This window comes from Cibotium barometz, chromosome 16 (genome assembly GCF_041138505.1).
Source record: "Cibotium barometz isolate CiBa-2024 chromosome 16, ASM4113850v1, whole genome shotgun sequence".
NCBI classification, from domain to species: Eukaryota; Viridiplantae; Streptophyta; class Polypodiopsida; order Cyatheales; family Cibotiaceae; genus Cibotium; species Cibotium barometz.
This window is the reverse complement of record NC_141061.1, coordinates 7,803,799-7,947,977: the sequence shown is the minus strand read 5'-3', so window position 1 is coordinate 7,947,977 and position 144,179 is coordinate 7,803,799. Positions and strand designations below refer to the sequence as shown.

The window sequence follows — 144,179 nt, the reverse complement described above, 5'->3', positions numbered from 1 at the left end:
TATCAAAATTCTTATTTTTTTAAATCAAATTTTCTTGTTTTAAATCTCCTCCTTTGTGTGAGGTGGTTGGAAAAGCATGTGGCTATCTCTAATCATATTTTACATGATAAACATAAATTTCAAATTGATAGTACTTTAAGAGTTGTTCTGCATTCCATTCTTAATAAGAAGGTGAAACATCTAAATAATAATATCATCCTAAAAGTGTTAATAATCCTCATGTAGATTATGTGACATGGAAAAGTTTGAACACTTTTGATGCTTGGAACTCCCAAGATTTTTCTTTCAAAATTTTTACGAAGGGATAGCTATGACCCCTCTATTTTTTGAAGGAGGGATAGATATGGCCCCTCTATTTTCAGATTTTTGAAGGAGGGATAGACATGACCCCTCTATTGTTTTTGAAGGAGGGATAGATATGATCCCTCTATTTTTTCTAAAGTTTACTCATTATTTACAATACAATTGGTAGACATAAACGTCTTCGAGGTATTGAAATATTGATTCTGTACCATTTTCTGAGTTAGTTTTGAGTAAAATGAAAATAGAATAGAAAAAATGTTATACATAAAAGCTATCGATAATCGAATTTATGTGATTTTGTGGGTTAACCATCTTAATATTCTTTATACAAGAGGATATAAGTGTTATGGGAATATATTTTAAGCCCTCTTAAAAATATTATTCTACCCTCTTAGATAATTCGGGGACGCTTGGATTATCTTTGCGTTATGCCAAATTATGTTAATATCATAGGTGATACCATTATAAATATTAATATGTTTGGTGGATATTGACATATGCTTGGAGTCTCTAATGTTTGTTTCAGTTGGTTCGTATGTAGGGGTGATTCCTGTTGAGATATCGAGCTCGTCTAGTGAGGCGGTGGCCACTGATGACCCGCCTGGGGGATAGGCCCCACACTTACACCACTGGCATGGTTGGTGAGATCTTGGGTGATACGTGGCCAGTGGGATGACAGGCTGTGTGACAGCTATTCTAGAGACTGGCATAGTTATAGTGCTAGCTCATTTAGTCGGGTTCACACTATAGAGAGCCCGTGTATGTATTTGGTTGAGTACCTTTCATATTGTGTGTACTCTTATTCTTGTATATGGTGTGTTGAGTGTTGAGTAGAGAAGAAGAAGATTTTCAGCCTCTCACCTTGTGTGTTCTCTATTAGGGTTTTGTGAGTGTGTGTGTGTGCTTGCAAGAGCTCAAGCTCTCTTCCCTCCTGCATCTTTTCATGGTATCAGAGCCTGGTTCGTGCTAAGGGATGAAAGCAAGAGAACCACAGGAAGCGGTACGAGGGTAAGAGCTTCAACTACTCTTCCCTATTTGTGTTGGTGACTACACCCTTGTCGGGAGCTCTACGGGAGGCACCGGCAAACGGTCTTTGATTGAGGAGCTTTCTTCGCGGGAGTAAAGCTATAGGACAACTATATAGTCCTATTGGACTGAATTTTTCGGGCCGAAAAAGCATTTCGGGCGCGTCTGGACCTCCGTTTTTCAGAAAGCAGGCGATTTCGAGTACTGCGGGTAAGTCATCGATTCTCTGCACAACTCTGTTTTAAGAATTGCAGGAAGACAGATTGACTGTGCAGACACTGTGGGTGCTGCAAAGAGGTCTACAGTTGGCCATTGGGTGTATGTATGCACATTGAGGTCACTGGTTCTGACATTTGAGTGGACTGCGGTACCGCTGTGCAGAAAATACAGCAGTTGTGCAGGAAAAACTAGAGTGCAGTTTTTGGTAAAATTGTGTGTTTGGCAAGATGTCTAATGATGGCATAAGAATAACTTCCATGCTTGGAGGTTTAGGTTGACGAATTTCCTGATGGGAAAAGGCTATTGGGACTACATAGAAGGTGAGCATGAAGAGGCACCGGAGATACCGGATATAAATCCGACTGCTTGCAGATGTTAAGCTTTATGAAAACAATACCAAGGCACGTAAGATACAGTTGAAGAATGAACTTCATACTGTGGAGAAAAAGAGCATGTCTGTGAATGACTATGCGTTGAAGATAAAGGGTATTGTGGAATCTCTTGCATCTATTGGTGTGTCAGTAGATGATGATGACAAGGTGGAAGTCTGTCTACGTGGTCTCGGGCCACAATACAAGGCGTTTAAGACGTCTATTCAGACTCGGGAAAACATTCCCAACTTTACAGATTTGGTGTCTATCCTGATTATCGAAGAGAAGAACTTGGGTGAAGACCAACAGTCTTCACAAAGCAAAAATAGTTCAGAGCAACAGGCCTTCTACACGAGTTCAGGAAGAGGACGAGTTAGAGGGGGCCGTGGACGCGGTCAAGGAGGTGGCCGAACAGGTAATCAGAATTATGGCCAGCAGCAGCAGCAGCAACAACAACAGTCCCAGAATCAACAACAACAACAACACGCAGGTGGAAGAGGCAGATTCAGAGGCAGGGGGAGTCAAAGAGGCCGTGGAAATTGGCAAAGGCAATATAATGATGCACGTGAATGCTATTATTGTGGTAAGCCTGGACATGTGCAGTTAGAATGTTATAAGAAGCAGGCTGACATGCAAAATGGGAAAGTGCAGCAAAACAACTATGCATCCTCCTTAAGCAGAAATAATGAGGACAATGAAAGGTTGTTTGTTATGCAGCATGTCGTGAATGCCATGTCTGAAAATGTTGATGCAGCACAAAAAGATAATGTATGGTATGTGGATTCATGCGCTTCAAACCACAGGACGAGTCATAGGGAGTGGTTCAAGGAGATGAAAAACCCGGAAAGACCAGGTTTTGTGGAAACAGGGGATGACACGGCTCATCCAATTGCCCACGTTGGAGATGTGCCATTGTCTATGCAGGATGGCAAAGTGAAGTACCTTGCAGATGTACTTCATGTACCGAACATAACAAAGAATCTGGTTTTAGTTGGCCAGATGATTGAGCAGGGTTTGCAGGTTCGGTTTAACCCTGATGGATGTTATGTGGAAGATTTTAAAGACAAGTGCAGGTTGGTTGCAAGAGGCAACATAGTGGGCAGAATGTTTACGTTGGATGTAGACATGCCTGAGATGAGTGCTGCGATGTTTGCAAACGGTTCAGGAATTGTTGCAGACACAGACATATGGCATAAAAGAATTGGACATGTGAATGTGCAGAGATTGAAGTCTATGCAGACAAAAGGAATTGTGACAGGGCTGCCAAAATTTAAAGTGGAAGGTATGCATAAAATCTGTGAAGCATGCCAATTTGGGAAGCAAACAAAGCATGTGTTTCCACGTAACAGATATGTGAGCAGAAATGCACTAGATGTTGTGCATTCAGATGTATGGGGTCCTACGAAGACCATATCTATGGGAGGCTGCAGGTATTATGTGACTTTCATTGATGACCACACAAGGAAAGTGTGGGTATATTTCATGAAGGAGAAGAGTGAGGTGTTCACTCACTTTCAGAATTTCAGGTTTTTGGTTGAAAAGCAAACAGGGAAATATGTAAAGTGCCTAAGGTCAGATGGAAGTTCTTTGAATATTTGAAGAAGAATGGTATTCGGAGACAGTATACATGCAGATACACTCCGCAGCAAAATGGAGTTGCTGAGCGGAAAAACAGGCACATTGCTGAGATTGCGCGAGCATTGATGGAAGAGAAGAATATGCCACATTGCTATTGGGCTGAGGCTGTTTCTACAGCAGTATACATCATGAACAGGACTCCAACTGCAGCCATACATGATGTAACTCCAGAGGAAAAGTTTACTGGCAGAAAACCAGATTTGTCTCATCTGAAAGTCTTTGGATGCATTGCGTATGTGCATGTGCCAGATGAGCTGAGAACTAAGCTGGATCCAAAAGCTGAAAAATGTGTGTTTATTGGATACTCCCTTGAGCAAAAGGGATACAGGTGTTATAACCCTGCTACACGTGAGTTGAGGGTAAGCAGGGATGTTGTCATTGATGAGATGAGCAGCTGGTATGCTGCTGAAAAAGAAGCTGTTGGGGCTGATGTGAGTGGGAGTGTGGTTGCACAGAATGCTGGTCAGCAATCACAGTCTTTGAGTGGACCAGGAGAGTCCTCATCTAGTGGGTCTATTGATAGACCATGGAGTGGCAGGCTGCATCATAATACCAGCCCTGCAAATGTGATTACTACATCACGTAAAGGAAAAGAGAAAGTGGTTGAGCCCCCTTGTATGCCTGACATTTCTGCAGGGCATTCTCATGTTGATGGAGAGTCTAGTGGCTCAGATATGAGCCTTGATGAGGAGCTTGGGATCCCAGCTATGAGAACACCTGGTGTAAAGAAAGCTATGGAAGCCATGAATGAAAAGCTGCGAAGATTAGGGAGAGTGAAGAACCCTGTGCAGAGATTCTGCGAAGATCTGGGAGAGTGAAGAACCCTGTGCAGAGATTTACATATGATGGTTATGTGGCACATCACTATGCATATATGCCAAAGGTTGTGCAGGTTGTAGAGCCCACATGCATTGATGAGGCTTGGAAATGTGTGTTAGGAGAAAGCTATGGATGAGGAGATGGATGCACTATATGGAAATGAAACTTGGGATTTAGTGCAATTGCCTGAAGGCAAGAAAGCCATTGGATGCAAGTGGGTGTACAAAGTTAAACATAACAGTGATGGAAGCATAAACAGGTACAAGGCTAGATTGGTAGCCAAAGGATATGCGCAGACATATGGCATTGATTATGAGGAAACTTTCAGCCCAGTTGCCAAGATGGGAACGGTGAGAGTTGTGATAGCAGTGGCTGCGTCAAAGCAATGGTCTTTACATTAGATGGATGTAAAGAATGCATTCTTGCATGGGGATTTGCAAGAAGAGGTGTATATGTTGCAGCCACCTGGTTATGAGGATGTGGGTCACCCCGAGCATGTTTGCAGGTTGAAGAAAGCCTTGTATGGCTTAAAGCAAGCACCAAGAGCATGGTCTGACAAGATTTCTGAATATCTTGTCACTATTGGCTTTCATGTAGCCAATGTGGATTTCTCGCTGTATGTGAGACATGGTGATAGAGGAGTTGTGCTTGTTGTCATCTATGTAGATGACTTGATCATTACGGGGGACCATGATGCAGAGATCTTTGATGTAAAGATCTTGCTTAGACAGAAGTTCGAGATGAAGGATCTGGGGGAGCTCAGATATTTCTTGGGCATTGAGGTGATTAGGTCACCACATGGTATTGGATTACTGCAGAGACAGTATGGCTTGGACATGTTGTCCAAGTATGGTATGACAGGCTGTAAGCCTATTTCTGTGCCATTAGATCAGAATGGCAAGTTGAGTGCAGATTCAGGAGAGATCTTGGAGAATCCTACTATGTATAGGCGCATAGTAGGAAGCTTGATCTATATGACGATCACCAGACCAGATTTGAGCTATGCTGTTGGGTTGGTGAGTCAGTTTATGCAAGTTCCACGGAAACCGCATTTGAATGCAGTGAGACGCATACTGAGGTATGTGAAGTCTACTTTGCATTGTGGACTATTCTATGAGACTGGGACAGAGATATGTGTACATGGGTACACAGATGCTGATTGGGCTGGTAGTATCTCAGACAGAAGATCTACCAGTGGATTCATGTTTTCTTTGGGAAGTGCTGCTGTGACTTGAAGCAGCAAGAAACAGCCTACGGTTGCTCTATCGAGTACAGAGGCCGAGTACAGAGGAGCTGCTATGGCAGCATGTGAGGTAGCTTGGTTGAGAAAGCTACTTGCAGATTTGGGTCTATCAGTGGATAGACAAGTTGTCATTTTCTGTGACAACCTTAGCAGTATACAGTTAGCCAGGAACCCAGTATTTCATGCTCGTACGAAGCATATAGAGGTCCACTACCACTTCGTCAGAGAGAAGGTCTTGGCAGGAGACCTTGACCTTGTTTATGTTAGCACAGAGGATCAGGTAGCTGACATCTTCACCAAAGCATTGGGTACAGAGAAGCTCCGCAGATTCAGGGCTTCGCTTGGTATACATGAGATGGAGTTGAGCTCGAGGGGGAGTGTTGAGATATCGAGCTCGTCTAGTGAGGCGGTGGCCACCACTGATGACCCGCCTGGGGGATAGGTCCCACACTTACACCACTGGCATGGTTGGTGAGATCTTGGGTGATACGCGGCCAGTGGGATGACAGGCTGTGTGACAGCCATTCTAGAGACTGGCATAGTTATAGCGCTAGCTCATTTAGTCGGGTTCACACTATAGAGAGCCCGTGTATGTATTTGGTTGAGTACCTTTCATATTGTGTGTACTCTTATTCTTGTATATGGTGTGTTGAGTGTTGAGTAGAGAAGAAGAAGATTTTCAGCCTCTCACCTTGTGTGTTCTCTATTAGGGTTTTGTGAGTGTGTGTGTGCTTGCAAGAGCTCAAGCTCTCTTCCCCCCTGCATCTTTTCAATTCCTGGGTTACTTACACCTGATAAACATGTGTGTGATGATGGTTTGTATGCTTATGGAATATTTATTTCACCAATTTATTGTTGGTTATTTTATAGGTGAAGAGGATTCTGAGGATTGAGGAGAAGTCGCACCAATTTATTACTTGGCATACCATTTTTTTTTTGTAAACAAGCTTTGTAAATACATGTGCTAGCTTGTGCACATTTTGATTTATTTTGTAAAAGCTATAGTTTATCAAGCAGCGTAGACTTGATCTTTAATATTTGGTAAAGTGTGATATGCTTTAAACCTAAGCCTCAATTTATGGGCACTCTGTTTTTGAAGATAAGGGAGTATCGTGCAAGAAAAGTACCTCTTTTTGTATTTTTGGAGGCTATGGCCTAATCTGGAATAAAATATCTAGTAAATACTCATGTGTGGGGGAAAATAGGGCATACACACATGAGGTGGATGATTGCACCCAATCTTGGAGTGGCTTCTTTGTGAGCTAAGTATTTTCAATTGTTTTTGAATATTTTAATCATGGTCATGTGATATTTGATGAATTCTTGAATTTAAATCAATTTCTTGTAAATTATTTTATTTCTATCTCCCTAGAAATTTAAATCCAGTGAGAGTTGTGGTATAAGAGCTAGACACCTAGGGAGAAGGGGATAAAAAGTGGTAGAAAGCTAAGAGGTAGACACCTAGAGAGAAGGGGATAAAATTGAAAGGGGATAAAATTGAGTGGTAGAAAGCTAAGTTGAAAGGTTTTTGAAGGATTGCCTCTATTAACCAAAGGGTAAGTTCAAAGGTTTTTGAAGGATTGCTTCTATTAACCAAAGGGTAATAATCAAAAGTTAAGAGGAGGGTGGTAAATCATTTTCAGAAAACCATGAAACCACTCAAAATTGAAAAGGGGTTTTGCTAGATTGTTGACCTCTTTCTGATTAGACTGTATGGATGAATTTCAAAATTGAGAGAAAATCATTCTTAGCTTTTAGGTTGCTAAACTGCTGAGGAAGAAAGAAACCTATAATGGAAGGTGTGTGAATCTCCAAGAGTCAATTTATGGAGTATATGCACTGTGGGACAAATTTCAGAAAATAGACTTGATTAATTAGATTTTTTTTTCAATCTTCTCTCCCTTTCCAAGTCACGGCCACGAATTGTCAAATTCAAGGGAAAGTTTTTTTTCTTCTCTCAACTCCAAGGCGGCCCGCCGGCCTGCACTGCGAATCCGGGGAGCGACTGTCTGTTTGCGCCCTAAGCTAAGATAAGCTTTACTACTAAGATTAATTAAAATCTTTGTAAACTTTTAAATAATAAAGCTTACAAAGGCTTTATTAAAATAAACAAGCTGCGCTGATCATTTTAATTAACAAGCTTTGTTAAGCTTTAAGATTAAAGCTTTGATAAGAGAGAAAACCCACAAACCCATAGCTCCTTTAAAGCGAGTTTTTTGCTAAAGGGTTTTAAAAATTTTATAAAACCTATCCTCATCCTTTCAAAAGAATTTTTTTTAAAGACAACTCATGACTCCCTACATAGGGCAACAATTCAGAAAGAAAGGTTGCAATGGCTACTTTACCCATTCCGCTCACGGTTCAAGAACAAATCTCAACACTTTAAGAACAAATTGCTAATTTAATGAACGAGGACTCCGACACAAATTAGAGCGTCAAGTCAACATACCAAACGCAAATGCAATGCTTCTGATTCTTTTGACTCAGATGATGAGGAAAGTGATCAAGTTAGACGCATTGTTAAAGCTACATTGCGTGCTCAAAATTCTAAGAAAGACTCACAAATTAGTCGAAAGGCATTCACTTTCCAAAATTATGATGGAAAGAAGGATGCACGAATTCTCATTGCTTGGATTAGCCAATTAGATGACTATTTCTCTGGCAAAAAGTTCTCCGAAAAAGATAAAATTAAATGTGCTTGTAATCATTTAATTGAAAGTGTGGCTTTATGGTGGAGCGTGATTAAGCAAGGTAAACATCGACCTTCAACATGGAAAGAGTTTCAAAAACTCTTAAAGAAACATTTTCTACCATCGCAGTACAAAGCTAAAGTACGACAATGATGGGATACTTTGCACCAGATTCATAAAGAGAATGTCCAAGCTTATATCGACAAGTTTTGGGATATTCTTTACAGGTTCAAGCCATTGAAAAAGTCAAGGAAAAAGAGCAACGTAGAAAATTAATTGAGGACTTAAGTCTACCATTAGGGCTGATGTTAATATGTTTCATCCACATGACCTTAGCACGGCTATGGACCTTGCCCTAAATTCAGAACGTAAAACAGCTACATCTAGAGGTCTCAAGATTCATGATAAATCTTTTACAAAATCTACACAATCTTCTTTCCTTGCTAGTACTTTTGATAAATCCAGGGTGCAAAAGGGTAAAGAAGTGACTAACTGAGGTTTTCGGAAGGACAACAATAACAAACCTTCAAATGGACAACCAAAGAATCGAATCTTCAGATGCTACAACTGTCATAAGGAAGGACACCTCGCGCAAGATTGCCCTGACAAAAAGAAGAATTCCACATCGACGGCTTGACTCAACGTTATTGAAGAATACGACAAAGATTCTTTCAAGCAAGAGGGTAACTCTGATCCCGACTATTCAGATTCAGGTAAGCTTTTAATTTATGCTTTATTGAAAATTCAAGGGAAAATAAAAAGAAAATCAATTTCTATATTGCATGATGATGGTAGTTTGCATGATTTCATTTCTGAGAAAGCATTGAAAGAACTTAACTTAGATGTATCATACTCTAGTTACAAAGTAAAGGCTACATTTCAAGGTACTAAGTACAATTGCACAGGGAGGTTAGAGATTTAGAATTAGAAATGGGTTCACTAAAAGAAAAGAGAACGTTCCTAGTGGCACCTTTACAAGGTGTGGATGTCATCTTAGGTATGCCATGAAGACATGAGCATAACCCCCATATTGACTATGACACCCATACCATGTGGTTAATAAAAGATGACCAAGAAATTTTTCTTCAATGCCAAAAACAAAGGTGAGCTAGGCCCATTTTTGACTCATACTCAAGCAAAAAGAGCTATATGAAAAAAGGAGAAGACATTTTTTATTTTTGTCAACCAGCTTACTGCCAAGGATGACTCCAAATCAAATATGTCTCATGACCCTTTCATCTCTAAATTCTCTAATTGCTTCATAGACGACTTTCCACATGGCTTACCCAGACCTCGCCCAGAAGACCATAAGATTGAAATAATTCTTGGTAGCTCACCCCACCATGTAAATCTCCTTACAGAGTTAACATGCTAGAACAAAAGAAAATTCAGAGACAAGTCGAAGAACTATTAGAAAAAGAATTGATTCGACCTAGTAGTTCTCCATTCGGTGCTCTAGTTCTTCTCATTAAAAAGAAGAATGGTACATATTGATTGTGTATCGATTATCGTGCACTAAACAAAATTACTGTTAAGAATAGATATCCAATAGATATCCAATACATATTGATTGTGTATCGATTATCGTGCACTAAACAAAATTACTGTTAAGAATAGATATCCAATACCTTGAGTAAATGACTTGTTAGACAAACTTAAAGGAGCCCGAGTCTTTAGCAAGATCGACGTAAAGTCTAGTTATCATTAGATTCGAATGGACAAAGGACATCTACAAAACTGCCTTCAGAACCCAAACTCGCCATTATGAGTTTTTAGTTATGCCATTCGGTTTGACTAATGCTCCAGCTACTTTCAACAGAATGATGAATATGATATTCTTGAAATATCAAAACTTTGTTGTAGTGTTTTTTGATGATATCTTTGTTTTCAGTAAGAATCGTCAAGAACATGAACAACATCTAGAAAAAGTATTCTCACTTCTTCAAGAGAATCAACTCTATGCTAATCCTGAAAAGAGCAAATTCTTCCAAGAAGAAATTGAATATCTAGGACACATTGTCTCTACTGATGGTATTCGAGTAGATCCCAAAAAGATTGAAAGCATTACTTATTGCCCTAGACAACGTGATATTCATGAACTCCGCTCTTTTCTTAGATTATGTAGCTACTACATGAAGTTCGTTACATATATTACACATCCTTTGACTGAACTTCTTAAGAAAGCTAGACATTTTGATTGGACTAGTCGACATGATTATTCTTTTGCTAAACTTAAGAAAGCATTGACCCATGTAATAGTTCTTACATTACCAGATTTTCAACGACCATTCTTTGTTGTAGTTATTAATGCTAGTGGACAAGGCTTTCGTGCTGTTCTTATGCAAGATGGACATCCAATTACTTATGAAAGTCATAAGCTTAAACAAGCAGAAAGAAATTATAAAACATATGACAAAGAATCAGCTGTCATTGTCCATGCCTTAAGACTTTGGAAACATTATTTAATGGGATCTGAATTCTTAATTAAGACAAACCAACAAAGCATTCGTCATTTGTTGACTCAACCATTGATTTCTGATCGACATATCAAATGGGCTTCATTTATCCAAAGTTTCCAACCCATGATTCAATATCAACCAGGCAAAGAAAATGTTGTGGTCGATGCTTTAAGTAGACATCCTAGTATTCACAACATTTCTGTTATTCAAAGTCAACCATTTAGTCCTATGAGAGAATCCTATGATACAGACCCAAATTTTTCTAAAATTTGGACTAAGCTTAGAAACAATAATTGGAACCCTATTCGTGATTACTCATGCCTTGATGGTTATCTTTTCTTCCAAAAGAGATTGTGTATTACACAATCTTTCAGACAATTCATACTGGAGGAAATGCATCAACCACCATACATGGGTCATCGAGGTGTTTCAGCTACCTTACAAACAACAACTAGTATCTAAGGAATTATTTTGGCCTCATCTCAAACAAGATATAGCAAAATTTGTGGCTAAATGTTCTGTTTGTTAGAAGATTAAAAGCTACAAAGGCAAAACCCAAGGACTCCTTACCCCTCTACCAATTCCTAATGATACTTGGGAACAAATATCCATAGACTTCATCACATGTTTGCCTACTACATCGAGTCATAATAACGATATGATTTGAACAATAATTGACCGTTTGAGTAAGCAAGCATACTTCTTACCTTGTAAAAAAACTTTGACTTCTCAATAAGCCGCAAATATATTTATCAAACAAATCTTTGTACATCACGGCTTACCCAAAGTTATTGTTTCTGAACAGAGATTCAAGATTTTGTAGTAATTTTTGGATCATATTATTCTCCAGCCTAGGCACTAAAGTAGATTTCTCAACAGCTTTCCATCCGGAAACAAATGGACAAATTGAGGTTACTAACAACACTATCTTAGATCTACTCAGAGCCTATGTTGCCCAACAACCTAACTCATGGCATAAGTACATTCATCTTCTCCAATTTTCTTACAATAATACTCCTCATTCAGCCTACTGGTCAAGCACCTTTCAAAATTGTATATGGAAAACCTTTTCCTATTCCGGCAACAAAAGTAGACTTTCTCACAAAATCAAAGCTGCTGATCAATTCACCATTGATTTTATGACCATTCTGAATGACGTAAAACATTCCATTGCTCATGCTCAACAAAAGTATGTTAAGCAAGCAAATCGTAAATGTAAAGCTATATCCTTTGAACTTGGAGACTATGTACTTTTGAAAATTGAAAAACGTTGACTTAAAAGTGTTGAAAAATTCCCAGCTGTTAAACTTGCACCAAGACTATATGGACCTTTTAAAGTGATCCACAAAATTAATGATGTTGCATACAAATGTCAATTACCTTCTCATTGGAACATTCACAATTCCTTTCATGTTAGCTGTCATGTGCATGCTTGCCCATGGACATAACCTAGAACTAATCCTGAAGAGGGCAACCAGAAAAATAGATTAGAGCTAGGATTTTGAGCACAAAGTGTAGAAGTGGCAGTGTTGGACTTGCAGCAAGGCATGGAAGACTTGGAAGAGGCTGTCGGTTGCAAGACAGGGGACTGTCGGCTACACACAGTGGAGTCGGCTATACCAGATTCAGGTGCCTCAGCATTTATAAAGAATGTATGCTAGTCGGCTAGCACTCGAATGGTTCAAAGGCCCTATAAATAGGCATAGGTGCTCATTGTTTGAGTCATTCACTCTCTCCCTTATGGAGTGGGTCAAGAACTAGGACTGTTTTGGTGTACTACACCTTTTCAGAAGGCAGCCTATGACTGTAGATTAGGGTACGTTTTTGTACTATATGACTATATTGAATTTCCAGCTATCTCTCTCTCTCTCTCTCTCTCTCTCTTCTCCCTTCTATCTCCTTTTTTGCATCAGCATGTTCTAAGTGGTGTTTAGGGCTGAAAGAAGACTCCCAGAGCTTCCGCGTGTTACATTGGTATCAAAGCATCAGGCTCAGCAAAGCTGAACACTGATTCAGTCCCATATGATGGTGTACAGGTCCAAGATATAGGAAAGTACACGGTACGAAGCCCAAGGCAAGGAACACAACATCTGAAAGAGCTCCCAGGAGGTTTGTTGGTGGTGTTCCACAAAGCCAGAGGGGATGGCAGTCCTGTGAGCCAGATAGGTTTTCGGGCAACGGTCCCAAGGGGGGATTATCCTCCAAGGGGTGATGTGAGAGTGCCAGAGTCATTTCTCTCAGGAATGAAGACCAAGATAGTGTTCAGAGTTAGGGCAAGAATGGATTGGAGATTGCATGGAACATATGTATAAATTTTATTCAGAGTTAGAGTGGTTTTGGAGATCGGGCCGGGTTTTCAGTGAAAAGGGGTTGTGAGAGATGGATGGGTGTGACAAAGGGACTTCGGGAAAGAATGGGATGATGACAGTCATCCAAGAACAGGTTGGAATCCCGTCATCAAGTTTAGCAGAGGGGGATGTCATGTGCATGCTTGCCCATGGACATAACCTAGAACTAATCCTGAAGGGGGCAGCTAGAAAAATAGATTAGAGCTAGGGTTTTGAGCACAAAGTGCAGAAGTGGCAGTGTTGGACTTGGAGCAAGGCATGGAAGAGGCTGTCGGTTGGACACAATGGAGTCGCCTGTACCAGATTCAGGCGCCTTAGTATTTATAAAGAATGTATGCCAGTCAGCTGGTCGACCAACAGTCAGCCAGCACTCCAATGGTTCAAAGGGCCTATGAATAGGCATAGGTGCTCATTGTTTGAGTCATTCACTCTCTCCCTTATGGAGTGGGTCAAGAACTAGGACTGTTTTGGTGTACTACACCTTTTCAAGAAGGCAGCCTATGGCTATAGATTAGGATACCTTTTTGTACTATATGAATATACTGAATTTCCACCTATCTCTCTCTCTCTCTACTCTCCCTTTTGTCTGCGTTTTTGCATCAACATGTTCTAAGTGGTGTTTAGGACTGAAAGAAGACTCCCAGAGCTTCCGTGTGATACATTAGCTTATTAAAACCTTTCAAAGGACAACTTTCCACTCATCCAGTATATGAAGAACCACCTCATATTGAAGCAGACCAAGAAATCTTACTGCCAGATACTATCATTGACCATCAAATTACACCAACTCGTACTGGAAACCAATATAGCAAATATTTAATAAATTTTAAAAATCATCCTCATGAAGATGCAAGATGGGTGCCTGAGAAATATTTTCGTGCTTTCCCTGAGATCCTCCATTCTTTTTAACAAATTGACAATTGAGGGCAATTGCAAACTTAAGCAAAAGGGAATGTTATGGGAATATATATTTAAGCCCTCTTAAAAATATTATTCTACCCTCTTAGATAATTCAAGGACACTTGGATTATCTTTGCGTCATGCCAAATTATATTAATATCATGGGTGATACCATTATAAATATTAATATGTTTGGTGGATATTGACGTATGCTTGGGGTCTCCAATGTTTGTTTCAGTTGGTTCGTATGTAGGGGTGATTCCAGGGTTACTTACGCCTGGCAAACATGTGTGTAATGATGGTTTGTATGCTTATAGAATATTTATTTCACCAATTTATTGTTGGGTTATTTTATAGGTGAAGAGGATTCCGAGGATTGAGGAGAAGTCGCACCAATTTATTACTTGGCACACCATTTTTTTTTTTGTAAACAAGCTTTGTAAATACATGTGCTAGCTTGTGCACATTTTGATTTATTTTGTAAAAGCTATAGTTTATCAAGCAGCATAGGCTTAATCTTTAATATTTGGTAAAGCGTGATATGCTTTAAACCCAAGCCTTAATTTATGGGCACTCTATTTTTGAAGATAAGAGAGTGTCGTGCAAGAAAAGCACCCCTTTTTGTATTTTTGGAGGCTATGGCCTAATTTGGAATAAAATATCTTGTAAATACTCATGTGTGTGGGAAAATAGGCCATACACACATGAGGGGGGATGATTGCACCCAATCTTGGAGGCGCATCTTTGTGAGCTAAGTATTTTCAATTGTTTTTGAATATTTTAATCATGTTCATGTGATGTTTGATGAATTCTTGAATTTAAATTAATTTCTTGCAAATTATTTGATTTTTATCTCCCTAGAAATTTAGATCCCGTGATAATAAGCGACCCACACTGTTATGAGGAGTTAATTCATAGAATATATATTCCCACATTTATGAATTGGAGTTAATTCATGGAATATATATTCCCATGTTTTTCATTTTTATAAATTCTCCTTGAAGGGTTTAGATTGGGATGCCTTTCTAAATCTGGGCAATCTCGTAGCTTACTTTACATGTACGTGGATGAATCCATACATGCATGGAAGTATTGGTTGCATCGTATTGATGTTATGAGTTTCGTATGGTTGTTTATATTTTTTATAAATTAATTTATTAATTGATTAGCATAGTTGATGTAAGTGCAAATCATTGGATTGGATAATGGAGGCGAGCAGGTGACGCGATCAAGAATATTTTGAGATGATTGATTTTGACTATTGGCAAATATTATTATATTTTGTGAAAACAAGCGCCATTAATTCATTTTGGGTGTCATCCATGTTTATTGACGATGTAAAGTTTATTTGGGACAAGCGAAAGCTCCCTTGTGCATATTTCATTTTACAAGATATGTACACATTTATATGGTTTTGAGTTCACATCTATTTTTGAAGCAAGCTATTATTGAAGAAGTCACCATATTTGTAAAAGGACACTATTTTGAACCCCACAAGTTATCTCAAGAAATATATTTAAGTACACCAAGAGGAAGCGTGGGCTCACTCTTATGTGGGGGCAAATTGGACCCAATCTTGTGTCTGGAGCATTTGTTTATTCTATTTATGCTTGGTATTTAATATTTTTACAATCAATTCATTAGGTTCATGTCAACCTCGACCATAGTGGTATCAGAGCATGGTTCAAGTCTTGGAAGTGGTGAAGAGCTAGTGGACAAAGAGATGAAAGAAGCTAAAACAAAGGTAAATATTTTATTACAAAGAATAGAAAGACTATGTTGAGATATCGAGCTCTAGTGAGGCGGTGGACACTGATAACCCGCCTGGGGGATAGGCCCCGCACTTACACCACTGGCATGGTTGGTGAGTTCTTGGGTGATATGCGGCCAGTGGGATGACAGGCTGTGTGACAGCCACTCTAGAGTGGCTGTTTGACAGCCACTCTAGAGACTGGCTGTGTTATAGCGCCAGCTCATTTAGTTGGGTTCACACTATAGAGAACCCGTGTATGTATTGGTTGAGTACCTTTCATATTGTGTGTACTCTTATTCTTGTATATGGTGTGTTGAGTGTTGAGTAGAGAAGAAGAAGATTTTCAGCCTCTCACCTTGTGTGTTCTCTATTAGGGTTTTGTGAGTGTGTGTGTGTGCTTGCAAGAGCTCAAGCTCTCTTCCCCCCTGCATCTTTTCATGGTATCAGAGCCTGGTTCGTGCTAAGGGCTGAGCTGCAAGCAAGAGAACCACAGGAAGCGGTACGAGGGTAAGAGCTGCAACTACTCTTCCCTATTTGTGTTGGTGACTACACCCTTGTCGGGAGCTCTACGGGAGGCACCGGCAAACGGTCTCTGATTGAGGAGCTTTCTTCGCGGGAGTAAAGCTATAAGGCAACTATACAGTCCTTTGGACTAAAATTTTCGGGCCGAAAACGCGTTTCGGGTGCGGTTTTTCAGAAAGCAGGCGATTTCGAGCACTACGGATAAGTCATCGATTCTCTGCAGAACTCTGTTTTAAGTACTGCAGGAAGACAGATTGACTGTGCAGACACTATGGGTGCTGCAAAGAGGTCTACATTTGCCATTGGGTGTATGTATGTGTATTGAGATCACTGGTTGTGACATTTGAGTGGACTGCAGTACCGCTGTGCAGAAACTACAACAGTTGTGCAGGAAAAACCAGAGTGCAGTTTCTGGTAAAATTATGTGTTTGGCAAGATGTCAAATGATGGGATAACTCAGATTGTGGCTGAGAAGCTTGACAAGAATAACTTCCATACTTGGAGGTTCAGGTTGACAAACTTCCTAATGGGAAAAGGCTATTGGGACTACATAGAAGGTGAACATGAAGAGGCACCAGAGATACCGGATATAAATCCGACTGCTGTAGATGTGAAAGAGTTTAAAGACTGGAACCAAGGAGCCAGGAAAGTAATGTATTGGCTTTCCATTAGTATACAGGACACCATGATTGGGCACATTCAGGATGCCAAGTCCCCCAAGGAGGCGTGGGACACCTTGGTAAAGCTTTATGAAACAAATACCAAGGCACGTAAGATACAGTTGAAGAATGAACTTCATACTGTGGAGAAAAAGAGCATGTCTGTGAATGACTATGCGTTGAAGATAAAGGGTATTGTGGAATCCCTTGCATCTATTGATGTGTCAGTAGATGATGATGACAAGGTGGAAGTCTGTCTACATGGTCTCAGGGCACAATACAAGGTGTTTAAGACATCTATTCAGACTCAGGAAAACATTCCCAACTTTACAGATTTGGTGTCTATGCTGATTATCGAAGAGAAGAACTTGGGTGAAGACCAACAGTCTTCACAAAGAAAAAACAGTTCAGAGCAACAGGCCTTCTACACGAGTTCAGGAAGAGGGTGAGTTAGAGGGGGCCGTGGACGCGGTCAAGGAGGTGGCTGAACAGGTAATCAGAATTATGGCCAGCAGGCAGCAGCAACAACAACAGTCCCAGAATCAACAACAACAACAACACGCAGGTGGAAGAGGCAGATTCAGAGGCAGGGGGAGTCAAAGAGGCCGTGGAAATTGGCAAAGGCAATATAATGATGCACGTGAATGCTATTATTGTGGTAAGCCTGGACATGTGCAGTCAGAATGTTATAAGAAGCAGGCTGACATGCAAAATGGGAAAGTGCAGCAAAACAACTATGCATCCTCCTCAAGCAGAAATAATGAGGACAATGAAAGGTTGTTTGTTATGCAGCATGTCGTGAATGCCATGTCTGAAAATGTTGATGCAGCACAAAAAGATAATGTATGGTATGTGGATTCAGGCGCTTCAAACCACATGACGAGTCATGGGGAGTGGTTCAAGGAGATGAAAAACCCGAAAAGACCAGGTTTTGTGGAAACAGGGGATGACACGGCTCATCCAATTGCCCACGTTGGAGATGTGCCATTGTCTATGCAGGATGGCAAAGTGAAGTACCTTGCAGATGTACTTCATGTACCGAACATAACAAAGAATCTGGTTTTAGTTGGCCAGATGATTGAGCAGGGTTTGCAGGTTCGGTTTAACCCTGATGGATGTTATGTTGAAGATTTTAAAGACAAGTGCAGGTTGGCTGCTCTGCAAGAGGCAACATAGTGGGCAGAATGTTTACGTTGGATGTAGACATGCCTGAGATGAGTGCTGCGATATTTGCAAACGGTTCAGGAATTGTTGCAGACACAGACATATGGCATAAAAGAATTGGACATGTGAATGTGCAGAGATTGAAGTCTATGCAGACAAAAGGAATTGTGACAGGGCTGCCAAAATTTAAAGTGGAAGGTATGCATAAAATCTGTGAAGCATGCCAATTTGGGAAGCAAACAAAGCATGTGTTTCCACGTAACAGATATGTGAGCAGAAATGCACCAGATGTTGTGCATTCAGATGTATGGGGTCCTACGAAGACCATATCTATGGGAGGCTGCACGTATTATGTGACTTTCATTGATGACCACACAAGGAAAGTGTGGGTATATTTCATGAAGGAGAAGAGTGAGGTGTTCACTCACTTTCAGAATTTCAGGTTTTTGGTTGAAAAGCAAACAGGGAAATATGTAAAGTGCCTAAGGTCAGATGGAGGGGGAGAGTACTTCTCCAATGAGTTCTCTGAATATTTGAAGAAGAATGGTATTCCGAGACAGTATACATGCAGATACACTCCGCAGCAAAATGGAGTTGCTGAGCGGAAAAACAGGCACATTGCTGAGATTGCGCGAGCATTGATGGAAGAGAAGAATATGCCGCATTGCTATTGGGCTGAGGCTGTTTCTACAGCAGTATACATCATGAACAGGACTCCAACTGCAGCCATACATGATGTAACTCCAGAGGAGAGGTTTACTGGCAGAAAACCTGATTTGTCTCATTTGAAAGTCTTTGGATGCATTGCATATGTGCATGTGCCAGATGAGCTGAGAACTAAGCTGGATCCAAAAGCTGAAAAATGTGTGTTTATTGGATACTCCCTTGAGCAAAAGGGATACAGGTGTTATAATCCTGCTACACGTGAGTTGAGAGTAAGCAGGGATGTTGTCTTTGATGAGATGAGTAGCTGGTATGCTGCTGGAAAAGAAGCTGTTGGGGCTAATGTGAGTGGAAGTGTAGTTGCACAGAATGCAGGTCAGCAATCACAGTCTTTGAGTGGACCAGGAGAGTCCTCATCTAGTGGGTCTGTTGATAGACCATGGAGTGGCAGGCTGCGTCATAATACCAGCCCTGCAAATGTGATTGGTACATCACGTAAAGGAAAAGAGAAAGTGGTTGAGCCCCTTGGTATGCCTGACATTTCTGCAGGGCATTCTCATGTTGATGGAGAGTCTAGTGGCTCAGATATGAGTCTTGATGAGGAGCTTGGGATCACAGCTATGAGAACACCTGGTGTAAAGAAGGCTATGGAAGCCATGAATGAGAAGCTGCGAAGATCTGGGAGAGTGAGAAATCCTGTGCAGAGATTTACCTATGATGGTTATGTGGCACATCACTATGCATATATGGCAAAGGTTGTGCAGGTTGTTGAGCCCACATGCATTGATGAGGCTGTTGGAAATGTGTGTTGGGAGAAAGCTATGGATGAGGAGATGGATGCACTATATGGAAATGAAACTTGGGATTTAGTGCAATTGCCAGAAGGCAAGAAAGCCATTGGATGCAAGTGGGTGTACAAAGTTAAACATAATAGTGATGGAAGCATAAACAGGTACAAGGCTAGATTGGTAGCCAAAGGATATGCGCAGACATATGGGATTGATTATGAGGAAACTTTCAGCCCAGTTGCCAAGATGGCAACGGTGAGTTTTGTGATAGCAGTGGCTGCGTCAAAGAAATGGTCTTTACATCAGATGGATGTAAAGAATGCATTCTTGCATGGGGATTTGCAAGAAGAGGTGTATATGTTGCAGCCACCTAGTTATGAGGATGAGGGTCACCCCGAACATGTTTGCAAGTTGAAGAAAGCCTTGTATGGCTTAAAGCAAGCACCAAGAGCATGGTCTGACAAGATTTCTGAATATCTTGTCACTATTGGTTTTCATGTAGCCAATGCAGATTTCTCGCTGTATGTGAGACATGGTGATAGAGGAGTTGTGCTTGTTGTCATCTATGTAGATGACTTGATCATTACGGGGGACCATGATACAGAGATCTTTGATGTAAAGATCTTGCTTAGACAGAAGTTCGAGATGAAGGATCTGGGGGAGCTCAGATATTTCTTGGGCATTGAGGTGATTAGGTCACCACATGGTATTGGATTACTGCAGAGACAGTATGGCTTGGACATGTTGTCCAAGTATGGTATGACAGGCTGTAAGCCTTTTTCTGTGCCATTGGATCAGAATGGCAAGTTAAGTGCAGATTCAGGAGAGATCTTGGAGGATCCTACTATGTACAGGAGCATAGTAGGAAGTTTGATCTACATGACGATCACCAGACCAGATTTGAGCTATGCTGTTGGGTTGGTGAGTCAATTTATGCAGGTTCCACGGAAACCGCATTTGGATGCAGTGAGACGCATACTGAGGTATGTGAAGTCTACTTTACATTGTGGACTATTCTATGAGACTGGGACAGAGATATGTGTACATGGGTACACAGATGCTGATTGGGCTGGTAGTATCTCAGATAGAAGATCTACCAGTGGATTCATGTTTTCTTTGGGGAGTGCTGCTGTGACTTGGAGCAGCAAGAAGCAGCCTACGGTTGCTCTATCGAGTATAGAGGCCGAGTACAGAGGAGTTGCTATGGCAGCATGTGAGGTAGCTTGGTTGAGAAAGCTACTTGCAGATTTGGGTCTATCAGTGGATAGACAAGTTGTCATTTTCTGTGACAACATTAGCAGTATACAGTTGGCCAGGAACCCAGTCTTTCATGCTCGTACGAAGCACATAGAGGTCCACTACCACTTCGTCAGAGAGAAGGTCTTGGCAGGAGACCTTGACCTTGTTTATGTCAGCACAGAGGGTCAAGTAGCTGACATCTTCACCAAAGCATTGGGTACAGAGAAGCTCCGCAGATTCAGGGCTTCGCTTGGTGTACATGAGATGGAGTTGAGCTCGAGGGGGAGTGTTGAGATATCGAGCTCTAGTGAGGCGGTGGACACTGATAACCCGCCTGGGGGATAGGCCCCGCACTTACACCACTGGCATGGTTGGTGAGTTCTTGGGTGATATGCGGCCAGTGGGATGACAGGCTGTGTGACAGCCACTCTATAGACTGGCATAGTTATAGCGCCAGCTCATTTAGTCGGGTTCACACTATAGAGAACCCGTATATGTATTGGTTGAGTACCTTTCATATTGTGTGTACTCTTATTCTTGTATATGGTGTGTTGAGTGTTGAGTAGAGAAGAAGAAGATTTTCAGCCTCTCACCTTGTGTGTTCTCTATTAGGGTTTTGTGAGTGTGTGTGTGTGCTTGCAAGAGCTCCAGCTCTCTTCCCCCCTGCATCTTTTCAGACTATGATTTTAAAGAGAAGCTTGCTTTTGTCTAGTGGGCAATAAACACCCATATTTCTTTTACCCAAAAGTCATCTCAAGGTGGAAAAACATTTTCACTTCTCAAAACCACCCAAAATTCCCAAGTGGTTTTGCTAAATTCAATCCCTCTTTCCGATCAGACACTACCGATCAGCTTCTCCCATCTCAGAGGCCCCAGAACCACCTTTGTTTCACTCCCTGCCTTCACTTCATTTCTCTCCCTCCATAGACGACATCGGACAATGTTTTTTTCCCTAAATTACTTACAATTTTTGCCTATGCACTGCGTGATACGTTTCTCAAATATTTTTCAGAAATTCCAAATTGCTTTGTCTTCCAAAAATCAATATTTTTACCCAAAATCGCCCAAAAATCTTCTAAAATTACCAAAAAATTACATAAAAATAACCAATAAATTTCTAAAATTTTCCCAAACTTTCCCAAAACAACAAATTGGCTATGCTTTTAATCACTTGCGCATGCCAGTTTAAATCAAGGTAATGTTGTTTTTTATTTCTTTTTAAGACTAACATAGTTGTGACTTTCGTTTTGCCAGAATATTTAGTACACATCACAATGACTCTTCCATCTCCTCACAACCCACATTAACCTTCTGAACCTCTATGAATGATGTTGGAATGTCTCCGACTCGCTTCTATAACCGAATGCAAATCTCACTTATTTGACGCATTGCTATACGGATTTTTAACAACAAACATGAAGATGAATGGTCAAAGAGCTAGACACAAGATTATGAAGCATGTTTTGTCATGATTTCCATTGGCAAGACTCACATTTTTTCTCCTAACATTCAATTTTGCAAACTCGTATGGAATAACACAGAATTATTCAAGGCTACAGAATTGAAGATGATCCCACACTCACCCGTGATGACTTTCGGACTCATTATTTAAATTATCTTCAGTCTTACCTTCCATTCAAAAAGATGTTTGTCGCATTTCATATACATGTTTATAGAGGATTATAGACTACCAACTTTCATATTTTATTCTGTAGCACATATCATTCTAGAATCAAACTAATTAATAATACTTATTCCTTTCTTGAATATATTTTTATATTATTAACCCTTTTGTTATAAATTTAGACAACAAGAAAAGGTAGTTTTATCATCAATATTTACTTAAGTATAAAGGCCACCCCATTGAAGATTCTCAATGGCCACTTGATCATGCCCTTTTCGCCTATCCATCCTTGATTGCATTTTATGTTTATACTAGACCATGATGATTATTTATGATTTTTTAAAAATTGAGGATATTTGCCTGTCACCCTTGGGACATGTTACTAAATAAGGAGTTAATTCATGGAATATATATTCCTATGTTTCCTATTATTTATGAATTGGAGTTAATCCATGGAATATATAGTCCCATGATTTCATTTTTATGAATTCTCCTAGATGGGTTTAGATTGGGATCCCTTTCTTTACATGTATGCGGGTGAATCCATACATGTGTGGGAGTATCGGTTGCATTGTTTGTTATGAGTTTTGTATGGTTGTTTATATTTTTAATCAATTAATTGATTAATTTATTGGTGTAGTTGATGTAAGCGCAAATCATTGGATTAGATAATAGAGAGCAAGCTAGTGGTGGTTAGGAATATTTTGAGATGATCGATTTTGAGTGTCAATAAATATTATTTGATTTTGTGACAACAAGGGCTATTAATTCATTTTGGGCCCATCCATATTTATTGACGATGTATCTTTTATTTGGGACATGTGAAAGCTCCCTTCTACATATTTGATTTTACAAGATATGTACAACTTTATATGGTTTTAGGTTCACATCTATTTTTGAAGTAGATTAGCTTGCATGCTCAATAAAGTAAGCTATTTTTTAGCAAGCTATTCTTGAAGAAGTTGACATATTTATAAAAGGACACTATTTTGAGCCCCACATATTTACAAAAGGACACTATTTTGAGCCCCACAAGTTATCTCAAGGTATACATTTAAGTACACCAAGAGGAAGCATGGGCTCACTCTTGTGTGGAAGCAAATTGGACCCAATCTTGTGTCTTGAGCAGTTGTTTATTCTATTTGTGCTTGGTATTTAATATTTTTGTAATCGATTCATTGGGTTCATGTCAACCTCCCACAACACACACACACACACACACACACACACACACACACATGCACTCTCATGTGCGCGCACACACACAAAGATAATACCTTATCTCGCATATCGTTACTTTATCAGCTTGGATGACTATTCTTGGAGTGCTATGTATTGCAATCTCGCTTCTCAAAGATGTGTAGGCCATGGATATCAAAGATCACAACTCTACTCTAAAGTATCATTTATCAGCTTGAAAAATATTCTTGGAGTACAATCCCGCTTCTCAAAGAAGTGTAGGCCATCGACATTGAAGTTCGTAACTCTACTCCAAAAAAACATCGTTTCAACAACAATTATGATGAGGTATGTAGTCCAACCAAATCAGCCACTCACTTATGGGGTTCATCTTCTTACAACTTATTTGTGATAAATATTTGTAAGGGTGGTAAACACCCTTACAAATATTTGTAAGGGTGGTAAACACCCTTATGGGGTTCATCTTCTTACAACTTATTTGTGATAAATATTTGTAAGGGTGGTAAACACCCCCAGGTACTTGGATGTGTCAATGTAATTTTCCTTAGAAAAAAAGAAAAAAGACAAGTGTATGATGATTTGACACATGTTTCTCACATATGGGAGATATGTTGGAAATCAAGCTGTTGTGTTGAGCATGAGCACTCGAGTGCCTGACAATTCCTAGTTTAGGCACTAATTGGCCATGTGTAATTCGTGAATGGTTAGGAGTCAGCTTATGTAATGCCAGGTAGTAGGATGGTGTAAGACCGACTAATTGGCCATACTCCTAGAGGTAGAAGGAGATCTTCTTGAGACACCTAGTCAGTTGCGGGGTTAGTTCATCATCCATATACCCAATTGGGGGTATGGTCTGTCTTGACTTTGGACCCAAATGTGGGTGATCGACAATAGCCGACTCCACTAAGAGACTTGGATCCTATCATTTATATCATATTGAGATCTCTCTTCACACTGCAGTAGTGCATCCTTGTTGTGCAAGACATCCTTTATCTAGAATCTATCTAGATTTCCATCAAAGCTTCTTTTCATAGTGCATGGGTGTGGTGGGCAGACGCTATCAGTTTGTAACTTTGGCTTGTAACAATAATTTAGCATTATTCTTCATCTCTCTTGTATTAAGAAATTTTATATTGTGATAATTTGCATATCATTTTCTTACATGGTATTAGATCTTAGGCTCTAGATAAAATCTTATTAGCAAGTGGCTCTTTGGTACTAGATTTAGAGAAATGGCATAACCTGCATGACCACCGATATTCTCGATAAGTTGGATGGATCCAACTTATTAGCAAGTGGCTCTTTGGTACTAGATTTAGAGAAATGGCATAACCTGCATGACCACCGATATTCTCGATAAGTTGGATGGATCCAAGTATTCACTATAAAAGTTCAAGATAAGGTCCATTCTGGTCTCTTTTATAAGTTGTGGGAGAGACAAATACTAGGATTAATGTGAAACATTATCCAATCTTGGATCCAATGGATCCTACTTTAATAATTTCAAGAGATCACGTTCTTATTTTTGTGTGGAGGAGAAGGAACGCATATATTATATGTGTGCCTTCATTATTAGCATCACCGATTTTATGATGTCTCCATATGACTCCCATCGTAGAGAGGGTTATGAACTAGTGTGAAACAACCAATCATTAAAAACCTTGAGAATCAACTTACATCATATGAGTTTTTAATGGGTGGAGAAGTAGCTGAGCACCTCATTACATGGATCGAGATCAATGGAGGAGATTGGGATTAACAAGTCAAGTGATGATTTGGCACAAAGATGCTTTATGATTTTGTCCCAGAAGTATGATAGCTTGGTCACCTCATTGAACACTCATCATGAGAATCCTTTTATAACTTTTGAAGAGTTTAATGTTATACTTGTGGACCAAGAGATGCGTTAGAGTAGGGATGGTGGTAATTCTACTTTCCCTACTACAAGCACAAATAAAGGTAAGGGGAAGGACTTCGATACTTCTTGAAAGAATAAGAAGAAGAAGAATGCGAAATGATTCTATTGTTAAAAGCCTTATCACATGTAGGTAAAAATGCAAGCAATGAAAAGACAAAGAAGAATGATAGCTTGAAGGCATAAAAAAGAAGTCTAGTAATAGTGTTGAAGTGGACTAAAGTGGAAGTAAGAGTGCTAAAGTGGAATTGGAGCTCTTTGTAGCAATTGAAAAAAATTGTGTAAAAGGTAATACCCGATGGTTCCTCGATCATGATAGTGGAGCATGCCGACATATGATTAGTCAATTATAACTCCCTACAACTGCAACTACTATAAGGAGTGATAAAAAATGATGTTGAATGCCCAACAAAAGGTAGAGATACTATTTCTTTTATGTCAAGTAATGGTGATACTAACAAGTTGTCTCCTCTATGTATTAAAAATATGTTATCAGTTATGGCCATAATGGATTATGAATTAAGGATTCACTTTTCTCCTCAAGTTGGTCAATCATCTTGAATATGCGAGCCGCAATGTCGTAGCACTAGTGGTTCTCAGTCTTTTCTACCCATGCCAATAAAAAGGACTATTGGTTGTGGCACAAGTGATTTGGACACTTGAGCTATGTGGTCTTGAAAGAGACACATAAGTCTAGGATTGTGGTGTATCTATAAGAATTTTCATATATGTCAGCTGCATATGAAGCGTGTAAGCAACATCGAGACAACGGCCCTTTCTAGAGAGCAACACCAGAGCTAAGTCTCCTCTAGAGATTGTACATGACGATCTTTGCGGTAAGATGCCTATCTCACTGCATTAGGTGGTTCTTCCTATTTTTTGTTTTTGATTAATGACTTTAGTAGGAAGATGCCGATGGATAAGACATATGCTTTGGAAAGTTTAAATCATGGCTCAAGCTGGTGAAGAATGAGATTGAAAAGAAGTTGAAGAAGTTCTGTGTGGAACGGGATGGAGGAGAGTTTACATTGTGTGAATTCAATACCTACTACAAGGAGCATGGGATCAAGAGAGACTGACCACTGTTCATACTCCCCAACAAAACGGTGTGGTGGAACAGAAAGCTCGTGCATGGTTGAGGTGGACATGGTGAGAGTGTGATAAAGGGGAAAAGATTGACAAATACCTTTTGGGCCACTGTGGTGCTGCATATGCCCAACAGGAGTAATAGGAGTGGTGAAGAGGTGACTCCTCAACAAGCCTACTTGCATAAGAAGCCTTTAATGTCATATTTCAAAACATTTGGTTGTGACTACTTTATGCATGTTCCAAACTCATCAAGGGCCAAGTCGGATCCTAAGAGTAGAAAGTGTGTCTTCTTAGGGTACAATATGGAGTCAAAGGGTTGGGCCAACTATATGACCTTCGTGCAAGGAAGGTTAGGGGGTTTAGCTGTGATGTGGTGGTGTTTGTGAAACAACCCCTTCAGGTGGAGGAGGCTTTGTCCACTTTTTTTTTTCCAACTAGCCTTAGGCCCTTTTTTTTGCCTGTAGTATGCAATGCCGCCGAGGAAGCACCTTGTAGGGGTTTGAACCCAAGACCTCCTGGTCCAAGACAAACACCTTTATCACTTGAGCTATCACCTCATTGGTAGGCTTCATCCACTTTATCCATCAATAAAGGTGTAGCCCAATAGGAAAGGCCCGCATCCATTCCACAAAAGGTGAAATTTGAAGATGAAGGTGATAGGCTAGATGTTGAAGCATGGAGGAGATAGCCATACCCGAAGTGTGTGAAGCAACTTCCTTAACAAGAAAGCTCCTCGGCCATATCCAAAGTGGGTGATGCAACTCCTTGACAAGAAAGCTTCCTTGTCTCTTGAAGATGAGCTAGCAATTGTTTGCCAGTCAAAGAGATTAAAGGAACAAAAGAGAGCACAGACACACATTGTCAATATAGCCTTGATGGCTAAGATAATGCAAGAGCCAACATGTTTGGAAGAAGAGCAACTGGAAGGGGAGCATACAAACAAAGCATTACTCCATTATGAGAAACCACACTTTCAAATTTTGTGGATCATCTAATGAAACACAAGGTTATCAATCAGCACACCAAGTGGGTTTGAAAGACCAAGTACATATCTAATGGTACATTGGAGGAGTACAAGGCACAGCTCGTGGTGGGGCTTTACACAGGTCAATTCAAGAGACATTCACCCCACAAGTAGATTGCTTACCATTCACATGGTACTAGCTTTGGCTACTCATGAGAAGTGGCAAGTAAAAGTAATGCTGATAGATGTGAAGTCCGCCATTTTCAATGAACACCTCAAGGAGGTGGTGTATTGTGCACAACCCCAAGATTTTGATGCTCGATTTAGAAGAGGTATGTAGACTGTGGAAGGCATTGTATGGGTTGAAACAGACCCCACAACTTGGTAAGAACATATCGACACATATTTTGAGGGTAAGCCTATCATATGCATATTTGTACATTTTCTCTTAAAAGGAGATGTTGAGTTCAGAGTTTGAAATGATAGACCTTGGGCTTATTTTTGTTCGGAGGTTGAGATTTAGCAGGAGCAAATTACACGTTCATTTCTTAGTAGAAGCATGCACGAGAAATACTTAAGGCATTTGGTATGGCCGAGTGGGACCCCATGGAGGTTGATATGAAATTGTCTATAGAAGACACTTGTGGATATGAAGAAGTACATAAAATTGGTGGGGAATTTGATCTTGTGCAAATCTTCTTGTGTGTAATACACGATCGAAAACTACCTTTGTAGTTGGTAAATTGATCAAGTTCTTAAATCATCCCTGAGAGAACCATTGGAAGAAGGTAGGGATACCGCTTCAAGGACATGGGTGCAACTCATGAGAGGAGTCTCGAGGACATGGGTGTAGCTTAGGAGAAACCGTTGTGTGACAATCAAAGTTGCATAGCAATTGCAAAGAATGTGGTGTTCCATTCTCACACAAAACACATTGAGCTATAGTATCACTTCGTGTGTGAGCTCATAAATAACTATCATCCTTGCTCTTTTAATGCATCTCCTGCTCTACGAGTATAACACTAAACTATTCAAAAGTTATAAAAGGATTCTCAGGAGTGTTCAATGAAATGACCAAGCGATCATACTTCTAGGAAAAAATCATGATGCACCTTTGTGCCAAATCTTCACTTGACTTGTTGATCCCAATTATCGCCATGAGTGCTCAATTAGGTGACCATGCTATTATACTTGTAGGACAAAGTCATGATGCACCTTTGTGCCAAATCTTCACTAGACTTGTTGATTCCAATCACCACCATTTATCTTGATCCATGTAATGAATTTCTCATCTACTTCTCCATAAAAAACTCCTATGATGCTAGCTGATTCTCAAGGTTCTGAATGATTAGTTGTTTCATATTGGTTCCATAGAACCTCCCAAGCCTCTCTACTACAATAGTAGTCATATGTTAAATTGGAGTTATTATAGAATCAATGATGCTAAAACAATGATGGCACACATAGTATATGAGTTCCTTCTCCTCCACTCCAAAATAAGAATAGTATCTAATAAAATTATTAAAGTAGGATCCCACTGGATCCAACATTCGATACTGTCTCACATCAATCCTAGTATTTGTCTCTCCCACAACTGAGATAAGAGTCCAGAATGGTCACTTATCTTAAACTTTCATAGTTTTTCTAGAGCCTAAGTTATGATACCATGTAAGAAAATGATGTGTGAACACTCACAAGATAAAATTGATAGAGGAGAGATGGAGAATAATGCTAAATTATTGTTACAAACCAAAGTTACAAATTGATGGTGTTTCCCTACCACCCATGCACTCCAAAAAGGAGCTTTGATGGCGATTTAGGTAGATCATTCCAGATAGAGGATGTCATGCACAAGGATGCACTACTACATAGATAAAAATACAAGAGAATGATGGCTACTATGGAGTGTATGAAGGTTGCAAATAAAGGCTATGATGGATTGAAGATGAAGAGACACATAATTGGACCATAGTATTAACCCTAATTATAGTGGAATTAGCACTAATCAAGGACTTACGACTTGCATTGATGAAAATGAGCTTCATACAACCATTTGTACCCACTTGATATATATCCTCCACTTTCCCTCATCTACATGACTTACATCACCCTTTACATTATCTAGATCCCACATTTTCGACTTGTTTCTAGACTTCTTCACACATCATTCTAACCTTTGACAACCTTTTTCCTAAGGTTCGCACATTCCCATTCATTGACACATACATGATAACATATCCAGCACTGTGTTTGGCACCACATTTTCAACACCCCCCCTTGGTTCCCAAATGGGTTCATCCTACGATAAGGGTGCAAAATACATAACATAACATCACATGATATATTTACCACCCCTTCATGATGGAGACACATATACATCACTTAGCCTACATCATTGGTGATGGGCTAGAGGTGATTACATCAACATGAGACATATACATCACTTACCCTACATCATCGAGGTGATTACATCAACATGACACACATACATCACTTAGCCTACATCATCAGTGGTGGCTAAAGGTGATTACATCAACATGACATATTTACATCACTTAGGCTACATCATTGTGGCGATGGGGGTAGAGGTGATAACATTAACATGACATGAGTTATAATATGAACATAGATATAGAACATAACACAAACATCATCATATCTAGAAAAGATGTTATTTGTAGCATCGTAAAGAGTTGCCACCGTTACATTTGATTGTTGCGTCTCCTTTAACCAAAAATTCTTCTCAAGGTGGCCTACCTTGCCACATGCATCACATACAAGCTTGGGCTTATTTCAATGATGATGACATTGGGCCATTACATGCCCCATCCTTTGACAATGGTTGGTGGACTTTGGACTTGTTAATAAGGAGGAAAGCAGTCTCCCTATTGCTTGTTAGGTCATGCTGTGTGCACTTTTATCTTCCGATCCTCTTCAAAGAGGATTCAACACCTTCAAGAGTAATATTTTGAAGATTAGTAAGAGTTGTTACCACCAAAGAAAACTCTTGAGGGATTCTTTTTATTAAGACCGCTATTGCATCCTTCTCAATGGATGCCTTGTTGGTGGGGCCAACCAGCCCATTTGGCCACCACCCAGATCGCTCTGCTGGATTGACCATTGTGCAACAAACCGAGCCTTCTTGTTTTGTAATAGTTTCTTGATGAACGGGTAGTGCCCATGGTTGTAATGGAAGAAAGGGAATTAGTCAGATAAGGGGATAGAGGAGTTAGAGTAGTGGACCTAGTCTACCTGGCTAAGATTGCAGGAGTGAGTGTAATACTGTCTAGATAGAGAGACTCATGTCAGGTCTACTCACACCCTGAGGAGAGGAACAATACCGAATAGGGGCACAAGAGAGTTGAGTGAGTAGTTCATGATGAGAAGAGTTTTTACTAAGGCATTGTATTGTAATACTCAAGAATGGATTGGTCCTTGTCTTACTATTGCTTTCTATCTATTTATCTCTATCTATTTAGTGTTCAATCTTATGTTAAGTTATTCCTGTTTGGATATGGAAGATTATCTAGAATCTGGATAGCCATAGGAATTAACCCACTTGCATTCATGCGCAATCTCCTCGTACTTAGGCAGATAGTAGCTCAACGTCCTAGCATTGGCTTATTGCATTGGGCACATATGGATTAGTCACTACTCTAAAGGAGCCAACTCGGTGGTCTGGAACCATGCAGTCCTAACGATACATCCGACACTTTTGGCAATCTTGCAAGGGAACTGGTATGCCAAGTAGGGGATTAGGAAGATAGAGGTTAGTTATAGGTTAGTCCTGCACAGTTAGTTAGGAGAGTGAAACTAGTTGAAATAGAGCTGGAAAGGAAGTGTGCAAACACTGGTGTTAGGAATGTTCAAGAGAGAGCCACAAGAGTACAATGGAGTATGCATGGAGAATGAAGGTAGCTCAAACAAAGCAATGCGGCACCGCCTCAGATAGGCCGAAGCTGCCAAACATGAAGGCATTAGGAAAAATTCGGGCTCAAAATGGGCCCTTTTAATGAGAGTGCTTGGATTCTAAATCCATGTAACATGGATCTTTTTTGTCTTAGTGGTCCCCACAATTTAGAGCTCAAAAAAAGAGGAATAAAATATATTGACATAAAACTCAAAAATAGAAGAATGTCAAGCATGAATACCACCTACCAAAACGTATGTCAGAAAGAATATCAAGAAAAGAGGCCAAACTAACCGAAAGCTAGTCTGATTGAAGACCTTCTCCACAATTTGAACGTAGTTCTCTTTGTGTTTGCCTCTCTTACATCGTCACTTATTTCCACCATATCTGCTTCATCTCTTCTTCTTCTTGTCTCAGCCTCTTTTTATTCCATCTTAATAGCCTGGTAAACTTCATTAAGTTATGTTTACTAATCATGATTTCTTTGTGATTTTATTTTGTTATGCTCGTTAATCTTCATGACCATGATATCATTTGTGAAAACTTATAGGGTTATTTGTCAACTCGACTACAAGGAAAATGGACTGCACAAGGTTCACAACATTTCTTTAAAGTTTTATTTTCGTTATTTAGATTGTTGAGCCCAAAAAAATGGTAATAATGTTCTATTTTTCCTTTGTAGATGAGCTCTAGGAGAAAACACATCAGCAACATTGAAAGTGTGGAGCTTTTCAACAGGAAGGATACTGATGGGGCAGCTGGATCCCTCACCGGTTCAATAAGTCAGACTGGATCATGATGAGACCTAGCACTTGAGGAGCATTCAAGGTTTAAAAAAAAGACATTGGTAATCCTAACAAGCATTGGAAAGGTAGGATCATGGAATTAGATGGTTGAATGGTGCAGTCGAGGTTTTGTGTAGCATGTGGTGTGTGCGAGAACAAGCCCTTGGCAAGAGGCTATAAAAGAGAATCTATAAATGTGAGAGAAACTATGAAAAGGTGAGAAGTATCTACTGGGAGAGAATAAAGGGTAGCATGAGAAGATTTAGGAGGTGTGGAGATATTCTGGGAAGAGGTGAAGTGAATCAAAAGGAGAAATCAGTGGGATTAGATGCTTGGATGTAAGCTCTCTGCACCCCCAGCTAGTGGAGGGGCTTGATCTCTCTCCAGGCTTAACAATAGCCTCCAAGCTTTTAGCCACACATAGCCACAAGCCCCATGCTCTAGCCCATCAACACAAATCGTCAAACCGCCAAGCGCTGCAGCCGATTTTTGCTAATTCACCAGCGCCTTTTTTCTGAAGAGAATTGGAGTTCTTGACTACACCAGATAAAATGGCTCTAATTCCTCTTGGCCCTAGGGGTTTTCAAGGGTGCTCTACAAGAAGCTGGTGAAGACAGTTTTTGATTTGATCAAGTCTACAGTGAGATCCAAACTCTTCATCAAATCTGCACAGGTGACTTTGTTAAAACAGAGATTAAGCATTTAATGTTTGGTCAAATCTTGTGTTTCTTGGCTTAATCCTCTACTAGACTAATTGCTATTAATGGCCTTGAAAGGATTTGAGCTTATTTGAACTCTAAGGCCTCAGATCTGGACTCCCCGCATACTCTGTTTTTTTTACACACAAAATAGAGGATTAATTTGTTAATCCATGATTAATCAGCATTAATCACTATTTTTTGGTGCAATTGAGGGTTCAAATTAACCATTGGGTATCTAATACAGATCCCTATAACTTCAAATTGCAATTCGGAGATGGTTTGATACTCCAACCATTGCGTACAGATTTGTTACCCTTGGTTTAATGTAATTTCTAGTGAATTTATGCTGATAAATCTGTTGTTGTAATCATCACCTAAACACCAGATTGAGTTGTAAAAGAGTAGAGACTACCCTTGAATTTTAAAATTAGATCAAGAGGTAAGACCCCCTTCACATCATCATGAGTACAACACAAGAGATAGCCAAATTTAATGGGGAACAGTTTTACACATGGTAGACAAAAACCATGTATTTACTCATGAGAAAAAATCTGTGGGGGCTAGTTGAGGGAAGAGATGAATGCCCAGAGGTGAGAGGGAAAAATGAGTGGAAGAGCAGGAATGAGAAAGCATTAGGACTTATCGCACCCAGTTTAAATGATGAAATCATTCATCACATCACATCACAAGGATACAATGGGCAAAAGATGCATGGGATGACAATAAATTATTTGGCACTCAAGCAAAAAATTCAAAGATAAATCTGTTAATGCAATTCTACAAATTGGATATGAAGGAAAGTGAACCTTTAATCACACACTTGAACAAATATAAAAGCATTAAGCAACAACTGTCAGCTATTGGCAAAAAAGGTAGAAGATGATGAGGCACTGTCAGTGCTTCTGAAGAGTGTGGACAAAGGTGAATATGAAGACATTGTAGCAACATTAAAGAATGTACCTAAATTGAAGCTGCATGAGATAGAAGGAGCTCTACTACAGCAAGAGACCAGAGTCAAAGAGAAGAAATGGCTGGACTCAACAGCAGGAGAAGAAATGGCTGGACTCAACAGCAGGAGAAGAAAAAGCATTTTTCACCCGAGGAGGATTCTCTTAAGGACGAGGACGAGGACGAGGACGAGGACGAGGACGAGGAAGAGGCTGAGTAGGAGGAAGGACCTTCACTTGTCACAACTATGGAAAGCCAGGACACATGGTAAGAGACTGCTACAACAAACCTAGTGGAGAAGGAACGACATCGGCAAACTTCATGGAGGCTCCTAAGGAAGTGGAGTCAGATCATCTTTTCTGAGAGAGAGAGAGAGAGAGAAACCCCACAACCCAATGTAACCTGCCCCAACAGAGTAAAACCACCTTTGAGCCACCAATGATGTAGGCCATGTGGTAGATGTATATGTGAGCACTTTAGTCAAGGTCACGGGCACTTGTAGTAGCCTTGGACACATAGAGAGAGAGAGAGAGTGTCAAGGACTATGAGTTTAGGGGCACTGGTCGTCGCGGACTATCAAGTAAGAGGGAAACTTGGTATAGGGTCCAGGTGTGCTAAGAGTATTGGGTGTCACGGTTTCGGTCACCAGCTTAAAGACTGCCCGACTCCTGCCGTGTCAAGAGGACAGGGAAGTCAAGGACCCAGAGTGTAGAGACCAGCCCCTTCATATCAGTCAAATCAGCCGTCTTGCCAAAATCACGGAAATCCCAGGAGGACTCCAGCTCAACCATCTGCCTCTGTTCAGAGTAGTCTCAGAACTCCCTCCCAGAAGTAGAGCAACCAAACGAAAGAGTTCTACCCCAATCTGCAGCAGCTAGAGCAGTTACGATAGCAAAAGTAGTGGAAGAGGAAAGAGGTCAGATTTATGCCGCGATTGAAAACCAAGGGCCAACTGTTCAATTCTCTGTCATCCATACTCTAGCTGAGGATAAGGGTAAGCCATTTAAACTTTTGATTGATTCAGGCAGTACTCATTCATTTATTTCCCCAGGATGCTTGCGCAAGCTAGTCTTAGAACAGAAATCAGGGAAACCTATGCAAGTTGAATTAGCCAGTGGGAAGATTCTTTTCACTCACCATGAGATAGATCGTATTCAATTCAATATAGATGGGAATGTAACTTACTGCTAGTTTAGAGTCTTACCTTTGGGAGTTTTCAATGGAATCCTTGGAATGGATTGGCTCCACAAAAATCAAGCTGACATGGAACCATTTCCTTCCGTGACCTTCACAGGAACAAAGTTCAAGGAACTGGAATTTCCAGATCCCCAGATCTGTAATTAGTAAAAGCTTCTAGCTTATTGAAAGGACTTCGAAAGAAGCAGCTTCTAGGTTACTAAAAGGACTTAGAAAGAAGCAGCTCATTTATGTTGTCAAAATGAATTCGGTAGACACAAAGTTAAAGGATAAAGAACCAGAATGGTTAAGTGAGTATGATGATTTACTCCCAGTAGAGAGATGCCTCCAATTCGAGAAGTAGACCATGAGATAGAATTGACCCCCGGAGCCCAACGCACGTACAAAATGCTAGTCCCTGAAGCCATTGAACTCAAGGAACAGCTTAGGCAGCTGTTAGAACAAGGGTTTATAAGACCCAGTTTTTCACCGTGGTGGGGAGCGCCAGTTCTCTTTTAGAAAACAAAGGATGGAACGTTAAGACTCTGTGTGGATTACAGAGGTCTCAATCAGTTAAGAATAAGTATCCTATCCCCAGAATTGATAAGCTCCTAGATAGGCTAAATGGAGCCCAAATCTTTACAAAGATAGATCTCAAATCAGGGTATTACCAGATCAGGATGAATGATCAAGATATCTCGAAGACAGCCATCAATACTCGCTATGGGCACTATGAATTTACTGTCATGCCGTTTGGATTAACAAATGCCCCAGCTACATTCAATTGCCTAATGCAAGACATTCTCAAAGAATACTTGGATAATTTTATTCTTGTTTTCTTTAATGATATTCTGATTTACTCAAAGAATGTAGCTGACCATGAAGCTCACGTTCATAAAGTTCTTGAGATTCTAAGAAAGCACCAACTCTTTGCAAAAAAGAGAAAATGCACTTTCTCTATCAACCATGTTGAATACTTGGGCTTTTTGGTATCCAAAGACGGAATTTCTCCAGATTCCGCAAAAGTCCAAGCAGTCATAGATTGGCCTGAACCAAAGACAGTGAAAGAAGTCAGAGGATTCTCGGGATTTACTGTTTGGTATAGAATTTTTATACCTAAGTATGCTCTCATAGCTTCCCCCCTAACTAATCTTCTCAAGAAGAATACCCCGTTTCAATGGTCTGCTAGGTGTCAGAGCGCTTTTGATAAGCTGAAGACTGCCTTGGTAACCAATCCCATTCTGAAGTTGCCAAATCTCTCTCTACCCTTTGAGGTAGTAAAACTGATGCCAGTGGTTTTGCCCTGGGAGGTGCGCTCATGTAGGAAGGTCATGCAATGGCCTATGAATCTTGAAAACTCAAAACGCATGAGGAAAATTATGTTGACCACGACCTGGAGCTACTTTCAATAGTCTATGCCTTGAAGTTGTGACATTATCTACTGGGTCAAAGATTCACTTTGATGAGACAGATCATCAGAGCTTAAAGTGGATCTTCACTCAGAAGGATCTCAACATGCGCTAAAGAAGGTGGATGCAGACCCTACAGGAATTTGATTTTGAATGAAGGACCACCCAGGCAAAGAAAATGTGGTAGCAGATGCCCTCAGCAGAAAAGCCTCCTTGCTTGCAATCACACTGGTGTCAAATCCTTTAATTATTGAAGCAAGAGAGAAGATCATGCAGGATAGAAGGTGGATGTAGACCCTATAGGAATTTGATTTTGAATCAAGTACCGCCCAGGCAAAGAAAATGTGGTAGCAGATGCCCTCAGCAGAAAAGCCTCCTTGCTTGCAATCACACTGGTGTCAAATCCTTTGATTATTGAAGCAAGAGAGAAGATCATGCAGGATAGATTCTTTGGCCCTACTACTCGACTTATGCAAGAAAGCAAAACTCCTTAGGAGTTGAACCGAGTTCAAGAGTAGAGTCTAGATGAAGGAATTGTGTATTACAATAGTAGGCTATTGATTCCCAAAATGATGAGGGAACTAAGGGTCAAATTCTAAATGAAGCCCATGATAGCCTTATAGCAGGACATCCAAGACCTACATGTCTGTAAAGAAAAGCGGCCTAGACTAAAAAAGGATGTACTTAATCATGTACGTCAATGACTGATATGTCAAAAAGTCAAAGCAGAGAGTAAAAATGCCTGGGAAGTTACATTCTTTAGACATCCCCCAGATGAAGTGGGAATGTATCAATATGGATTTTATTACTGGACTACCTTCAGTGCAATCAGGTTACAACTCCATCTTCGTGGTAGTTGGCAGACTAACCAAAGTTGCCCATCTGATTCTAGTAAAAGAAACCTACACTGCAGTGGATGTGGCCAGAGTGTTCCTCAAGGAAATCTTCAGATTGCGTGGCCTACCCAGGAGAATAGTAAGTGATCGAGATCCCAAATCCACGTCAAGATTCTGGACTGCATTCTTCGAAGCAGTAGGAACTTTCTTGGATCTCAGCACATCTTACCACCCCGAGACTGATGGTCAAACAGAAAGGGTGAACTAAGTAATCAAAGATATACTTTGGTCATGCTGTGGGTGGCAGGGAACCCAAGAAGTGGCTAAGCTATCTGCACCTAGTCGAAATCACCTCAATGCTTCTTATCTCACCGAAGTATCGAGATGAGCGCTTTCTCAAAGCTCTGTATGGACAAGACTGCCTAACACCATTAACTTGGTCCAACCCATTGATTAGGGTCGAGATGTCCAGACAGATACTTGACGACATAGAGCAGCAGATGCAGTCAATCCGCAAGGATATAAAAGCTGCCTAGGATAGACAGAAGCATTATGAAGATAAGAAGAGTTCAAATAGAAAATTCGAAGAAGCAGATATGGTCTTCATTCGAGTACACCCCAAAAGAAGTTCTCTATCTCTAGGGAAGTACAAGAGGTTATCCCCCAGATACTGTGGGCCATATCTGATTACAAAGAAAGTAGGTGACTTAGCCTATGAACTTCTTCTGCCTCCTCATCTCAAAGTACATAATGTATTTCATGTTAGCCTACTTAAGAAGTATGTATCGAGCCCTAATCATGTGCTTAATGATAAACTCTTAACTTCTTCAACCTAAGGGTAGATGGAACTCCAACTTGATGAGATCCTTGATGTTCGAGAGAAGATTCTGAGAAACAGAATTTTGAGAGAATTATTAGTCAGATGGAAGTTCTATCCTTTTGAAGATGCCACCTGGGAGAAAGAAGCCAAACTGAGATAAGGACATCTTGCATCGAGGAATTCTGGTATGAAATTCAGAATTCTGTTCAAGAAGTTTTGGGGATACTGATTCAAGAAATACTCCTTGTATTCAAAAGAAAATCAAATTGAAAACTTGCATAGAAACCCTGTTTTCTTAAAGGACTGTCTTACGCCAGAATGCTGGAGGGAAAATTTGGTATATGTTTTTTTAAGGGAAGTTCGGTTGCAAAAACAGATGGTGGGGAGTGTTCAAAGGATGGCTCACGCGGCAAAGCCTGTGACCAGTCTCGGTATGGTTGAAAAATGGTGTGATGGACATATCCTCTTGATCACAGAAGAGCTCATCAAAATCATAAGAGAGGTGTAGAGGCCGGGGTGGATAGAGACAAAGTGGAGCTAGTCAAGGTAGAAGCTAGACTAGTAGTTCTAAATGTAGAGGAGTTTTTGGAAGTCTACGAGCTAGAAGCAAACAAGATGAAAAAATGGGAAAGCCACGCCATGGAGGACCTAAAGGAGGTGTGGGGTGAATATCTAAAGAAATTGTCAGTAGCAATGCAACTCCCAACACCTACCTAAAGACAGGTAGTTCCTTTCCAAAAGCAAGATGAAAATTTGGTTAGAGAATTCAAAAATCTGGACACAAGAAAGTTGACAGGAGCCAACCCTACAAGATTCCTGGAGACTACTGCCCACAGAGCTAAGGAGACAAGGAGGCAAAACCCATCGGAGCAGACACCAACAAAGAAAAGGTGTTGCAAGCTTAAAATGAGCAGCTTAGATTGGAATTAAAGACATGGAAGAAAAAATTCACCTTGCTCAAAGGTGATGGGAAGAAGGTGCATGAGTAGCCTTAGGGGAAGGGGAAGGAGCAAGTTTTGTACAAAAGAGAGTCAATGGATATAATCCTTGATGATGAGCTGCGAGAGCATGCCTAGGCCGCCACAAAGAAGTTGGAAGAGAGGGCAAGCGATGAGGTTGCACTAAGGGCTGAGATTAAAGAACTAGAGGGCTTGGTGGAGGAGTACAAGAGCAACAAAGGTAGGACAGGTTGACAATAAAAGCCCTCAAAAAGGAGATTGAATCCACAACCCTTGCCAAGAAAACAAGAGGAAAAGGAGGCAAAATGACGGTCAATGAGCTGAACGTCACCCTAACGACAGCTCATGCGGATCTAAAGAAAAGACAGCATCAGCTGGATGCCACAAGGAGAACACACACAGAAGAGCTGAAGGCATCCAAATCTAAACTCCGAAAAAGACAAGAGCAGGTGGAGACCATGAGGAAGGCCCATGTTGCTAAAATGTAGAGCAAAGACAAAATGTAGAGCAAAGACAAAATGGTGGAATATTTCCAAGGGTGGGCCAAAAGGGAGAAGAAGGAAAAAGAATCCCTGCATCAAAGGCTCTAGGAAGAGAGGACACCTAAGAACACAACTGTCTAGAAGGAGACAACCCTTGCTCACATGAAAAGCTTGATTCAGGCTGCCAGGAGCTATGCAATCGTCTAACTAGGATGAGATTGCTAAATTTATGAACTAGTTAGATGTGTCACACACAGAAAAACAAGGGCAGAGGAGCTCCCAGGCAGCACAGTCAGCACCAAGAAAATGCCTCTCATCTCGATCCCTAGCAGTGCGAGGAAGTGGAAAAATCTTATGATGTGAGAATTTGGGTGAGGAGGCAACAGCCCACCCACACGGTAGAACTGCCAAGGGCCTTTGCCAATGGAGTTACTGGCAAAAGAAGAAAGGGCAAATGCCAAATCAAAGCCAGCAAGAAGACTACCATATGGGTGGAAGTGGAGCCAAGGAGGGAGGAAAAGACATAGAGAGCCCAAACAAACCATGTTCAACAATGCTGCCATCATCCTAGAGTAAACAAAGCCACATTCTTTTGCAATAGGGATGGCCATTGATGTAATGGAAAGGGCCAAGAAAACGTACCCCTATGCCAAGCCCATTAATGTGCAATTCCGATGGGCTGATGAAAGAACAGAAGTTGGGCATGCAGGGGTGAGTAGTAGGAAGAGGCCCATAAAGTTTTTCTCTGGAGGCCTCGCCCACCACGGAGGAAGGACCGAATGAAGGGGGGGCTAGAATAGGCCTTAAAGTTTAGATCCAGATTCTGGATACGAAATTTTTGTTTTGATTTTCAAAGAAGTGAAGCGGTTTGGATAGCAACAACAAGGAATAAAGTGGGCTTCATTTGCTGCTGCTAGTGCACTGTCCACCATGATCGCCAGGTGTTGGGGGTCATCCAACCGGCGCCAGCCTTACTGCTAGCCTCGCCACCCAGTATATCCATTGGGCAACAAACTCGTGGGAAATGAATCTTCTTTCTTATAACAACCTTGTAACTAAATCTTGCCAATGGGTAGTATCCAAGCAGATGTAAAGGGGGACTATCCAAGGATGAGAGATACAGGATAGAGGAGAGAGTAGAGAAGACAACTAAGAGTGTGATATGGCATTACATGCAAGGCTAGGTGAAATCAGTGGATTTTTAAACGTGCATTCTAAGATAGGAATGCATGTGGCCAATATACGTGGTTAGAAAAATATATGGCCAAGACTTATGAATGTACGTTCATATGTGAGAACATGCATTCCCACTTTGGCATGTACGTACAAATTTCTAACAGGTTTGTTACTTGCACTGGTGGAAGTTAGGACCATGTGATGGTTAGTTTTTAATCGTTTTTATTATTATGAGAATTTATTGGGAAGAATATTATTTAACTATTCCTTAATGAGAATATTATATAGATCTTCCTTGTCAGACTTAGGAACATGTGTTCCTTCTTGTGAACATGCATTCGAGCACGTACGTAGGCAAACCAAAGAGCACTTTTTGTGTTTGGTCTAAAATCCAAATTTTACCCTCTGATTTCTCCTTAATGGTGCATATTTTTGGATTTAATTCCATGCTTTAACTTCCCCTAACCTATCTAATGATATGTATAATGTAACCTAATGGTTATTCTATAAAGATTAATTCCATGCTTTAACTTCCCCTAACCTATCTAATGATATGTATAATGTAACCTAATGGTTATTCTATAAAGATTAAGTCCTAAGATGAACAAAAACTCAAAAAATTACAAATGTAAGAAGTAACTAGCCAAAATCAAACATTGAATTGAACACTTACTTATACCATGCAACTAAAGCCTGAAGGGTTGCTCCATGCTCCATTGCATCAAGGTGAGCAAAATAAACCATATAACAACAACAATCAAAAGTTAAAATCGGTGGATTTACACTCCAACCGGGCCATGCCAATACTCCAAATGTAAAATATAGCAAGGGAGTCCTAAGCAAAGTTGGGAGCCAGCAACACCAAAGATGTTCACTGATTGAAAACACTTGAGCCTTACAATATGAAGAGAAGGAGAAGAGAATGCAAGGGTCTTACCAATTTACACCTCAAGTCACTCTTGGTAGAGTAACTCTCTCTTGTGGTGGAGAGCTAGGATCCTCAACCTTGCCTCCTTTGTTGTCACCACATAAAGGAGCTTTGCAAATGGATGGGGAAAAAAGAGAGAGAGAGCTATGGAAAGCTCAACCTCTACTTTGATGCTATGGTAAGTCAGGGCATGAGAGAGTAGACAAGAGAAGAAGAGAGGCAGAAGAGAACATACATCAATACCATCACTCACCCACACAATCCCTAAGCATGTATATAACAAAGAAGAAGAGAAAGCATGCAAGTAACTTCAATCAAAAGAGAATGTATATAACCAAAAAGAAGGGAAAGCATGCAAGTAATCTCAATCACAAGAGCAAGAAGACTCAAACTCAATTGTGAGAATGGGATTGTGCGTTTTCTCATTAGTCAAAATGTCTTATATACAAATTTCATTTGTCTAATGCCTGGTCGCCCAACTAATGTCCAGGGACCCAATAAGCTAGTCTAAGCTAATTTTCTAGTCTAAATGTACATTACTATACCGACATTACACAAGTCATAATGTCATGTAGGCTGTAATGCCTGTGAGACCGACGGCAGACCGGATGGCCATATCCGGGGTTCAGTGGGAGAGGACGCCCATGCAGAGTCATGGGCGGCCAGGCTAGTGTGGACGGCAGGCCACACACTATATAGCCTGGGGGATGAGGGGCAATCCTCATTCTTCCTCTATGGCTAGGTGGTGAGCCAGAGGCCGTCCCCTCTTGTGTGGTAACGCTCGTAGGGGCGTTACGGATATCTAACACTGGTATCAGAGCGTGGTTCGAGGGGATCGTGAGAGTCCGCGCGTGAACGGGGGACCGGAGCCCACTCGATGGTTTTCATCCACAATCTTCTCACCCTTATCTCCACAAGGGAGTGTGTGGAGGGAGGCGGCCAAGATTTTGAAGGGAAGAACTCTTTCTCTCTCTCTCTCTCTTTCTCCCCGTCACACACAGCAAGCAGCATCGCAGGTAAGCAAAGCAATTTTTGTTTGTTTTTTTTTTCTCTGCGTTGAATGGTTGCGAAGGAATCGTTAAATCCTCTGTGTGGAAGGGGGGGCGTAGACCCGATAGCTTTGAAACACGGCGAAAACCAACGCTAAAACTCTGCGTTGTGTGGGGGGGCGAAGACCAGCCCCACGAAATGCCACCAGCAAGATACGATGTCCAAAGCTCACGCGGAATGTCTAGGCGGCAACACACAGCACCGGTAAGAGCAGCGCAGAGCTCGTGTGTAGGGGGGCGAAGGCCAGACCACCTGGCGACCTGTGTAGAGAGCGGGGGGGCGCCTTTACCTGTGCGACCTGGCCAGCCAGGCCAGCCAGGGGCAGCCAGCCAGCCAAGCCAGCCATGGGCGGCCAGCCAGGCGGCGACGCCGGTTTTTCCAGTCTCTTATCCTCGGTCGCGGGTTTGACCCCGACCGAATTGTCAGGCCGTACACGCCCGACCGTTGTTCGGTCCGGAGTGCGCTCGTCGATTGTTGTGCATCGATTCATCTTCCTCTTATTTAAGGTTCTACATTTGAAACATTGGGACTTCATCTCACTCCACTTGGAGAAAATCTCAATGTTTGAATGCTGACTTTAGAGTCTAAAAGTCATCTCTTTCACCTGTCTTTTGAAGTATCTTACCATTAAACTTACTATCATTAGGAAACACTAATGTATTTAACCTATCTTTTCAAGTCTCTTACCGTACTTCTATTCTTTCCATCCACTTAGTAGTATTAGGCAACACTAATTCATTTCACCAATCTTTTTGAGTCTCACTCGAGAAAATGTGCAAATGAAATGATTTTAGTAGCAATACATTTCAAGAGTAGCCTTAGTCTCTTCCCAAACTTGGCACCAATTCAAGCTAAATATGAGTACTTCCATTCTTTTCAAGTCTCTTACCATACTTCCATTCTTTCCATTCCACTTTCAAGTCTCTTACCATACTTCCATTCTTTCCATTCCACTTACTAGTATTAAGCAGCACTGATGCATTTCACGCATCGCTTTGAGTCTCACTTGAGAAAATGTGCAAATGAGAAAATTTTAGTAGCAATACATTTCAAGAGTAGCCTTAGTCTCTTCCCAAACTTGGCACCAATTCGAGCTAACTATGTATCAATCCACACATCAATTGATGCATTTTTGATCTTGTGGGTTTCTCTTCTCTTTGGTCCGCATCTTTGTACTCTTGGATTGTGCTTGACCAACTTGCAATTGAAGGAGAGGACTCTTGTTGCATCACCTCAACTATATTAGTGTCCCACTCTAGAGAGTTCAAGACAAAAGTTTACATGAGAAGGAGAAAGAGAAAACCAAAGACCTCAATTCCACACTTTGATGGTGAAAGCTACCCTATTTATAAGATCTTAGAAATAAAAATAGCTATTTTAAGCATAGAAATAACTATTTTAAGCATAAAGATAACTATTTTAAGGTCTCACTCAAACTTTCTCTCTTTCACTCACACACTCTCTTGTGGCCTTTCCATCTTTATCCATATTGCTACATATCTCTCAATTGTCAATTTAATTACCCAAATGGTTACAACAAAAGCTAAAAACAATGCCATTGATATAATATGAGTGTACAAAAGTGCATCACAATAATGTCTAAAACAATATATTTCTTTCATGAAGTAATGAAATACATCAATAAGGGCACCATGACTACTTGTGGAATAAGGAAGGTGGCTATATGTAGGGACATGTTGATATTGGGACTCCCTTGGAACACTAGGTGGCCACCCATGATGAGACACTTGACCTTGTTGGGCTCATGGATACTAGGGTGGGTGTGGAGGATATGGGTGAGAAACATGTGGAGACGATGTCCCCACGTCCCTCTGCTGCTCCCGTCGAGCATACTCACTAATGTCACCCTTGAATTACTATTTCCCCAAATCTTCAGGAATGTACAAAAGTGGTTATAGGCACACGAACTAAAGCACACCTCGTCGCTCTCCATGCTGATGTGATGCCGATGCAGTATCTTGCATGCTCTAACAAGGGTCCCAGTATTGGCAAAGCAATCAGGACTACATCCCCTCGATCAATGAACGTCATGATGAGTAACCACCTGCCCCACAGTGAAATCTTTCATTAGCATATATAAATGGACGACAATATAAAAGACAATGACTATATAGCAATTACACTACTGGAAACAAATTGTAATGAAGTGAGTGCTCTAATTACCTTATGAAAGGCTTGTTGTGCTCAACAACATCTCAGATGGGATTCTCGTCCACATCCAACTTTGGATGACTGGAAGTACTCTGATTGGGGTCTAAAAAAGTGACCCACGTGCACACACTTGTAAGTACACTAGGGAAATCATGGTTGTTCACTTTAATAAAGACCACTCCTTCTTCTGACATAACATACAAGTATCACGGGAAGTGCAAGAACAAAGTCCTGTGCAAGAACAAAGTCCTGTGCAATGTGAAGTTCCAAGTCCATGCATCTCACACAACAATCCCCAAGTGCTCCGCACCTAGAGTATAAAACATATAGTTGTCGGCATGTAAGAACTCTACAATAAGTACAAAAGCTGACTCCATGAGTACCTCCCTAAATACATTCCATCGGGGAACCACAACCTCGGTCTTGGAGGGCATAAGATTTGTTGAAAAATTAGCCCACACCAATCCCAAGTCTCCAAGGCTATTGAATGTGTCCATGCTTCCCCACCTTGTCATATCAGTGATCCCATGAATTGTTGCAATACTGTAAGATTCCTAGAACAACAAGGATATATAACTATAAACTATATAACGAGAGCGAATGGAGAGAGTCACTAGCGCGGGTTGGAGATCACTACATGTGTTTTGGCTTTCCCAAAAGTGTGAGATGAAGGTGATCAATGTTGGAGTTGATAATTAATTGGAGAGGGTCCACCACTTGTGAATAGAAATCTTCATTTAGATAAGACCAATCACATGTTATTATTGTTGTTCAAATAATGAACTAATGTTAAAAGCCAAACATGTTAAGTTCACTTATTACTGGATCCCAACAGGTCTATGTCGTCTTCTTTTGAACTCTTCGATCCCTACTCTTTGCTCTCACCATGGAGGCTCACCTGCTCATCACACCGTTATTCTCAGCATCCTCATCAATGGCATTCCCTTCCCACTATGGCGTGAGCTATTTTTGGGCATTGCAATCACAATCGTGGATGATGGAGGTGCATGTTCATTTGGCTTCTTACCCTTGTCCTTGCGTCGCTCGTCATTTTGCTGATTTCTTTCCCTTCTTCTCCTTGGGGGGGTGATGTTGCTGCTTGGTGAGACAGGCTTCTTGCCCTTCATTTCTCCTGCATTCAACCAACATAGCAACTTTAAACTCCCAAAAAACAAACTTCAATGTTCATACAAATGTGCTACCCTACACAATGAAACATACTCTAAAACTACTTATCCCCTCTAGAGGAAACTTCCCCTTGGGGTAGTCAATCCACCATGGACACGATATCTAAGTTTCCTTGCCCCATAGCTTGTTGATCCACTCCTTGGGGTACAATCGTGTCTCCTCTATCGTCTCAAACTGCACCCATGTGGTCTGAAGGGTGCTCGAGAATATATATATCTGATATCACACACCACCTGATATAGAAACATTGTAATTCTCTAATAAAATAATAAAATAATAAAATAATAATAACAACTTCTCCACCACCTAATACAAAAAAATAACAATAATAGCATTTGTGGCATGCTACTACATACCTATACAAGAGGCGTTGTGCTGTGCATGGGAAGCGTGGTTTTGCTGGTTAGGATCTAGGGTGGCCCAAATTTTCCTTTCCACCTTACAAACACCTTTTCAAAGTGAGTCTTCCTAAAATCTTTGAGGGCATCCGTGATACCTACCCCAGAGTCTGGTGTGGCTCTCTCATGCATGCCACTGCGGGTGAGCTTGTCTCCAACTTCGCGTACAGTTATAGCGTGAACTCGATCAATTGGAACCAGTACACATGTGCCGATGTATCCACACAAAGAACGCTCTGTTGGATGAAGGAATCTTGGCATTCCTTATTTGAAAACTCACCACCCACCAATATGTCAACGAGCCTACATTTCCTACATTGTGAACCAGCATTATGTGTCTATCTACATATTAAAAAAACTTTAATGCATTGAGAGAGTTAGAGATCTTTCTCTGCATTTAGAATATGTGCCCGAGTGAATTTGCTAGCCTTTTCACCCTAGCCTTAGTAGGAGATCACTTTCTTGAAAAACTCTTGCCACAATCGAGGTTGGCAATTTGTGCGAGCTCGTGTCCCCTCTTTGTAAATATCGCCTCCTTCTCCTTCAGGGTATCTTTATAATTCTTGTCGAACATTTCTGCATTCCAAATGTATTTTCTACAGGCAAGCCACTGACCTTGGCTTGGTATGTGGTAGATCGAACTCTGACTGCGATGCATTTATGTTTCAGAAACATATTTTGAAATCAAAACATGGCTTTATTGTGGTCTGAGAACGAGGCACACACATACCTGGAAAAATAATTATGAGAGGAGTGCCATGGGAAGCTTCAACCACTTTGATCTGCTAGGCCCCCCCTGATGTGAGTAAGATCTTTCTTGGCCCATGCATGATCTGCATCACTAAACTTTGACAATAACGATTGTGGATCAGCGCGGACCCTGGCAACTTGGCATGCATAATAAATACAGTATATGATGACATATAAGGTGTTTGTTCATTTCAATCACAAAAAAACAAGATACAATCCACTTACTTGTTTATCATGCGTAGCACCAACAAGAACTCGACCTCCTCCTCCTCAAGGAATTAGACCACTCTATAAACCAACTTGGGAACCTTCTCTCTTTCAACTTGAGTGGTTTTTGCCCATTCCCGCCATGCTTTGAGTCGATGGTTTTTTCCATCCCAGATAATAAACATCTTCCTAACCATGTATTGCCATTGTTCAGTCTACTGGTCCTCCACCCAATTTGTGGAGATCTGTCTCGATGATCAACCACTTAGCCAAAAATCTCTTTTATGAGCTCCTCTTCTTTGGAAATTGTGGCACTACTACTGGAAACATGATTGTTTGGTGGGTGTTGTAGGAGCAGGCCCCACACCCAACTGCAATCCAGATGGTTTGGTTACCTCGCTTGACGTGGAATCTTGTGGCATGCCCACTTCCTACGATACTGCGATCTCGTTTGGATTTTTTGTGAAGCCCTTGAATTGTAAATGCGTCCAGGAAGGCATTTTCTTTGGGTGCGTGGAGGTTTGAGAACTCAAGAGTGAGAGAGACGGAGGCATTGAGGGAGAGTCAAATGAGGGACAAAGAGAGGCATTGAGGGAGAGGGCATGTGAGGGGCATTGAGGGAGAGGGCATGTGAGGGGCATTGAGGGAGAGCGTTTAGGGTTTGAAGCATTGAGGCATGTGAGGGGTGTTGAGGGAGAGAGGGGCGTTGAGAGGGAGAGAGGTGTTGAGGCATGTGAGGGGCGTTGAGGGAGACAAGGCATGTGAGAGGGAACTCTCGAGGGGGAGAGGGCACATGTGAGGTGGAGGGCGCTTGTGAGGGGCCTTTTGTTGTCTAATGGCTTAAGGAGCCATTAGACAGCGAAGGCCATCATGGCATGCACATGACATGTGATGTTGCCATGTGTAATGATCGAGCTTGGGAATTACGCGTGGCTGTCACATGTGCCTACACACACACACACACACACATATAAATGTATATATGTATACATGTATGTGCGTATATACATTGACACTTACCAACAATGAAGGGGATCAAGCTTTTCATTTGCAAGGGTCTTTTGTACAGTGGAATCCTGATTCCTCAACGACGAACCCAACTAGTGCAATCACTTTTTTTATCATCAAATATCCACACTATTGTACGAATTTTGTACGGTGAGTTGCAAGAATTCCATGATGCAAAGAATTCCATGATGCAAAGGAGGGTTTGCATAAGCCGTGATATTCTTGAAACCTTAAATCACTTAGCTAACTTTTGTCATGTATGTAAAAGAAATAAAAAGAGGTTTAATTTCATAACCTATGACTTTAAACATCATTCCTATTTAGAAGAACCCACCTACTAGCTTTGCTAGATAGTCAAGCATTTACCTTTACAGTTTTCCTTGCAGCATCCATCAAGATGTCCATTATCTACTATCAATGAGTGGTGAACGTGTACATTGTAGATTCTTATGGAAGCTTCACATTGTATAATCATATATATATATATGTATGTATGTATGTATGTATATACATTTACTTATATATATGAAAATCATGCATAATATATATATGTATATATTATGCATATATATATATGTATATATATATAACCATATAATTTGATTTTTTAGAATTAATACTATTTGAAAATTTTATTACTTTAAAATGGTCAAATTAAAGAAGATCAACTTATTTAAGGGTGTTACAATCACCATTCATTTCATGTGTACTTGGTACATGTTTCTCTTTATAATGAGCTGCACAATCTCCTTCCCATCTTCTAACAAGAATCTATGTTTCAGTAATGGTTGAGTTCTTGTGAGTGCAAAGTTCTTATAAGAACAAGTAGCTCCCTTATCATTATATGTATTGAAAGCAATAGTAAATATTAGGTCCCGAGAGTTTCATGTACCTATAGAACCAACCTCTAATCACGAGGGGGAGGAGTTCTATATACTTGAGTACTCTCTTTTGGCCAATTACTCTGCAATACTTGATGCTTTGTTAAACTCAAACCAATAACCAATGGCCATCTTAGATAGCCCACCCCCCAAAGGACTTCCAACTCAGTCTAATGTGATAAATTTATGCAGCCCCTTACAAGATAACAACAAAACCGGTGCATCAACCTCATCCACTATTGCAAGAGGAGATGATAAGAGCATTTTGGAATACCTTTGGAGCATGAAGAAGGGAAACACATTAACAAAGATTTTATTAAATGTCAAAGAGGTTATCAAGGCCGTGGAGATTCTTAGGCAATATAACGGTAATATTGCATTTGAGTTTCCACCAACCATGGAAACACATGCAAGAATGGACTCCATGGAGCATAAGTATAATCTGCACTGGTGGTGGTCAAAGCTGCAAACCTCTAGCATTGCCTTCCTTGGAGTGTGTTGGAGAAGCCATTGCCTAGGTAGTTTGAAGTGTGTGAATGAGCTTTGCCTACTCTTAAAGAACCATAGGGCCTCCTGGACACCATTTTGTTTGTCCTTTTAGTTAGTGCCTTTAATGTTCCTGTCTCTGTACATTGTGTTGATGGAAACCGAGGTGTATCATTAATCGACGCATCGTCTCGTCGGCGGGATTACATAATAGATGTAGCAATTGCATGTAGCGATTGCACATCACCGTCATTGAGTAGTAAAGTGTGAAACTTGAACAATTTGTTTTTTAGGTTTTGGAGGTCAGTCACAGCAACCCCACACGGGCCTTCTAAGGAGAGCTTTGGCTTGGATGCACTTCTGAAGCTGAAACGAGAGTGCACTTACAACTTTTTTCATGGATGCATGTTCCTGGGACAAGTGTCCTCAGGTGAGAAGTGCTTTGTTTACAAGATGTCCACCATTGGAGCCACTTCATGGTTGGATTTGGTGAATCAAATGCAACGAACTAGCTCTGGGGACCTATGACATGCATGGATATAGTTTAACCACATTTGACAAACATTAGATTGGGTGACCGTGGCTTGTCATGTGTATGATCCAAGGTAGCATATTACGAATGTAGAGTATAAAAGTAGTCAGAGGTGGTCAAGTGTGTTACATTGTAAATGACTAGAGTTTTCATGCAACATGTAGGATCTTCTAACAATTGAGACATGTGAAATGAAAGAGGAGGATATGGAGGCCCAATATCTATTATGGAAATGCATTAATGAGGTGATGGAAAACCATGGTTGTGAAAGGGCATATTTCTTTGCTTTCATGGTAGACGAGGCTCAAGCTAACTAGAATGTAGTTCTGACTAGAGTTTTCATGCAACATGTAGGATCTTCTAACAATTGAGACATGTGAAATGAAAGAGGAGGATATGGAGGCCCAATATCTATTATAGAAATGCATTAATGAGGTGATGGAAAACCATGGTTGTGAAAGGGCATATTTCTTTGCTTTCATGGTAGACGAGGCTCAAGCTAACTGGAATGTAGTTCGTTGACATGTGTTCAATGGTGGAAAAAATAATGTCCTAACAGATAGGGAAATGTCTTGCCTATTTCATTGGGATCAGAGCATAGTTGCCCACATAACAAAGTATGTGTGCGCTACATCTCAAGGAGAGCATAAAGCAATATGCGAGAAGTGGTGCATGGCTCCTACCAGTGAAGCTACATCACTAGAGGCTCAATTGATACGTCAATGGTGGCATAATGGTCATGTGATGGATAGTAATATGTCAGTAATGGAATCTTAGTTGAGCTGGGTGGGAGGTGCACATAGCACATTGGGATTCAGTCATGACAACAATAGAGAGAAGTAATGATGGTCCAAATACCCCAAGAACAAACCTAGCATAAAGTAAACATGGTAGTTGGCTTGTAGGGGAAGGATATAGATGCAAGATTTCTCTTTATGATGCATGTACTACCGATATGGCAAATGTAATTTTGCAAAGCACTAAGGAAGTCTCTTACTCTCAAGACAAGCACATAGGGAGAGGACTAAGCTTGGAGAAACTAAAAGAACGGTTGTCTACAAGCCCAAGTGGTCTGAACACTTAATCATGCAACTGAAGAAACACCCATATATAAGGCACCTACCTCCTCACCGATGATAAAGAAAGTGTATGTCACAACAGAGACCAGCCGTCGCTGTGGTCCTTGATATTGATGATGAGGCCATGTATTGATATTGATGATGAGGCCATGTATTGACCATAGCATAACACACAAGTACGAGACCGCAAGTATGCTAGGAGGCCACGAAAGATCATTTTTAAGGAGCATGATACAAGTAGTACTCTAGAAAGAACATCGGAAGTCACAGAGTTCAGTGTGAGAGTGCAAGGTGAATGAAGCAATGTGGGCAATCCAAAGGACATGCATTGCTAACAAGGTCATATGCAGCAGAATGCCTCATGGGAGTAAGAGGTGTGGGCAACACATAGCCGGATCTGTGAAGGGTGTGCCTACACCATCTTTTGGAGGCTATTGTAATCTTCTTAATGATAATGGATGTGGTTTTTCCTTGACTACGTCATTGCTATATTGTGGACACCAACAAAGACCCAAAGCCCAATCCACCACCCCAAATATGGCAAGTTACTATAGAAACTAACCTCACAGATGAGTAGGTATATTCATTATGGGAAGGTGGAAAGTGGAGAGAAAGAATGCAAGTGGCTTATGCATGTAACAACTTCCAAAGAACCATGATATGGGTCCACTACTAACACAGAGGTAGGTGTCTTAGGTAAAAAAAAAATGGCATAAGAGTCAAGTACCGCACGTTGATATCAGAGGAAGCGGCAAAAAAAATAAAGGTCGCTTTGAAAATGAAAGCTACGGTGGTAAAAGAAGTGCAAAGCTAGAGCACAAGAATGAAGTTTTCAAGATCGAATCGCATGGGGATGATGCACACGTTGGAAAATATGATGTGCATGTGAAAGACGAACCATGTTGTACATGTCCTGATTTTACACATAGAGAATCCAAGAAAAAGCCGTATCTTGCATGCAAGCACTTGTACTTCATTTATTTGCGTATACTAGGCTTGAGCCAGAATGAGAATATGCACCAACCTATCCTATTAGACTTGGAGCTTTATAATATCTTGTCTCGTAGGAGAACCTATCCTAATTTAGACCATTGAATGCATGCAATTTCACATGTCTTGTAGTATTTTGGGACCTTTGTAATCTCAGTGGAAGCAACCTGATTGTAGAGGGTTTGATTGTGCAATATCTTTCTCCCTCCCCTCACTCGCTCTCCCCCTCTCACTATTGGTTGTGCATTTTCAAGCAAGTATGGTATTGTAGAATATGGTCATCTATTGATGAATGATATTCATGTTACAAGCATTAAACGGTTAGAAATCTTAGGGAAATGAGAGGGGAGCGGCGAGCTAGAGAGAGAAGAGAGATGCAAGGTGTTCCACAAAGCACACAAACCCTTATCTGAAATTGCATGTATATAAAAGAATAATACATACTCGCTCTTCCCAAAAAAAGTATAAAAAGATGCCTTTATTATTGTGGTGTAGAAATTCAAGGAAAGATATTTTATTATATTGACATTCAAAGAGACAAAATGTGTATTTTATTTTGTTTGTTGTTACAAAAGTAGAGTGCACCTCTCCTACTACTATAAATATAGAGACAAGCTCCATAGCACTTTGTTAATCACCATCGACACCAAGCCTTGTTAGTAGAGTACACCACCCACAACCCTCCTTCGTGTTGTTTGTGATGGCCTCATCAAATATTAGTATTGAAGTTGTTCCTGTGCATATCGCAAGGGAGGCCACTAATGTGGAGGTCAAGCAGAAGACTGTAGATGGTGTATAAGCATGGAAAGGTCTCACATCCTTTCCACTGGCTCTCTCTCGCCCTTTCCCTCTCAAATAATTATGTCATGAATCTCTCTCCACAACTCTCTTCACCCCTCTCTCTCTCTTGATGGAGGGGGAGGGAATCTTTTTCGAATCTTCTCGCTCGATTCTACAAAAGCACTTGCTAGAAAATGCTCACAAAAAAATCCCCCCTCTCCAACAACTTGATACTATCAAGGAAGCAAGGAACTTGAATATCTACCCAAGATCACATAAAAGGAAGCAAGAACATCCAGTCATTTATCCAAGGTCACAGAAAAGGTTAATGCTATGCTAAAGCTCCTTTCCCACAATGCCCATGAAGCTTTGATACCAATTTGTTAGAATGGATTTTCATCAAATAAACATAATCATAAGAAGCTAGATTTCACTCATGAATAGAAGAGTATATAATATTAACTCATTGATTGCATATTGAGTATGTGTGTGTGTGTGTGTGTGTGTGTGTGTGTGTGTGTGTGTACTAAGTACAATGACTTGGGCTATTTATATTATCCATTATTATAATCCCCGTATATGAACCTTAGTCTAACACCATACAAATCTCATAAATAAATGAGAATGTGTCACCTTAGTCTAACACCATACAAATCTCATAAATAAATGAGAATGTGTCGTAGGTGCTAAATAAGGGAACATAGTTGTTTCAATACATTTCTTCTTCCTCAATCCTCAACATAGAATCTAATCAGAACAATGAAAGGTCACATATATGTGGGAAATTGCTTTGTGTGATGAAAGATAAAAATTTTATGCCTAGACAAACTTTTGCCCACTTACAATCCATAATGCTTGATGAGTAAGGAAATTCAATCACTACTTATTGTCTTACACAAATTTTTTATGCTTACACAAAATTTTGCTCACTTACAATCCATAATACTTGATGAGTGAGGAAATTCAACCATTACTTATTGTCTCATAAATATGGCAAGAGTCCTTTGGTTCTATGCTTCTAATGGGAGCTTATCACATATTGGAAGACATGGAGGAGGTTAGTTACTACTATTAAGACAATGAAAAATTATATAATAAAAATGGGAAAAACATGGTCCCTTTTTAAGATCTCAATGTGCTAGAAGTTTGTTTTGCCAAAGTAAAGCATAATGAAGGCTATTCAAATCGGTGATTTTTAGCCCCTAGTTTTATCTCACTTTATAGTATACAAAATCTCTTAGGTTGTTTGCAAAGAAGAAACTTAAAACTTGTCGTCCCAACTGAGTTAGTGTAGTGGTCAAGCTTGTGACTTGTAACCTCTAGGTTATGAGTTCAAGTCCCACTAGGCTCTCTCATGTTATAAAGGGACACCTATGCTTGCTTGATGTGTTTGGTTGCTCGGGCTCTTGCCCCTTGAACACTCGAGTGACTTCTCCTCCTCGGGTGGTGGATCACCCGAGATAGGAGGATCCATACGAGACCCCTCCGCTGTTCCAGCGCTCGACTCATCGCGGTGGTCATGGGGGATGCCTAATTCGTGGCTCTTGCCCGATGGTACGTGGCCCTTGCCCGACCATGATAATTGGCTAATCGGCTCCACCCACTTGAGTGGGCCCCGGGTGTGTACGAAAAAAAAAAAACTTAAAACTTGTCGAATGAGTTCAAATGTGATTTATAACGAGCACATTATTTTCACCTAAGAATATCAATTACAAACTCTTGCACATAGAATTGTGATGTGGAATGCATTATTGAGAGCAAATGGCATCAAACACAATCACCTCTTTTATAAGTTAATTCAAACTCTTACACATAGAATTGTGATGTGGAATGCATTATTGAGAGCAAATGGCATCAAACACAATTACCTCTTTTATAAGTTAATTCAAATCACACATGATAGATGCATGCATCAATTTGCATCTCTTATTTAGTACATCTTTCAACATCGTCGAGGTCAAACATCTCCTCAATGGGCACATCATTGGCCTCAATACTTGAGACATGATCTAATTGAGGCAGACCATCATTTTCAAGTTTACGAACTACTTGAATTTCATAGTCTAAATTATGTACTAATGACTTCTGCAAGTCCTCTTCCATAGCGTCTCCACTTAATATCATATTGTTTGTATGGCTTTCATTGTCCTGCATGATGGTGTGCTTCCCTTTATCAATATTTGACCTTTGTGCTCTTTTGCCATATGCAATGGGTGTATTATCTAGTTGAGCAACTTTCTTGGCCCGTATTATCTGTGTAGCACAAGCACCCATAATGTAAAGTAGCATATAGAATTGGTTAGCAAAGGCATCACAATCTTTGAAGAAGTTGTAAAAAAGAAACTTACTTTCAACTGATACAAGGAAATACTTCCTAAGATTTTAAAAGCTCATAGCAAAGTTGTGTAATTGTGCAACTTATATAAAACAGGGGTTACATTCTATGCAAAATTAAGACAATGGTTTTACAACTTGCATCACATTAGCAGATAGTTTTGTTTAAGAAACTTACAAATTTCCCAGCACGATCATCCTTGTAAATCATCATGAAATCTCCTTCTTGAAGATGATGGGTCTTGACGAAGTCTCCTGCCAAGTTGACAAAAAGATTTGTGAGTGAAGATGACTAGTGTAAACAAACCATGCAAACATACAAATGTGTTTGAGATAATGCCATTTTGAACACAAGCTTAGCATTTATGCCATCAAACTCAAGGTTGTTCTTCTTGTGATCTTATCCTATGGAATTATTAATACTAATAATAATGGAGTAAGAGGGTGGAGCTGCTGCCAGAAGAAGTCACCCACGAGTGTTTTCAAGTAAGTACATCCTGCTCTTGTTGTTTGGCCAAAACCTGCACTAAGCTTTCATTAGCAAAGGATGTAGCAGCGCACATGATGAAACAGGAATTTAGTCTGCAACTTCTAATACAAGAGGTTAAGTAGTGCACCGGAATCGTAAGTTCCAAACGCGAGAGTCCTCCACATCCTCCATGAGCAGACTTATGCCTTCCCTTGCACTGAGGTCCGGTAAGTGTGCTTCAGCATCCTTCTGCAAAAGTCCCCACTAAAAAATGAGAAGCCTCCCATTTACCAAAAAGAGCAAACACGAGATTGGCTTATGGCTAAGAGGATGCTGCTCAAGCAACCCACCAACCAACCTGGCCTTCCTACCATCACCATGATAGGGGTCAACCTTGTCAGGATCTTCTGTAGGAAACAGTGAGAAGGGATCCAGTAGAAGCTCATGTTTGCAACAAGTGTCTTGGCAATCAGCTCACAGGTTTTGTGTGTATGTTCTGTGTGGCTGGTGTGGTGATGGCAACCTAGCCATGGGCATCTTATTATTGGCGCACACAACGCTTCAAGTTGCCCTTTCTCACCTACTCAAAAGCTAGCTATATAATACTTGAAGATAACCAGAACAACATCAACACATCCATCTCTCTAGAAGATGTACACAAAAATATAACATACTTAAAATGCCTCTTTTAGATGATGTGAATAATCTCACTTTTGTCAATGTGTTTGACCGAATGTTCAACATTGAATGAGGGACTATGCTCATGATCTGCAATAGTACCGGATAACATTAAGTGCCACATGAAGCAAAAAGTAAAGGAGGCTTAAAGGTTGTAGGAATTTTCTCATGCATAGGGGTCATGAAGCTTGAAGATCTGTTACAATAGAGCACAATTGAGCAAGGTATTCCTATCATTGTGCTAGTATTTGTTTGGTAGCAAAAGATATAGTGGCCCATTCACTACACCACATACTAGGGAGTTAAATTAGTGTACGTACTAGTTGTAAACTGCATACTTATGATGATTCTAGCCTAAATTCTACATCAAGAACTAAGTTGTATAAAGAGTCATGCTATCCATTTTCCCATAGTTCTTTCGTGGTCTTCATGTACAAAGCCCTTGTTATCAACATGATTGTAGATATCATGATAATTCTTTGAGCTCCGTGTAGCTTTTAAGGTAGGTGAAGGCAGTAGACACTGGGTCGGACCACTGGAAGATGGTGGAAGGTTTGACTAGGTGGGTGAAGGGAAGAGCTACATCACCATACATATCTATAAAGCGGCAATGATAGTTGGTGTGTTTGACAAAGACTTGGGTTCCCTTGGAGCTGATGGGAGAAGGCAATCTAAGGATACCCGCTAAAACTCTCCATGACGCTGTACAGGGCATGCCCAGCCACATCTTCTAAGACACGATCCATGAATGGGAGGGGGAATCCATTCTTGATGGTGGCTTTGTTGAGGGACCGAAAGTCCACACAGACATGGATCTTTTTGGTTTTCTTCTTAGGAAACATGATCATAGGTGAAAGCCATTCGGAGTGTTCCATTGAGGAGATGATGTGGGCTTCCTCCATTTTTTCCAGCTCCACTTGCCCTCTGTCCTTTGCATACTTTGGGTTGAGCTTGTAGGCTCGCCCATGGATTGGTTGAGTTCCTTCCTGGAGGGGTATGGTGTGAACAACAATGTCAGCTGGGACACCATCCAAGTCTTTGTATGTCTAGCCAAAGACATCCTTGTAAGATTGGAAGAAGGCAATGGCTTGATCAAGTAGGGTTGGGTGGTCCCACAATCAAGAGGCCAACAAGATGGGTCGTGGTTTTCTTCTTAGGAAACATGATCATAGGTGAAAGCCATTCGGAGTGTTCCATTGAGGAGATGATGTGGGCTTCCTCCATTTTTTCCAGCTCCACTTGCCCTCTGTCCTTTGCATACTTTGGGTTGAGCTTGTAGGCTCGCCTAGGATTGGTTGAGTTCCTTCCTGGAGGGGTATGGTGTGAACAACAATGTCAGCTGGGACACCATCCAACTCTTTGTATGTCTAGCCAAAGACATCCTTGTAAGATTGGAAGAAGGCAATGGCTTGATCAAGTAGGGTTGGGTGGTCCCACAATCAAGAGGCCAACAAGATGGGTCGTGGCTCCTCTGTAGTACCGAGGTTGAATTCCTGGACAGGGTCTTTGCAGGAGGGAAGGGAGAGGGGTTCCCCTGTCTCAACAGGTGCTTTCGCAAGCAGGTGCTTTGGCAAGGAGAGTGGGATTGTGAGCCGGCTGTTGATAAATTGAAAAAGTGCCGTATTGTTCTTCCCTCTGAGACTTAGGACACTTCCCCAAGAGGATGGCAGGTTCTTCCAAAGGGCACTTGTGTAGATGCTTTGTGTTGGGACATTGGGATATTGGTCGAGCCTGTGGTTGGGTACTTGTCGATCTTATTCAAGAGAGGTTTGATAACCTTGTGACCTTTGTGGCGGCCCATGAGGCTCCCCTAGACCTACTGCCTCATAGTGCTCTGATTGAGAGTTGGAGTCGCTTGGTACCTTTGTGATGTCCACCATGTAGGGTGTTTGGCCTTCCGCTGCTTGGAGCCAATCAAGCAGTTTCTACTCATCACCGTGGGGGACAAGGCCTTCTTTAGACATGGGCCAAGACGTGGTTGGTTGAGGGGTGGTAGATGAAGTGGGGGCTACCGTGGCACCACGGATCCCTTGGTCTAGGCCCTCTTCCCATTTCAGCTCCTGTGGTCCATGCTCCTTGGGAATCCACAAGCGGTCAGAACCCCAATCATGTAGTACTTGTGTACTTCTAAGCCACGGTCGACCGATGAGTAATGAGTAAGTCCCTCTGAATTCAGGGAGCTAAATCACCACAAAGTTAAGCGAGAATGGGATTCTTTGGATTACTACTATGACGCCTTCCACTAGGCCTATGGGGGTCACCTCCTGTTGGTCGGCCATCCTGACACAGAAGTTGGCTGGTCTCATTACCTGGAGATGGAGTGTGAATTCTGGCATTAGGTTTACCCCAGAGCCACCATCAACAATTACCACGGAAAGTGGGTTGCCATAATCTCCACAGAGGGGCGGGGGCTTCAGTAGTCACTAAGGGAAGGGTTGGTGTGGGGGCTTGGTAGTCAGTAAGGGAAGGGTTGGTGTGGCTGATATCCATGCAACCCGCAATGTGTGCACCTGTAGGAAGTGGGAACCCACCATTGCGGAATTTTCCACCACCACTAGAATTGGGTGGCTTATCGTCAAGCTGCTCTAGGAGTACACTGAGGCATTGCTGGACACGGGGGCTAATCTGCTGCAGAAGATCAGAGAGATCATCGCCACTTTCAAGAGGGATCTTCCACGGAGAAGGATGGAAGCTATGGTTTGGGTTGCAAGAGGGAAGAGGTAGGTGGTTTGTCCAATACAGAGGGATGGTTGTGGAGGTTCTTGAAGGCTTGCAAGGACTGGTCTATGACTGTGTGGGGAAGTGGAAGATTGGTATCATGGGTTGGTTCTCCTGGCATGGCCCTCTTTTGTGCACGGGTGAAGGGCTGTGTGCAGCAGAGCAAGCGGACGGTGAAGTTTCTACCGAAACCAAGTGGGTGGCTAGAACTGTTTGGAATGTGAAGTCGGTTGAAGTGGGGCACTGGCTTTGGTAGTGGCCATATTCCCCACATATGTAGCAGAGGACGAGGCGATTACGGGGTGGGGGAGAAGTGAGTCGGACGGTTCATGGGGGCTTCTGCCATAGTGGTTGGTGCAGGTGGGTTGGGAATGAGTGGTGGAAGTTAGGTCACTTGAGTAGGTTGGCAAAGGCGGGGTGTGGCAGCGTGGAAGGTTGGCAGAACGGTAAGAGAAGAAACGGCATAATGGGCGGGGTTAGGGGTTGTTGAGGCGGGCTGTGGGGCTTGTTTGCTGAAGAAGCTGACGGAATCCCTTTCAGATAGTAACAGTCTTTATCGTCATGTCCCCCTTTTCACAGAAGGAGCACAATACTTCCTCATTGGGCATTCATGGATGGTGTGTCCCAGAGACCAGTCACTGGCATATGGTACACCACCTTTTCTTGGCTTCTTGTTGGGTCTTCAGTTCCTCAATCTCCTTCCTGAGTTGGAGCAGGGTGCTTTCCTCATTTTGAGATTTCTGGCTCACTTTGAGGGCTTCCAGCTTCCGCTTCAACTGAGCCACCAGGTCATCCTGTCGGGTTGTCGTTGGAGTATAGAGCCCACATCACACTCAAACATGAGACGTGCATTTTCTAGGTGGGAGACTTGCTCTTGAAATTCCAAGGTGGCTGGTGGCGGTCGACTCTCTCGAATCTTCTGTTGGGTGGTCCTGGGCAGGGCCTGTCTCACCCATTGGTGTACCATGAAGTCGCCAGAGGAGGTCGGTAGAGGCGGATCAGTGGTTTGTGTCATGAGTTTTGACACTCTCCCTTGGTAGTACTTGTAGTTTTCCTAGCTCGTGGAGAAGGCGGTCCTCATAGTTACGAGGTCGGAAGGTGCAGAGGAAGGTGTTCCTCTGATAACAAAGAATAAAACATCAAATATGTGTAGACAGCAGACAGCAGATGATCAAGAACCTGAATTATTTCCAACACCTCCACTTCAGCGCTAGATGGGCGGACCAATGTCGGCATGCTGAAGTAAGACCTCCAAAGAAGCACGAGGGAGCGGTTTGGTGAAGAGGTCTGCAAGGTTGTCCTTGGTAGAACCATAGTTGTTACAAGGCGCGCCTCTAACAGTTCGAGGCATTCGATGCATACGAAGCGTTCGAGGCGCACGACTGCCTGATCGAGGCGTCCACTTTATTTTTTGTTTTGTTGGTTTTTTTTGTTTTTTTTGTTTTTTTTGCTGGTATGAGTCTTTAGACGGGGGCTTTAAGGGCCCAAGGCAGCCCCTCACACACTCTCTCTCTCCCTCTCTCATACATTCTCTCCCTCCCTCCCAAAGTTCAAACTTCAAACTTCAAACACACTAGGATGATGATGTTTTTTATTCCCACTTTTGGAGCTCTCTCTACTCTACCAGTTCATTTCAGTTCATTTCATTTTACTTTGTACCCTTGAATCTTGGTGATGTATCCAAATGATGAGGATGTACTATTTTGGTCTCATAGGTCATTTCGCCCTTCTGCAGACGTGTTAATACAGATTCTTTCTTTCACACACACCCTCTCTCTCCCTCTCTCATACACACCCTCTCTCTCCCTCCCTCAAGGCTCATGCATACACACTCTAGTCTCTCTCTCTCTCTCTCTCTCTCTCTCTCTCTCTCAACTTTCACTATATATATATATATATATATATATATATATATATATATATATATATATATATATATATATATATATAACAGACGCCTCTAACACGCCTCTAATGTCTCTAAAAAATACGAGTCTTTCGAGGCGCGTACCATACTCGCCTCGTACCAAACGCCTCTGACGCCTCCAACAACCATGGGTAGAGCAACACACCAAGTGAAGAAGACTAAGTTTGATCTAGTCTCGAATAAAATGATAATGCACTTCGATATGTTTGGATCAACCATGAGTCACCGGGTTCCGTGCCAAAGTAATAGCACTCTGGGAGTCCGAGAAAATTGTGACAGGAGAATCCTGTGCACATCATAAATGTTCCAGAATCTGATGAATCCATAGAGCTTCAGTCGTGGAGAGAAGGTAGGACTTATACTTAGCCTGAGTAGATGATGTAGCAACAGTTCTTTGTTTCTGAGACTTCCAAGAAACCATTCGAGATCCAAGCAGAAAACGATATCCAGAAGTAGATTGCCGAGAATCAACACAACCAGTCCAATTAGCATCCATGAATCCCACCAAATCAGAATTACTGGAATAAGTGATACCATAACTTGATGTGCCACAAAGATACCGAAGAACTTGCAAAGTAGCTTGCTAGTGAGACCGTAGAACTGACTGAGAATACTCAAGGCACAAGAGATATCCGGACGAGTGTTATTAAGGTAGAGCAATGAACCAAGCAACTGCCGGTACTTAGTAGAATCAACCAAAGGGGAATCGTCTTCCTTTGAAAGCTTGGAACTAGGATCCATGGGACAAGAGAGCTGAGTACAATGTGTCAAACCATAAAGAGAGAGCAATTTGTGCACATACTTATCTTGAGAAATAGAAATGCAATCATCACGCTGCCATACTTCAAGACTGTGAAAGTAATGAAGTAATCCAAGATCAATCATCTCAAATTGTTGTGATACCAAGCACGGGGTGCCTGTTTGAGACCGTGTAGAGCCTTCCACAATAAATAAACATGATCTATGTGTCCCTGAATCTCAAATCTTAGAGGTTGCTCAACATATACCTCCTCCTCTAAATCTCTGTTCAAAAAGGGAGATTTAACATCCATCTGAAAGACAAGCCATCCAAAATGGGCAGCCAAGGCTAAAACAATTCGAATGTTAGTATACCTAGCTGTAGGTGCAAACGTCTCATCAAAGTCCTCGCTAGCTTTCTAAGCATAACCATGAGCAACAAGGTGAGCTTTATACTTATCCAAAGTACCATTAGAATGAAACTTGACTTTGAAAATCCATTTGACACCGATGACCTTCCAATGTAATGGGCGTGGAACTAACTCCCAGGTTTTGTTCTGCTCGATAGAAGACATCTTGGCTTCCATAGCTTGTCGCCACTGCGGCAAAGCAAGGGCCTCCTCGGGAGTCTCAGGCTCATCAATATCGTGTAAGGTGCTCATGAGAGCATAATTCACGGTATGACTGGAAGAAGCAAGCCGAGAAGATCTCCGAGGTCCGATGACGGAGCAGATGCCTAAGCATGCAACTGGCTATCAAAAAGGCCCGAGTCCTGGAATAATTTTTGGATTTGCGGGGGTCGAGCAGACCTCCTCTCAAATCTGAAAGAAGAAGGTACTGCTGCAGAGATGGACGCATCTAGGACAGCAGTGGATGAAGAAGAACCAGCCAAATGTGGAGAAGATAATGGAGAGGCTGTAGATACTGATGAAGAAGATTCAGGAGGCTATCCAGCTCTATGTAAGGGGCTGGACACAGCAGATACAGGGGCTGAAACAGAGGGTACAGTGGGCTGAATTGGTGCTAAAGACACCGAAATCACTGCGGGAGTAGAAGCTTGCCGTGGTAGATGAGAAAACTCTCCAATATCGGCTGGAAATGGGTGCAAAATCTGCTCAGAAGAAGACATGGAAGAAGAATCAAGTCCAAATAATGTCTCATCGAACTGAGCATCTCGATATGCGATAATATCCTCCACATCCGGATCCCAAAAACGGTATCCTTTGGATCTCGAGCTATAGCTTGTGAAAATAATCCTTTTGGACTTAGGAGCAAGTGTAGTCCGCTTCTTATCTGGGACATGAACAAAAGCAACACAACCAAAGACTCAAAAATGTAATACAGATAGCTTATGTCCAGAAAATGCTTCCTCCGGTGTCAGCCCGTCAACCACCTTCGTGAGTGAGCGATTTATAAGAGAAACAGAAGTAGCCATAGCTTCTCCCCAAAACGCAGGGGGAAGACCAGAATGATGCAATAAAGATCTCACCATCTCCTTCACGGCCAGGAACTGTTGTCTGCTGTTGAATACCTTTCGATGCAAGAAACTCATCAAAGGATACAAACTCACCACCATTGTCAGTCCGCGAGAATGAAACTATAGAGTGAGACTGATTCTCAACCATGGCTATCCAAGTCCTAAAATTGGCAAAAGCATCAGACTTCCGAGCCAAAAAACATACCCACACTTCTTGAGTAAAATCATCCACCAAAAGCATGAAGTACTTAGCCCCTCCAAGGGACTCAACCTCCATAGGTCCAGCCAAGTTTGCATGTATAAGCTTGAGCTTTCGTGTAGCCCGATGTGTAGCCTCCTCTGGAAAAGCATCTCTGTGATGTTTGCCCATCATGCAAGACAAGCATATATGTGGTAGATGACGGAGCTTAGGTAAACCAAGAACCAACTGTTGGGAAAAAAATTTATGCAAAGCAGAAATAGGTGCGTGAATGCCACAAAGAGGTGTTATCAACGGAGACTAAGGCATGAGAAGGAGATGGATATGAGAGTTGGATAAGGGAATCTGTGAGGAGAAAGTGGTGATAAATTGCACTTTCTTATAAGGTGAATTTGGGTGATATTGAGTTAATTCTTTCTATCTTTAGTGGTGCATATGCCCTATCAACTACCTTTTGTTGTAATAATTCTTTCTATTTGTTATGATCCCTTAGTGCTAGGCTTCATTATGGCTGAGTTTGCCTTGCATCTTTGGAGCTCTGACAGAAACTCAGTACACAGACCTATGTGTGAATGTATGCTCTTATGTGTGTAAAAATTCATGATGGAGTTGATTGTTTATTGTCTTGTGGATGACTACCATGAGGTCATAAATTGCACTTTCTTATAAGGTGAATTTGGGCATGTTCCTGGATTCATATAGGTATATATTTTGTAGAGGCCTCCATCACAAACTCCATTGGCCAAAACCGAGAGTGTCTGTTTGTCAATGATCTCATTCACCTCATCATCAAAATAAACTCCCTTCTGAGCAGCCATGTGAACTGAAAACAAGTTCTTTGAAAGCCAAGGCACATGTAACACATCATGGAGAGTAGCAGAGGAATCTGCTTGCATAAGCTTGGGTTGAAGTCCAATCACAAACTTACGCATTTCCATTAGCGGTGGAATAGGAGTATATGAAATAAACTTCAATGAAACGGCTGAAAAGTTGTTAAGGTAAGTTGCCACATTCTCACTGACTTTTTGTTTTACCTCATCCCACTCTTTCCGCACATCTGCTTCAAAATTTGTGGGTAGAAATTTCTTGCTGAACATAACCTTGAAGTCGGTCCATGTCTTTGGCTCGGTCCCTTGCACCACTTTTAGTCACCAATTCAAGGCGGCATCCTTCAAATGCATGTGAGCCATTCGAAGTTTGAACTTTTCGGAGAAGTCCTCTCCTCTAAAGGCGGCATCGAACTGCTTAACAAAAGATAATACTTTTTGTGTATCCCGCTTTCTATAAAAAGCATCGAACTTGACACTCTTCTCTTCCGGCTTGAAGTCCATCTTGCCAGTTGATGTAGGCTCCTTTGTCGTCTTTTTCCTTACCTGTCCCGAAGAAGCTGCATCTGAAAGAGAAGGCCTAGGAGTAGCTTCCCTATCTCTTCCTTGAGAAGAAGACTTGGTGGCTCTAGATCCTTCTAAAATGGTGACCCCTTTGGCACGAAGATAGGCTTTGGTAGTTTCAACTCCTTTGGCTTCAGTGGCTCTTTCCCTTATGAATTCTTCAAACATTTGAGCCCTTCTTTTGTCTTGTTTCCTTTTGGTTCTCCAAGCTAGGAAGTCCTCATGTAACACGCGGCCAGCCGACTGGACAACCTCCTCAAGCACTGATGTGCTTGAGGAGGTTGCAAGCACTGATGTGCTTGCAGCCGGACAGTTCACAAATACTCCATAAACGCTAGTCGCTTGCTCCAGCCGCCAAATTTGGTACAGTCGACTCCCTGATCATGTAGTCGACAGCACCCTCCAAGTCCTCCAAGTCCAACCTATTGCACCTTGTGCTCCAACTTCTGGTTCTTAAACTCTTTTTCTGGCTGTCTCTTCTGGACTAGCATCTGAGAATGTCCATGGCATTTTATGCACATGACATCCCCCTCTGCTAAACTTGATGACGGGATTCCAACCTGTTCTTGGATGACTGTCATCATCCCACTCTATTCCAGGAGTCCCTCTGTCATCCATCCAACTCTGGCAACCCTTTTCATTGAAAACCCGGCCCGGTCTCCAGGTCTTCATTCCTGAGAAATGAGTCTGGCACTCTCACATCACCCCTTGGAGGATAATCCTCTCTTGGGACCGTTGCCCGAGAACCTATCTGGCTCACAAGACTGCCATCCTCTCTGGCTTTGTGGAACACCACCAACAAACCTCCTGGGAGCTCTTGCTGATTCTGTGTTCCTTGCCTTGGGCTTCGTATCCGTGTACTTTCTTGTGCCTTGGACCTGTACACCATCATATGGGACTAAATCAGTGTTTAGCTTTGCTGAGCCTAATGCTCTGATACCAATGTAACACGCGGGCCTCATCCAATGCCCATCAAGTGTCTGCAATGAGCAAATCGCTCTGGAGGCAAACTCTTTGTCAACAGATCAGCCGGGTTGTCATCCGTATGAATCTTAACAAGCTGAATTTGCTTGTTCTCTATCACCTCTCTGATGAAGTGATACTTCACATCCACATGCTTTGTCTTTGCATGAAAGACAGGGTTCTTTGCCAACTGGATGGCACTCTGACTGTCACAATGCAACAATGGAATATCCCCTGTATAACCCAAATCAACCACTAACCGAGATAGCCATAATGCCTCCTTGCAAGCCTCTGTGGCTGCAATATACTCGGCCTCTGTAGTAGATAAGGCAGTGCACTTCTGCATCTTGGATATCCATGACACAGCACCTCCTGTGAATGTAAACACATAACCGGTAGTAGACTTCCGGTTATCTGGATGACCGGCATAATCCGAATCCGTGTAACCATGCACTAATGCATCCTGTTTGCCAAAGCAAATGCACATATCCTGTGTGCCCTTTAGGTATCTCATGACACCTTTCACTGCTTCCCAATGCTTCTTGCCAGGTTTGGCCATGTATCTAGAAACCACTCCCACTGCAAATGCAATGTCCGGCCTAGTAGCAACCATGGCATACATGAGACTGCCACAAGCTGAAGCATACGGAATCTTGGCCATATCAGCCCTGTCACTATCCGACTGTGGGCTGTCCATAGCACTGAGTTTCACATATGGAGGCAAAGGAGTACTAGTCTTCTTCCCCCCATCCATATTGAACCTCTGCAAAACTTTGCCAATGTATTCCTTTCGAGACAAATACAACACATGCTGATTTCTGTCCCGAAGTATCCACATACCCAAAATGTGATTTGCATCACCCAAATCCTTCATATCAAATGTCTGATGCAGCCTCTTCTTCAAGGCATCCATCTCTTTACGAGATTTCCCGGCAATCAACATATCATCAACATACAAGATGAGGATCAATAGACTGCCATCCAAAGCTTTCTTGGTGTATAAGCAGTGATCTATGTCACTCCTCCTGAAATCCTGGGATTTCATGAATGTATCAAATTTATGATACCATTCCCTTGGTGCCTGTTTGAGCCCATAAAGACTCTTTTTCAGCTTGCATACAAGCTTCTCCTTTCCATTCACTGCATAACCCTCTGGCTATTGCATATATATCTCCTCATGGAGATCACCGTGAAGAAAAGCAGTCTTCACATCCATCTGAATCAAGTCCAGATCATCATGAGCAACCAAAGCTAATACAGCTCTAAGTGTGGTCATTTTGACCACTGGAGAGAAGATCTCATCAAAGTCCACACCATATTCCTGCTTGAAGCCCTTAGCCACTAACCTGGCTTTGTATCTTGGCTTTGCATTAGGTGCAACTTTGAGCCTGTAAACCCATTTGCATGGCAAAACCTTCTTGCCTGTAGGCAAATGCACCAACTTCCATGTTGCATTTTTGTGCAGAGAATCCATCTCTGACTTCATAGCACGCTCCCAAAGAGCCTTGTCTGCCCTCTGTAAAGCCTCCTTATAACATGAGGGCTCCCCACAGTCAGTGAGCATCAAGTAGTCAACCCCTGGAACAAACCTGTCAGGTGCTCTGGAGGGTCTTGTGGACCTCCGTACCCAATGACCATCATTTGCAGGTTGCTGTCCAGCCTGCATATCACCTATTGGTGGCTCCTGTTCCATGCCATAAGGTTGAAATATCATGCCCGGTATCTCCTCTAAGTGTGGGATATCCATAGGGATATCTTCTGCCATCTCTGGCTGTCCATTTGGACCATTTTTAGCACCATTTAAGGGCTGGTTTTGCTGCTGTAATGGCTGATTTACAGCCCTTGGTTGTTGTCCATGATGTCCATCATCATCAAAGATGACTCTGCCAGGCTCCTGTTGCCTTGCAGGCTCCTTATACATGCATGTTTCATCAAAAATGACATCATTGCTGCGTATAATCTTTCTATTCACTGGATCCCAAAGTCTATACCCCATTTCACCTCTGTCACCATATCTTAGGAATATGCATTTGTGAGACTTAGGATCAAGTTTGGTGCGCATTTCCCTGCGTATGTGCACGTACGCAATGCAACCAAACACTCTCAAGTGCTTGTAGGACGGAGGCTTCCCTGTCCATACTTCCTCTGGCACTTTTCCACCAAGCCTCGTGTTAGGTGACCTATTTATAAGATGAACAGCTGTCATAACAGCTTCAACCCAAAAACCATGAGGTAACGCAGCATGTGACAACATAGAACGGACCTTCTCCTGAATGGTCCTGTTCATCCTCTCCGCTGTCCCGTTTTGTGGAGGATCATAAGGAGTAGAGAGCTCCCTCTTGACGCCTTTAGCATCACAAAAGTCCTGAAACTGTTTGGACATATACTCTCCACCATTGTCGGAACGCAAAGCCTTCAGTGTTTTGCCAGTTTGGTTCTCAACAAGAGCAACAAACTTCTCAAACACTGAGAATGTATCGCTCTTCAAACGAAGAGGATAAACCCACACCTTGCGTGTGGCATCATCAATAAAAGACAAAATATTTTGCCCCTCCCAAAGAAAGCTGAGGCATCTCACATACATCTGTATGCACAAGCTCTAACTGAGCATCTTTCTGTCCAAGAGCTTTCTTGTGGGGGCACTGGAGTTGCCTGCCATATATACAATGCTCACAAAATTGAAAACTTGAGAACTGTAGAGAAGGCAAGTAACCAAAACGAGACAATTGCTCCATTCCTTTGACACTCATGTGTCCCAATCGGCTATGCCACATAGAGATTTCCGGCAGCTCGGTTGCATTTACATTAGCATGGTGACAAACACCTGCATGCATGAAGTAAAGAGTGTCCACCTTAGAGCCTCTGGCAACAACCAGTGAGCCCTTACTAATCTTCCACTTTCCACGACCAAATGTGGTAACATAATCAGCATCATCAAGCTGTCCAGTAGAAAGCAGGTTCTTCTTGATCTCAGGCACATGCCTGACATCATGGAGCATAAGCTGTGAGCCATCTGAAAACACAAGCCTCACATCACCTCTGCCAAGAATCTTGCATGCATGGTTGTCACCCAAATAAACTTCTCCTTCATTGCCAGCAGTATACCTGACAAACAAGTCTCTGCAACCTGTGACATGAAAGGAGGCACGTGAATCAATGATCCATGAGTGCATACCATGACCATCTCCTGCAAGAAGTGAATGGGCATCAAGTGAAGACGTGAATAGGACTTCATCCTCACTGTCACCTGCATGTGACACATTGACTTCTTCAATCTTGACTCCACTTTTGCCCTTTGGCTTTACATCTTTGGCTTCATCTTTGTCTTTGTCTTTGCCTTTTCCCTTTTCCTTTTGATCATTCTTCCATTTGTAGCACTGCTTTTTGTCCCTTCTTGCCACAATAATGGCATTCCAAGTCCTTTTTGGAGCGGGACTTGCTCCTTCCCCGTTCTTGGCCTTTACCCCTTTGCTTGGATCTCCCACGTGCATTCATTGCATTGGACTTTCCAACAGAGTTGTTCTTCCTGTTCATCTCCTCTTGAAGAAGAGCACCCTCCACATCTGCATATGACAACATAGCATTTGAATTGCTAGTGGCTGTCCTGAATGTGTCCCAACTCTCTGGCAAAGTGCATAAGAGAAAGGTGGCTTTGAACTCATCGTCCATTGCCAACTTTTGATTGATTACCTGGTTGACAACACCATTAAACTCATTTAGATGGGCTGCCATAGACGCCCCTTCCTTCATTTGAAGACCTATGAGTTTCTTCAACCAATACACTTTGCTTGAGGCACTTTGCTGGGCATACAAGTCCTGCAATCTTTGCCACATTCCCCAAGCTGTCTTCTCTTCACGTATGCTGAAAAGTAAAGAGTCTGACACAGACAACATGATGGTGGATCTTGCCAGCTCATCCATATCTTCCCATTCTTCAGCATTAAGAGAAGCGGGCATTACACCCCTTTCTTTGATGGGCTTGTGCTGCTTCTTCTGGAGCAACACATTATAGCATTGGGTTTGCCAAATGTCATAATTATGTGAGCCTTTAAGCTTCTTGATGTGAAGCAATGAAGAGCTCTCACCTGTGGTTGCCATAGCAATATGCAACCTTTGACAATGCCTGACTCCCTGCAAGATGTGCAAACACTGCACCAAAGCACACAAAGTGCTCACAGTTGTTCTCCCAAAGTTTATCTCCCACTGCGGAAGCACGAATGCAACTCTACTCCCACTGTATGTGATAAAATCACCAAAATCTGGTTGCTGCAGATTTAGGACAGCACCTTAAATGTGCTATGTTCCCCTTCCAAAGTACTGTACAACAGTACTAAGTGCTCACCAATGATGTACCAAACCTGTACCGGCAAGTATAGCAGCTGAAAATGAACCTTTTCCTCACTCAAATCAATGTACAGCCATGCCAAAACTTGTACAAAGTTGTACCAAATCTGTACCAACAAGTATAGCAGCAATAAATGCTCTCCTGGCTGTCCAAATGAGCGAAAATCAGACTTTTACAGTCCCCACCACTGCATACAACAGTCCCGAACAGAAATTGGGCAAAAGCCCCTTGACTGCAAGTGGATTTCTGATGATTCAAGGCATAAAAGTCTTGCCTGCTGCTTTGCCAAGCTCAACAAGCATAAAATCTTGAAAAGCCCCTTGATTCAAGATCAATTTCTGATCATACATGGTACATTAATGCACATGAAGGCATCCAGAGTCTTCACAATGCTTCCCCCTGGCCACATATACATCCAATACATAAAAGCCCCTTGATTTACAGGCACATTGAGTGCTTGACAGGCATCAACACATTGCCCAAAGCATCAAATGCCAGTGCCTGCATGCAAATCAACCCAATTGGCACAAAAGCCCTTTGATTTGCACTCCAATTTCCTGCAATTCTGGCCCGAATGTGAGATTGCTCACATCATACAGCATATATGAATGCCCAATGGCACAATTACATCAAAAGCCCCAAATTTGGACATCCAATTTCCTGCAAATTGACGCGGAATGTGACCAATGTCACCTAATTTTGCCAATTTTGCTCAAAATCTGAGCAATTTGGACCTGTACTTGCTCAATTGATGATTGTACCTACTCAATTGATGAAAATGAACAAGCAAATCGCAAAATTGAAGGCAAATACCTTTGAAATCAGCTGATTTCTGTTGCAGAAAAGGGGGGGGCGTCAAATTTGCTGATTCGTGAAGGAGCTGTTGTTGCTGCTTCTGTGCAGGTATTGAGAGGGCTACTGTAGGTGTCTTGGCCAGCAACCTTCTTGCTCACTGCCTGTAGTCAGACCTACACACAACTGTGTTTGCTATTGACCACAGTCGACCTGGCAGCATACCTACCAACGTCGCTTACAGCTGGCCAAGCTTGCAAACGCCTATACTGCCCAGCGATGACAAGCCCAGCGATGACACACATGCGCACCTGTACTGCCCAGCGCACTGTACTGCCCAGCGATGACACGCCTGCGCACCTGTACTGCCCAGCGCTGACACGCCTGCGCACCTGTACTGCCCAGCGATGACTGCCCAGCGCACCTGTACTGCCGAAACGGGCTGAGCCTCTGCACTCGTTTTGTTACGCCTTGTGGCCAGCCTTGTTTGTTGCCACCGCCTCTTACTGTCTTGCAGCGCCCAACACGACAGCAAGCTCTCCTCTGCTCGTGCCAAGCTCAAGGCTCCATAGCCGAGCTTCTGCGCGATGAAGACGACTCCGCACACCCGCACACACACGGACACAACCGTGGCTCTGATACCAGTTGATGGGAGAAGAAAATTAGGGTTTCATGTGAGAGACAAACACACAGAGAGAAGAAGGGAGAGAGAGAGAGAGAGAGAGAGAGTTGTGGGGATAAGTCAACTCATGATGTGTAAGTGTGTGACTCCTCTATCACACATGTATATTTGCACTAGTACACATAGTGCACTTAGTACATTAAAAGTACTAAGTGTACTATGTACTATAACTTATGGGCTTGTACACACTACAAGGGTGGGCATAATGCCTTTACCCCAACAATTGCACACCTGACCTTGGACTCATGTGCAGGACAATGCACACCTGATCTCGGACGACCAGGATGGATCCCTGGCTGACTCGTCCCAGACTGGACTCACATGGGACCAGTTTACCATCCTAGGTCCTGCACCTTTTGTACAGATATGTCTACGTGTGGCATCCAAGTGTGGGATGCACGTGACATCACCTTCTGCTTGACGGAAGCTGCATAGTCTCCAAATAATCCGTCAATAATGCCGCGTAGTCTTCGAAAAACTCTTTGTCAAGCCATACCGCTTCGTGGGTCCCTTGGTCCTGAAACTTCGTGAGGAACTGTCTTTGCCTTCGGCCGGAGCCATGCTTGAAACGGTGCAGAAGGATTTGTTCTGGAACCATAACTTCTGCTTCATCAACAATATCTGGTTCTGCCTCGTCTTTAACTTCTGAAGGGATCGGACCTGCATATGGCTTTAACCAACTGACGTGAAACACATCGTGCATAGTCCAACTCGGAGGTAGCTTTAACTGCATGGAAACCTCATTGATCTTTTTTTGGATGGGAAAGGGTTCGAAGCTCCTGAAAGACAACTTTCGGCATCGCTTGCCCACTTGCTTTTTCAACCTTTGCTTCATAATCCGAAGATAAACCCAATCCCCTTTCGAAAACTTCATATCCCTTCAGTCTTTATTGGCTTGTGGAGTGTAGGCCTCTTGCGCTTTAGCAAACTTGTCTTTAACTGACTCTAAAATCTCCTGGTAAGACTCCGTCACTCTGTTGGCTTCAGGTACTGAAGACGAGGATGTGGTCAACAACGACTGGAAAGGTCTTTCAAACGCTGCCTCATATGGAGTCCTGCCAATAGCTGAAGAAAAAGAATCATTCAAAACAGCTTGAACTAAAGGCAAATATGATTCCCACTTACCTTGCTGATTGTGGACATAACACTTCAGCACATCAAAGGCCAACTAGTTGTATATCTCTGTCTGGCCGTCCGTCTGTGGGTGGAATGCACTGGAAAAATTCAATTTAGTACCAAAGTTATTCTCCAAAAATGATTGGTAAACTTGGCATCGCGGTCTGACACTATGGTCCTAGGAATCCTGCCAATCAGGTACCAATGCCGAATGAACAACTGGGCAACATCCTTGGCGGTCACATTGGCCGTGCAAGGAATAAGCATAACAAATTTGCTAAATCTATCAACAATAGTTAAGCACTGCGTATTACGCTTACTCAGACTGGGAGGCAGATTCGTGACAAAGTCCATTGAAATATCTTGGAAAGGACCCTCCGGAATTGGCAAGGGCTGTAATAACCCTATCTTCTTTTCACGTGGAGCTTTCATCGTTTGACAAATATCACAGCGTTGTACATATGTAAACACACCTTGCCTCATCTTTGGCCAATAATATTGCCGTTCCAATTCCTCCAGAGTCGAATTCATGCCCCTATGACCACCAGTAATGGCATCATGGGCATCATGGAGAAGAGCTGCCCTGAACGACTTCATGACACATAGTCGGCCTTTGTAGAAAAGCCAACCATCACGTATCAAAAAGTGGCATGGTCTTGTGGCATCCAATGCTTGTTCCCACTGTGTACCAAATTCCTCGGAATCCGCGTACGTGTGCTGCATGTCATCTAGTCCTGTACCAACAAGGTCGAGTCTAGTGGTCTGAATTGAAGTCACTTGTCCCTTCTTGCTCAAAGCATCGGCCACTGGATTGGCCTTTCCTGGAAGGTACTCAATCATACCACCGAATTGCTGGAATATTTGGCTCCAGTGGTGTTGTCGGTCACTCCACTGTGCACTTGGCATTGTCTGAATCCAACGTAATGCCTGATGGTTAGTGCGAACCTCAAAGTCACGGCCATACAAAAAATGTTTCCAATGTTTCAAGGCATGTATAACTGCTAGGAGTTTATGATCGTACACTGAGTAATTTTTCTCTGCGGGCAGTAACTTACGAGACATGTAAGCTACTGGATGACCATTCTGTTGTAACACACCGCCAATTGCGATGTTACTCGCATTGGTGATCACCTGAAATGGTTTGTCCCACGAGGCAAGTGCTAAACAAGGCACTTCTGATAAAGCCACCTTGAGGTTCTTGAATGCCTCCAACGCTCGTGAAGTATATTCGAATCTGTTGCCTTCTTGTCTTCACACCCTTTAGCAGATCGGTGAGATCCGCCGAGGGGTCAAAAAACTTGTCTATGTGGGTGGAGTATGCCTGGCATATACCCACAAAGGATCTGATGTCATAGGCTGTTTGAGGTATTTCCCAATTGACAATCTCGGCCACTTAAGCCGGATCAAGTCGAATGCCTTTGGCACTAATTATGTATCCCAAGTAATGCACCTGGAACAGATAAAATTCTGACTTCTTTTCATTGACGTAGAGCTCGTTGCTTTCCAGTAACTAAAGGCCTTGTCTTCTCAGAGGTGGCCCGTGTATCAAATGGATGTAAAATCTGCGTTCCTTAATGGTGACCTGCAGGAGGAGGTGTATGTTGAGCAGCCTCCAGGCTTTGTTGTTCCAAGATCAGAAGGGATGGTTTACAGGTTACGTAAGGCCTTGTTAGGGCTTGGAATCAGAAGATTGATTCCTTCTTTGTGCGGATTGGATTTCAGAGATCGGTTGCAGATCCTAACCTGTATCTATTTCGAGAATGCAGCATGGTTACGATTATCATCCTTTATGTGGATGATCTCATTCTCACCGGAGCACATTGGCATGACGAAGGCTGCCTTGTCAAAGGAGTTTGAGATGACCGACTTAGGCTTACTCCACTTCTTTTTGGGATTGGAGATCTGGCAGACCCAGAGGGGGTTTTTTGTCTCTCAGCAGCGGTATGTTCATGAGTTGCTTGAGGCCTTTGGGATGGAGAACTGCAAGCCTATTACTTCGCCGATGGACCCAAACACAAAGTTAACCGTTAATGATCCTTGTGAGCCGGTTGCTGCCTCGCAGTATCGGGAAGTTGGTTGGTTCATTGATCTGGTTGTTGAACACCAGATTGGACTTGAGCTTCTTCGTGGGGCTGTTGAGCTCTTTTATGCAGACGCCATTGAAGTCTTATTGGGACGCAGGATTGCGGATCTTGCGGTATCTGCAGAGTACGAAGGATCTAGGACTCTTTTACACAGGAGGGGATGGAGTCAAACTCCAAGGTTGGAGTGACTCAGATTGGGGAGGAGATCCAGACACGAGGAGATCTACTTCAAGTTACAGTTTTACCCTCGGCTCAGGAGCAGTTTCTTGGAGCAGTAAGAGGCAGCCAACTATTGCCCTATCTTCGACAGAGGCAGAGTACCGGGCTGCTTGTGGTGCTGCTTGCGAGGTTGTGTGGTTGCGGAGGTTGCTAGGAGAGATTGGGTTTCCACAGGAGCCCACAGTTATCTAGTGCGATAACCAGAGTTGTATAGCTATTACTCGGAACCCGGTCTTCCATGCCGAGACCAAGCACATAGAGATACAGTATCACTTTGTACGTGAGAAGATCTTGGCTGGTGACATCTTGCTACTTTATTGTTCGACGGAGGACAATGCGGCGGACCTCTTCACGAAGTCTCTACCTCAGGCTACGCTCAGGCGGCACTCCAGCTCCCTTGGGTTGATTTCACAGCTAGGAGCTGAGAGGGGGTGTTAGAAGTCATCTCCTGCCTTTATCAGACACCAGGGCCTCTGTTGTGGGTGTGCCCGCCCTGTATAGGTGTTTTATCATTTTTCCTCACTCCCCGTATTTTTTTCCCATTTTTTCCATGATGTGGGTGGCTGCCACAGGTTGGCAGGAGCTTCTGATGCTGGCCGACTGCACTCTTGGACACGTGGGCTGGCCGACTGGCCTCTGTTGTGGGTGTGCCCGCCCTGTATAGGTGTTTTATCATTTTTCCTCACTCCCCGTATTTTTTTCCCATTTTTTCCATGATGTGGGTGGCTGCCACAGGTTGGCAGGAGCTTCTGATGCTGGCCGACTGCACTCTTGGACACGTGGGCTGGCCGACCTGATCAGAAGTAGTCGTGGAGTTTTTTTCTGCTGGCCGACTGGATGTGCCCAGTCGTGAGGGCTGGCGGCGCATGCTAGCGCTGGCCGACTGCATGATGGGGCCATATAAATAGGTCCCATTGTCCCACATTGTATTCATTCAGTTTTCCTCGGGATCTTGTGTATAGAGAAGAGTTATACGCCTATCTCTCTCCTTCTCTTGTGCTGTCTATTTTCTGCACTTACTTGCTCTTGTGGTCTCAGATTTGGTTATCATTTCCGTTGCGCATTCTGACATTGTCTTGACTACAAATTCAGTCCCAAGAAGATAATGTTTCCATATCTTTAAGGCATGAATTACAGCCAAGAGCTCTTTCTCATAGATATCCATATGAAGCTTGGCATCATGCAATCGACGGCTCTCATATGCAACTGCATGACCTTCTTGATTTAGGACAATCCCTATACAATCGCCACAAGCATCACATTCCACTATGAATGACCTTTGCAAGTCGGGAATAATCAATACGGGTCCACATATGATAGCATTCTTGAGTTGCAAGAAGGCATCCTACTCCTTTGGAGTCCATTTAAAAGTGGCTTTCTTCTTCGTGAGATCATGTAGAGGGATGGCTATCATAGCAAAATGCCTTATGAAGCACTTGTAATATGAACATAACCCCAAAAAACTACGTACTTGATGTACATTTTGCAAGTCTGGCCAATTCCGAATGGTTTCAATCTTGGCAGGATCCATTCTTACACCATCCTTGGATACAATGTGACCCAAAAAAGGTAACTTTGGATATGTATACGCAACTTCCCAATAAGTGGGGTAACCTGCACCTCTTTACCAACAAAGGCAGCTTCTGCTTGAATTTGAGGCCCCATGTCCTCAACCTCAATACCCAAGGCTGCCATCTGAATAGAGATGAAGTTATCTGTTGCATAGTCATCAAACATAAATAGGGCGGGCTGATCCTTGATTTGATCCCATGCTTTGCATACCATCCTCTCTTTTCCATCATGCTTTGTGTTTCCCTGCACATCGGGCACATTTGCCTTGGTTTGCTTGTCCTCATGCTTTCGTTTAAGGTTAGGGCATTGTCTAAACATATGCTCTTTGCTGCCACAAGAAAAGCATTTTTCCTCCTTTGCATATTGCTCCCTTTGCTCAGGGGTTAAGCCAAATTTGTTCTTCTTTGGCCCATGATCCTTGGATGAGGTATTTTCAGCTTTACCTCCCTTCTGGACCTCCCGGAAGATCTTTTTAGGTGGCTGTCTACCTTTTTGTAGGTTTGGGACAGCTTTCTCTTTGCCCTTAAAACCCCCTTGATCTTGCTTAATTTTGAGCACCAATTGCTCCGTAGCAAGAGTAGAGGTTATAAGTTGTTGCAGAGTGTTTTTTCGGGTGCAATTCAATGCCCGAATGATAAGCTGGTCGCAATCCGGAGCGAAGCGTCCTCTTTCTTTCATCCTCGGAGATTTGCATAAATGGAGTTACCTCAAGTAACTTTCCAAAACTTATTGACATACTGCTGCACACTTTCATTATCTTTTTGCTCAAGTCTATCCCACTTTTGCGTGAGAGTTTGCTCCGCATTAGGAGGCAAGAATTGGGCATAAAATCTGTCCTTAAACTCTTTCCAATTGCAAATGGGGTCTTTGGTGGTCTTTTCAGTGATCCACCAATGGACAGCTGTCCCCTTCAAGAACATGCTTGCATGACGAATTTTGGACTTCCCAGTGAAGTTCTCATCACTAAAAGCAATATCAAACTGTGCCACAAAAGCTAGCACTTTAGAGGCATCATACTCTCCATGAAAGGCATCAAATTTCACGGACTTGTCCCTCGCCTTGAACTCCTTGAGCTTCTTGGGATGTGGTACATATTCTTCTCTTTTTCTCTTCCCCTTATCCAACGGGGCAGCTCTCTCTGCATGAGCTTCATGGGCAATGATGGGTGTTCCACTAGCCAAAGTGACATGGGTCTTTGATTCTTGTGGCCCCACTGCATGTGACCTTGCTGAGAAATGCCTTGTCTCGTCACGAGACAACTCAATGGGCAAGGTCTTTTGGCTTGCATGCCGACCACTGTCCCCATGATGTACATACCTAAAATCCAAATGGTCTTGAGCATGCATAAATCTGTTTTCTCTTGTGCCATGAGGAGTGGATGCATGGCGACCGAGAGGTGACCGATACTTCTTCTTTATGCAAGTATGATCTCAACCTTTGAGAGGCTGGGTCTCCATGCTGCAAACGGGGTGGATTCTTGAACATAAGCTGTCCATCCTCTCCCTCTTTAAGGTCACCCTTGCGGATAAGATAAGAGAGTGCCAACTCCCTTGGCTTCTTATCCACTTCTCGAGCCATAGACTCAAAAGTCATGTCCACCATAGCATCAGCTTTCTTGGCTTCTATGACACTTTGTACATGGGGGTCCTCATGCAAGAATTTTAGCTCTTGCTCTTTTGCCTGCAAGAGTCTCTTCATGTGTTCCAACTCAGCCCTCAATGCATTGGGCTCTTCCTCGTGCATGGGTTCTTTACCACGTGATGGCTGTCCCATGTATGCATTGTCATAGACTCTCTCAAGAGGCTTATGCCTTCCATGCAATGCATCGGAATCTCGTGAAGCACTTGATTAGCCCCTCGAATTCGGCACTTCCAATGGGTTGCCCTGGCTGTCCATTGAATTAAGTGTTCGTGCTTGCTTCCGATCTCAACACTCTGTGTCTCCTCTTGAGAAAGAGAGACGACCGGGCTCTGATACCAATGTGACCGCTCCCTACAGGAGGTCTACAGATCGGAAGACAATATACACATATTTAGAACACTTAATTTAATTGTTATTAAACAATGGAAACAACATCAGCAACACAAATACTGGAAATACTGAAAATACAAATGACACCAGCATTGGGGCCAGAGAGGCCCCCCCCCCCCCCTCCCCTCAATACTTTTTGTATTTCTTGAAGTATTTATATTTGTACAAGTGTCACGGGCTTGACAGGCCAGATTTCTCCACAAGGGAGTGAAAACAACCAAATAGAACTGGTTCAAGTCGATGAAGAGGTGTTGGTCGGAGTAGCCCCAAATCACAGGCTCATTTCCACCTTCATTGGATGGACACCTGCCTTTCACTGGTCTTCCGGGACCGTGCACCAACAGGCACGCCCGTACTAACGCAGGCCAAGGGTACACCGCAGAGGGAACGTGGCCTGGTTCTCCCCAATGAGCTTTGCTCCCAAATTCCCTGGTGAGTCTAACCTTCACCGGCTCTTAGAAGCTCTGAGAGCGCGGTTAACAACACCACACAGAGAAATATACTAGCCACACTAGGAAGAATTTCTTGAACACAGTCAGCATATACATGCCATGCTCTTGCACTACACAACTTAAAGCATTTTCTGTATTTAAATTAGCAAATTTCAGATTTATTCAAATGAGAAAAAGAATATGAGAGCACTTGGTACGGTGAGTACAATCCAGATACAACCGGTACAATTTGTAGCAGGTACAATCAAGCACATTAGGTACTTCACACGTGTGTGCAGGTATAACCAGCCAGGTACTATGCAGGTACTTGTACAAGGGCAGCCAGTAGGTACAACAGGTACACAAGGGCAACCAGGTACAAGCATGGGCAGCAGGGCTATGTGGCGGGTACTGCACGGCTGGTACAGGCGTGGACAGCAGGGTTGTATGGCGGGTACAGGCGGGTGTAGCAGGTATTGGCGTGGGGAGCAGGCGAGTACAGCAGGATAGAAGAGGCTGCAGGCGATGGAGAGAAAGAAGCCACCAACCCACCACACGTGGGAATTTCCCAAAAATGTTTCATACAAAAGCCTTATCAAAGGTTATAAAACCTTAGATCCAATTTAATATTATGGGCACCATCAAAAGGAAATGTCCAGCCCTTCTTTTAAATGTGTGTGAACACATTAGCTTATAAACATTAAAGTTAACCATAGCTTATGGATTTTACATTTTAAAACGAGCAAAATGACAATACTTACCACCTATTCACACGCCACACCACCAAGTCAGCAAATAGCATTCCACGGTACACTGGGGGCGTCCCCGTCAAGTGTATTGGCACGACATAACAGGCAGCCACACGCAAACAAGTCATGCAAAAACAACTTTATGCATGCAGGCATAAATGCATGTGCACATGGTGGATGAAATCTCCTTTTCATGAAACTTGTACAAGAGGTTCCTATCGGGCACAAAATTGGCGCTACAAATATAAATAAAAATGTCTTGGTCTTCCTATGGAGTGACAGTCCCATAGGTAAGACACCATCCTGGCCATATACGGGTGGCACCAACAGGCTCCCGTCCATACAGCACGAAGCAAATCACACACGGGTGACACGAAACTGGTTCCCGTCCATGTGACATAGCATTGGTCGCACACGGGTGGCATTGATATTGCTCCCGTCCATGTGACACCATAAAACTGGCCCTTTCACATGGCACAAATCTGGCCGCTCTATGGAGTGAGCGTCCCATAGAAGTGACTCCAGAAATGGAGATGGACCAAATGGTGACAGTGGTCCTCCGGTCTGGATGGGGGGAGCTGGGGAGGGAGACTGTCTCGAAGAAAAATCTTATGGAACTTTTCATGGAGAGCCGAGTACTTCTTGGAAGCACTGGCCACCGTCCGGGCTGTTTGGATGTATATCATCGCACAATGTGCGCCTTTCCTGATACCAATGTAACACGCGGAAGCTCTGGGGGTCTTCTTTCAGCCCTAAACACCACTGAAAACATGTTGACGCAAAAACGTAGACAGAAGGGAGAGGAGAGAGAGAGAGATATGCTGGAAATAATACACAATGGAGAGTGTGGGGGGGCAAGGAGCCCTTTTATATGGCCCCAGGTTGCTGGTCGGCCAGCCTAAAGACAACCGACAGCAGCCCACGACCAGTACAAGGGCAGTCGGCCAGCAGAAGGGCAGTCGGCCAGCAAATCTGAAGTCTGCCAGGGCTGTACAGCGGGTCGGGTATCAACAACCAATCGGCTAGCAAAAGGAGACATCCGACAACCCTCCCACATAGAAAAATGGAAAAAAATACATGGAAGTGAGAAAAATTGGGGACACACCAAAACTGGGCGGGCACACCCACAACAAAGGCCCTGACTTAGTGTACAGACAGGAGATGATTGCCAACAAAGACACCATTTTTTCATCGTTACACTATGTTTTTAGATGGCTACTATAAGTTCTTTAAGTATTTATTCTTTATGAAATTATTGACTTTTCGAAACCTCGCGGTTTCTTAGCCGAGGGACGAAACCTTTTGAAACAAAACCTGAAAAACCTCGAAACATTTCTTGTGACTATGATCCCATATGAATGGGTTCACACAGTGGGTGTCATGTGCATATGTTAATCCCAACGCTCATAGACATGTATATTCTTATTAACAAATATATGAGCAGATTTAGGGTTAGATTTAGAGCGGAGGCTCCCGAAAGTGCCCAAGCCATAGCCCAATGGTTGGCACACCTTTTGGGCATAGTTTGGACACAAAATATGACTTTTTGGACAATGTTTTGTGGGACAAATAGGCAAAACCGACTTGATTATGAATTCATACCTTTTTCCTATAAATAGTATCATTAGGCATTCATTAGAATCATCATTCAAAGATCAAGAGGATCCATTTGTCAGAGTCTCAAGGCAGCAAGGACATAGTGGTGGATCAGCAGGAGCTTCTCTTGTCCGATTGCAAGTAGAGGGCTGCAGGGATCTTTGGTATGCATCATGAAGCTGGGAATCAGCAAGATCATTGTATATATAGCATGTTTTGGCAATATACAGTAGACTAGGTCTCTGTCTCCTCCTCTTCTGTGTCTTTGCTAAATATAGGATAAGGGTTAATCTTCTTTGCTTAGGGTTAATCATGAACATGCTTCTGCGACGCATGTTACATTGGTATCAGAGCTTAGGTCATCCTCGAACAACCCTTAGCTTACGTTTTGTGCACGTTGAATCAGGGTTTCTAAAATTAGGGTTTTCGTTTTAGGGTTTGTAGGCCAAAATTAGGGTTTTTATATTTTCCATGAGTTCAATCCTAGCAACAGTGTTTTCAGTCCTAGATTCAATGTGGGAAGTGGAAAAACCAAATTAGGGTTTTCGTTTTTAGGGTTTCAACCCATTTTGGTATGTAGCATAGGTTGCATGTAGGTAGAATCTGCACAAGACTTAGCCCAGGTCTAACCTAGGTAGGAAAGGAATTCTTTTTGCTACTCCCTCCATCAAAATCTCACCTCGATGGAGAGCAATGATGCTTGGAAAGAAGAGTTACGTCATGAGTAGGAGAATATGGAGAGTCGTTGGAGATGGGAAGATTAAGAACTATACAAAAGGGAACAAGAATGCAAAGCCTAGTACGAACAAATCATTGCCAACAACTCACAGAAGAGGACTGTCGGTAACGCGAGAAAGAAGCATATCAAGTAAAAGCTTCAGGAAGAGGCACGTCGAACCCAGCTTTTGTACAAGCAAAGTTGGGCACACCTTAAGGAAACATGGGCACAGTTCATCAACAAAGGCCAAGGAGGAATCACCTCGAGTTGTGAAGCAACCCAAGACTGAGAGCATTGACACAATGAAAAGAGAGCTTCTAAGACGAGTTCTCGGGAGACGTGATTACAAAAAGAGGTGTTTCATTTTTACTCGCAGCTTGCACTGCTGTCGTCTTCTGCTGAACTTGCCCCCTCCTCTATCTTCGCTGCCCCTCGTTCCCTGCCTTTGCCCACTAAGCTTCTACTGCCCCCCTTTTGCTTCTGCCCTTGCCTTTGCTCCTACTGCCCCCCCTTTTACTCCCGCTACCTCCCTTGTTCTCTTGTTTCAGCTCCCTCTGCTCTTGTTGCCTCCCTTTTTCTGCTTCCGCCCCTGCTTCTACTCTAGCTACCCCCCCTTTTTCTCCCACCCGTGTAGCTTTTGCTCCTGCTGCCCCCATTCTACTCCCGTTTTTTCCTTTGCCTTCTCTATCCCTTTTGCTCCTGCTGTTCCCCTTTTGCTCCCACCCTTGTTGCCCCCGCATTCGCCCTGTTGCACCCGCTTGTCCCCTGCCTCCTTCCCCGCCTCCACTCCTGCCCTGCTTCCGCCCCCCGCCGCTTCCTTGCTCTCACCCACCTCTCTCCACCCCCCCCTCCCCCCCGCTGCCTCTTTCATTCAGCAACAATCTTTTATTTGGATTCAAGTCAGTCGCCCACTGTTGATTGGCTCTATGGCTTCTCCCACAACCAATCTTTCATCACCCCCAATGGCCGGGAGAATCATTAATTTTTCGCAAGACGAGCTCGCCTCTCTTCAACACGATATTGACATTGAGGTCTAGACCACCCTTGTTGCGAGAGTTTATGATTCCCACCCCTCTCGTTCGCAGACCCATGAATGTCTTCTAACAGCTCTCCCTTCGGAGCTGATTGTGCACTTCCAGGATACTCGTTTGTTTGGTTGAGGCTTCTTCCAGGTGGACTTTCATTCTCCAGAAGCTAATTCTCAGGTTTTGGCCGGCAGCCCCTTCCCTCTTGGCCCTGGGTCCTTGTGCTTGTTCCTGATCCATTGATTACTGACGACCATATTATGCTTTAGAGACGTGACAACTCTCATTTCCGCTAGAGGATGGAGATTGCAAGCAGACCTGACCAATGTCGGATTTGTCATCGATAGGGCCACATTGCGAGATCAGCCATGAGACCTCCATGAAAACTGCTAGAAGAGAATAGGGAAACTCTCCACCCGACCACCGGATATAGGAACCCTAGCCGGCTAAAATAGCCCTGGCCATCCACACATGTCCGGACTCCGACTCCCGCCTAGTCCTACCGGTGTCTTTACACTACTCCCCCCTTTTGGAAGAGTTTTCGTCCTCGAAAACAAAGGTAGGATATCAGGTCTTGAGAGTACTAACGTCCTCCCAAGTTGAACCTTCTTCCGATCTGTCTTTCCACTTAACTAGACATTGTTAACTAATTCTGTGACGAGTTTGCTTCTCTTGAAAATCCAAGATGCGCTCTGGCTCGTGTGGTAACAGCGGCGGCTCAATTAAATCTACAAGAACACCTGTATCCACCACATTGGCATCTTCGCCTAGTTGTTTCCGTAGACAACTAACATGAAAAACTGGGTGAACCTTGGAATGTTTTGGTAGAGCTTGACAGAATATGCAGCGGAAATGATAACCAAACTTGGGTAGACAAGAGCAAGTAAACTGCAGAAAATAAACAGCACAAGAAACACAGAGAGATAGGTGTGTAAACTCTTCTCTGTGCACAAGATCCCGAGAAAACTGAATGAGGAAGTGGTGGGGGCAAGGGGCCTATATATACATCCCTGGGAGAGCAGTCGGCCAGCATAAAATGTGCCCATGACTGCTGAAAATGGTCCCACGGCTGCATAAATGCAGTCGGCCAGCAGATGAATGCCCACGACTGAGAAACTCCAGTCGGCCAGTAGCCTAGTAGCCCACGACTGATAAACATGCAGTCGGCCAGCACTGGAGTGCTCCTGGCATCCTCTCCCACCACTAGGAAAAATGGAAAAAATAGGGAAAAATACGGGGAGTGTGGAAAAATGATAAAACACCTTATACAGGGCGGGCACACCCACAATAGAGGCCCTGGTGTATGAATATAGATAGGAGATGACTTCTAACACCCCCCCTCAGCTCCTGGCTGTGAAACCAACCCAAGGGAGCTGGAGTGCCGCCTGAGCATAGCTTGAGGTAGAGACTTCGTGAAGAGGTCCGCCGCATTGTCCTCCGTCGAACAATAAAGTAGCAAGATGTCACCAGCCAAGATCTTCTCACGTACAAAGTGATACTGTATCTCTATATGCTTGGTCCGGGCATGGAAAACCGGGTTCCGAGCAATAGCTATACAACTCTGGTTATCGCACTTGGATGACTGTGGGCTCCCTCTGTGGAAACCCAATCTCGCTTAGCAGCCTCCGCAGCCATACAACCTCACAAGCAGCACCACAAGCAGCCCGATACTCTGCCTCTGTCGAAGAAAGGGCAGTAGTTGGCTGCCTCTTGCTGCTCCAAGAAACTGCTCCTGAGCCGAGGGTAAAACTATATCCTGAAGTAGATCTCCTCGTGTCTGGATCTCCTCCCCAATCTGAGTCACTCCAACCTTGGAGCTTGACTCCATTCCCTCCTGTATAAAAGAGTCCCAGATCCTTCGTACTCTGCAGATACCGCAAGATCCGCAATCCTGCGTCCCAATGAGACTTCAATGGCGTCTGCATAAAAGAGCTCAACAGTCCCATGGAGAAGCTCAAGTCCAATCTGGTGTTCAGCAACCAGATCAATGAACCAACCAACTTCCGGTACTGCGAGGCATCAACTGGCTCACAAGGATCTGTAACGGTTAACTTTGTGTTCGGGTCCATCGGCGAAGTAATAGGCTTGCAGTTCTCCATCCCAAAGGCCTCAAGGAACTCATGAACATACCGCTGCTGAGAGACGAAAAACCCCCTCTGGGTCTGCCAGATCTCCAATCCCAAGAAGACGTGGAGTAAGCCTAAGTCGGTCATCTCAAACTCCTTTGACAAGGCAGCCTTCGTCACTCCAATGTGCTCCACATGACCGCCGGTGAGAATGAGATCATCCACATAAAGGATGATAAGTGTGACCATGCCGCGTTCCCGAAAGAGATACAGGTTCGGATCTGCAACCGATCTCTGAAATCCAGTCTGAATAAAGAAGGAATCAATCTTCTGATTCCAAGCCTTGGGAGCCTGCTTAAGACCATACAAGGCCTTGCGTAACCTATAAACCATCCCTTCCGATCCTGGAACAATAAAGCCAGGAGGCTGCTCAACGTACACCTCCTCCTGCAGGTCACCATTAAGGGACGCCTTTATGGAAGTGGGCTCTTTATCCCGCATGATACGAGACATCAAAGCATAGTTCACCTGAAGAAGCTCCGCCGTGTTGCTTTTATCTCGGACTTGATGTGATCTTCGAGGGCCGTCCTCTGTGGTCCACTCGGAGGGTAGCTCCGTGACACCTGACTCCCGAAGGGTGTCTAACAACCACCTAGGTACTCGAACAGATCGTGGAGCCTCCTGTGGTCACGGGGGCTCTACTCCAGCTGCGGGCTCAACCTCCTGTGATGACTGAGGTGAATCAACTGGAATGATAGACTGGGAATCATCATCAGACTCCTCTGGATCTCCAAGAAGTGGCGGCTGCTCGACAGTGGATGCTGGAACATGCTCGTCAAAGACCACATCCCGGCTGACAACAATCTCATTCCTATCTGGATCATACAACGTGTATCCCTTGGAAATAGAGTTATACCCCACAAATACCAACTTGCGGGACTTGGAGTCAAGCTTCCCCCTCTGCTTCTTCGGAATATGTACATACGCGTCACTCCCAAAGACACGGAAGTGCGAGACATCGGGTTTCCTGCCAAAATATGCCTCAAATGGAGTCATATGGGGTACAGAAGTCGTCGGAGAGTGGTTAATGGTATGGACAGCCGTTGCCACAGCCTCACCCCAAAGTGGACGAGGAAGATCACGATGCTCCAGCATGGTCCTCGCCATCTCCACCACAGTCGTGTTCTTGCGTTCAACAACTCCATTCTCTGAAGGCGATCCGGTATTGGCCAATTCCCTTTTGATGCCATGATCTGCACAAAATCGAAAAAATACAGTCGAGGAGAATTCACCTCCTTTGTCAGCCCTGAGAGTCTTGACCTAAAATCCAGACTCTTTCTCCACCATCACGTGCCAATCCTTGAACCGAGCAAAAGCTTGGTCCTTTTGGGAAAGAAAGTAGACCCACAAAAAAAAATTCTGAAAACCTGCAAGTGGCTGTCCAGCACCTTTGCCCGCCTTCCTCTTGCACCTTCTCTTCCTGTTCAGCCCAAAACAGTCCACCAATCAGCAGCCTAACGCTCCCCCTCTTGCTTAGAAAACGCCCAAGATCTGTCTAGAGCCTATGGCTCTGATACCATGACAGAATATGCAGCAGAAATGATAACCAAACTTGGGTAGACAAGAGCAAGTAGACTGCAGAAAAAAATTCCAAAATGCTCGCTGAAGCTCCCGCCCGCCTCTCCCTGCTCGCGCTGTTGCACTGCGCCCTTCACCTTCCCGGCCTGTTCGCCCCCTCGCTTCCTCCTTCTCCGCCTTCCCTGCTTTGCCTGCCGCCAGCATTGCCTTCTTTGACCCCCGCCGCCTGTCTTTTAGCCCCCCCGTCTACATCCTGCTGCGCCCCCCCATTCCGCCTGCCTTCGCTGCTGCCCATAGCTGTGCTCGCCGCCCTCCTCTCCCCTTACGCCTCCCCCCCCTTGTCTTCGCGCCCTCCTCTCTGCAGCGGCATTTTCCCCCCCTTCGCCAGTTGTTTTTTTCCGCCAGTTGGTCTTTTTCCGCCCGGGTCTTTTTCCGCCCACCCCTCTTGCGCGCAGCCCCCTGCCCTCCCCCCCCCCTTTTTTTTTTAAATAATAAAAAAATAAAATAAAAAATCTCTTTCGCCTCTTCCCCCCCCCCCCCCCTCCTTTTCTTGCTTCCGCCCCCTAGGGGTTTTGATTTCTTTTTTCGCTCCGAATTCCGCCTCTCTGTGTGCAACTCGTTTCCAGCAGGTTCCCGCCTTCACCTCGCCTTCGCCGCAGCTTCAGACTCTGATGGAGGCTCCTCCCGCCCCGCCTCAGCCGCCCCGCCTCAGAGGGACTCATCAGCAGCCCCCTCGCCCGCCCCTGAGGTCACCCCCATCAGGCTTTCTCTTTCGCCGGAAGAGGAAGCGAGCCTCTCCGCAGAGGTGGAACGCCTCCAGGCTCATTCCACCATCTGCCGTATAGTCGGCACTCGCCCCAGCAGAGGGGAGATCAGGGATCTTCTTCAGGCTCGCCTTCTTGCAGATGTGGGCAAGATCCTGGATGTACAGCTCCTGGGTCGGGGCCATTATCAGATCGAGTTCGAGGCCGCCCAGAGCGTTGCCAAGGTCCTTGCCATGAGTCCTTTGGACATCAGGGGTGCTCGGGCTTTCTTCAGACCTTGGCAGCATGGATTTGACCCAGCAGCGGCGGAGCAGGGAGAGCGCCTCTTCCATATTACAGTTTGTTTCCCTGGTCTCCGCCGGGAGTATCTTCCGCTCCTCTCCAGGCTCGGAGCATTGGTGGGCTCGGTACTAGAGACGGGCCCCTCAGCAGCTTGAGTGGTGGCCAGAGCAGCTGGGCTACCTTCGGTCAGAGTGTTGGTGTCTGACATCTCCTCCCTTCCTAAGGTCATTCAGCTACCTAGGATAGGGGGGGGGGTGGATAGATTAGAGAGTGGAGTTCCCCCTCCCACCGCCTCGCTTCCACCTTCGCCTCCTCCCGCCCCCGCTCCGGTTTCGGCAGCGGCTCCCTCTCCACCTCCTTCGCCTCCCCCTCCTCCCCCTCCGCCCGCCTCACCTTCTCGGGAGACCCTGGCAGTTCCCTGGCGCTCACCTGCAGTCCGGAGAGCGCTGAGCAGCACTGACCTCGCTCGAGTATCACAGAGGAGACCTATGCCGATTAGGGCCTCACGGATTTCATCTATCCGCAGTCGGCTGAGTCGCCTTGGCATTAGACAGCGCTCGGAGGCCTTTGATTATTCCTTTACACGCCTTTTTGGAGCAGAGGGCCCCCATGAGCCAGCGCCCATTCGAGTCCATGTAGTGATACCTCCGGCCCGCGGGGAGGAGGCACTAGACTCAGCGGTGGCCTTCTCGTTCCCTCTATGTGGACCTTGTGATCGGGAGTGGACTCTAGAGCTCGCTCTCAGCACCTTGAAGACTCAGGCAGTTGAGTTTTCTCACCACATGAGCGATCTGGAGGTGACAGATGTGATAGGCCGACTTTGGGAGTTGGCTCATTTTTTCTTGGATCCCGGGAGTGTGGATACCTCAGGGATTCGGCATTTGGTCGTGCGCATAGTGGCAGACTTGGCACGCGACCCTGGATACGTGAGTATACACGAGGTTTCTCTGTCAGAGCAGGAGGCAGTCGCCATGGGCCACAGCCACTGGCGCCTGATCCGAGATTCTTGCATTACACCGGGTGGGCAGATTCGCAGCCGTTCGGATGGGGACTACTCTCCATCCAAGCCGCTTGCGAAGGCCCGCCGCACGGCTGAGACAGCATCCACCTCAGCAGGGCATCCATGAGGATCATCTCATGGAATGTACAGGGCCTTGGCGGAGCACACTTTATACGCTATCGAGGTTGTTTGAGGCAGGAGCTTCAGAGATGCCTGGTTGGTGGCAGCATTGACATTTTGATGATGCAGGAGCACCACTTGGGTGAGAGCAGGATCCGGAGATATGGTTCGGTGATGCCTGGTAGATGGGACACTTTTTGGTCTGCAGGGTTTGGTCCTTTGGGTGGACAGGGAGGAGTATGCATGGTTATTGCAGATGTATGGCGGCAGGCCATTGTGGATCGAGGGATCATTGTGCCTGGTAGAGCACAGTATGTCATTCTGAGGATGCATGATGAGCTATTGGGTGTGCTCAACATCTACGCGCCCAATCATGCTAGTGCCAGAGTAGAGTTCTGGACTCAGGTTACAGATGCATTGCCAGAGGCCGCACATTGGTGTGTTGGGGGAGACTTCAACATGCTTGAGGACCCGACAGATAGGGTGGGAGGCAGTCATGTTACAGTGCACGGCACGGAGCTTGCAGCTTGGGACCGGTTTTGCATGTCACTGAGGATCACTGATGCATGGTAGCATGGGGCTTTCTCCCGGTCTCAGGACAGTCTTAGTTTCTCTCGGTCGGATCGCCGGCAGGGAGGGACTAATCTATCACGGATTGATCGCTTTTATGTAGGCGATTGGTTAGGGGAGCGAGGGGGCTCCGTCGGCATTCTCGCTGGCACCTCATTTTCAGATCATGCGCCAGTTATATTGACATTGGAGGAGGGGACTCGGGAGCCCAGCTTGCAGTTGAGGATCCCAGAGAGGGTACTTGCAGATCCCAGTCTCGCTGAGGATATTGAGAGGATTTGGCATGATAGTCAGTGCTTTGACCAGGATTCAGCGGGCCAGTGTGCCCAGGGACTCACTGATCTTAGCTCTTTTCTGCACGCTGCAGCTTTGACACGACTGGGAGAGATTCGCGAGCGGGAGCAACGGCTGAGACGCAGCCTTGCTTCGCTACAGCGCCTTTAGGAGCAGTAGCCTGCATGTGAGTGGGTGGCGTCCCAGTTGAGCCAGGCACGCCAGGAGGTTAGAGAGGTAGAGGAGCAGAGACATGAGTTTTACTATCGTCGTCAGGCCTCTCAGTGGACGCAGCTTGGTGATAGAGTGACTGGGGAGTTTTTTGAGATCACTGGACCCCGGCATGCGCGAGCAGGAGTCCTCCAGCTTGGTAGACCGGATGGATCGGTAGCTACTGAGCTCGGGGAGATCAGAGCCATTGCCACTGCTTTTTATAGTGACCTGCTTTCAGCGGAGCCAGCCACTGAGGATCGAGATGTTTGCAGACAGACTGTGTGGGCCCATGTGCAGAGGAGGGTCACAGACCATATGCGTACAGTTCTAGGTGCACCTCTGTCAGAGATTCAGCTTGCCGAGGCCTTGAGGGTCCTGCCGCGACATAGTTGCCCAGGGGAGGACGGACTGACGCCGGCCTTTTTTATGCGCTATTGGGACCTTTTGGGGCCAGGCCTCCGCAGGGGCTTTCAGCATGTTTTGGACACTGGGGTGATGCCGCAGAGCTTTTCAGAGGGCTTGATCTATCTTATCCCCAAGGGGGAGGGAGTATCAGATGACATTCGGCATTGGAGGCCTATTACGATCCTCAATACTGTCTACAAGGTCTTGGCAAAGGCCTTGAGTTTGAGGATCCAGCCCTTCCTGGGGGAGTTGATTCATGCTACTCAGACAGGATTTGTCAAGGAGCGCAGTATCCTTGACAACATCTTTACTTTCTGGGAGGCGACGGCCCGAGCTAGATTTCTTGGCGAGGACTTGGTCGTGATGCTTCTTGATTTTGAGAAGGCATACGATAGAGTTGATTGGGGATTCTTAGAGGGCACTATGCTTCGCCTGGGCTTTGAGCCAGGATGGATCAGAGGGGTGGCAGCTTTGTATTCCACAGCTCGCAGCCAGGTGCTGATTGCAGGAGGACGGGGGCCGAGTTTTGAGCTGACCAGATCAGTCCGTCAGGGGTGTCCTCTCGCCCCTTTCCTTTTTCTCTTCTTTGCGGAGGCTATGAGTATGTATTTGACGGCAGAGGAGGTTGGTTTGAGAGGACTTCAGCTCCCAGTCCGGGGGGAGGATTTGCTTGATGCTGAGTTTGCAGACGACACGGGCTTATTTTTGCATGGCCAAGAGGCCAATCTTATTCGGGCTGAGCAGTCGCTCCAGGTTTTTAGTGCAGCTTCGGGAGCATTGATCAATTGGCGCAAGACAGTGGCCTTTTGGATCAGTAGTGCTCCCACTCCGGCATGGAGCCCGGACCCCAGTTTTAGATGGATTCCTCCAGGCACAGCAGTGCGGTATTTGGGATGCCAGATTGGCCTCGATTTGTCACCTGAGCAGCAGATTGCCCCACTTCTTCTGAGCATTCGGAAGAAGCTATTGTATTGGAGTACAGCTCGACTATCCTTGGCTGGGAGGGTGGTGGTGGCAAATCAGGTGCTGGTAGCGACCATGTGGTACATTACGTCTTGCTGGATTTTCTCGAGCTCTTGCATCAGCCAGGTACAGAGGCTGATCAGGAACTTTCTGTGGTCTGGGCGGGACGGTCAGCCAGCTCGGGCAAAGGTTGCATGGGCAGTTATTTCACCTCCGCTGGCTCAGGGCGGTTTGGGCATTATAGATCCAGTCGATCAGAGTAGAGCCTTATTGGGGAAGCTTATTGTTCGGGGGTTACTTCCAGGCGCTGAGCCTTGGAAAGAGCTCCTCTTGCAGCGACTGCAAGCTCGGGCGCCCCCTGCAGGGGGTACTTGGGCACCAGAGATTCGCTGGATCTTCATAGAGATGAGGAGGACAGGCCTCAGTAGAGGATGGGAGGACAGATTTGCTTTGAGTATCCTGAGAGCTTGGGAGCTGCTGAGACCGGGGCTCTCTCAGCGGCCTCCTTCTTGTGTTGAGGAGCGGGCCAGGCAGCCGCTCATCTGGAGCCCAGCGGTTCGTACGGAGCAGGGTCATATGCTGGGTTCTCGGCCTCATCTAGCCTGGGGACCTTTAGCGGCAGGCCCAGCTCGTAGTTTTGGAGACTGGCAGGCTTTCTGCAGTCTACCAGAGGAGATCCAGGTGGAGAGGCTGAGTCACTTCAGAGGGGGGTTGATTATGAGGGATGATATTCAGGAGGCACTTACAGAGGAGTGGTTCACACCTCTCGAGCCAGTGGCCCCACGGTGGATGGGAGCCTTTACGCAGTTGGAGATCCTGATTGCTGTCAGAGCTAGCACTGAGGATGGCAGATGCCTCTACTATGAGATTCAGGATGAGGGCAGACTCCAGAGAGTGGAGGTGGAGTCGCCTTTGGTTGCAGAGTGCACCTTCCAGAGGATTCGGGTAGTGGCTGCCGCTTCTCGGAAGTGGCATATTGACCCCGACCCTGCTGATGTGCTCCCGGATTGGCGCATATGGGCATATGCAGCGCGCCCCTTGGCCCGGCTACAGTGGGACCCCGGGGAGTACGAGTGGCATGATCCTTATGCATCCCTTGAGGCCACAGAGATCACCTTTTTCCAGTATACTGTTCGGCTGGGACGGCATATTTTGACGGCGAGGAGGACGGTTTCTCCAGCGGCAACGGGGCATTGGCGATTGCAGGGACTCTCACAGGAGTTCCTGGAGGATTTCTGGGCTCGGCTCTGGGCTAGTCGGCAGGCCCGCAGGATCTCGGCTTTTCAGTGGGGGCTGGTCGCCCACAGGGGCTCAGCAGTTGGCACTTGGCTTGTTTACAGCGGTCTTCCGGCGGCCTGCGTCCGATGCGGCCACCCTATGGAGACACAGAGACATTGCCTTTGGGACTGCCCTCAGGCACAGCAGATTTGGCTGCGGATACTGCGTATTCTGGCCCCCCTCTCTCCAGAGGGTATGTTTACGTGGGGTGCCGCTGCTTGGTCGACTTCGTCAGGGCCTGCTATGGGCTATGAGATGGAGCAGGGCAGTCAGGCCATCAGATTTATTAGGGGCCAGCCTTGCCTGGTTCCGGCACCGGATTTCTCGTCCGCCAGCTGGACACAGGAGAGGGATTTACGATGGGAGCTCCTCAGCAACCTCACCATCTGGCATACCTGGAGGGCCCGGTGTTTTGAGGGGAGATTAGAGCCACCAGCAGAGACTGTTCGGGGGATTTGGCAGGAGTTGATCCACACCCTGCGTGGACAGTACGACCGCATCCGGGGAGACTCGGATGAGGCGATCTTACGGCGCCAGGCCTTTCACACCACTTGGCGCTGCGGCCCGTTCTACACCTTACACACGGGATCCCCTCGTTGGCACTACAGGCCACCTGTTTGGCTCTCCCCCCCCCCCTATTGTATGATTTAGCCGCTCAGTTTTTTTTATACTGATGCTTGTATTTTGCAGCACCTAGGGAGAGTCTCCCGGGCTGCCATGATGTATTCACTGCTCTTCTCTCTCTTAGGAGCAGGAGAGATCTTTTGTAGCCCTTCGGGCGTTTTTATATAACTAATGAAAGGATCTTTTCTCGGAAAAAAAAAAAGTAGACTACAGAAAATAAACAACACAAGAAACACAGAGAGATAGGTGTGTAAACTCTTTTCTATACACAAGATCCCGAGAAAACTGAATGAGGAAGTGGTGGGGGCAAGGGGCCTATATATACATCCCTGGGAGAGCAGTCGGCCAGCATAAAATGTGCCCATGACTGCTGAAAATGGTCCCACGACTGCATAAATGCAGTCGGCCAGCAGATGAATGCCCACGACTGAGAAACTCCAGTCGGCCAGCAGCCCAGTAGCCCACGACGACTGATAAACATGCAGTCGGCCAACACTGGAGTGCTCCTGGCATCCTCTGGCAACCCTCCCACCACTAGGAAAAATGGGAAAAAATAGGGAAAAATACGGGCAGTGTGGAAAAATGATAAAACACCTTATACAGGGCGGGCACACCCACAACAGAGGCCCTGGTGTATGAATATAGACAGTAGATAACTTCTAACAGAGGTAATTTGTAGGCAACTTCACCTACACGCTTAAGTATTGTGAAAGGTCCACAATACCTAGGCAACAACTTTGGCACTTTGCTCGTCTTCAAAGTTTCTGAACTCGAGGGAACTTTGAGAAATACTTGGTCACCTTTTTCAAATGTGACCACTCTGCGGTCTTCATCCGCATAATGCTTGTACGATCTTGGACTCGTTTAACATTTTTCTTAGTGATCTTCAGCATATCGTTATGATCTTGGAGAAAATCTTCAACCTTTTGAATTCTTTTAGTAGCTAACCCCACAGCTACTGGAGATCGGGGTTGAAACTCATACATAAGCATGAAAGGACTAAAGCTTGTAGCGACATGCTTTGCACTATTGTAGGCAAATTCTAAAATTGGTAAGTAATCTTTCCAATTTGTTTGCCTTTTACTCACATATGCTTTTAGCATATCCTTGAGTACTTGGTTGACCCTTTCTGTCTGACCATCACTCCGGGGTGGTTAGCAGTGCTCATACTAAGCATTGTGTCCAACCTTTTGAACATTGCTCGTCGCCAGAAGTGACTATTAAACTTCTGGTCTCTATCACTGACTATATTGGCTAGTAGCCCATAAAGCTGATAGATATTCTCAATGAAAAGCCGAGCTAACTCGTAACGTTTTCACCGTGGTTTTAGTGGGCATAAACCGAGACATCTTGGTCAACCTAGCCACTACAAGCCAGATGGCATCATGACCTCTACTAGTTATAGGTAGACCTACAATAAAATCCATAGAGATGCTTTCCCACTTACCATTAGGGATCTCTAATGGTTGTAATAGCCCGCCAATCTTAAGACGCTCAACCTTATTGACCTGGCATTTTTGACAGTGCAAAACATATTCTTGAACGTCCTTGTGTGAAGTCGAGGCCAATAGAATTGCCTTCTCACTAAGGCATAGGTCTTTCTAATGCCAGGATGACTTGCGCTTGGACTGTCATGACACTTAAAGTATTTGGCGCCTAGTGTCGGAGTCCGAGGGTACACACTCTCTTCCTTTGTGTAACAAGTACCCATTATTGAAGGAAAAATGCTTCCAACGATTAAGCTCGTCCCTAGAAAGAGAAGAGTTGGGTGTGGAACTATCATCGGCGCTCGCTACTGCGGAGTGGGAGGGATCTCTGCGTGTAATAACTTTCCACACCTGTGCATATGACTGATCATGTTCGCATTTGCCTTTGTGTGAATCTAAAAATTCACTTTTCAACTTGATGAAACTCAACGAGTTGACTTGAGGTATGGGACTTAAGGCATCAGCCACGGCATTGTATCGGCCTTTGCGATACCTTAGTTGAAAGACGAATTCTCGCCCACCGAGCTTTACGACCTTTCAAATCAGTTTGAGTTGTCAACCATTTGATACTCTCATGAGCAAAGACAATCTCAAACTTAGTACCATAGATAATGTCTCCACTTGCCTAGAGCATGAATGATGGCATAAAGCTCACACTCATACGCAAAATAATTCCGCTGAGCTCTATCCAACTTCTTGCTCTCAAAAGCTACCGGTCTTCCTCCTTGAAGAGGCACAACACCAACTGCATGGTCATTAGCATCCGTTTCAACCACAAATGGCTGATGAGGATCTACTGTTGTCAACAAAGGTGCGATAGCTATGGCAACCTTAAGGCGATCGAAACTTTGTTGTTGGTCAGGACCCCAAACAAAATTGTGACCCTTAGCCTTTAATTGGTCCGTCATAGGAACCACTAACGTAGCATAATCTAGGATGAATTCGCGGTAGAATCCTACCGATCCAAGGAATATCTGTGATTCCTCCAAATTGGCTGGATGAGGCCACTTAAGGATTGCCTCTACTTTCGCAGGATCCATCTGAATTCCATCTGCCAAGATGATGTGACCCAAATAATGGATCTCTAAGGCAAAAAACTCAAACTTGCTCTCTTTAGCATACAGTGCGTTTTGCCTTAGCAATTCGAACACTAATCTTAAGTGTTGCAAATGCTCTTCGTCGGTTCGACTAAAGATCAAAATATCATCAAGAAATACTGCAACGAATCGACCAAGATATGGGTGTAAGACGCTATCCATAAGTGTCATAAACGTAGCTGGAGCATTAGTTTGACTAAACGGCATAACTAAAAACTCATAATGTCCAAATCTGGTATGAAAAGCTGTTTTAGGCACATCCTCCATGCGGATACGAACTCAATGATAGCCTGACCTTAAGTCAATCTTGCTGAAGTATCGTGCACCTTGCAATTGATCAAATAACTCTTCAACTCACTGTAACGGATACTTATTCTTTATCGTGATTGCATTCAAACCATGATAGTCCACGGATAAACGGATAGACTCATCTTTCTTCACCAATAAAATTGGTAATGACCATGGTGAATTGCTAAGCCTAATGAAGCCCCTGGCGAGGTAGTCAGCAAGCTGACGCTCTACCTCACTGGCTTCACTAGCGCTAAGCCTATACGGAGGCTTGCAGACTGGCTTTGCATCCTTGAGCACTTTAATGGTATGTTGGACATTGCACTCAGGGGACAAACCAAACGGCAAGTCGCTTGGAAACACATCATGAAATTCATGCAAAAGACTTTGCAAAGAATTAGAAGCTTGTTGAGTGAGCTTAGGAAAGATTTTAGTTTGTTCATTAGTATCCATAGCACTAACATGTTGATCACATATGACAGAATTGAGAGATTCAATATTCAAACTGGAATTAAAATCGCCACCACTAGCATCATTATGAGACAAAACTGAAGGAGACATGTAATACAAAAATAGATTTTCTATTTCATGAGCATGTACAAGGCGATACACTTTAGTAAAACAAATGAGTGGAGATGGGGGCACATCATGTTCACCTTGCAAACGAACTCGTTTACCATTGACCTCAAAATCAAAAGTATTATCTAAATAACTACGAGAAAGAGATGGTCCTAAATGAAACAACCATTTACGACCCAAAATAACATCAGCTCTCGTAATATGCATAACTTGAAAATCTAAGTGCATTTCATGTCCTTGAATACTAAGTGGTACTTGCTTAACCACTGTGTCCCATACATGCTTATCATGCCCATTAGGGCTTTGTGGCAATTTTAATTTTTTAACCAAGTGATAATTCAAAAAGTTAAGTAGCCCCATCGTCAATCATGACACGAACTCTTCGTCCGTTGATGTGTGCATGCATTCGAACCAAATCATAAGGCCCGAAAGAGGGTACCCACATCGTAGAGGTTACACAACACTTATGCATGGCATTGGCATGGCATACTTGAACTTCAGAAAACTTCTGAGAAGCTTCAAGTGGCAAGACTTGCACCGTGTGCATTGCCTTACTACTGTTCTTATCGACATCTTTGCTACGGTTCTTTGGATAATTCTATTTATCATGACCAGCAGCAGCTATGCAAATAAAACATAATTTTTCCTTTTTAGCTCGCTCATAATCTTGCAGAGACAAGGGACCCCTTGGCCCCTTGGCCTTCTCAACCGCATCATTACCTTGTTTGGTCCCCTTCTGTTTGTTCCCCTTAGAACTACCGAAGTCGGATGCTCCAACCCAAGTTGTCTTGGCTGAGCGTTTTCTCTCAATATTAACATCGAAGATCTGCACACTTTTTATGGTCTCTTCCAAAGTTTTAGGATATTGAGTTTTAGCCTTAGTTTTATATTCATTATCTTAACCACGCAGAAAACCTTGTACTTTCTGGAAATCATCCAAAACTTTGAGCTTGAGAATTATCTCGTGATAGTTAGAAATATATTGGGTCAATGTAAGACCTTCCATCTTACAACTGTCCCAGGCATCCCAATTGCGATCCTTCTCGTTCTCATATAAGAATTCTTTCCGAAAGAGTGCCTCAAAAGCAGCCCATGTCGTAGGTCAATCGTGCTTGCCGAGACTCATCCACCACTTGTAGGCCTTTCCCTTAAGTGTGAGACTTGTCTCGAGTGCGCGAACAGCATTAGGAGAACGCTTCAAAAGGTGCAAGTCCATCCACTTTTGTAAAAAAGTGTTCATTGCATCTTTATTACACTCTTTCTTTTCCCCGCGGAACATAGGAGGCTTCATGCTCTTGAGCATAGTTGCCACTTCTGATTCCCGGGCGTTTCGGTGTCTTGAGTTGACCCCCCAGGAGAAGATGCCCCTGGAGTATCAACCGAGACATTCTGAAACCCTGAACTATTGACCAACTGCTTAAGAGTCTCTTGCATGGTCTATAAACTTTGAGAAAGAATAAGTAAACTATGTGCGTGATTCTAACAAAGTATGTGCATGCAACTCCACAAATCCGTGATCACCCACATCTAGATCAGTCATATTGGTATCCAAAGATGGATGACCGCCATGCTGCTGACTCTCCGGGTGCTTGAAATCTTCTGAGGTCATGGTAACAAATCAAATTCGAATGCAAGATGAAGATGAATACCTGACCAAAACCGGCTTGGCCTTGCTGTCGATGCCACTCTCGTCCCCTTGTTGTGTGCGAGTTGTAGAGAAATAGAGAGGAAAAGTCACGGCGGTAGAGAAACGAGAGAGAGAGCCTTCGAGAGAAAACCTCCTATGGCTTGTATGGATGCTCCTTCCCGTGTGTACAAGTAACGGGGGAGAGAAAACGGAACTCCCTTCCCGTGCAGTAAGTGAACGAGAGAGATTAATTTCTCGCTTCACGGGTATACACCCGTAGGTAGCAGCCCCGTTCGTGCTGTTGTGGTGGAGAAAAAGCATAGCAAGGAAAAGCTGGCCTTGCTTCTTGTGGGTCAGCAGCCTCGTGCCTTGGCTGCACCTTGCCATGCTGAGCACCAGCCCCACCTCGCTTGTTGCCTTATTTGCCCTTGCATTGCGACTAAGAGCCGCTTGCCTTGGTGTGCCGAGCACCTCTCGTCTTCTCTTGCTTTGCACTCTGGCTGTTGTGCGGGTCGCCTTTTGTACGCTTTGATCTCCTCATCGATACAAGAACGAGAGAAAGAGTAAGGTGTTGCTTCTCGCCGTGTTGAATGGGCTGCACAACCCTGCACAACTCCTGAGAACAACCGTGTTGAGGCTATTGTGCGCTGGCTACGCTATTGGTTGAGCCGTATATGATGTGACTCTGTGTGTCGTGGTGCTGCCACCCTCCCGTTGCTGTTGTGGCCAGCTGTCGCCCTGCTCCTTGTGTTCTTGTGGCCGTTTCTCGAGTGTGTGGCGCTATTTGTTGCCTGTGGCCGGCTATGTGACCCGGAGAGGACAACGATATCTTGGCCGGCTGCTGTGGCGATTGAGAACAGCTGTTGGCCGGCTGCTGTTGTGGTAGCGAGTTGGCTGCTGTTGCACGCAACTTTCTCCTCGTGTTGTCGTTTGTAGTCGGCTGGGTGCGCCTGTAGAGATGTACTTGCAGAAAGAGAGCGAAAGAGAGATTACTCTCCTACGTGGCTCTTTGCCACTTCTTCTACGAAATGATGCAAACTAGATGGGCTGTTGCACGCTGCTGCTTCTCCCATGGTTGATGTGAACCATGGCAATGGTGACACAGCCTGTTGTGAGATTATGCAGAGAAAGCAAAGGATGATAGAACCATGCTCTGATACCAGTGCGAGATCAGCCATGAGACCCTCCATGAAAACTGCTAGAAGAGAATAGGGCAACTCTCCACCCGACCTTGCCGGATATAGGAACCCTAGCCGGCTAAAATAGCCTTGGCCGTCCACACGTTTGGACTCCCTTGAACCGCCCGACTCCCGCCTAGTCCTACCGGTGTCTTGACATAGAGACTGTCCCAGATTGAGGGGCCATGCTAAGAGGCGGCGTGGTCCCACCCATTAGATGCCTTCTACAGTTGATCAGACTCTAGTTGATCCTATGCCACAACAGACCACAGTGTGTTGGGTTGTGGTCAGGGATGGTAGGCACCCTTGGGCCCGTGTACCTGCCCCTTCACCTGCACCCCTAGTGGAACACCCCAACCCTTATGTAGCTCTTGCCTCATAGGATGTTGATCCTTTTTTGGAGGGTGAGGCTGTCCAGGCATAGGATTTGGACCCCTCACAGGAGGATGCTGCATTACAGTTTTACAGGATGATTGTACCCTTGAGGATGATGTTGCGCAATTGCATTGTCATAGTACCTCTCCAGTTTTGAGGACCAGCCTTGGCTTTTCCTCGGAGTGGGAACGAGAGGTGAGGATTACATCGTCAGATTTTCCCTCCCTTGCCTACGCGAGACGTACTTCCATCTCTAAAGGGGGTCCTTCGTCGACCACGAGATCTGGTCGTTCCTATTGAGTCCTTATGAGGAGAGTCTCTTGGAACATTAAGGGTCTTGGGGGCTTTTTTCTGCGTCAGTGGAAACAAAATGTCAAAACTCAGTTTCATTATGCAGTTTACAGGTGGACCAATGGATGTATAGCATAAACTGGATGCTAGCCAGTGTGGGAGATCAGGCAAACTTCTCTCGGGACACTCTTTTTGGTCACCAGCTATTGGTACCAAAGGTGGTGTCTGTATCTCTGTTTCATCTTTGATCTTGCCTTGCATCATTGGTCATGGTGTCATTTTGTGTGCGAGAGCGCAGTGGATCCTCCTTATGCAGGGTACTACACGCATTGGTATTCTCAACCTCTATGCTCCTAACCATAGAGGTGAAAGGATTGTCTTCTGGAAATCTCTCACTACGTTGATACCTCTTGCCGACCATTGGATTATTGGTGGGGATTTTAACTTGGTTGTAATGCCAATGGATAAAAGAGATGGACATGAGGGCTTGGTGCATCCTCTTGAAAGAGCGTCTTGGGAGAGGTTTATACTCTCCATTCATGGCAGAGATTGTTGGCATGAGGATGACATTTCGAGGAGACCATCCACTCTTCTTTATTCATGGTCTAACAAGAGAAGGGAGGCAGGATGTATTTATGCACGGTTAGACAGATTTTATGTGGATGATTGGGTGCTCGACAGAGGGGGGGTATACTTGTTGGCACATTCATCCCCAGTTTTTGCCCAGATTTGGTGTCCCTTTTGGTCCCTTTTCATGGCGCTTGATTGTGGGCTGGCCACCCCTTTTATTATATATTTTTCTGGGATTTTCACCTAGGCTGGATGTATTTTTCCCTGTTTGCCAGTTGCACTGTACCCAGTCGGCCAGTTCACCATGTCCAGTCGGCTAGGCCCTCTTACCTATAAATAGGTGGGCTGGCCTCTCACTTTTTCATCTTGCCTAGTCTTTCTTTTGCTCCCTCACTTATGAGACACTTTCTGTCTCTTGCTTGGGACTGTATCATTTTAGTATATTTAGCATAGTTGCTCCATCTCTCTCTCTCTCTCTCTTGCACTCTCTGCTCAGCACACTAGTGCTTATTTGCTTTCGCTTTTTGCACTCATTCATCGTATCATTGCTCCCGGTTCAGCGATTCTCTGCTGCCCCAGATTGTGCCCTATCTACAGCCCCTTCACCTCTGCGTTTTTCTCAGATTTGCAGCCCTTTGGATGCTGCGTTTTCAGGACAGTTCCTGCTGATTACTTTCCCTTCACTTTGGCTTCATCACTTACAGCCTGAAGGTACTTTCTTATCAGCGTTTTTCTCTACTTGGATTCTGGAACCAGTCGGCTTGTATTTTCAGGACTGCAGCCCCTCTTTGGCTGCATTTTCCTCTCCAGTGGACATTCCCTTTTGCAAAGGGGGACTTGTGGTGGTTCTGGCTTTGGTGGCAACCTTGGTACCTGTGGTGGACACTCCTTCCGAGATTGTGTATATTTTTGAGATTGAGCCCAAGCTCTTGTGATGGCTGTCCCAACTACACTTCATATGTTCTCCGAGTCTGCAAAGTTGGATGGTTCCAACCACACTTTGTGGAAGGCGAAGGTGAAATCAGCCTTGCGTGGCGTGGATCTCTGGGATTGGCTTGTTACACCTGCCAATGCCACCCCTCCCACCCTTGCTTCTGGTGGTGTGACTCAGGCACATATTGATATTTGGTAGGCGAATGATTGTCGTGTTTTCTCCTTTTGACGTTGAATTGTTAGGATTCTGTTCTCTCTCATGTTTGTACAGTAGATGCTGCACATGAAGTTTGGAAGGCATTTGCAGATCTCTACGAGATTAAGTCTCCAGGTCCAATTTTGGCGTTGGAAAAGCAGCTTATGAACTTGTCAGTTTCTGCCTTTCCATCTTTGTCTGCTTTCATCTCAAAGATGAAAGATCTCCGGGATGAGCTTGCTATTTGTGGCAAGTATATCTCTGCAGAGGATATGGCTATTTGGCTTCTCTTCAAGCTTCCAGAGAGGTTTGATGCTTATTTTCAGTCTCTTGTTTCTTCTCCTCGTCCTATTCCAGTTACTTGGGAGGAAGTTCTTCCCTCCATTATGCAGATTGAGTCTCGCTTTGAGGAGCAGACTGGCACCTCTGGTGGTTCTGATGGAGCTTTGGCTGCACAAGATAAAGGGAAGGATCAACAGAAGAAAGGGAAATGGGGTTTTGACAAGAACTCCAAGGATAACGACAAGGATAAAGACAAAGACAAAAGCAGATCTTTGGGCATGTTCTTGGATTCATCTAGGTATATATATTGAGTGTCGTTATTGTGGCAAGAAGGGTCATAAATCGCCCCAATGTCACAAGAAGAAGCGGGATGAAGAAGCAAAGAACTCTTCCTCTACAACGGTTCTCAGACCAAGAAGGATGATGGTATTCTTCTATTTGCAGGTACTCGTCGTGTACTTGCTCTTGTGACTTCTCAGTCACGGTCGTGGATTGTGGATAGCGGTGCTACTGCTCACATGACACCCCATCGAGATTGGTTGAAGGACCTCACTGCCAGGACAAGCGAGATCACTTCGGGTGATTCTTCTTCCATGCTAGTGCATGGACATGGCACCATTCCCATCTTCCGCTCTTCCGAGGACAAGAGGTACTTCTCTGATGTTCTGTACATTCCAGATTTGGCATTTAACCTTTTGTCAGTGACTGCTCTTACAGCTCAGGGTGCGGAGGTGATCTTCTCTCGTTATGAGATTACCATTCGTGATAAGGAGACTGATAAGGAGACTGGTAGCATCTTGGCTCAGGGAGTCCAAGATAGTGGTTTGTACAAGTTGACCGCTTCGCTTTCTTTTGGTTCTTCTTCCGCTCTTTGGCATGCTTGGTTTGGCCATTTGAGCTATCAGCTTCTACAGCGAGCTTCGAAGGATGGGTTGGTTGAGGGTTTACCAACCATCAAGGCTCCATCTTTTGTTTGTTCCTCTTGTTTACAAGGGAAGCAACACCGAGCCGCCTTTCCAAAGGAGGCAACACACAGATCTTCGACATCACTTGCTCTTGTTCATGCAGACTTATGTGGTCCTATGAGTACCGCGTCTTTGAGTAAGACGTTGTACATGCTCGTGATGGTGGATGACTTCTCCATATATACTTGGGTCTTCTTTCTGAAGTCCAAGGATGAGGCTTTTCAACACTTTTGTGATTGGAGAGTTGAGGTGGAAAAAGAGATCGGTTCCTCGGTCAAGGCTCTCAGGACTGACAGAGGTCCTAAGAGTTTCAGCAATATTGCAGGGCCCGTGGCATTTCGGAGACAGCTTACTACAGCATATACTCCATCACAGAATGGAGTTGGAGGGAGGAAGAATAGGATCATTATGGAGATGGCCCGTGCTATGCTTGAGCATTCTTCATTATCTCGACGTTTCCTGGCTGAGGCGGCTTCCACTGCTATCTACATTCAGAACAGGTCTCCTACTGCTGCTCTTCCAGATAAAACTCCATATGAGGCTTTCCATGGTGAGAAGCCCCTTGTTGTTCATTTCCGGGTATTTGGTTGAGTATCTTCTCCTATGGATACTAGTGAGAAGCTTTCTCTTCTTGATACTTCTCCAAGGATTGATCAGGGACAGTATTGGGTTCTTGTCGGTTGTTTGGTTTGGTTGACCTACTCCCGATTGGACGTGTGTTTCGCAGTAAGCTTGTTGAGTTCCTTCTTATCCAAACCCCGTCAGTAGCATTGGCGGTGTGCTCTCAGAGTTCTTTGGTACTTGCGTGGCACTTTGGACTTCGGCATCTTCTATGGCCAAGGATGCACTCTTCTTGGATGGTCTGGAGATTGGGCTGGAGATCTAGATACTCGGCGTTCGACCACTGGTTGCGTTTTTTCACTTGGGTCTGGAGCCATTTCATGGAGCGGTAAAAGCAGCCTATTGTGGCACTTTCCTCTACAGAGGCGGAGTATCGTGCGGTTTGTTATGCTGCATGTGAGGCGATTTGGTTGTGGAGATTATTGGAGGAGCTTAGCTGTTCTCCTACCGGATCTACTCTTCTTTGGTGTGACAATCAGAGTTGCATTGCCATCGCGAAGAACCATGTGTTTCATGCTCGTACGAAACACATTGAGATACAGTATCACTATGTTCATGAACGGGTTCTTGCTGGAGATTTGTGTTTGGAGCATTGTCCTTCAGCGGAGAATGCAGCAGATTTGTTCACCAAGCCGGTTTCTTAGGCTTCCTTGGCTCATCTTCGGCTTCTCGGAGTATGTTCAGCATTTGATGGTGCTAAGAGGGGGTGTTAGTACATTCATCCCCAGTTTCTGCCCATATTTGGTGTCCCTTTTGGTCCCTTTTCATGCCCTTGATTGTGGGCTGGCCACCCCTTTTATTATATATTTTTCTGGGATTTTTCCCAGGCTGGATGTATTTTTCCCAGTCGGCCAGCTGCACTGTACTGAGTCGGCTAGCCCCTCTTACCTATAAATAGGTGGGCTGGCCTCTCACTTTTTCATCTTGCCTAGTCTTTCTTTTGCTCCCTCCCTCCCTTGATTGGGACTGTATCATTTCAGTATATCCAGCATAGTTGCTCCATATCTCTCTCTCTTGCACTCTCTACTCAGCACACTAGTGCTTATTTGCTTCCACTTTGTCTCCACTTTGTGCACTCATTCAATACTTTTATTGCTACAGGCACCTCTAAATAGGATCATTGCCCAGTGGTTTTATGCATTAGAGATCCGAGTCGCCATGGATTCAACACCCCATGTACGCATCCTTGATCATTTGTTCGGAGATGCAGAGCTATCACGTCGTATGTGTGGTATTTGGAGATCTCATGATTTCTCACAGGCCAAGCAAAGTTTGGCCTCTGCTCTTTGTGATATTAGTGACTTTTATCACACATGTGCCTTGTCTAAGAGGCAAGAGGCCTTGGATTTAGAAAGGGCTATTAGACGTAGATTGACTGCTTTACAGAAAGAGCATGAGAAACATCCTCATGCTCAATGGGTTGCAGATTCTTTATGTACTGTTAGGGCATAACTTCAGCACTCTCTTGAGCAGTGTGCGGAGTACCGTTACAATGCCCAGGAATCCGTTTGGACCCAGATGGGCGGCAGATGCAACAAACATCTTTTTGCTACTCATGGCCCATCTCATGCCAGAGATAGTGTCAAGGGGTTGCACGATTCACATAGCACTCTTCACTCAGATCCTCTTATGGTTACACAGATTGCCACTGATTTCTATCGCAAGCTTCTTAGTGCTGAGCCGCACTCTGATTTGAGACACAGAGCACAAAGGAAGGTTTGGAATGCATTGCCACATTTGATCATTGAGGAGATGCGTGCCGTTCTGGATGCCCCTTTTTCTATGCAGGAGTTCTGTCATGCTCTTCATGCCTTACCTCATGGTAAGTGTCCAAGGGAGGATGGCCTCTCCCCTATTTTTTTCATTATTTTTTGGGATGAGATTGGGGTTGAGATCACATCGTCTCTCTAGGAGATGTGGGACACATGTTCTATGCCTTCTTCTCTCACTGAGGGGCTTATCTATCTTATCCCTAAGAGTGGGTATAAGACATTGACTAGCCAGTGGAGACCTATCACCTTACTTGGGACTGCATATAAGATTCTTGCTAAGGCTGTGAGCATAAGATTGTAGCCAATTTTGCGTGCTTCTCTCGTGTGTTCATTGGTCAATTGTGGATATTGATCCGCAATTTTCTTTGGTCGGGTTTGGATGGCACCACAGACGCTTGTGCTAGGGTAGCTTGGCTCACAGTTATTCAGCCCAGACGAGAGGGGGGACTAAATATTATTGATCCGGATGTTTAGTGTAGGGCGTTGCTTTGCAAACTTGTGGTCAGAGGTTTTCTACCAGGCACTGAGCGTTGGAAGGATTTTTTCTTGTCTCAGATTTCTGGATGTACACCCCATGTTGGGAGAGACTGACTGCCCAGCACGGTTTTTGTTCACAGAGGTTGATATTAGGGCACTATCTTCCCCTCTTATTTGCAGCCATTGTTAGAGCATAGAGAAGTATGAGACCATTTTTGCGACAAAGGCTTCCTAGGTCTTTGGATGAGGCTGATCGACAACCTATTATGTGGAACGAGTTCATCAGGGATGAGGTCGGTCGACCACTTGGTGCATCTCGTTACATGCAGTGGTCCGGATGGGAGAGATGTGCATACATAGTTTTTGCTTGGAAGACCTTTAAGAGTCTTCCGGAGGATCGGAGAGCTGCATCCATTCAACATCTTAGGGGCTCTCGCATACGGATTGATCAGATTGAAAGTTTAAAGACCATGGAACCCATGAAGAAGTTTAGCTGGATGAAGAGTTCTTTCAGGAGTACACCCAATTGTTGGCGGACTACTTGGAAGCCTTGAACTTGCCGCCAAGTTAAGCAGGAGGGAATGTCACGTGCACCCTGCACTGGGGTACACAGCGACACACTGGCATGATCATCAATGCAACATTTGTATAGAAGTAGAACCTTTTTAGGATTATTTGTCGTACGCCGTGACCCCATTGTGAGCCCTCAATCCAGGGACAGTCAGGCACGAGCTATGTAGGTCAGTCTCTGAGCTTTAGAGGTTAGTTAGATGTTAGTCCTCTTAACCCACACCTTGATTTGCGCTTGGTCATTGGTGTGCTATGACACAAGTGTGGTAGAGAGCAGTCCACGGCTTTCCATTGTTGTGCATCATCTCCATATTGGGGCATGCTCAACTACGTGCATAAATGATTGGGAATGGAAGTTACGGGCATTCCATTGGAGATTGTGGTCCAATCCATAAAGGAAAGTATCCATTTTCTTATCTTACTTTTGCAACTGGAAGGCCAAATGAGTGACCTTATTGGAAAAACTAAGTATTGGTTGTGTGACTTGCGGCAGACTGTGGAACTCATCCTTCGGTGGTCCGAGGCTCTTGTATTGCTGGATATGAAATGAACTACAACATGATGATCAATAATGATCCTTCAAGTGTGAATTGACCTCTGTGAACTGAGAGTGGGCGGGGTTCTAGGCTGAACAAGAGGCATCACTGTGCTCACCTGGGCTGGTTTTGGGCACGAGCGTGCAGCCTGCTGAGCTGGGGAAGATAGTGGAAAGTTGGGACAGTTTCTCCTTCGGTGTTCTCTTGTGCTTGTAGATATATGAATATGCATCGGAAGATGAGGATTGAGGTGATCGAGCGATTGTAGTTGGTAATCTCGATCGACTGGAGCCGATTTTGGTGACGTGGAGAAAAGCGCAAAAAGAAGGCAACTGCCACGTAAGGCAAAAATGGGGCGGAGCTCAGCCGGCAGTGGGCTGAGCAGCGGCAGTTCGCTGTGCACTCGCGCTGCCTGGGATCAGCAGCAGGAATAGTGAGACCAACCGCAGGTGGTCAGCGGCAGCAGGGAGGCACCGGCAGAGGCTGGTGGCAGTGGACATGGCAGCGAGGGCACAGGCCTCTCTTGAGCTCTGTTATGCAGAATAGCTCGACGGTGCGGACTGGAGGAGACCGGTGAGCAGATGCAGGCCCTGCTCTGATACCAATTGTTGTTTAGAGAACTGAGAGAGCAATGCTATGGTTGGCGTAGCAGAAACATTGTGGAAGATGCAGAGAGAGAGAGCGAGATGAACACAGAGCTTGATTGCACGTACAAGTCAATGTTTGATTGATATATCAAAACCCTCAAAGTACAATGGTTTTGTAGGCACAAAGGCCTATCTTTTGACCAATTCCAACACCATATGGCAATGACACATGGCATAGCAATGACATCACTGCTTATGTCAAACTCACACATAATATCTACTCATAAGAGTAGGTTCACATGCACACAAACACTAGCATTTTAAGGGGTGTTCACACACACAAGGAATCTGATTTCCCAACATTACAGTAGCTGGACGAGGCTTTTCAATAAAACATTCTCCATGCTAAATTCTTGTTGAAATCTATTGATTTAGGATAATTAATTGCGTAGCATCGAAAGAGCATCCCCCTAATAGTCCTCGGTTCAGATGGGGGGGCCATGCTCATTTTTCAGTCGGTCTCGAGGATTTCAGCAGCGGCTCACTTCAGCGGGTGAGGATTCTTGGATTTTCTGATCATCATGGGCACATTGACCCTCCGCCATCCAAGGTGGCCCGTGACAGCTGTCGGTGGCTATAGCTTTGGGAGAGCCAACCTTTGATGCGTGTCCATCATGTGTGTCCAGTGGGGGCAGGACCCCTTCACCCTGGAGAGCCCAACCACCCCTTCTTTCATTACATGGTAAGGATGGGACGTAGGGATGTGATAGACAGCACCCTAACAGCAGCAGGCCATTGGGCCTCCCAGGGCATTTCCTCCCGCTTCCTCCGAGATTTTTGGAAGTGTCTGTGAGACAGCTATCCGCCACAAACAGTCACTCTCTTCCTTTGGCAGTTAGCCCACCGCACCTTCACCATCCGCACTTGGTTGGCCATCGGAGGTCAGCCAGCACAGTATGTGCATTGCAACCACCCTGTGGAGTTGCAGTGGAACTACCTTTGGGACTGTCCCAATGCGCAACAGGTTTGGCAGATAATTCTCTGAATCTACACAGCTGTGTGGTCTGCTCTGCACATTATCACCTAGGGGCAGTAGCCTGGGTGACTCAGGCTGTCCCCACCTTCTTCTTCTACGAGAAGGTAGCAAGAGGGCAAGCTCTCCAACTGTCCTATTGCTAGATAGATGCAGTTCCTACTTCCGACTTGTCTTCAGAGACCTGGTCTCCACTCACTTCTTAGTGATGGGAGATCATCAACAGCATTGTTGCATGGCATATATGGCGGGCCCGATGCAATGAGGCCATCGAGAGCATTCTGAAACCCCCAACCCCCCTGTTGAGTCCATCCGCTCCATTTGGACAGATATCATTCACAGCGTTGCAGCCAGTGAGAGAAGCTTCAAGGAGGTGTGTATGCGGTGAGAGGCATTTTTGCGCATATGGCGCTAGGGTCCTTTTGTCTTTGATAGGGATGGCAAAATCACTTGGCATTATAGTCCTCCTGTATGGTCTCCCCCGCTCCCCCCCTTGTATGAGATAGTCTCCCTCCGACAGTGGCCAGCCATTTGAGGGAACTACCTTCCCCAGTTATTCTTTTCATCTCTTTTGAGGGCTTTGAGCATGTTCATATCATTGGCACAACGCAGGACTGGCCAAGACAGGCCATACGAGTGCAGGCCGGGCAGTCCCAGGAGCAATCGTGAGCTGGTCAAGCAGCCAACCTAAAGAAGAGGACCTATTTTTCCCTATTTAAAGGCCTTCCTCCTTGCACCCTCCAATAGGCTCTAGCTTCCAATCGTTCCGATTGGTCAAGTCCAATCGCCCGGGTCTGATTTGTTAGCATTCATCTCCTGTCTGTACCATACTGAGTGAGGGCCTGTGATGTGGGTGTGCCCGCCCATGAGAGGACTCCTTGGCATAGTTACCATGGAACGTCGTTCCGCCTTCCTGGAACGCCGGAACGCCGTTCCGGGCGAAGGCACGTTCCCGGAACGTCGGAACGTTCCGCAAATTTTTATTTTTATTTATTATTATTATTATTATTTTTTTGGGGGGGGGTGTGTTTTGCTTGCAGAAATGTATGTTCATGTCTTGGGGGAGCAAATATTAGGAAGCATATTTGGCTATCCGTATACAAAAAGTTACATTTTTTTGTCATATGTTGACATGTCATATGACGTGGCGTTCCGCGACGTTCCCGATCCGCTCCCGTTCCCGTTCCCGCTCCCGTTCTAGCATCCGACGTTCCCGGAACGTTCCCGTTCCGCGGTAACTATGCTCCTTGGTCATGTTCACTTTTGTCCGTTTTCCCAGTTTTGTAGGCTTGTGGGGGGGTGGCTATTTTTCTGCTGTTTTCTTTTTCCTGACCGAGGTGGCTGGCCATGGGGGCCTGGCTGCATGCTGGCCGACTAGGCTGTACCTAGTCATGGGCCCATTCAGGGGGCTGTCGGCCTGTTTTCTACCGGCCGACTGCATGCCCCAGCATATATATATATATATATATATATATAGCCCTCTTTCTCCCCCCCCCCCCCCCCCCCCCCCCCAACATTCTGTATCGGCTATTGTGTGTATATAGCAGAATTTACACTACTCCTCCTCTTGCACTTCTGCAGTTTTCTGCTCTCTGATTTCTGTCTCATTTCCACTGCACATTCCAACATGGTATCACAGCCCCAGGTGGCTTGAAGCCTTGGAGACGGTGAGAGCTTGCGGGTTGCTGTTTTTTGGTACTGATTGGTGAGTATTTGGGTTGTTCGGGACGTGGAGAAGCGGGTAGAAGGTGGGCGTCATTGCTGGACAGCCACCTTGCGAGAAAACGCAGCCTCTTCTTCAATTTATTTCCCACCCAACTTCCCTTTACAAGACCATGTGAACCCCCGATATGGTAGATTTGCTTGAGATGGCGGAAAAACCTATGAAGATTCCCTCCCTCCCGACGTTCCCGGTGGAGTCACAGTTGAATGGGAACAACTATGGCATTTGGAAGGTGATGATGGAGTTTGTTTTGAAATCTTATGATTTGGCTGACTTCGTCGCAGTTGGTGTTTCAAGGCCAGATCCGGCGGAGGACTCTTCACTATCGGTCAAGAGTGGGAGGCCCAGGCACAGTTGTGGGATCATGGCAATGCCCATGTGCGCTCTTTCATCTTTCTTAACTGCACACCCCAAGTGATCAATCATATCAAACACATGACGCTAGCTCAAGGGATTTGGCAACACTTGGCCTGTCTGTACAATTGGGTATCACACATGAAGAGAGTTTCCTTGGAAGTGAAGATGCGAGTGATGAATCGTGCAAGTCTTCGCGACGATGTGGGAGCACATCAACAAACTCCAAGCTCTTCAATAGGAGGTTCTTCAGGCTGGGAAGGAGATATCATCAAAGGACATGGCCATCACCGTGTTGTCTTATCTATCCTCTCAGTACTCAGCTTTCTATTCCTCTTTGATCACTAGTGGAAGGCTCAACACTATTACTTGGGAGGAGCTTGTGTCGATGATATTGCACCAGGAGGACTGGTTTCTGAACCCTCCACAGGGCGGAGGTTGTGAGGCTTTGACTAGCCAGCAGTCAAAATTATGCACCACCAACAACAACAAGTGTAACTATTTGGCTGTCCGAGCACTTTTCACACGATGGAACTTATGCTCGGACACATGGACAAGTTGAAGGATACATACGAACAAGGTTCCTAAAGCTGGCACTGGAAAAAGCACCAGTCTTAGTTAAAAAGCAAGAAAAAGTAAAAAGTCAAACTATGCTGACCAAAAGCTGAGAGCACCATTGGAAAGAAGACATTAAACTGGATCAAAAAGCTAAAAGCCAATTTTCCAAAAAGCAGCTCTAGGGCCAAAAAGCGCCCGAAGCTATAAAAGCACAAATTAAGAACTTTGGCTATTATGAATATTTAAATGAGAAAAAGCAAAAGCAAGTAGATAAAGCGAAAGCAAGTAGATAAAGTGAAAGCAAAGCAAGGCAAAAGCAAGGACCCCTTTTCAAGTATATAAAGAAGCTTGCACCCTTTTGGAGAATCATCAAATTTTGGAGAGCCATCTTTGAAGGTTTGATCATCAACCTCATCATCAAAATCTCCCTCTCCACCCTCAGCCTCTACCCTGTCTGCAAGCGCCGCCTCTGCTGGCTGCTCCGCGAGTGGCGCCGCCGCCCCACAGGCCGATTCTGACACCTCTGCCAGCGCATCCGCCACCCAGAGCCCGCATCTGCTACCCAGAGCCCGCCACCTTCGGCGTTTTAGTTGGCTAGAGCCGCCTTCCGCCGGCGTTTTCCACCGCCTGTTTGCCGCTTGTTCACCGCCTGTTCGCGGCCCTGTATGCTCCTTCGCCGCAGCGCTCCCGCCTGCCGCCTCCAGCAATGCCGCCAATAGCACCTATCAATTGTCTTCTTTGGAGGGCTGCCACTTGTCGAAGAAACGCCACCTCCCGTTAGGTGAAAGAACCTTGGATAGCCGTGCATCTCTCTCACATCTTGTCCTCAAGTTCCTTGTGAAGATTTTTGTGAGAAACAAAGACTTGATTCAGATATTGGATATTGATACTAGCTTGGTGTAAGACTCTTGTGGGTCTTCCTAGTGGTGAGCTTAGGCATCAGAGACCTTGTGCCTTGACCTCAACATTGGCACTCTTGTTTGATATTGTATTCATTTGTTGTATTGGTCCTGGCTAAGAAGAGGCCGTGGATTGTTCCTGAAATAAATTCCTGAAAAGGGGACGGGGCCTGTTCTCCACTCATCGTGGTGTACTGTGTAAAACCCCTATACCCATTTCTCTTTCCCTCTTCTCTCTCTCTATTTATATCTCTTGGACACATGGTTGAATCTGTCACTACATGCTCTGTTGGGCTTACAGTGGTATCAGATCAAGGATTTCTCTTGAAGAAACTTTCTTGGGGTGACAGAGCCATGTCGAGAGCAGAGGGAGACCAAGGGCCTCAAGAAGGGAACAACTATGAAGCCAACACAACTTCTAGAAGGGAACCAAGGCCGCCAATCTCTCTCTCATGAGATCATGGCCATGACATCAGTAGAATATCAAGATTTGAAAAGTTCAAATAGTATCTTCAAGAAGAAGAGTTCCTAGCTTGAGCGAAGAAGGAACGGGGCTCGAATGTTTGAAGATTTCATCAAGGATTGAGCCATCGAAGCTGAAGGAGTTGAAGCTGCGAAAGCCTATCTTCAGGCCAAAGGAGTCACCATTGCAAAAGGATCCAGAGTTACCCGATCTATTTCTCAAGGAGGAAACATGGAGGCTATCCCTAGGCCCGCTCTCTTGGATGCAGCTTCTATAGGACAAGTGAAGGAAAGGAAGGCAAAGGAGCCTTCATCAACCGGCAAAATGGACTTTAAGCTGGGAGAGAAGAGTGTCAAGTTTGATGTTTTTAATGGAAAGTGGGATACCCAAAAAACTTTATCCTTTGTCAAGCAATTTGATGCTCCTTTTGGAGGTGATTACTACTATGAAAAGTCAAAACTTTGCATGGTTCGTATGCATTTGAAGGATGCCGCCTTGAATTGGTGGCTAAAAGTAGTACAAGAAGGGACTGAGCCGAAGACGTGGACCGGTCTCAAGACCTTGTTCAACAAGAAGTTTTTACTTGCAAACTTTGAAGCTGATGTGCAGAAGGAATGGGATGAGGTAAAGCAGAAAGTTGGTGAGAATGTGACATCATACCTTAACAACTTTTCAGCAATTTCTTTGAAGTTTACTTCTTATACCCCCATTCCAGCACTAATGGAAATGTGTAAGCTTGTCAATGAATTGCAACCTAAGCTTATGCAAGTAGTTTACATGGTGGGACCAAAAACATTGGAAGAAGCTCAAGACAGCTTTGCAAGCCGAGGTCTTGTACATGCCTTGGATGGACGGCAACACAAAGAATGACAATCGGGATCCATCTCAAAGGAATAAGTTTAAAGACTGATCCCCATCAAGAGCCGAGTTCCAAGAGAAGAAGGATGGGAGTAAGGACAAACCTCCACTCTTTTGAAGAAGATTGTCCCTCAAGAAATTCAAGGAATATGCCAAAGAAGGGAAGTGTTTCCAATGTGGAAAGAAGAGAAACTTGGCTGCAAATTGTCCCAACCTGCCAGAGCAAGAAGCTAAAGAGACCAGAAGATTATCGGATTGATATCCTTTTTTTTTTCCCCGGGAGAGAGATCCTACTAATAGTTAACATTACAACTCGCTCAACGTCCCAGCCACGCTGGTGTCGTGAGCTACAAGATCATCTACGCGGCCCTCTGAAGAGGGCGACGAGCACACTCGACCACAGAGAGCGGAGGGGCTACACTGGAGTCCTCCTGGGAAAGGCGGCCAGAACACGATCGACGCCGAAAGGGAAGCTTATGGAGAGCGCGGATGAGAGGTGCCGCCGAGGGGTCCAAGCAGGGTTTGAACCCAAGACCTTTCGGTCCTAGGCAAACACTTTACCACTTGGACTATCACCTTTTTGGCTATCGGATTGATATCCTGCTAGTAAGTTTGTCAAAAGAAGATTGCATTGGAGCAAGTCTTGTATCTTGAGGGCCGTGTTGTGGCTTATGAAAGTCTTAGATGAGGATCTCTACGATTGATTGGAACATATTTTTGTGCCTTTTTTTTGTCATCAGAAAGATTTAAGAGGGAGGGATTGTACCTCTAGCCCTCTTCATTGTATATGTATATTGGACTGGAATTGATCATTATCCTGCTTATAATGGTTATTTGGACATGCTCTAGTTTGGGTGGCAACGACGCTCGAACGAGATTTGTATATGTGAGGCAACGATGCCAGATGACCCATTGGACGGCAATGATGCGAGATATCTTGGACTTCACAGTCGGGCGGTCATTGCGACCAGATGGCCCATACGACTGTATTGGACTTCGCAGTCGGGCGGTCATTGCGACCAGATGGTCCATATGACTGTATTGGATTTTGCAGTTGGGCGGTCATTGCGACCAGATGGCCCGTATGATTGTATTGGATCTCATAGTCGGGCGGTCAATGTGACCAGATGGCCCAAATGACCGCGGAAGACTTCTTAGGCGGTCCTAGTGACCAGATGGTCTTGAGGATAGTTTGAGCGGTTTTCCTCGGGAACGAGATGGCTTAGCACGGTTTCGATGAAACCAAACAGGACAATCCATGAACAAGAGGATCATTACTTGTGCATTGCATACTGATGTATGTTTGAATTTCTTTGACTTTGTGTGCTATTTTTGATGTGTGGACAATGCTTGGATTTATGGCATGTGATAGTCCACTGAGCTCCAGACTACCGGGCCAATACCTAGAATACCGAGTAGACGCGAATGATACATACTTGTTTGTTGACTAGCTTGTGTCTAGTTTTTGGAGAAGGTGAGTATGCATTTATATCTAACACACGTGACAGGCTATGAAGAATGTGTACCATCAAGAACAAGGACATCGGTCAAAGAAAAGGCATAAAGATATTGCCAGATGAGCAGAAGGCACCACATAAATTAGGAAAGACCAGATGCACAAGAGCACCAAATAGGGCTAGTACCATGATCATATGGAATATTTGTACCCCACAATTGAGGACAACTGTGATATAAGAGGGAGAGAATGTAACTATTTGGCCCTTCGAGCTCTTTTTACATGATAGAACTCATGCCGAGACACATGGACAGGTTGAAGGATACATAGGAAGAGGGTTCCTAAAGCTGGCAGTGGAAAAAGCACCAATCTTGGTCAAAACGCAAGAAAAAGCAAAAAGTCAAACTATGTTGACCAAAAGCTGAGGGCACCATTGGAAAGAAGACATCAAACTGGATCAAAAAGCTAAAAGCCAGTTTTCCAAAAAGTAGCTCCAGGGCCAAAAAGCAAGGCCTGAAGGTATAAAAGCACAAATCAAGAACTTTGGCTATTATGAATATTCAAATGAGAAAAAGAAAAAGCAAGTAGATAAAGCGAAAGCAAAGCAAGGCAAAAGCAAGGACCCCTTTTAAGTATATAAAGAAGCTTGCACCCTTTTGGAGAATCATCAAATTTTGGAGAGCCATCTTTGAAGGTTTGATCATCATCCTCATCATCCTCATCATCCTCATCTCCCTCTCCACCCTCAACCTCTGCCATGCTTGCAAGCGCCGCCTCTACCGGCTAAACCACCACCGGCGCCCCTGCCCTAGAGCCGCCTGTCGCGCCGCCGCCTAGAGCTCAGCGCTCTGCTTAGCGCCTCCACCGCCCAGAGCCTGATTCCACCACCTCCGCCGGCGCATCTGCCGCCTAGAGCTGCCTCTGCCGCTCAGAGCCACCTTCTGCCAGCATTTTCCACCACCCAGATCCACCTTAGTACCTATCAGCCGCCTTCTTTGGAGGGTTGCCACCCATTGAAGAAACGCTGCCTCCTCCCTTTTGGTGAAAGAACCTTGGATAACTGTGCATCTCTCTCACATCTTGTCCTCGAGTTCCTCGTGAAGATTTTTGTGAGCAACAAAGACTTGATTCAAATATTGGATATTGTAAGACTCTTGTGGGTCTTCCTAGTGGTGAGCTCAAGAATCAGAGAACTTTTGCCTCGACCTCGACGTCAGTCTAACCTCGACATTGGCACTCTTGTTTGATATTGTATTCATTTGTTGTATTGGTCCTAGCTTGGAAGAGCCCCTGGATTGTTCCTGAAATAAATTCCTGAAAAGGGGGCGGGGCTTGTTCCCCGCTCAGCATGGTGTATTGTGTAAAACCCGTGTACCCATTTCTCTCTCCCCCTTATCTCTCTCTATTTATATCTCTTGGACCCGTGGTTGAATCTGTCATAGCACGCTCCGTTGGGCTTACAACAAGGGCAAAGGGCAGTTTTCACAGTCAAAGTCTTCTAAGAAGAAAAAGTGATGCTTTGAAGGCCGAGCGGACCTGTACCCATTGTGGCTAGAAGGGTCATTATTGGAGGAAATGTCCTGAGCGGAGCACCAAGAAAGGTGCAAATTCCTCAGCAGCCGCGAAGACTCTAGCTTTTGTGCACTTGGAGATTATGGACACCGAAGCTTCATATTCTTCGAGTAGGGAGGCGATTGGTCTCACCGTTGGGGATACTCGGGAGTGGATTATGGACAGTGGTGCTTCGAGGCACATGACTCCTTCCTGAGAGTTGTTATAGGACCTTCGGAGGCAAACCGGAAAACATCGTTATTGGTGACAAGTCCACTATCCCGATTCACAGTGAGGGCAGGTTGGAGTTCGTCCCCGATGGCAGAGAGGGGGAAGCTTTCCTCCCTAGTTCTTTATGTTCCATCTCTTGGTTTTCATCTTTTGTCAGTGCATGAGGTTTGCAAGACTGGCATGCGGGTGGAGTTTGATGAGCATTCAGTTTCTATTTGGGACAAAGTAACAGGCCAGGTTGTTTGGGAAGGCGGAGTGGAGAATGGGATATACAAACTCTCAACACTCTCTTCTCTTACAGGTACTCAGTTGTGGCATTTTCGTTTTGGCCACTTGAATGTGGACGTGCTGCAGCGGGCTTTCGGGGACCAGATGGTGGATGGCCTGCTAGATGTTGGCATCAAGTTGGGACATTGCAGTTCTTGCATTCGTGGGATGCTAGCAGCATGGACGTGCTGCAGCGGGCTTTCGGGGACCAGATGGTGGATGGCCTGCTACATGTTGGCATCAAGTAGGGACATTGCAGTTCTTGCATTCGTGGGATGCTAGCAGCATATGGAGTCTTTTCCAAAGTAGGCTACTAGGCGAGCTTCGAAACCACTAGAGTTGGTTCACACTGACTTATGTGGGCCTATGCAGACCCCATCCTTGGGAGGAGCCTTGTATTTCATGTTGATTGTAGCAGGTTCACCTGGGTGTATTTTCTGTCACATAAGGACCAAGCCTTTGCTCGATTCAGGACTGGTATGCCTTGGTGGAGGAGGAGTCTGGATTGCAGGTGAAGACTGTTTGTGTACAAAGGAGGTTAGTTCTCTTGCAATGCTTTTGTGCGGTTTTGTGCGGAGAATGGCATCAAGCAGGAGCTGGCCAATACAGGGTCGCCTTTAGAGAATGGAGTGGTTGAGCAAGAGAACCGGACTGTGGTGGGGATGGCGAGGGCGATGTTGGAGCATCGCGACCTTCCTCGTCCACTTGGGGAGAGACTGTGGCTACGGATGTCCATATCCTCAACCGATCTCCGAGGACGACTGCAGTGCCTAAGATGACTCTGTTTGAGGCTTATTTTGGCAAGAAACCTGATGTCTCCCATTTCTGTGTTTTTGGGAGTGATGCCTATGTTCACATTCCAAAGAAACAGAGGGGAAAGGTTGACTCCAAGTCCTAGAAGCTTGTTTTTGTGGGATATAACTCTCTTTCCAAAGGCTACAGGTTATATGACTTGGAGCAGAATGAGGTTTTTGTCAGCAGAGATGTTGTCTTTGATGAGCATGTTCCAGGTTCCACTAGTGAGGAGCCACTGCTTCTTGGAGAGCTAGATGAGTATCAGGATGAGTCCCAGGCTATTGTTCCAGCTAGCCAGCCTCAGCCAGTAGGAGAGGTTGATCTCGAGGTTGGAGATTTGCCACAGTAGCAGAAGCAAGAGGCTCCGCGTTTTGTTCAGGTACCGAAGTGGTTGTTGGATACCATTCGAGAGTCTGGTGTGATGGAGTATCCCTCTGAGTGGATCACGGAGGATGGACCTCAAAGATCGCATAGAGTTCGTGACAAATCTCAGTCAGAGGAGCATTTGCAGGTAAATTATGCCTTGATGTCTTGTATCATTCGTGACAAGGAGCCTACTTCAGTTAAGGAAGCTCTTTCCTAGGAGACTTGGAGGAAAGCCATGCAAGTGGAACTAGAGGCAATAGAGAAGAATGAGACTTGGGAGTTGGTTCCGAGGCCATCGAAACGGTCAGTCATTGGTGTCAAGTGGATTTACAAAACCAATTATAAGTCCGATGGGTTTGTGAACAAGCACAAAGCCAGACTTGTGGCTAAGGGCTATGCTCAACGGCTAGGCATCGACTATGAGGACACTTTCACACCGACAGCTAGGATGGCCACGATTCGGACAATTCTTTCCTTTGCCTTTCATCAGTAGTGGCCAGTGTATCAGATTGATGTTAAATCTGAGTTCCTGAATGGTGACTTGCAGGAGGAGGTGTATGTTGAGAAACCTCCAGGCTTTGAGGTTCCGGGCTCAAAAGGTATGGTTTACAAGATGTGGAAGGCCTTGTATGGTCTGAAACAGGTTCCCAAGGCTTGGAACCAGAAGATTGATACTTTCTTTCAGAGAGGGTTTCTGCAGATCCAAACTTGTATCTCTTTCGAGAATGCGGTAGGGTCACATTGATTATCCTCTATGTGGATGATCTTGTCCTCACTGGCAATCATGTGGAGCACATAGCTGTGACGAAATCAGAGGAGTTTGAGATGACGGATTTAGGCTTACTCTATTTCTTTTTGAGATCGGCAGACCTAGAGGGAGTTCTTTGTTTCTCACAGCAGCGGTATGTTCATGAGTATGGAGAACTGCAAACCTATTTCATCTCGGATGGACCTGAATACCAAACTTAATGTACATGATCCTTGTAAGCAGGTTGATGCCTCTTAGTATCAGAAACTTGTCCGTTCATTCATTTGGTTGCTTAACACCAGATTGGACTTGAGTTTTCGAGTGGGGTTGTTGAGCTCATGTATGCAGACACCTTTGAAGACTTATTGGGACACAGGATTGCGGATCTTGCGGTGTTTACAAGGCACGAAGGATCTTGGACTCTTTTATGACATTGGAAGGGGATCGAAGGACCGAGTCAGACTCCGAGGTTGGAGTGACTTTGATTGGGGAGGAGATCTAGGCACCAAAAGATCTACTTCAGGATACGGCTTTACCCTTGGCTCGGGAGCGATTTCTTGGAGCAGCAAGAAGCAGCCAGCTGTTGTCTTGTCTTCCACTGAGGCAGAGTATTGGGCTACTTGTGGTATTGCTTGCGAGGTGGTGTGGCTTAGGAGGTTACTTGGCGAGATTGGGTTTCAGCAGGAGCCCACGGTCATTAGTGCGACAACCAGAGTTGTATAGCTATTGCTCGGCACCCGGTCTTCTATGCCCGGACCAAGCATATAGAGATATAATATCACTTTGTTCGAGAGAAGATTTTGGATGGTGACATCTTGCTAGTCGACGGAGGACAATGCGGCGGACCTCTTCATGAAGCCTCTTCCTCAGCAGATGCTTTGTCAGCACTCCAACTCACTGGATTGGTTCCGCATTCTAGAGCTGAGAGGGGGTGTTAGCATTCATCTCCTGTCTGTACCATACTGAGTGAGGGCCTGTGACGTGGGTGTGCCCACCCATGCGAGGACTCCTTGGTCATGTTTAGGTTTGTCCATTTTCCTATTTTGTAGGCTTGTGGGGGGGCGGCTATTTTTTTGCTATTTTTTTTTTCTGGCCGACCTATAGGAGGTGGCGGCCATGGGGGCCCAGCTGCATGCTGGCCGACTAGGCTATACCTAGTCGTCGGCCCATTTAGGGGGTTGTTGGCCTGTTTTCTACTGGCCGAGTGCATGCCCCAGCATGTATATATATATATATATATACCCCCCACATTTTGTATCGGCTATCGTGTGTAAATAGCAGAGTTTACACTACTACTCTCTTGCACTTCTGCAGTTTTCTGCTCTCTGATTTCTGTCTCATTTCTGCTGCACATTCCGACATGATCGGCTGGCTCCAATCGTTACATTCTACAATTGTTGATTGATGACATCCAATCGTGGATCGCTGGCTCCTTCAATCGCCGATCTTTGCCTCGCTTCGATCATCGATTGATGTTTGCTGTCCGCTGGCTCCTCCAATCGCTGATCTCTGCCTCGCTCCGATCGCCAACCTTTGCCTTCCAATCATTGTGACAATCGGATCATCAGCTCCAATCAGCAATCACCAGCTCCAATTGACAATCCGATTGGCGTGATGGCTACTCCAATCGCTGCGATTTCTGCACAGCCGATTCATGCAACATATAGTTGTCACCTGCCATTGACCATGGACCTCAACAAGAGCACTCTCTTTCGACAAATTCTTTGGCTCTAATTTTCCAACGTGGCATACTAAAATCAAGCTACTCCTGATGTGGGACGGACTATGGAAGATCATCAAGGGTGATGAGTCAAAGCCTGAAGGTTTACCTATGGAGCCTGTGGTGGTAGCTTTGACAGACAAAAATGACAAAGCTATGGCATTCACAGGGCTTGGATTGGCAAAGAACCTCCTGCATCACATTGATTTCAACAAGACAACAAATGAAGCATGGACAAAGCTTGAGAATTTATTTCGCAACAAGATAAATAACTCTAAAGTGTTTCTCAAGCAAAAATACTATGGTCTTAAAATGAAAGACACTCATACACTGCAAGAGTACTTAAGCATCATAGGGTCACTACTACAACAATTGACTACATTGTTAGCACAAGTAGATGAAGATGATAAGGCAGCCTTGTTTTCAAGTTTTGAAGACATTTCTAAGTATAAAGAAGTCCTATCTACAATTCGTGTATTGCGAGCAATGCGATACAAGGATATGGTAGCCACACTTCTCGATGAAGATCGCATACTTCAAGATCAGGTTGACTCTACCTTTGATCTGGATAAGGGCTTCTTTATGAAAGATAAAAAATCCACCAAGGAGAAAAGGGAAGGTTGTCAAATGCAGGTTTGCAGAAAGTTGGGGCACACGGAGAACCTATGCTTCAAGCGGCTAGCTAACGAACAAGAGAAGAAGAATCATGCCAACCTGGTTGCTGCTGAAGAAGAAGAATTTGAAGATGGTCCGGACAAGCTGGAATCCTCTACTATACGTGAGAAAGCCTACACTGCATCTCTCTCAAAGGTGGATACCAATTAGACTTTCTAAATAATCCTCTTTATTTATGTTTGAGTCAATCATGGGTTCTCTGCCTAGGTAGTCCTGTGGAATTTGATTGTATCTGTCACGTGCACGGCAGTGCCATGGCTAATCTTCAACATGAACAATGTAGAAGGTGAGAGGTCACCCTATTGGGGTAGACCAACAGCCTTTAAAGATGTACAATCATTCAAACATCTTTTTGTACCATATAAATAAATAAAACTCTGACACCAACTATCTCTCTCTTCTTCTCTCTCTTGTCTTAATCATGTTTATTTAGCATCTTGTTCTTAATTAGGCTTAGGGTTGTGGATTGGTACAGCAAGGCTTACGTGCATTCAACATTGGTATCAGAGCATTCAGACTCAGCCGTTAAGCGTAGTCCTAAGGAAGTGCACAAATCCATCAAAAGAATGCAGTCAGGGTAGCAGATGGAGTCGTCTGCAATAGGTGAAACTAGAGGAAAGCACTCTTGGGGTATGTACTCAGAACCAATACATCATTAGCTGTGATCTTTTGAATCATGTGTACGGTTGTGGGTCCAAATCACCATAAATAAGAAGGCCAATTCATGAGACACCACCTTGACACCGAAGGGAGGATTGTTGGTAAATCGGAGTCCTTGTGTGTGTGAACATGCCTTAGAATGCTAGCGTTTATGTGACATGTGCATGTGAACCTACCCGTTTTTTTTAATCTCGGGATGTGAACCTACTCGTATGAGTAGTTATTATGTGCGAGTTTGACATAAGCAGTGATGTCATTGCTATGCCATGTGTCATTGCCGTATGGTGTTTGAATGGGTCAAAAGATAGGGCTTTGTGCCTATAAAAGCATTGTACTTTGAGGGTTTTGATATATCAATCAAACATCAACTTGTACGTGCAATCAAGGTCTGTGTACTTTCCATGACGAGTTTCCATGGACAGTTTTGTATCATCCCAGTGAGATAGCTATATTTATGTTTTCTTCCTGTTTTATTTTCCATTCCATGATGAGATATGCCATGGACATCATTGTATCACTTTGGTCTCATAGGCCCATTGGGTCTTTAGTAGACGCTTAATATCTCTCTCTCTCTCTCTCTCTCTCTCTTTCTCTCTCTATCTCTTTGTGCATCTTCCACAATGTTTCTACTACGCCTACCATAGCATTGCTCTCCCAATTCTCTGAACAACATGTAAAACTATACACAATCCATTTGTTCAGCTGTGCAGCTGCAGAAAACCATTCACAGTAGATCCATGTACAGTTCAGCTCTGACATCGAGTGTGTAAATTTTTTTGCAGCTCTACTGTAGCATTTGCGATATCCCCAACTTATGTCTGAGTGCCTTTGATAATTTTCATGGTCAGAATCCATATTCTTCGATACAGGGAGGTTTCAAGACTGGAGAATAATATGGCCAGTTCTTATAAAAGAAATTCACACCATATGATGACTTAGTAACTTGATGCATCATCACAAACATGGAGGGAAGCATCATAACAAACAGTTAGTTCAGACTTTTCTGCCTGATTCCTTGGAGAGGAAAGGGCTTCATAATAATGGGAGCTATGTAAGCAGCTAAAATACTGCTAGCATAAAGTCTGCTAACATGAAAAGGTTTAAAATGCAAGAGAACAAGCAGGAACATAGAAAATGGTTTTCCAAAAAATGTTGCGTGGTTGCAACAAGCAACTGGCTCAGTAATGATTGGTAAATGAGCCAGTATGTGGGCCGATGCATCTGTGCTCAGTCAGTGGCTGACATTGAGGACACTCTGTTGTACAGATGTTGCATTCACAAGAGACTGCTGTAGTTCTACTCAGGAGAAAGGCGGGGTTGATATGATGTCCACTTGGCCTCCATGGGCTGGGCTATACATATGCTACAATATCAATCACAATAGGGAGCAGGACCGTAGAGTGGTGTGAAAGATTGCCTCAATCTGGATTGCTTTTTGCAGTTCGAGCATATAAAGTTGGAGTTGTTATTATTGTGGTTCAGCAAAGAAAGTTTGCTTTTGCAAAGGGGTTGCTGGAACAGTTCCACTAGAGATGGGGCCTGTAGCTCTGAGGTGGATACGAATCACAGGTCTTGGGGCTTCAAACACCCCCCTCTTCCCTTGTCCACAAAAGGGAGGACAATAAGGCACCTTGGGTTTTGTCAATCTGATTTATAATGATAATGAGTGTTTATGAGAAGAAAATCATTCAAATACGAAGCGATAGACAAAAGCTGAATGACAAGAGATTTTCTTGTGAAAGGTAAAAGCAGGAGCAGCAGGAGAGATTCTGAGAGTAGAGTTGAGGACCGTTTGGCCTAATCAGGTGTTAAAAATATCAATTGTGCAGCAGACTTGATCATGGCTTATACAAAAACCTTCAAAACAAATATAAAGAATAATCCCTTACCTTAGGCAAGATTATCCTTCCAAGAGTCCCCACATCACTGGGCTTGAGCTCCTTTTGCAGCAAAAATCTCAGATGTGCTTCCGAACCCAAGATCTGCAATAAACACACGATTCTCCAGACTTGTGACACCATACAAATTCATATTTCGTTGAAGATTAATGGACTTGAGGAGTTGTGCCGCTCATGTTGCTTAATCAGAAATATCAACAAAGATATGTGCATTCCTTTTGGTTGATAGAGAGCTGATTTGCTTCATACCTGCCCCTCGATTGTTGGTTTATTAGCTGCTTCTTGCTTTGGTAAACTGTTGGGAACAATCTGATTTTCATGACTTGGCAATGCGGATGACCAGGCTAGAGATTTTGTGGCTGCTTGCAAAGTTGTGCTGGATTGATTTGGTATGCGGTTCTTTGCCATCCGTCTCTTTCGAGCTGCACGGGTCTTTGCTGCAGGAGATCTCCAGTGCAAGCTGCCTAAATCCTTTGTAACAAGAGATGTTGTGCACTTTAAGGGACCTTGATTAATGGACATGTTTCTCTCTCTTGAACTCATGTTGGGCACTATCAATTTGTTGTGAAGTGCTAGCATATGAGCTCTGCTGTTTTTTGACAAGGTTTCGCGTTTAAACATGTAGGAAGGAGTGAGCGAGGTAGCTTCCAAAGGCAAAGATGGGAAGGGTGGATGCGTAACCACCATCAATTGTGAGCTTGAACTAGTGCAAAATGAAGGGATGTCTCTACTATAGACTCCAAGACCTTGCATAGGACCGAAGCCGATGAACCGGTCTGTTGGAGGCACAACTGATGGTGGTTTGGTGGGATGGGGCATGAATTGGTGATGATCCAATGGTTGAATAGTAAGGAGATCCCTTGTAGATGTGTATGAAGAAAGGTTAGATGAGAGTGTTGACAGAGAAGTCGACAAATGCAAACCATTTGTTAAACTTTGCGCCCCAAGTGCGAGAGTGGACTCCGAATCATTTTGACAAGAACGGTTAAGCTTCGTATTGCAAAATTTTTCACCAAAGTTCTGGTTGAGGCTTTCAAGGGATGTCAAGTCTTGGAGGTCTGCAGATCACAAGCATTTGAGATCAAATCAGAGAGGGTGGTGGAATGTTTTGTCAAAAAGGCCAAATGACGACGACATAATACCTAAATACATATTAGAGAGGAATCAAAGCACTAAAATCAATGAAAACAATTAAGCTTGAGTTTGCTTACCGATAGCTAAGAAGTCCTTGAAAGTCTCATCTGCCATCCATTGCGCTGTTGGCTGGTGGTCTACTATCCTCTCAAATGCATCTGAAGCAGTGACATTGCTAGTCCACGTTGGAATACAGTTCAAACTGTCATTGATACCGTTGTCCCCACTATCATGGAATCCCTTGTCCCCACCATTGTGAACTCCTTTCTTTGCTCCTTCAGATTCTTGATTTGTGTCTTGCACTTTTGAAACTTTTAGCCGGATCCTCTTAGTGTCTGCAACAGAAAGACTACCGACTTTTCCTTCCAATCGCCGTGAAACTTGAATTTCTTTCACCACTTCTACATCTGAGATGTCTTTCTGGCTGCTTTTTGTCAGGCTTGGTCCTCTCTGGTGGTGAGCCTGCCTTTGATCTGGTGTTGTCTGAGAAGGGTGGTCAGCATCTATAAAACTCCCTTCACAAAACTGAATATCCAAAGCTTGTGTTGAGTCCTGGTGGTCAGGCCCAGTACTGTGAAACACAGCTGCTTGTGATGTGAACTCCTGGACTCCAAGCTCGTTCGTGGGCATACATAAGAAAGGACTGTCGAGGCTGTGGGGGAAATCAATGTAGGAGATGCTAGGTGGTTCTTGCGGGCTAGCTAAGCTGTTGGATACTTGGGAGCTAAGCATGTTGTTGCAGTCCACAGGCACTTCCCTCAACCAGCTTGGCTCATCTCTTAGCCAATTGGGGGTCTCAATATCTGATATTGGTGGGATTGCAGATGGTGGCTGAAACATGCTGCTGGCGATGGCTGATGTCGTGCCAGTATGATCTGAACTCTCTTGAGAATGACCTGGAGGATGCAGATTGCATGACACCAGTTTTGATAGCTCCAAGAGGTCGTCGGAAGGGTCAGTGCAGCCCATGTGATTGTTTGGCCAGCTTTGTGATATGAAATCTTCCCGGGCAGCCACCTCCAATGGCATGACGTCGGGTAAGCTTTGCTCTCCCATCTTGGCAATCTGATTCCCTCCCAACAAGGCCATGATAAGCCCCAGGGGCTATTCATAGACCCAAAGAATGCCTTGACTTTGGTTAGAAGAGAAGTTCAAATCAACAAGACCCTACTGCGCCTGGCACTCGTGATCGAAAATCTTCATCAACTTTCCACCGAAAGCATGGCCCAATCGATCAGTAACTCTACAAGTAGTGTACAACATAGATGAGCAATTGTGTGTACAAATGTAAAAAAGAAAAAACTAGGAATTGCTTCTTGACCTCCCACCAACTCAAAAAATGGGAGGCAATGGACCTCCCATTTTACACCTAGTGCAAAAAAATGAGAGGCACCTAGTGCAAAAGAATAAACTTCTTGAATAGCTACCTGCAAACCCAAGACATGGATCAACTTTTTCCCAAACCTGGACAATCTTCATAAAAGAAGGCAACAATTTAGTTGCAGGTTGTTAATTGCAGGCTATAATCAAACTACCTAATTAGTCTTAATCATGAAAACTGTTAAACAAGAATTAGTGCAAGAACTTTCTTAATAGTTCATTTAGCCATGCTAGAGGCATATACCGGGGGAAAAGTTTTTGAGCAAACAAATTCTGGATTTGAAGGCAGCTCCTTGGCCATGAGTGCAGATCAACTGTAAGGAGGAGCAAGAGTGGTGCATTAATACAGCGATTAGTGGCAAATCCCTTTCTACAAGACACATCGATTAACACTTAGGTCATGAACTCTCAGTTGGTTAAGTATGGTACCTGGTGGGCGGCAGCAGCAGGTGGCAGCTGCCAACTTCCAAGGAGGAGGCCATATTTCAACAGCTTTTATAAATTATTGTTTCTATTTTTGATTTGCTGTGCTTTCTTCCTCCCGAGAAAGAAAAAAAGCTTCTTTTTTTTTTCTTCCCCCCCCCCCTCTCCCTCCCCCTCCCTCTCTCTCTCTCTCTCTCTCTCTCTCTCTCGTGGGGGAAGGAGAAGACTGCTGAGATTATCAAAAATGAAAAGGAAAGTTTTGAGTTTTTTTCACGTTGCATGCAGTTTTTGGCGTCCAGATTCTCGGGCTTTCGTACCACTCCCTCTGCTGACACGTGGACGTATTCCTCCGCGTTGCATGGTGAAAAGGACCGGAGCTGTACAGCCCAAAGGTGGTAGACGATCGGGCTTTCCCTCGCACCACGTGGGGAGTTGGCGGCCGTCCGATGCGCTTCAGCCGCCATCGCTTTGTAGAAAGAATCTCTATAATATCTGTTTACGTATACTTCAGTCTGTGAGGCTTTTTTCCACACAATCGGAAACCCCTCTCTCTCGTGCTTAACTAGAGTATTATTCAATGAATACCTTCTCCACCCTCTGAGTTCTAATCCCATCAATATATATATTATCTTCATCAACAATATGTTGGTGTATCCTAAGTAAAGAATATTATCGTTGTATATATATTTTAAGAATATATATATATATTTGGTGTATACTCAATAAAGAATATACGGGTAATCTAGAAAAGATTGAAAAGCACTATTCCGGAATTGCTATTCTTCTGATTGAATAGTACTTGTCTAAGAATATATATATATTTGGTGTATACTCAATAAAGAATATACCGGTAATCTAGAAAAGATTAAGGGGCTATAAGCATGGTAAGGTGGATTGAAAAGTACTATTCCGGAATTGCTATTCTACTAATTGAATAGTACTTGTTATTTGGCAGTTTGAATTTGAATTTTAACTCCTTACACCCCCACTACGTAACTTACATTTACGTGCTCTCAGCACACACACTCTCTCTCTCTCTCTCCCCCTCTCCCTCTTCGCTGTTCGCCCACTCAACCCGCTTCCCCTCCCCCCTTTCGCTTCTGCGCCGCCCTGCCCTGCCCTGCTCTCTCTCTCTCCCCCTCTCCCTCTTCGCCCGCCTCTCTTCCCGCCTGGGCTGGCCCGTCCCTCCGCCTTCCTCTTCCCACCCACCCTTCCTCAGTCCCCCAAGGCAGCAACATAACTCTCTCTCTCTACTGAATCTCCTCTCTTTCCCTTTCCCCTACATGACTTGAAACCCCCCTCTTCCCTGTTGTTTGCTGCTGTTTCGCGCTGGTGTCATGGATTAATTTTCAGTCCATTGGCTGTGGGAAGTTCTGCAAAAAGTCATGGCCAAGACCGGGTTTAAAGAGGAGCTCGTCAAGGTGGAGGACAAGCTCGGCACAATTATCAAAGAAAACAAGAAGATGGTCGACTCTTCCGTTACCGCAATCATAAACCGCCTCTCCAAACTCGAGAAGGGATTTGACAAAATCCAAGAGCTCGAAGAGAGATCTTCCAAGCAAGAGGCTGAGATTTTAGCCTTAAAGGAGGAACTAGTGGAGGCCAAATTGCATGCTAAAAGTCAAGTGGCTGAAATCTCAGCCCTCCCTCAAAAAGGAGTTGGAAGCCACTTCAAAAAGCAAGCTTGAGGATGGAAAATTTCAGCCCTCCTTTATTGAAGAGCTGAATACCATCAAGGAACAAATGAGGATCATTCGAGAGGAGGAGGAGCAACATAAAGAGAAGACATCTTCATGGGTGGAGGTGATCACAAAGACACAAAAGAAGATGGACGAGGCGAAGAAATGGATCGAGGTTGCCATGAAAGGGAAAGGTAAAGAATCGCCACCCATCCCCACTCCCATCATCATCAACATGACCCTTGAAGAGGAGCAAAGGAGGAAGACCCGGGCCTTACATGTACGAGTGTCCGGTCTAAAAGACCGTGATGATGCGGAAGGGGAAACCAAGGAGCTCTTCTCTATGATGGGCATTGAAGCCATGCACATAAAGGCATGGAGAGTGGGAAAGAAGAGAGAAGGTAGTGGCGAATCTTCTAAGGAGAGAGCACTTATCATTCGTTTCCCCTCCATGGAAGCGAAGAAGGACTTCTTGAAGGACGTCCTACACTCAAGAAGACGGGAATATTTCTTGGAGATGACCTCACACTCTCGCAACTTGCCCACATGAAAGAAGTTATGCCAGAGATAAGGGTAGCCTGAGAGAAAGGGAAAGTGGCCTTCAATAGAGATGGTAGAGTGGTGATTATGGAGAGGTGCTCTTCATGACGGCGCGAGACCTATGGGACTACACTCAAAGTTGCTACTTGGAATTGTAATGGATCTCTACGCCTTGATGTAGGGGCTTTTGAGGATAGTTTCACTGGGAGGGACATCATCTTCTACTGTGAGACGCATCAGGCTCCTGGACAGTCCATGCCACATGTTAGTGGATACCGGTGGGAGACAGCTTGTAGACAGGAGACTCGTTCAGAGCATAGAGGACGGGGCTCAGGAGGAGTGGCAGTATTGTTTAGAGAGGAGCTACAGCCACTGATACGTATAGTCCGCAGAGGTGAGCAGGCTAGGTACATGTGGGTTAGACTGAGGGCAGATATCTCTACATTGCTATATGCTATTTTGCTCCTAGTACATCAGTGTATGCAAATCACCTAGCGGCAGTCTCCCTTTTCTATTTTGGATGATGACATTTGGGAGTTCTCCAGGGATGGTGACATCATTCTCCTGGGGGACTTCAATGCCAGGACCGCCCATAACCAGACAGTATTTTATGATACCTCAGAGGAGATGTTGAGGGAGCTTGATGTTAGGGATATGGGCCTATCTAGACTCTCACAGGATGAGGAACATACAGTGTATGGGCGGTATTTGATAGACATGGGGACTGCACATGGATTGGCCATCCTGAATGGCCTACAGAGATTCCCGACACATCGGGCGATTTCACTAGCTTTCCACATAGGCATGGTGCTAGTACAGTGGACTATGTTATGGCTCAGCTCAGTCTCATTCCCTCTTTTCACGATTTTATGGTAGGCACTAGGCCGGTTGGAATAGCAGTGGATCATGCTATCTTGTCCTTCACTCTCACATTTCAGTTCAGCACCGCTCCATTGGGATAGGTCTCCACACACACTCGTTATACCTTTACGAGGGAGACTGACACAGTGTACACGGATGAGATATACAGACGCTTATGTGCCGAGGAGCTGGGACGGCCATTAGATGAGCTCACTCAGATATTGATAGAGACGCTTCATGCTGCAGCATCAGAGGCATATCCCCATAGTCATCCTACACGGAGACCATCTGGGAACATGTCCCAGAACAGTTGGTATGATGAGGAGTGCAGAGAGATGAGGATCAGATTACAGAGAGAGGTGCTCATGGGTGTTACCACTCACAGACAGTCATGGATTACCTTCCAGCACCTAGTGCGACGGAAGAAGAGGGCTTATCTTGCTCAGTTAGAGAGGGATTTGTATCAATTATTTATGAGTCAGGACTCAGGCGAGGCATGGAGACTATTCCATGAGCATTCACCATCACCAGCCATTACCTCCACATAGATTTGGGGTGAGTATGCAGCATCCCTATACACAGTATAGCAGGACAGCCACCCCTGCCAGACCCATCGGAGCCATGCCCAGAGACATGTGCTTTCTTTACTGCTGAGATGGTAAGGAAAGCTATCGACAGGATGAGGACTGGGAGAGCATATGATCATGATGGTTTGGTAGCAGAACACTTTATTCATGCCAGAGATATGCTTGCAGAGCTTATTGCTATGATGTTTAACCGAGCCATGTGTGAGGGTTTTCCTGAGACTTGGAATATGTCCACGATTGTGCCTATCTTCAAGTCAGGGGATCCCATGCTTCCTGGGAATTATTGTACCATCATGATTGGTCACACATTGGCTAGATTATATGCATCTATTCTTGAGCAGGAGTTGAGTAGATGGTCAGAGAGAGAGGGCATACGTGCATCAGGGCGCAGGCAGGGTTCAAGAGAGGTTTCTCCACTCTTGACCATATCTTGACACTCAGAGCTATTATTGAGGAGGGCAGATTATATGGCAGGAGGATTTATTGTTGCTTTGTGGATTTCCGCAAAGCTTTTGACACAGTACCGAGAGCCAAACTAATGCGTAGACTATAGGAGATGGGAGTGCCCACAGAGCTGATTTGGGGAATCATGGCTTTATACAGGACAGTTGTGGGGCAGGTACGTACTACTCAGGGTATATCTGAGATGGTTCACTCCACTATTGGGGTGAAACAGGGCTGCCCCCTTTCTCCCACCTTATTTGGGATGTATGTGGATGAGGTTTCAGACTATGTAGAGCAGGAGGGTGACAGAGGAGCACAACTAGTAGGGACATGGATTCCACTGTTATTGTATGCTACTTAGATTCTCCAGAGGGGATGCAGCGTCATTTGGATGCATTGCACACGTTTGCACAGGACAGTGGATTGTCTGTTAACCTTGGTAAAACCAAGGTGATGGTGTTTAACACCACAGCACAGTGGGTTAGGAGGTCAGTACCCACCTTTACATATGTTCAGGAGACAGTGGAGTATACAGATGCATATACTTACGTTGGTGTGGTTTTTAGTGGCCCACTATTTTCCTTGAGGAGAGCAGCAAAGACCAGATTCACCAGAGCTTATGCAGCATTGGGGAGACTAGAGAGGATGTGTTCGCACAGGTTCAGTTTCAGGAACCTCGAACAAAGCTCTGGCTCTTTGACACTTTGATCACTTCAGCCATGCTGTATGGAGTGGAGATATGGGGACCCTCAGTGGATCACCACAGCCGAGCTGGTAGCACTGATGGATGGAGACGTATGGAGAGGCCCTTGGTTTCTATGATTTCCTGGATGATTAGGGCCAAGGCCTCCGTACCACATGATATTATCCGTGCAGAGATGGCTCCCCCCCCATTGGTAGTAGAGGCACTCACTCGATCAGTCTCCTTTATACATAGCACTTGGGCTCTCCCTAGAGACAGATATGCTCGCTTAGCCCTGGAGTCTTCACGACAGTTGGCATCACAGGGAGACGGATCATGTTGGTATGCACAGATGACAGCTTGGTTCCAGCTGCATGGCTTTAGTATGGACAGGCTACCTCCATTTCAGTACTCCCTGGATGCACCCTCCCTCTCTCTCACACAGGCAGAGATTACCAGACTTATCAGGCAGGACTTGATTCAGCTGGACACTAGGAGGACATGGATAGAGCCGACACACGAGCTTGGTACGAAGATGGCTTTCTATAGAGATCATCTTCTCCAACTCACGCAGGATGGGCTTGTGATTAGACCCAGCTACATGGATACTCATCTTTCTCATGGGGTACGGTGTGCTATTGGTTAGATGCGCACATCCTCACACCAGCTAGAGATTGAGACTGGCAGATTTAGAGGAGTACCAGCTAGAGATTGAGACTGGCAGATTTAGAGGAGTACCAGTTGAGGCCAGGATTTGTCAGCTGTGCCAGATGGAGCCAGAGACAGAGTAACATTACATATGTCACTGTCCAGTATATTATGAGATACGAGGCCATTTTCACTGCCTGTTTAGAGAGGGTTTCAGACCACTTTCTAGAGTCATGAGATACCAGGATCAGAGATGCCTCGGATTGCTTCGTAGACATAGAGAGGGTCTCTTGAGAGGGAGGGGATCAGAGAGGGAGAGACACCTACAGAGGCAGATTATAGACTTCTTTCGACCAGAGATTGAGCAGTCAGGCCAGCAGGCATTGCAGCTAGCCCCAAAGTATAGCCGCACCAGTTGATCGGGCTATAGAGCTGGGGCGGTTTAGGCGCCCCAAGATGAGAGGCCCATCTCGACACCGACAAAGACTACAACAGAGGATGAGGACCACACTAGCACGGCATGGGAGACGTCCAGTCAGAGTACTCACCATGGAGGACATTGAGGATATCCGCCACCATCGACCGATGAGAGACATCTTTGGATAGTGATGTGTATGATGCTTACCTTTGTTGCTGGAGTTTTCCTCCTAGATGTTATCCATTAGGAGCTCCTAGTACCGTACTTTTCCTCATAGTTGTTTCAGTTTCAGTTAGTTGTTTAGTTGTTTTTAGCTTTTCTTACACAGACATTGTATCAGATCCACCAATTGTTGTAACCTTTTTGGTCTCATAGGTCATTTTGGCCTTCTAAAGACGTTAATATATCATTTGATTTCATTTCTCTCTTTCTCTTTCTCTTTGTTTGTGTGTGTGATACTCCTACAATCCATGAACTTGTTCTTTTTGACTCTCTACCATATATCTGCAGACAATTATTCCCTCTATCACCAAGTAGGTAGCAACAATAGACAATTTTCCTCTCTCTCTCTCTCTCTCTCTCTCTCTCTCTCTCTCTCTCTCTCTCTCTCTCTCTCTTCTCTCTCTCTCTGGCACGCGCGTGCACACACACACACACACACCATCAATCAGTATGCAAATACCTCTGTGTGGGTGTACTTGTGTATGTTGAGTGTGGTGTTAAGGCGAACAATGGAATATTCAATAAAGAATAAAGAATATATTGGTACTCTAGAAAAGATTAAGAAGGTATAAGCATGGTAAGGTGCACTGAAAAGAACTATCCAGGAATTGCTATTCGACTGGTTGAATATTACTTGTTATTTGGCAATTTGAATTTGAGTTTTAACTCCTTGCTCCCTCACTACATAATTTATGTATGTGTGCACTTTCTCTCCTCCCCATTCTCACGTGTGGTGCGCCTGTTCTTCTTCTTCTTCTTCTTCTTCTTCTTCTTCTTCTCTCTCTCTCTCTCTCTCTCTCTCTCTCTCTCTCTCTCTCGACTTTGCTACAAATGAGCCCTACCCCATAGCTGCTACTCCCCCAATATCGTATATGCAGAGCCTGTGTGTGTTCGCGTGTGTGTTCGTGTGTGTGTGTATGTGTGTGTGATACTCTTAAGGTCCATGAACTGTGTTCTTGACTCTCTGCCATACATCACTAAGTAGCAACAATATACAAGCACGCACACACACACACACACACACACACACACACACACACACACACACACCATGAATCAGTATGCAAATACCTATGTGTGGGTGTGGGTGTGCTTGTGTATGTGAGTGTAATGTTAAGGCTAACAATGGAATAGTTTGCCTCTTCCTCTCTTTGTATGTATGTGTGTGTTGTTTGTTCAATGTGCAAGAGACCATTACTACTTATTACAGGTTGTAATATGCAATGTTTTCTCATGGCTTATTATAGTTTGTAAATAGTGCTTGCCAAGACTCCTCTAATCAATGAGTTGTTTTCTCAACTTGTCTCAGCATCTTGGATGGGGTTTGTAACTTGTTTGGATGGCTTAAAATTGTAGCTTGTAGAGAGCATCAAAGCCCTTCAAGCCTTCTTGATAAGGGTGTGGTATTATTAATTTATACTTTTTAACATTGGATATATACAATGGTATACCTTTATAAGACTTATAGCCTTATCACCTTGCATTCACGTATTTGATAAATTTGCTACTTCCATTACATTGAAAAAATACATTTAGTATAAAGGTTATTTCCATTGGATAAATTATTTGAGTTTCTAACAATAATAACAAGCGTTGAAGCCTTGGAGTTTTTATCTTCCATGATGTTTTTTTTAACATACCTCTATGGAACCTGGAGATGATCCTTGCGTTTGACAATGCATAAGAAGTGACAATAATGCATCATTCAATCCTCCCGTATTGGCAACTGCACAATGTAGCTCTATGATCATCATCAAGGACTGTGAGGCTTTGAGGAAAAGGGAGCAACGCCAAAAAGTGAGGATTTGTTAGTCACTTATACTTGAGGATAATGTTGTAGTAAGGATTTGTTAGTCACTTATATCTGAGGATAATGTTGTAGTTGTTGATAAGTAGAGAAGATGCAAGATCGGCAATGATGTGGCATGCTTTTTTTACCAACGGACAAGGGTAATTTACTTAGCCACACAAGAAAGGAAATCTTTTAGTATCTCTTCTTTCAAGGATGCGCAAGAATCAAGACAAGAGCTTAATGTTCAAGCATCAGTTGTGTCCAATATCTGTATTACCTTAACCCTAGTGACACAACCAAGATCTTCCAATGATCTCTTCTTTGAAAAGATCTGCCATGATGATGTTGGTGAACTCAAATGAATCAGGTGAATCCTAGGATTTGAACATTGCAAAGGCCTCAAAGGTTTTAGGGATCCACATGATGAATTTCTACTAAGCCAAATCTCGCCTATCTATTATAGAGGATGGATTTTTGCCACTATCAATATGCTCAAGACAAAACTGCACAAGCATCCTTACACGAGGTGAAGGACATTGTGTTTTCATTTTGAACTACTAAGACATAGGTATCACCCAACAAGAAATATGAGATCCCCCGCCCCCCTCAGCGGTGCCCCCTCCGAGGGCGCTGGCGGCGGAAGCAGCATCAGCCTCTCGCGCAGGGCCTCTCGCGCAAGGTGGGGATCCACACTCGGGGCCTCGCTCGCGGTGGTTCCTCCGAAACTGAGCTCGGAAAAACTTCTCTCGCCCGGAAGGCACAGGCGATTCCTCCAGGGAAATCTTCTAACGGGGGAATTAATCTAACGAGTCAAAGTCTTAACTATTCAAACTAATCCGACCAAACTTGAAGTCTTGCGCTTGGTCCATAGAATCACCGCTTTTTTCCTCCTTTAACGAGGCACAACCGCTGATTCCCTCCCACAGAACAAGGGTCTTCTCAGGACTTAATCTAACTAACATAACTAATCATAACTTAATGGTATCGCAGGAATCCTCTGATCCAGCCTAACCTCTTTCAACAAAGCTCTGATACACCAGCTGTGAGATCCCTGCCCCCCTCCGTGGTGGCCCCTCCGAGGGCGCTGGCGGGGCAAAAGCAGTGAGCCTCTCGCGCAGGGTGGGGATCCACACTCAGGGCCTCGCCCGTAGATGTCTGGGCAAGAGACTAGTCTGGCGATTCCTCCAAAAAACCGAGCTCGGCAAAACTTCCCTCGCCCAGAAGAGGCACGGCGATTCCTCTAGGGAAATCTTCTAACGGGGGAATTAATCTAACGAGTCAAAGTCTTAACTATTCAAATTGATCCGACCGAACCTGAAGTCACATGGTCAAATCGAAGAAGAGACTTGCACTTGGTCCATAGAATCACTGCTTTTTTCCTCTTTAACGAGGCACAACCACTGATTCCCTCCCACAGAACAAGGGTCTCACGACTTAATCTAACTAACGTAACTAATCGTAACTTAATGGTATTGCTGGAATCCTCCGATCCAGCCTAACCCCAACCAGCCCATGGGTTAGCCGACCACAGTATTGGTGGGATTCCTTTATAAAGATTTGGTTATGTTTTGCCCGGGTACTGAGAAAAAGAGTTCCTAGGCTCCCTAGCCAGCGTTTCAAGCAAAATTTAAAGTAGGCATACCACGTACATACCCAATATGAAATTGCCATTTATAACAGATTCGACTGTCTTTAAAACAATCCTTCAATGAAAATCATAATATTACTGATCATCATCCTCCAAAATTCTGAGTCCATTGTATTACAAAATATGTCATCTGGACTCTCCGTTGAAGACCAGCTGGCCAACCAACGAGATCCAATATCAAAATTTCATTCACAAAAGTCATTCTTTTTAGTTCCTCCGAATCTTCCTCGATGCATGCATCGGTGTCCTAGCTACCACGAGCTCGTGCATCACTTGGTCAGAACCCTCTAGGATCCTACTTAGGTGTCCTAGCACTTCACTCAGGGACCGCTTCGTCGGTCCTCGCCCATCGTACTGGAAGCACACCATTTTAACCGTGCCGAGGCTGGTCAAGACCTCGGTAGGCTTTGCCGCGAGTGACGTCCCTCGACGACTTCCCGCCAGCTGTTGCAACAATGAACCTCCTCTTAGTAAAACACATGCCAAATGCTTCCTCCAGCATTCTGGCATAAAACAGTCCTTTAAATGAAAAACAGAGGTTCTATGCAAGTAAATTTCCCAGTTTGAGATTGGTTCCACAAAACCCTTTTTTCTTTAATTCCCAATTTCATAATGAGAATCCTTGATCTCTCATCAGGGTAATCTACCCATCATTTGACCGATTGTCCAACTAGATTCTTAGTGATTTCGGTCAAAGGAAAGCTAGGTTAATTAAACGGCAGTCTATTCCTTGTATTAAGAACTGGAACGAAGTTTTTGCTTGATTCAGATCGAGAGATGGACAAGTAGGTTTACTGTCCATTCCTCTTGTAGTCTAACCAAAATCATTCGGTTTAGTTTTAACAAGGATTTTCTTTAGATAATCATCTATTTTTGGGTAAATACCAATTTAGTGATTTAACCACATAAAATATCTAAAGATATTCTTTCTACCACTTAATTTCTCAACCTTAATTCCCTAGGTAGAATTATGGTGAAAATTCATCTTTTGACACCAAAAATTAATTCAAATCTTTCATTACTTAAATATCATAAAATTTTTTCTTTTAACTAAATACCAATATCCATTTTTTGAATAAGATTAAAATTTCTCTTTTTCTCATTTAATGAGTGCAATGCAAATGTCATGGGAATTCCTCTTTTATCATAAAATAAACTATCTAAAATTTCTCTTTAAATTAAATAAAAATATTCAATATTCCAAATATACCAAGAATTCCACTTTTACCATTTAAATGATTGAATTCCAAATATTATGGAAATTTCTCTTTTATCATTAAAAGTTTTCTTATGCATAAAAATTAATTTAACTAAAATTTCTCTTAAAATTGAATAAAAATATCCATTAATCCTAATATGACAAGAATTTCACTTTTTCCATTTAAATAATTAAATTCCAAATATGATGAAAATTTCTCTTTTATCATTTAAATTTTTTCTTATGCATAAAAATAAATTTAACTAAAATTTCTTAAAGATGGATGTGAGGGAGCGGGGGTGGGTTTGTCAAGGAAGGTGTGGTATAGGCTCATCACAACCATATCGTGATGGGCCTGCACCACTTGGCCCCGCGCCACTCGGACTTGCACCTATCACAGGTGTGGTTTACCCCAACTGGCCAAGTGGGGTAGATTGTCCCCATGGCATCGAGTGGCTTGATTGTTGTAAGCCCACCTGCATATAAGATTAAAAATAAGACTTATAGAACACATAAAAGGTTAACTTTGTGTATGTGAAAAGGTTTGATGGAACCATACCTGTGTTTGAGTAAACTGAGACCAAGCTTGCTGATCATAGATCATATCGTTTATAATAGATAGCAGATTTGCCACAACTGGATCTTGTGATGGGTCGATCGACATTGCCTATATATACATTCACATAAGAGGAAAAACACACGATTGCTCTAATGAAATCCATGCTTAAGGCTTAGACAAAAAAGGCAACATGTGATATTAGAACATTGTTGAGACCTCCTACAATACTGCTTAGACAAGAAGGGTGGATAGTGCCCCTTTCAGATGATAGCTTCTGAGGACTTTCCACATGCTTAGACAAGAAGGGTGGATAGTGCCCCTTTCGGATGATAGCTTCTGAGGACTTTCCACATGCTCCCCACTATTAAAGCCAAAGGCAACTTCTCTTTTACAAGAGAAGGATAGTGAGAAGATCGAGGGTACCCCTCCACTATAGCCACCTACTTACGGGGATAATCACTCATAACTTGACATAAACAACATTCTAGATGGCCTACCATAATGCCCCATATCTTTATGCATAAGCCTAAACCCTAAACCAGACTTGAGGTTGCAATAAACATGAGGTTTAATGAATAAGAGAGCTTACCTCGACAATGTCAGCCAAACGAAAGGACAACAATGCAAGACCTATAAAACATAACATGAAAAAAAGTGAAAGTGAATACATAAGGGCTATTGCATAAGGGCTATGCATAATAGGCTATTACATAAGGGCTATTGCATAAAAGGCTATGCATAGCCTATGCATAAGGGAGCTTACCTCGACAATGTCAGCCAAACGAAAGGACAACAATGCAAGACCTATATAACATAACATGAAAAAAAGTGAAAGTGAATACATAAGGGCTATTGCATAAGGGCTATGCATAATAGGCTATTACATAAGGGCTATTGCATAAAAGGCTATGCATAATAGGCTATTACATAAGGGCTATTGCATAAAAGGCTATGCATAGCCTATGCATAAGGGCTATGCATAGGCTATACATAAGGGCTATGCATAAGGGCTTATGTATAGGGTATGCATAAGCTATGCATAAGGGCTATGCGCATAGGGTATGAATAGGCTATGCATAGGGACTATGCATAGCTATGCATAAGTGCTATGCATAAGCCTATTGCATAAGGGCTTATGCACAAGCTTATTGCATAAGCTTATGCATAAGCCTATGCATAAGGGTATGCATAAGGTTATGCATATAAGCCTATTGACCTAACCCTAGTAATGCAAAGCACTCTGATCATAGGTTCCAAGTTTTACGCGAAGCCATTGAGGACCAAATGGCAGCCCGGAAAAAAATAGAGCACAAACTTGACAAAATCTGCCACTCCTGGCCTCAGCATCATGTGCATATACCCTACACGAAATGTTCTCGCCCCGCTAATATTGAAAGGAACAGATTTCCTTTTGAGAAGCAGACCATTTACGTCTAGAATTATCAGTCTCTGAATTCAAAAAACATTTCAATTAGTTTGATAAGAAATGTTACAAACCTTCACTACTTAAAAATGTAGTGGGCATGTCTTTAAAGAATGTTACAAATAAATTGTCTACTGGCTCACATCAATCTTTTGAGGTGTATGTTCCACATCTCCATCCGTGTACTTGAGCTCAACTTCCTCCTCCTCTTCCAACTTGTTGTTTTGGTCTTCTGAAACATTCTCATCCTTCTTCTCCTCCTCACCCATATTCTCCACCTCACACTTCTCTTCCCTGCCCTTCTTAACCTTCTCATCTTTCTTCTCCTCCTCATCCATCTTCCCCTTATCACCCTTCTCTTCCCTGCCCTCCTCAACCCCCTCTTCTCTCTGCCCTCCTCCTCCTCACCCTTCTCTTCTCTGCCCTCGTCCTCCTTCTCTCATTTTCTATCCTCACCGTTCTTCTCTTGCTCAACACTCTCCTCCTCCTTCCCCTGGTTGGAACAGTTCCATCATCAATGAGAACCTCAACCTCATCTGGGAAAGTAGGCTCGTTCTGTGGGGTCTTCTCCTCAACACATTTTAAGATCATCCGTATCATGGTTACTCTATAGCGCTCCACAAAGAGGTTGTCGTATCTTTCAATATTTGATTGCGGTGAAAGGGAAAAAAATCATCAAGTTTAGTAGAGAATAAATTTATGATTGCTGAGGGAGAAATTATCAACAAGTTTTATTACCTTGGTCCATGTAGGGTTATGTTAAAACAGACTGTCTAGTAGGTACTCTGCATGTATAATAGTTCTTCAGCCATAGAAATAGCCATCTATTTGATATGGCATAGATATTTTCTTGATTGCAAAATCAAGAATGCCTTCAACAAGGCAAATAGGGCCAATAGCTGCAAGCATTCTCTTAATACAACTGTCAAGGCATAAAAATTTAATAAGACACCAAAAATTGCAGAAGGACTTGGTAAATTAGAGTAACATAAATGAGCAAGACTCACAGTCTCAATTCAGGGTGTGTGCCTGGTACGGAATTCATAGTCCAGACAATCTTCTTGTCTACCTCCAAATAAACAAGGCTCCAATGATTGTTGAAACATTAAAAACCAGAGTTAAAAACAAGACATTAAATAGATCGAAATTTTAAATAATATCAAAAAATATGTATATTTACCTTAATTCATATGGAAAAATAATTTTGTTGACTTCCCTCTGAAGTTGCAGTAGGTAAACCATCTTCTTATGTTATCCGATGGAGTACTTTTAATCCTTAGCACAGGATCCAGTTGAGAATTAAGAATAAAAACTTCAGTCTGGGACTATGTAGGGATCTTACACTTTACCAAACTGCCAAATAAAAAAATAAACATTAACACCAGAAATTATCAAACTTGAAGCAAACAAATACATTAGACTCAGATAAAGAAGAACTTACTTTAGACAAACATACAAAATAGAGTCAGATATCTCATCTCTCTCTTGCTTCAGTATATTTAGGTCCACCAAGTCGAGACTAAGTTGTCTCTCCCCATCGTCCAGGGCTATGAAGACGTACATACCATTCTGAAATTTTAACAATTCATGTAAATTAACAGTATCTAATTCTGCAGTTTCCTCCTGGTACAACTTGTCCCTTGAAAGCTCAACCTCTGTAGGCTTCTCCATGGCCTTTGCATTCTTTTGCTTCAATACTTTTTGCTGTAACCTGGCCTCCTGTTTAGCCCTGGCTCTTGTATTAACTTCATGTGTAACCTCTGTGATCTTTATGTCATCGCTCTGCTTCCTAACAGGGGGTATCATAAGAATATCTCTCATTTTATGATCAATTATTTCGGCAAGAAGCAGAAGCTTCTGGAATCTCCATCTAACTCTCTTCAGAGTCTCGAAATCTTTAACCATGATGGTGATTCTGTGTGCGTGTGCAGCAACTATACACATCATTGAAATATTCTAGAATAAAATCTTCAACTGCCTCTCTCCTGATGAAGACAAAGCAAGCTTGTTCTCTTCCACCTCATCTGAAAAGACCATTGATCACAAACTGATCTCACTAACCTATGGAAAACGGAGCCTTAGAAATATAGAGCTCAATACATTTTTGAGCTTTCCTAATCTCCCTTAAAATAGTTACCCTTTGAGAAAATCTACTACACCTGGCCTGGTTCAAAATATGCATAGGCTTTCCCTTTCTCCTCTGTTTTAGCAGCAGCTTTCGTACTAACATCGGGACCCTTGCCCTGCCTACGGGCAATTCTCTTAGTCCTCGCCATACAAAAAACTACACATTTCAAAATATATCCATAAGCATATATATATATATATATATATATATATATATATATATATATATATATATATATATATACGCTTTATACACAAACACACACACAAACACGCACACACGCGCACACACACACACACACACACACACACATACACATACGCATCCACATATACACTTTACATTTCTATATAAACATAGGTACAAGCATATGAGCAATTGGTCATGATAGCCTAAAGACGTGATATCCCGTTTGAAAACCTCTTAGATTTTCATTTTCGTGTCAAATGGCTTCGAAGGTGCAAGCATGAAAATATATGTATATAAGTATAAATAGAAATAGAAATAGAAATAGAAATAGAAATAGAAATATATATGTATGTATGTATATATACTTATGCTTGCGCCTTCATAGCCATTTGACGCGAATATGAAAATCTAAGAGGTTTACAAACGGGATATCGTGTCTTTCGGCTATCATGGCCAAATTCTTGTGTGTGTGTGGGTGTGTGTCTCTATATACACATACACAACTATATTCGCAGGTAGAATCATATAGAAATATGGTGCATGTAGCCAAAAGATGCGATATTCACTTTGAGTAGCTACTAATTTAGGATCTTTTAATTTTGACTATTCTGTTAGAGTAGCTAGAATATATGCATCTAGTAGCCATTTAACATGCGAATAAGAAAAAATAAGAAGATTGGAAACGGGATATTGCGCCTTTCGACTATCATAAAGACTTTGGTATATATATATAAATAGATACGTATATATATGCACACACACACACACACACACACATATATATATGTGCGTATATATACCAATTCTTGCGCCTTCCTAGCCATTTGACGAATATGAAAATCAAAGATGGTTTGCAAATGGGATATCGCGTCTTTCGGCTATCATGACCAAATTCTCATGTGTTTATGGGTGTGTGTGTGTCTCTATATACACATACACAACTATATTCGCAGAATTGTATAGAAATATGGTGCATATAACTGAAAAACGCGATATTCACTTTGAGTAGCTACTAATTTAGGATCTTTCAATTTCGACTATTTGCTTAGAGTAGCTAGAATATATGCATCTAGTAGCCATTTAACGCGAATAAGAAAAAATAAGAAGACTGGAAATGGGATATCACGCCTTTCGACTATCATAAAGATTTTGGTATATTGTGTTGTATGTTAAAATATATTTAAGTATATTTCTTTACAAGTATGACAATACAGTTCTCGCTGTACATATATGTACATAGTAAACATACATATATTTTTATGTACAGGGACGACTATATTGTCAAATTTTTAAAGAAACAAGCATAAATAATGACTTCTTCACTCGATAAGTGTTACTCATAAGAAATAAGGAAACAAATGCGCTTTCGATGCATTCTGGTTTTTAAAAGGTATATACAATGCTATTTTTGTGATGGTAATGTGATTTGGAATAGATACCTGGTAAGAGATTTCGTTGAGCTGAAGAGTTGGTCGTGAGGTAGATGGAGCATTGTCGTGAGGCAGCTGGAGTAGGGTTCGTGAGCTAGAGCGTTGGAGGTTGAGCTGGAGTGTTGGTTGAGGCGTGTAAAGTACATAAAATCAGCTTAAGTCGGCTTTTGAGACAAAATACCAAACGCACGTTCACGGATTGCAAGAAATAGAATGACATTAAATAATGGAAAAGTGCGCTTTAAATGCGACATATGTAGAGAGTACTTTTTGCCACGTGTCATTGTTTTATTCGTTACATGCAGATTGACCGTTTGACACAAATATCAAAGCACTCCACATGTCACGCTGCTACGATTGAATGTCATATGGTCACGTTTAAATATCACGTTCGGACTTAAATAGCACGGCCCAATAAACTATTCTCACACAAACTCACGGAACTGGAGAGTTTTTTGCCCCAAATCTCAG

At 44.0% G+C, this 144,179-nt stretch overlaps 1 protein-coding gene across 1 annotated transcript; it reads right to left on the bottom strand.

Moving 5' to 3' along the window:
• Nucleotides 1-55,173: 55,173 nt before the first annotated feature.
• LOC147630327 (uncharacterized) lies at nucleotides 55,174-126,759 on the bottom strand. The gene is made up of 7 exons (XM_086810075.1): nucleotides 125,535-126,759; nucleotides 124,573-125,381; nucleotides 124,315-124,407; nucleotides 56,199-56,299; nucleotides 56,056-56,102; nucleotides 55,760-55,836; nucleotides 55,174-55,500 (listed from the first exon to the last, which is right to left on the bottom strand). Exons 1-7 carry the CDS (start codon nucleotides 126,544-126,546, stop codon nucleotides 55,174-55,176), a joined length of 2,466 nt encoding a protein of 821 aa, XP_086666201.1. The 5' UTR covers nucleotides 126,547-126,759.
• Between the last annotated feature and the right edge of the window lie 17,420 nt (nucleotides 126,760-144,179).

Bases quoted from the DNA above. Each gene is read 5' to 3' on its own strand.
- LOC147630327 (XM_086810075.1), bottom strand. From the start codon at position 126,546: ATGGCCTTGTTGGGAGGGAATCAGATTGCCAAGATGGGAGAGCAAAGC. The intron at 55,837-56,055 runs GTGGGTGACTTC...TCAACTTGGCAG, and splicing joins GTACTTACTTGAAAACACTC to GAGACTTCGTCAAGACCCAT. The intron at 55,501-55,759 runs GTAAGTTTCTTA...TGTGCTACACAG, and splicing joins ATGATCGTGCTGGGAAATTT to ATAATACGGGCCAAGAAAGT.